Genomic DNA, 144,179 nt, shown 5'->3' with positions numbered 1-144,179 from the left:
TATTTATTCCAAACTTAATACCTAGTAAAATGTCTATTTCTGTTTAAGAAATAGAAAACAAACAAACAAAAAGAATCTAAATGAAGCTCCAAACCTCCATTATATAAAACTTAAATGTCATCCTTTTAACTCTAATATATTAGAAACTCTATATGATAGTACATTATAATACTATAATTTCCAAGAATCCAAACTATGTATTCCAGAGCAATAAAGAGATGCCCACTATGTCCCCAAAGTCTTAGTTCAGTTTTGAGCTTTCATATACGCCTTGTATATTTGGTTAAGCAAAAATAATAATAATAATACACACATACACATGCACATATATATGGCACAGTATATTACAAATAATGATCTTCAATACAAGTAATAACGTGATTAAGGGAATATATAATCAGAAAAACAAGTAGTCATGTAGAGAAAGTAAATTGACAGAAGTATAACGAAGGTTATCTTTGAAAAAGCTTCATTTTTTGTGTCAAGTTGCTCCTCTCTGGAGGATTTATGGGGAAAACACAAGAACTGTAAAAAGCTAAGGATGGGTTGTGATATGTTCCAATAGAAAGAATAATAAGTTGAATAGATTGTGGATTCATTCAAATATCAACTGTATTGAGATATGTAATCATCTAGAGTCATTATCTCCTTTGGTAGGTATTTATATTGACTTGGTGCTGTTGTTGGTTGATTTGATTTTTGTTTGTTTGTTTTTTTTTAAACTAATCAGAAGATTTTGTGCTTGATAATTTTCACAGAATACAATGCATTTTCATTTAATGACAGTAGCAACTTTTTTTTTTTTTTTGCTTTGGCACAATCATCAAGGCTGGGATTTCAAATCTTGCCTTTGATACATGTCATCTGTGCAACCTTGGGCAAGTTAGTTAATCTTTGAGTTCCCCAAACAAATCCCTAAAACTATTATTTGCAGAAAGAGTGCAAATCTGCATTGGTAAGGGGAATTGCTCACCAGGAGTACAGATACTCCTGATAAAATCTGATCTAAAAAAATAGTGATAAAAATCATAGAACCTTTTCAAAAATGGTAGGGGGAGGAATTTCTTTAAATTCTGTACTATGTTTTTCCTCTCTAGGAAGCTATGTAACAATACTTAGCCTGGATGACTTCTAACATTTTCTTTCTTTTTATGTGGAAAACTATTGTTTGTATTTCATTCTAGAAGAAGATCATGACACCAGGAAGGTGATACCATGATATGAAGGTGAATTAAGTTTAAGTGAGGATGGGCTGTGTAAAGTCGCCAGCCTTACTTTCTCTTCCATCTCAATCCATGCAAGATATAGAATAGGAAGACTGAAGATGGTCCTAAATGCAGTGAAAGATGTTGGCTTTTTTAAGCTTATGTTTTTAGCACTTCTCAGCAGAGAAGCAATGCCCATTAAATGGTAAAGATCAGATTAAAAATTGAAGCAAAAAAAATGGCCTTTTTTATCTAGTAAAAAAAAAAAATCAATCTGGAAGGGAGGACCCTCAGAGTCTTTGGCCTAAAAAGAAACAATCTCAATTTACATTGATTTTGAATAAATAGGGCATAAATGGCCAATTAGGCTTGGCTTGAGACTTGTTGTTGGCCAATCAATGAGAATTAGAATAATTTGGGTTTAAGGCATGGTACTTAAGAAAAAAAGCTAGCCCATATACACTCAAAGTATTTTGGGAGGTTTCAGCAATTGAAAAAATTTAATTCCTTTAGGCAGAGCACCCATAGGTAAGGGTATTAAAATAAAAAGAAGGAGGAAGGGAAGGGAAGGAAGGAAGGAAAAAAAGAAGGAAGGAAGGAAGGAGGGAAGGAAGGAAGGAGGAAAGGAAAGAAGGAAGGAAGGAAGGAAGGAAAGAGGGAAGGAAGGAGGAGGGAAGGAAGGAAGGAAGGAAAGAGGGAAGGAAGGAAGGAGGGAAGGAAGGAAGGAAGGAAAGAGGGAAGGAAGGAAGGAGGGAAGGAAGGAAGGAGGAAAGAGGGAAGGAAGGAAGGAAGGAAGAAGGAAGGAAGGAAGGAGGAAGGAAGGAAGGAAGGAAGGAAGGAAGGAAGGAAGGAAGGAGGGAAGGAAGGAAGGAAGGAAAGAGGGAAGGAAGGAAGGGGAAGGAAGGAAGGAAGGAAGGAGGGAAGGAAGGAAGGAAGAAGGAGGGAAGGAAAGAGGGAAGGAAGGAAGGAAGGAAGGAAGGAAGGAAGGAAGGAAGGAGGAGGGAAGGAAAGAGGGAAGGAAGGAAGAAGGAAGGAGGGAAGGAAGGAGGGAAGGAGGAAGGAAGGAAGGAGGAAGGAGGGAAGGAGGAAGGAGGGAAGGAAGGAAGGAAGGAAGGAAGGAAGGAAGGAGGGAAGGAAAGAGGAAGGAAGAAGGAAGGAAGGAGGGAAGGAGGGAAGGAGGGAAGGAGGGAGGAAGGAAGGAAGGAAGGAAGGAGGGAAGGAAGGAAGGAAGGAGGAAGGAAGGAAGGAAGGAAAGAGGGAAGGAAGGAAGGAGGGAAGGAAGGAAGGAGGAAAGAGGGAAGGAAGGAAGGAAGGAAAGAAGGAAGGAAGGAAGGAGGAAGGAAGGAAGGAAGGAAGGAAGGAAGGAAGGAAGGAAGGAGGGAAGGAAGGAAGGAAGGAAAGAGGGAAGGAAGGAAGGGGAAGGAAGGAAGGAAGGAAGGAGGGAAGGAAGGAAGGAAGAAGGAGGGAAGGAAAGAGGGAAGGAAGGAAGGAAGGAAGGAAGGAAGGAAGGAAGGAAGGAGGAGGGAAGGAAAGAGGGAAGGAAGGAAAGAAGGAAGGAGGGAAGGAAGAGGGAAGGAGGAAGGAAGGAAGGAGGAAGGAGGGAAGGAGGAAGGAGGGAAGGAAGGAAGGAAGGAAGGAAGGAAGGAAGGAGGGAAGGAAAGAGGAAGGAAGAAGGAAGGAAGGAGGGAAGGAGGGAAGGAGGGAAGGAGGGAGGAAGGAAGGAAGGAAGGAAGGAGGGAAGGAAGGAAGGAAGGAGGAAGGAAGGAAGGAAGGAAGGAGGGAAGGAGGGAAGGAGGGAAGGAGGGAAGGAAGGAAGGAGGGAAGGAAGGAGGGAAGGAGGGAAGGAGGGAAGGAGGGAAGGAAGGAAGGAGGGAAGGAAGGAGGAAGGAGGGAAGGAGGGAAGGAAGGAAGGAGGGAAGGAGGGAAGGAAGGAAGGAGGGAAGGAGGGAAGGAAGGAGGGAAGGAGGGAAGGAAGGAGGAGGAAGGAAGGAGGGAAGGAGGGAAGGAGGGAAGGAAGGAAGGAGGGAAGGAGGGAAGGAGGGAAGGAGGGAAGGAGGGAAGGAGGGAAGGAAGGAAGGAGGGAAGGAGGGAAGGAGGGAAGGAGGGAAGGAGGGAAGGAAGGAAGGAGGGAAGGAGGGAAGGAGGGAAGGAGGGAAGGAAGGAAGGAGGGAAGGAAGGAGGGAAGGAAGGAGGAAGGAAGGAAGGAGGGAAGGAAGGAGGGAAGGAGGGAAGGAGGGAAGGAGGGAAGGAGGGAGGGAAGGAAGGAGGAAGGAAGGAGGGAATGAAGGGAAAAAAAGGATGGAAGGAAGGAAAAAAAGGAGGGAAGAAAGGAACAAAAGGAGGGGAGGAGGGAAGGAAGGAAGGAGGGAAGGAGGGAAGGAAGGAGGGAAAAAAGGAAGAAAGGAAGGAGGGAAGGAAAAGGGAAAGAACGAAAGAGGGAAGGAAGGAAAAGGGAGGGAAGGAAGGGAAAAGGAGGGAAAGAATGAAAGAAGGAAGGAGGGGAGGAGGGAGGGAAGGAAGGAGGGAGGGAAGAAAAAAGAAAAGGAAGGAAGGAAGGAAGGAGGGAGGGAGGAGGCAGGAAGGAAGAAAGGAAGAAAGAGAGGGAGGGAGGAGGGAGGGAAGAAGAGAGGGAAGATAAGAAGAAAGGAGGGAGAAAGAAAGAAGGAAGGAGGGAGGGAGGGAGGAGGGAGGGAGAAAGGAAAGAAAGAAGGAAGGGAAGGAGGGAGGGAGGAAGAAGGAAGCTACCCCTCAGTGGGGCAGCTCAACTCATGGAGGTTGTTTTTTGTCCTTTCTTCTCAAAGAGGACCATGGAATGAAGGAGATAATGCCATGACATACAAGTAAACTGGATTTCAGTGAGAATGAGCAGTGTAAAATCACAGTCTCACTTTCTCTTCTGAAGCCATCAGAATACAGTGGCAAGATATAGATCAAGACACCTAGAGATGGACATTTCATGGTATGCAACATATCAGGCATTTTCTTTTGTAACCTCCATACTATATATCACCTCCTGTCCTTCTAGGATAGCACTAGAATTGTCTCCTCCATAAAAATGTTATCTGATTCCTTGAACTAAGAACAATATCACAAAGCTCTCAACTCCTTTAGCAATTATTATTCATTTAACAATGAGCTTACATTTGACTCAGAATCATGAGATTGCAGAGTTTTATTTGGAAGGGACCTCAAATCATCCAGTGCAATATTTTGTTTTACACATGAGGAAACAAAGATTTAAAGAAATGAAATGATGACCAAGTCATACGTGAAGACCGACTTAGCACCCTGGATACCTTAGAATCAGCCAGAGTCAAAATAAGCAAAAGTCTTTGGTCTTTATTCTTGGTCTTTAGGGGTAGAAGTGAACAGTATGAATGCAGGATCTCCACAACTTTCCTTCTCCTCCTCTACTGCCAAAGTGACTCTGGCTTGTCTTATTCCACCCCCCCCCCCCCATCCTTCCCATAATTCTCTGTATACACCAAAAGACTGAATCAGCACACAATAATGGGAAGGCCCATTTTCCAAGCATATGTTAATAGAATATTGTTCGATTGGTAATTAGTCTGAAGTGCTCAGTTGTCTGACTTCAGTGCATCAATTCAGAGTTTCAGCCCTTTACAGTCATAAGTGAACGCTTTTTTGCCTCTTTTTGTATTACCAATAATTAGGAAAGTGCCTAAAGAAGCTCAACAAATGTTAATTGACTGAATAATATTCCCAGTCCCCAACATCCCTATACAAGCTTAGGAGTTATTTGATTAGCATGTCTTTCAGCTAAATTTCCCAAATCAACAAATGTTTTAGTATTGTGTGTATTCAGTAAATAATAATGGAGAAAGCTATTCTGTATATAAAAATATATTATTACTGTTAATGATTTAGGTATTCTTTTTCCTTTAATTATTTTCTTAATTTGGAAGAATAAAGAATCAAAGAATAATGTTATTGTGTTTTCAATTAGCATTATTCCTCCTAAGAACAAATTCTAGTAATATATATAACCCTGAGATTATTGTCTTTATGTCTAAGACATTCCATCCATAAAATTGAAAAATCCCTTATATGATCAGTGAGAGGAAGTGTGGAATTATTGGAATGACCATGGACAAAAAAAAATCAGAATGCTGAGGCTCTGCTTATGGTTCTGATGCTTGTTATCTGTACACTTAGATAGGCTATCTCATCTCTCACAGACATTTCTTAATCTATAAAATAGATATAGCAATGTCTATTTCCTAAGCATGTGCTCCAGCTTGTATGATTAATGAAACTACTCTGGTTTTTTAGGAGCTCTCTATATCAGGGAAGGAGAAAAGAAGAGAGAGAAAAAAATATTACAAGAATGAATGTTGAAAACTATCTTTACTTGTATTTGGAAAAAATAATATAATATCAAGTATACAAAAAATTAGATTTCTCTATCATTGCCCTTTTGCAGGAATGTAAAAATTGAGTTGAGAACATGGGTACAAAATAAAAAATCATTATATTAGATCATAATATTATATAATATTAGAACAGAAAGTGACCTGAATATCCATGTAATTTAATTTCATCATTCTAAAAGTAAGGAAACAGGTCTAGAGAAATAAAATAAGTTATTAGTCCAGGATCAAACAGCCAAAATGAGAACTAGAACTCACATTTCCTACCTAGCAAACCCTTTCTTCTAGTGTTCTCTACTTCTAGGACCTAATAGAAATGCATCTGGAAAGAATGCTAAAAGTCTATTGAAAAAAATTTTGAGGTTTGTGAAAGTGTTTGTATGAGACAGACCAATATCATACAAACTCAATTTTAATTTGGGTAGGTGGGATGTAATTTATGAAAGACTGAACATTTAATTGCACTCTCAAATGAAACCATAAATGTTTCAGCTTCCTTTCTCTTTAACATTAAATGAAAAGTCTCCACTTTTATGTTCATTGAAACTTAAGAAATTTAATGAAAAAGTCTATTTACTTTAAATTTTTGCCTTAGTCAGTTGGTAAGTATTTATTGAGTGGCCACAGGAAGCACAGTACCAAACCAAGTATTTGATATATTAAATGATATCTTACCATGTCCATTTCACCATATTGCTGCATATTGTAACTCTTAGAAAGTAAAAAATTTTAACTATAAGAGAAAAAAAGAGAGGAAAATCTATCTAGTACTAGTGAAAGCAAGATAGTTTCTTTGTCCCCATTATTTTATAACTAGACATTTTGTAGAGAAGGGATGGCTCATCTACAGACTAGAAAGGTGTTGACCTTCTCTAGAGTTTGTAGAAAACAAATTCACTTTTAGGTTTGTAATAGATTTATATGATCTCATTTAATTCTCACAACAACCCTGAAAAATGCATACTCCAGGAAGTGAACAGTTTGATCCAGAGGAAAAAATACAAATTTTAGAGTCAGAAAACATGGATTCAAATTCTGTGTGACTTTGGATAAGTCATTTAATTTCTCTAGGCCATTGTTTCCTTCTATTTGTAAAATGTGGGGATTATAGACTGGATAAAATCTGAGCTTCTTTCCAGATAAAAATACATGATCCTTTTATGTCCATATCTTTGGTTCTTTGAGTTTTGGACATCTATGACCTTTATTGTGCCCTGAATTTTGATCTTATATAAGTCCTTGCCTTTGCTCAGTGGATATTTCTAGTGTAATTATATGATGTGCCACCCCTGGCTATTTGTCATTTATATAACAATTCCCATATTTTTATTCAGCAAAGGTATCTTTCACAATAACCAAGGTCCTAGAAAACAATGAGTTCCCTTGGCCTTGAGGCCATCTTGACAATTGCTGATCTAGAAAATGGACAATCGTGCTGAAGCCATTCTCTCAATAATCTATGACCAGGTTTCTGGATATTAGGAAAATGATTCTGATTCTGTTAAGCTTTCAGTGTAAAGATATAATCTGAGACTATTGAGATAGCCTAAAAGGAAGATAAGGGGAAAGAAAAATCCATAAAGGAGAAGAAGGAAGAGAAAGGGAACAAGCATTTATTAAACACCTATTAAGTGCCAGGCACTGTATTTAGGCCTTTGCAAATATTATTTCAAAATATATATATCTAAAAAATAACAAAATACAAGTTTAATCTTTCACTTCAGTTTTTAAATAAAGTGAAATAGATGGTTATATTTGGACTTGATGATTTATGAAGTTCTTTGCAGATCCAAATCTTTGATCCAGAGTCTTTGCTCTGACTAGTTGTGTGACCTGGATAAGTCATTTAACCTTCATAATCTATGCATCTATCTAAGATTATAAATTGCAGAGTTGTTGGTCTTCATGAATAGAGAGAATTTCCAATTTGTATTCCCCACAACAATGAAATCACTTAGCCCCAACCAAAAAGACATTCATATTTAGTGCTTGATGCATTTGAAGTGATGCATATGTGTGGTTCAAAAATGGGCTGAGAAAAGGTGTTGTAGTAAATTTAATTCTGTTCTAATCTTTTATTGAGACCTTAACTTTGTATTGCTCTAATAATAAATCCCTGTTTTTTCTTCAAAATAATTAGTCTCAGAGGCTTCATCTCTTTCCTTGTGTGTGTGAGAGACAGACAGAGAAAGAGAGACAGAGAGACAGAGATAGAGAGAGAAAGAGAGACAGACACACAAACACAGACAGACAGAGAGAGAGAGAGACAGAGAAAGAGAGACAGAGAGATACAGGGATGGAGAGAGACACAGAAACAGAGACAGAAACAGAGATAGAGAAAGAGAAAGAGAAAGTGACAGAGAACTGAAGAGGAAGGTCGGAGGTGTGGAAACCAGAGAGAGGGAAGTAAGTTAAAAGAAACTAATCATAGTCTACCCATCCCCCCAATCCCCAGTCCATTTCACCACAAACTAAATAAGTGGGTAAGTAACATTTGCAAGTTGGATAAAAAGCCTAAACATCTTAGCCAACTTGGCCAAGGAAAAGTCAAACTCTCCCTTCTCAAAAAATAAAAATGAAATAGTTAAGATTTTGGTGAGTTCATTTCAGGGTTTTTTTTTTCTTACCTCAAACCCAAATCAACAACCCTCCACTCCATATTCCAATTTCCTTATTTCATTTCACACTCAGAGCATAGCCCAGAATTGTTTCCAGTTTCTTCAAGAAGCAACACCCTCAATACCAGCAACATACCCTGTACCACAGCAAGTTATTAATGTCTAGGAAGAATTTATAACTCCAAAATGAAAGACATTTCCGATCTGCTGACTGATTCTAATGTGGTATTTATTTATTTAATTTTTTTGATCCAAAAAGACTTGCCCTTTTTTTACTCCCAGGATCCCAGGTCTAATTTATTTTGATTTAAACAAAGACAGTTATTTTTTTTCTTTATTAAAGGGTGGCAGGAAGGAATGGAGGAAATAGGGAGGGGAACCTTCACAGCCCAAAAGAAAACCAAAATACATAGTCTTTGTGCACTTAGGAAACTGAGAATATCTATAGTTCTAGTCTGAGCCCCCACAGGGCTTTACTGATGTCTGGTCGATTTTTTTATTGCTACTGAATAAAGTGTTCCTGACTTAAGTATTTGACCTCTAGCCTTAGCAAGATTCTTTCTTGGTGGCCATCAGAATATAAATCCTCTTACATGTCAGTTTGTTTTAAATGATGCATTATCTCCTATTTGGCAGGAAAAGTCAGAGGAATACACAATGTACTTGATGGTAAATAGAATTTGAGATGCAGAAGTAACTGGATTGCATCTAGAAGAGCTGAAGGGTCTTTGGAACACCTGTAAGATGAATAAACAACTCAATCACTTTTTAGAGAGCTATGTGGCCCTCTATCTTATCATTCTGAGACAACTTTCAAAGAGAAAGTGTACTTCCTCTTATAATTTTTTAATTTTCCCCTGATTTTTAGGAATCACTTATAATTAGAGATTACAAAATTCTATAAAAAATTGTTATTATCCCATTCCTTCGTCTGCAGCATTTTCCACATAATAATATGTTGACAGGTCTTCTTAATGTGACAGAAATCATAACTATCATCAGCAGTATCATAGCTAGTATTTATATAGTGCATTAAGGATTATGAAGTGGTTTATATGTTATTCTTTTATCTTCAAAATATGACGAGATATAATTGTTATTATGCTTTTAGCTTCTTTTAGAGTTTAGAGATATGGAAGCCAAGATTGAGAGAAATTAAATGACTTCCCCAGAAGAAAATATAGTGTCTGAAGCCACATTCAACCTCATTCCTACTGGACTTCCAGAGATACATTAGCTTATCCATCTGATCTCTACATCAATCCTATCTACAAATACACATTGAGAAAACTTCAAAAATAGGTCCATATCTCATTTTGTTCTACTTCTTTCTTTGGTTTAAAATGAAACACTCCACTACAAGCCTTTAAAAAATAAGGTAGTTTTTTTTTTTTAAATTACTTCTGCCAGCAATTGTTCTACATCTCTCCCTTGCCTCTTCTAAGGTCTGGAAGTTATAATAGTATTATATATGGAAATATTAAGCCCATATGATAAGAAGATGTGCTATTGTTCCATCCTAAACTCACTTTCCATCCTAAAGTTTGTAATTTTTCCAGGCTCTTATTTCCATGAAATTCATAAAGTATGGCAATATGAGGGAAGATTATTGAAATTCCAAAGCAAGATTTAGAATATAGAATGATACCCACACCCTCCTACTATACCTACTCCATAAATGTTTTCATGAAGAATCTTTCAATGAAGAACCTTTTTCACTGAACCTTAATAAAATACAGTTTTAATTGATTGATAAATAAGAAAAGAATATTCTCCTAGAAGTGTCATAGGGCATTAATCAGTTTTGGTATCAGTACTATTTTTTCTTGAGTGTCCTCAAAAATCTTAAAAGTCAGTGGGGGAGGGGAAATTTTCTTAATGTAGGTGCTTAATAAATGCTTGTTAATTGATTATAATTTGATGTGTCCATATTGTCTCTCCTGTAGAATATTAGATCTTTGGGGGCAAGGCTAGGCTTATATATGCTTGTTAACTTAATATTTTCAAGAAGCTTACAATCCACTGAGTGAAAAAAGAGATTAATAAATATTTTTCAGATAAGTAATTCATCATAGTTTCTTATTTGTGTAATTGCTGTTTTTCTGGATAGATATAAGCTGTTTGAGAAACTAATTCATTTTTTGCCTTTGTATTAGGGGAGAGACTCACACATGCCAGTTACTAAATAAATGTTGTTGATTGATTTTATTGAAGGATCTTGGAGGGGAGAGTGAAAGGGCTGAATGATGATCTCTATAGACACATCTTCATGAAAAGAAAAAAAAAAAGAAAGAAACTGATAGTTAAACCTATGAGAGTCTGAGATAGTATAGCTTAATAGAAAGAATCCAGGAAAGACTTAGAATCCAAAGAAATCTGGATTCAAATCCCATCTCTGACATATACTAGATTTATGACTAACAAGTTATAAGATCATAGACTTTGAGCTGGAAGGGACTTTAGAGACTATCTAGTCCAAACTCCACATTGTATATATAAGGAGGCTGAGAAAAGAGAAATAACTTAACCAGTACTACACTATGAGGGATAGAGGTAAAATTTGAATTCAGTCCCTTGATTGTAAAGCTGGTGCTATTTCTATGGTATCACATGTCTCTAGACTTAAATTTCCTCATCTGTGTATATGGGATAAAAATCATATATTTGCAAAGGATTTTGCAAGTCATAAAGCACTGGTCATATTTCAGTTCTTAAGACCAATAAACAGAGATGGGACAGCAGTAGTCCCACAATAGACTCAGCACCAAGAGTTTTGTCTTGGAATCCTACAATACAATTATGAATTGAACAAATTGTCTATGGAAACCTTGAGTACTTCCTTATCTTTGGTCCACAGCACATGTGAAAGTCAAGGCCCACCAAGCCCTTTTTCCCCTTAACCCCCACTGAAACCCACTCTGCTCAGGAGATCAGGTTTGTGCAGTCTCTGTGAGTGTCTGAGTAGTTACAGGAATATGTCAACTAACAATATTCCACGTCATGGCTGAGTGGAGAGAGTAAGACAGAGGAGCTCTTGCAATGGAGCAAGCAAGAAGATAGATTGTTTAGACTGATGTTCAATTTGGTTTATTACTGGGCTGCTGTTGACAGGACTGCAAGCAGCTCGCCTCCTGGAGAGATAGGCATGCAGGCCATTCTTAAATTTCATAAATTGCCTGAGAACATACCCAGTGTGTTGACCTTTCATGGGGAGAGAGCTCTGAGCACACAGCATAATTTAACACCAGCAAGTCGAATGGTGTCCAACACAATTTAACACTCCTTAACCTTCGCCTCATTAGACATCTGTCCTATCATTTATCTTTCTGTTTATTTTCCAAATGATATATTATTGATAATAACTAAGGAATGGACACCCAAGCTATACCATGAAGCTTCTGTCAATTGGCGTGCAGACAGGCGCAAAGTCACTGTTGTGTAAAGCAGACAACCTTATAGACACAGTCATTGCCCTATCTGTCCATGTCTTAAGATTAAAGAATATAGTGAAACATATGACTCATTTCCTCTTTGCTTGGTTTAAGTTCTCTGCCTCTGATTGGATTTTATGAGTATCTTTACCCTAGCAACTTTAAACATTAGAATAAACGCCTGCCTTAATTCACCTTAATAACACAGAGCATCAGCTGATGTTTACAAGCCAAAAGAGAATGGGGGGGGGGGGCGGGAAGAATTGGCAGATGTTCATTTTAGTTCATGTCCAAACTTCAATCTCAAAGTAATGGTCCAATTACTCATCTATCAATTGTTTTCTCACTTATTTATTATATCTTACTCCTACAGAATTACTGAATGCCAAGGAAGCAATTTATGATTGGTGGTTTTGATTAGATTCTTAGCCTTTTCTGGAAATAGTACACTTCTGCCTAGAAACAACAAATAAGACTGAGACGGTGAAATATTCTCATTTTTATCCATTCCAAAGCTAACAATCATGGATCTGGTGATAAGAACTCTCTTGATCCAAAATAAAATTGCTAAAGTATTTCTAAGGAAAGAGGCCACTGCATAAGAATCAAAGATGTACCATTGAATTGAATACATATCAAAAAACAAATTCATGTAATAGCGCTAATGTATAGTGTATATAGTGTCCTTGCCTTAGTCTTAACTGTATCCCAAGAATAAGAAAGGTAGAGTAATTTATAAGTCCAGAAGGACTCATTAAGAGTGAGGAAGGCATTCAATGTCTGTTTATAAAACATATATGGAAATATTCATGATATAATGGTTAGAATAACATTAAAATGGAGACCACATTTTTCTAAACAGAAGAGCAATATTTTTGTTTTAAATCCATCATCACATAAAACATAATGAAATTTTAAGCAATAACGTTTTAGTAAATGGCATTATTATTGTTATTGAAAAGCAGACTGAAACAGTTAGGAGACTGTTGGCTGACCTGAGTCACTTTCGACAAGAAAGAGAACTAAGCAGCATAGTTACAATGACTTCAATTTGTGCTCAGTATGACTGAATTATTTGCATTATAGAGGGTTTCTTTCAAATACAAGACCTACCTGAAGAGGTAGTAAGATGACTTCTCCTACAAAACTGCTGGACTGAATGAAATCCCAAATAGAAATCTTGGCAATCACATTGAAATGGTACCAATCAAACATATGCCAGACATTTCACTGTTCAGAAGCAATAATGTTGAAAGCATACATCAAGCTATCCTGGGCACCATAAGTTGGATAATTAAGATGGTCTTCTCTTCCAGTTTATTCCCTAAGCAGTCATCTGGGCAAATTCCCACAAATACACATGGTCATTTTTCACTGCTGGACTTGATTTGGAGGTGCGGTATTTATTCAGCATCCAATTTCAGAACAACACTTTAGAAGCCCCACTGTTATTGCACCATTTGTAACAGGATGTGACTGAATCAGAAATGCCAAACCCTGAATAACAGGGTTGGTGTCTCAAATAAACAATTGTGTCGTTGCCAGGTCTCCCTCTCCAGCAGTGAGCATTCTAGGTGTTGGACTCTACAAATTTTGAGGAATGGTGTTACATTTGGGTCTTGACAGACTGAGTGCTATGCTGGCTGGTAAAAGCTATGAATACAAATGGTATTTAATGGCTTTCTATAGTACAAGCCCTAGATAAGATGCAAACACATCCTTTGCTCAGAGTTTCCTTTAAAGTGGGTCCCCAAATTTCTGTCCAACCTCGGAAACTTCAGTCAGTTTTTCCTTTACTAAACCAATCCAAGTACATAAGAAGATATTGTCTAAATTTAAATATTATTTTGTTATTATCAAGATTCACACACTGACTATGTGTAGGAGATGTTTGGAAGATTTTTTAAAAGAAAAATTTAAAAATATTAGACTACATTTTGTAATGGACAGATTAATATTCCCTCTTGACCCATTTTCTACTGATAGCTATTAAATAGTTGTTCAGAATTTTATCTGAAGAACAGGAAAGGCAGAGTAATTTATTGTCTTTTAATACCAACCTCTCTTAATTTTAGATCAGAAGTTCCAGAATGTATTTAAGAACTTCTTTATGTTTTTTTAATATTTAATTTTTATTTCAATTTAAGTGTATTCCTATTTAAATACATATTTAAAGGAACATTATATAGATATAGATATAGATAAGACATACACTATTGGACGTGGAGTGAGGAAGATTCCCTCATCTATAAAATGGATATAACAGCAACCCCTCCCCAAGGTTGTTTTAGAGATCAAATGGGATAAAAGTACTTTGCAAATCTTAAAGCATGATACAAATGTTAATATTTAAGCCTTTATTATTATATTATTCTGAAAAGATATCAATAGTTTTCCCTTGAATGCAAAAATGTTCCATGACACAAAAATAGTTAAGATCTTCAGTTTTAAGTTTTGCACAATATACAAATGGTGAAGGGTCTTCCAGTTCTGGTGATAAAACTCTTTGAACCTGTGATAAATAGCCATGAAACAAATTAAGACAGATTTTGAACCAAGTTCCTCTGAAACTAAAGCGAGTATTCTTGTCACTGTATGATACTGCCTACAAATATCTTTAGATAGGAAGCGTAATACATAAGACCATCCAGGAGAAAACTAAGATTACATTTGTTAAAAAACTGGTTGGCATCCTAATGTCATCATTTATGATTTATTGTAGTAGTAACAGTAACCTTGACATAAATCTTTGACATGATAAAAATAGATATAGATGAATATAGATAGTTTTCAAACAAAACCCTGTCATTTAAAATGGAAATAATAAAAGGACCCATCTAACAAGATTGATATGGGGGTTAAATGAAATTATTTGTAAAACACTTTGCAAACTTTAAGGCATTATATAAATGCAATTTTTTTATTATTATGACAAAGAGGTAAAAATGTACAGTCATGTTTTTGTAACAAAGAGACTTCATTCTACAAAATAATAAAGGCTGACCACAGGATTTGTTGAATGAAACCAAAAGTGATTTATCTCCAGTAGCAACTTATGAAATGGAGACCTTCTGGGGGAATCAAAAGACTCCCAAGGCAAAATTCAAATAAATCCAAATAATAAAATGTCAACAAGGAGGCATTAAACAGAGGGATTCACTGCTGGACTTGATTTGGAGGTGCAGTATTTATTCAGAGGGATTTATGATAACTATTCAGGATCAGGCCATTGCTTCCAAAAATTATAGAAAAGAGATTCTAATGGTTCCTAGATTTATCAGTAAAAAATTTTGCAATGAAATGGCAGAATCATGACAGAAGTAAGCTATAAAAATTTGGCATCTACCAGATGTTCAGAAAGATATAATCTAGTGCCCAGAATTATATTTATTTATTTATAAGAATTTATTTATAAGAATTTTATAAGAATTCTATTTCTTCTTCAATAACTACCTCTGATATTAGATATAGGTGAAGCCTCAGAACTACACATGCACAAATATGACCTTAAGCAAATCACTGAGTTTCTCAATGTCTCAATTACTCATTTTAACAGAGGAGAGATTTTGATTAATTGAGTTTTAAGCTTCTAAATTAAGATTAGCCCATATGGGAAAGAAAGGATATCATCATTAGATTTTACAGGCATCATAAATCATATGAGAGTTAGCTTTCCTGTAAGTATGACAATAATTGTAGAGTGTATGCAGTCATTCACAAACTCTTTAGCTGTATCCTGCTACCTATAAATAATTTCTATTGCTAAGAAGTTAGCAGTATTAATTGAGAAATCAATCTCACAACTAGACTATTGCAATATCTTCCTCAATAGCCTACTGTCTAGATTCCATACAACTGCCAAAGTCATTCTCTTAGCATAGATGTCTTATCATGTAATCCTTCTATGCAGTAAATTATTGCCCTAGTAATAAACTTCCCTGTCTAGCATGTAAAGTACTTCATATCATGCTCCTGTTCTATCTCTTCTACCTTATTACTCCTCTGAAATCATTCTCTACCCCAAATTTCTTGTTATTCCTTACATATGAAGCTTTGTATGCAGTCTTTATTCTTTACAAAGGCTGTCTCCTATGCTTAAAATTCAGTCCTTCTTCACTTCTGTTTACTTTAACATTCAGCTCATTCCACCTTATACATAAGACTAGTCATATTCCCTCTGAATGCTACTCTCTTCTATCCTAAGGTTATCTTGCTTCTGTTTTTCGTACATGTCCTATATATTCCTAAAGATAAATATTTTTTCTTCTGTTAGAATGTAAACTTCCTGAGGGAGCTAATTTTGTCTTTGTACCCCAGTCCTTAGAGCAATTCTTAGAGTCTATTAGTCACATAATGAATATTGATTGATTGATTAAATTCAGCAAATTCTATTTGAATTAGAACATTATAATGAAGCCATTAACTACAAAAACTTAAGATTGCTCAACAAAAGTTTAAAAATAAGAATTTAATGGATTTCTCTTTACCAAATATATATAATCTCAAAATTACATAGAATGGAAAGCTCTAAATCAGAATCAAATGGGAACAGAACAAAATATATATTATCCCATCATCCTTTCTGCTCATAGAGTTGTCCCAAAGATAGTTTCAATGTCTCCACAGAAATGAGCTTTCATCCCAATACCCATTCTTTCAAAGCAAGTATTCATTTTATCCATCTGCACAATAGTACCTAGAAAATTACATATAAAATAATAATAGCAGGCATAATTAATAATAGGTGGCATAGAGTATTGGTTGAGAGCCCAAAATACCTAGATTCAAGTCCTAATACTGACATATTATCTGTGTGACCCAGGACAAGTTACTTCTCAATCTTTTATGCACCTGTCAAGGTTTTTAAATTACAGATTTAATAATAATAATCATAATAAAATGCAGATGTTGTCAACCTGCTTTGCTGAAAAAGTGTTTCTTCATCTGGGAATTCCTTATACTTTTACAGTCACAGGTATAACCTTCATCCTATAATAGTAAGATAGCAATTTCTCCTTGGACTTTTTCTACTTGATTTTCATTAAAAAATAGTGAGAAGAATCAGGGAGTGAAAACATAGCTGAGATTTTATAATAATGTAAAGTTTTATAAAACATTTTGCATATATTGTCCCATCTGATAGTCCCAACTCTTTGAGATAAGAATTATAGGTATTATAATTCCCATTTTACACATGGAAAGATTGAGTCTTAAAGAGATTAAAAGATGTGTTCATAGTCATATAATTAGTGCTAAAGACAGGATTCAGACTCAAATATTCGAGACGACTAGTCCAGTGCTTTTTCTACTCTACTAAGCAGTGACTTTGTCCCATTTGGAGACACCTGGACCCCAGATGGGAATCTCTAACCCACAATTACTTATGAGGTGATATTTTCATGTGGCCTGTAACTGTTTCTCATGTCTCATCATTATGAAATCCCTGCATATAGCAGTGCTGGTTGGTGACTTCCTGTGTATTTATGGAAGTGGACATATGTTGACTTGACATAATTAACTGGGAGGTGTTCTATCCTGAAAATATGTGCATCCAAGATGTGAGGGACAGCTTGCCAAACCCTATGACATCCATTTACCATTATCCAATTTTGTGGGTTTATCTGGGAATGTTTGATATAACCAAAACCTAGGAATGCATCATTATTTAATCAATATGCTCTCTCTTTACCACTATATCTTAAAATCTGTCATATACTTCAAAATGCTATTCAAGAGACATCTTCCACATGAATCAGCCTTTTTAAATCACTTCCAGTTTACAATATTCCTTCATCTTCTAATGTATCCTATATTGATATTTTTAATGTTTTTGTACAAAAGTGAGATAATTCTTGTCCTCTTGGACAAGAATTTATTTATGAAGTTAAAATATTTGGTGGAGAACTAAATAAACTGGGAACACTAATGTTTTCATAGTTTTTCTAACAGAATGACCTAAGTTTATAAGAGAAGCTGACATCATTGCATAATATCTTGCCATCTTATATCTTAAATCAAAAAATAGAGTGATACCACTAAGTTTGTATTCCAGAAATGATTTTTTAAAAAAAGGAGAACTCACATCTATAAAAAATATTTATAACAGATTTTTATGATAATAAAGAATTGAAATTTGAAGGGATGCCCATCAGTTGGGGAATACTTGAACACATTGCTATATATGAATAATAATGAAATACCATTGTGCTATAAGAAATGATGAGAAGACATAGGTGGCATAGAGTATTGGTTGAGAGCCAAAAATACCTAGATTCAAGTCCTAATACTGACATATTATTTGTGTGACCCAGGACAAGTTACTTCTCAATTTTTTATGCACCTGTCAAGGTTCTTAAATTGCAGATTTAATAATAATAATAATAATAATAATAAAATACAGATTTTGTCAACCTGCTTTGCTTAAAAAAAAAGTGTTTCTTCATCTGGGAATTCCTTATACTTTTACAGTCACAGGTATAACCTTCATCCTATAATAGTAAGATAGCAATTTCTCCTTGGACTTTTTCTACTTGACTTTCATTAAAAAGTAATGAGAAGAATCAGGGAGTGAAAACACAGCTGAGATTTTATAACAATATAAAGCTTTATAAAGCATTTTGCATATATTGTCCCATCTGATAGTCCCAACTCTTTGAGATAAGAATTATAGGTATTATAATTCCCATTTTACACATGGGAAGATTGAGTCTTAAAGAGATTAAAAGATGTGTTCATAGTCATATAATTAGTGCTAAAGAGAGGATTTAGACTCAAATATTCGAGAGATGATTTTTTTAAAAAAGGAGAACTCACATTTACAAAAAATATTTATAACAAATTTTTATGGGAATAAAGAATTGAAATTTGAAGGGATGCCCATCAGTTGGGGAATACTTGAACAAATTGCTATATATGAATAATAATGAAAAACCACTCTGCTATAAGAAACAATGAGAAGACAGATTTCAGAAAAAAAAAACTTGTAAGACTTAAATAAGCTGATACTGAATGAAGTGAACAGAATCAGGAGCCATATCAACAACATTATATGATAATGAACTATAACAGACATAGCTTTTCTCAGCATGGATAACCTCTTTGCAGCAATACAATGTTCCAAAACAATTTCAAAAGACTTGAGATGGAAAATGCTATCCACATCCAGAAAAAGAACTTTGAAGTCTAAATGCAGATCAAAGCATACTATTTTAACACTTTATTTTATTTTTTTTTCCTTGCAGTTTTCTCCTTTTGTTCCAACTCTTCTTTCACGATATGACTAATGTGGAAATATATTTAAAATGATTGTACGTGTATAACCTATATCAGATTGCTTACTGTCTTGGGGAAGGGGAAGGCAAAGGAGAGAGGAAAAAAAAATTGGAATTCAAATCTTACAAAAATGAATGTTGAAAACTATCTTTACATTAAATTGAAAAAAATTAAAATTCTATTGAGAAAAAAATAGGGTTATATCTTCTGGATTGTGGCTTCTGAAGACAGTAAGAATAAAAAGTAATCAGTACTGATATAAATACCAAAGTTTTCTCTCCCTGTTCCAAAGAAGCATGCTTTCTTAAGTGTGAACAAATATAACTAGAAAAATCCCATTTATCTAAGACAAATGTAAGGGAATTTCAGAGATGAAGAGACAAGTATTTGGGAAGACTAAGAAAGGTGTCCTTAAGAAAGTAGGATCGGCTCTAGAGGCCTATTTGTATAAAATAGAGAAAGAGAAGGTCAATGAATTGGGTTTGCAACTAAAATACCCTTTGATCCAGCAGTGTTTCTATTGGGCTTATATCCCAAAGAAATACTAAAGAAGGGAAAGGGACCTGTATGTGCCAAAATGTTTGTAGCAGCCCTATTTGTAGTGGCTAGAAACTGGAAAATGAATGGATGCCCATCAATTGGAGAATGGCTGGGTAAATTGTGGTATATGAATGTTATGGAATATTATTGTTCTGTAAGAAATGACCAGCAGGATGAATACAGAGAGGACTGGCGAGACTTACATGAACTGATGCTAAGTGAAATGAGCAGAACCAGGAGATCATTATACACTTCGACAACGATATTGTATGAGGACATATTTTGATGGAAGTGGATTTCTTTGACAAAGAGACCTAACTGAGTTTCAATTGATCAATGACGGACAAAAGCAGCTACACCCAAAGAAAGAACACTGGGAAACGAATGTGAACTATCTGCATTTTAGTTTTTCTTCCCGGGTTATTTATACCTTCTGAATCCAATTCTCCCTATGCAACAAGAGAACTGTTTGGTTCTGCAAACATATATTGTATCTAGGATATACTGCAACATATCCAACATATAAAGGACTGCTTGCCATCTAGGGGAGGGGGTGGAGGGAGGGAGGGGGAAAAAAATCGGAAAAGAAACGAGTGCAAGGAATAATGTTGTCAATATAAAGTAATCATTAAATAAAAAATAAAAATTAAAAAAAAAGAAAATTGGGAAAGTAGGAAGTAATCAGATTAAGAACTTTAAATGACAGGGGAGTAGGGGCAGCTAGCATCAGCCCTGAAATCAAGAGAACTTGAGTTCCAGTATGGCCTCAGATGCTTAAAGCTTCCTAGCTGTGTGACTCTGGGCAAGTTACTTAACCCCAATTGCCTCAGGGAAAAATACTCTCAATGGGGATAATAATGTTGGGAAGAAGAGGTAGGATAATAGAAAGAAAAATGAATTGTATTTTGGACATGATGAATGCCAGTTCTGACTAATTTTTATTATGTTTTCAGTGAGAGCATTTATACTTCATTCATCACAACATACAGGGCTCCGTTTATTTGGGGGGGGTAGATTTTTAAAAGTGTTACTATTGCCGATTAAGTTGAAAAGTGAATGTGTCTACATTTCCCTCCCCTAGAAAGATGGTTTTTCAACATTTAACAATAAATCCCTTGTATTACTGAATAAATTGCTTGAACTCAGCAGGAGTACAGTAGGATGCTTAGAGAAAAAGTCATTACTAAATAGGACCTTATGACCATAGGCTAGCAATAATAAGTATTACCATAACAAAAATTATTATTTTAATATTGTTTTATTAGCATTTATATAGTATTTTAAGGTTGGTAAAATCCTTTTCATTGATTATTTCCTTTGAATCTTGTGTAGACAAGGGGAAACTCTCAGTAAATTACCTCATTGTTTTCAGTAAAGTACAATTCAAGGTCCTCAGCAAAAATGATTATGGTGAAGTGCCATGAGATGGTAGAGGAGAGACAGGGAGGTTTAGAAAAGATATTGTTAAAAGCAGGGTAGTTAAAATATTATGTAAGAGTAAAATGATAGCTTTGCTTCAATGAGGACCCATTTGGGATTAAAAGACATAAATTGGTAGGAAGAAGACAGATAAATCAATGGCAATGGCAAAAGTCCAAGTCCATTGACAAATAAAGAGAGGGAATCAAAAAAGGCCCATGGTCTCAGTCTAGGAGTTCCTCATTAGGTTCTGTGTGATATCTAAAAAACAATACCAACAAGAAAGGAAAGAAACGAGGGAAAAAACCGAAAATATAACTGGGGCAGGATTTGGGATATGGGGGTGGGAATGAAGGCTGGAAGAATTGTGCTACACATGAAAAACCAGCACAGCTGGTATTTTAAGAAAAGAAAAAAAAAACTAGAGGAAAATTCATATTTGCTAAAAAAACATTACCAGCCTTCTTGTTTGCACTTGAGTACATCGTGTCCATTTGGTTGTTATTCCTGCTGCTTCTTGATCAAAATGAAGGTTGGCAATAAAAATATCATTATTCCTCCAAAAGATCTGTTTTTCTGGCACTCTAGCTTAGGATGGAATTAGGAAGTAGCAGGAGTCACTGATTTGGGGTGTGCCTGGGGCCAGAGGAAAGCCCACTCATGGAATGATCACTTGAGCTAAGTAAGCCCCACAAATCTGGAAAAGTTTAGTTGAGTGTTAGGATGAGAAGTATTAACTTTTAGAAATTATTATTCAAACCTAATCTTTAAACCTGTTTAAGTTTGTTTATTAATAGAGCAAACTGGTCACCAACCATTTTAAGATTGCATTCTGGGAAATCAAAAGCTCCTTTTTAGCTGACAGAGTTTATTGTGTATGTATGGTCTACTCTTAATCCTGCAGCATTCATAATACCTGGGCAATAATCCAAATGCAATTATTGTTCATTTCTCAATTTAACTGAGTAAAATATAGAGATATATTATAGATTTATATTTAAGTAAGAATATACCTAATCATTTTGTTTGATAAACATACTAACAAGTGAAGAAAGGAGTGGATGTTTATATGTGCTATGCATATATGTTTTATGACCCAAAGTTTCCACTCAAACAAGGGCACTTCAACATATATAAAATATGACTGGGAAGGATAGTATTTTCATAAAAAGAAAATGGTCTAACATCAGGGTCCATTTTTCCTATTATAATAATGATACTCAGGGTACAAGTCTGCCAAAATAAATTTATTTTGAAAATATTTTTCAATTGTTGCTCACTCAACATGTACCTAACAAAATACAAGAATGCTATTAACAACATAATCCAGAGGACATATATAATAACAAAGACAAAGGAAATTACATCATGCCATCCTAACATTGGCATCCATATGGGTAACCTAAAGTACAGTGGCTCAGATCAGTCTCATTGTTTTTAATCTTTGGTAGAACAACAAGAGAATTTCTGAATGCACCAATATCATGCATTGTAGAATGCCTGGATCTTTTTTTATCAGTGATATAAGGTTCCCTCAGAACAGATATGTAGTGCTAATACTGTGAAATATGACACTTTCTGTAAAGGTTGAGAAAAGCAGCTTCTTAACTGGCCATTCAACAAAATGCTCCATTGTATGTCTATTTCTAAAAAAATAATAATAATAATTTTAACAGGGGGAATTAAATTACTTTTCTTGGATGATTCTTAATATATTGTTTGAAGAGTCTTAGATCACTCTACTAGATGAATACATGACATTAGTAACCTTATGATGCCCTTTACTACAAAGAAAAAATCTCCTTCTGCAGTATACAATAAAAATGAGGCTCACTTAAAGCAATCTGGAAAACTTTCAAAATAGGAAGGAAAGGGAAAAGGAAAGCAAGCAAGCAAGCATTTTTTAAGGATCTACTATTTGCCATATACTGTGTTAAGTGTTTCATAAATATTATAGTATTCAATAAAGAGAATCTCACAGCCAGAAGGAACCTTAAAAATCATCTAATCAAACTCTTTGATTTCAGTGACCAAGGAGTTCACTAAACACTTAAGCAACTAATAATGTATCAAGACCTGTGGGAGCCATATTCCCCCACTTCTCCCTTCAAATCCCCCTGTATTATGTCAGCTTCAGGGTCACTACTCCCAGGGGATGGACTTCCCACTCTCCCAACATAATTGCACTCATGGTCAAACTGTCCTTAAAACTCTTCTCTTTTGCTGACCTTCATCTCTCCCTCCTTTTGCATCCTTGATCCCCGAGTATAAACACAACCCACACTCAACTGAATTTACCCCAGACACAAGAATTCCTTGCTATAGCTCAGAACACTAAGTTAACAATCCAAAAGTTAACTGGTAATCTACAGATTCCAAGTCTAATTCTATTGATATTAACTGCACTCAAAGTTTTTTTTTTTTTTAATTTAATAATTACTTTATATTGACACTCGTTTCTGTTCCGATTTTTTTTCCCCTCCCTCCATCCATCCCCTCCCCTGGATGGCAAGCAGTCCTTTATATGTGGGATATGTTGCAGTATATCCTAGATACAATATATGTTTGCAGAACCGAACAGTTCTCTTGTTGCATAGGGAGAATTGGATTCAGAAGGTATAAATAACCCGGGAAGAAAAACTAAAATGCAGATAGTTCACATTCGTTTCCCAGTGTTCTTTCTTTGGGTGTAGCTGCTTTTGTCCATCATTTATCAATTGAAACTCAGTTAGGTCTCTTTGTCAAAGAAATCCACTTCCATCAAAATATGTCCTCATACAATATCGTTGTCGAAGTGTATAATGATCTCCTGGTTCTGCTCATTTCACTTAGCATCAGTTCATGTAAGTCTCGCCAGTCCTCTCTGTATTCATCCTGCTGGTCATTTCTTACAGAACAATAATATTCCATAACATTCATATACCACAATTTACCCAGCCATTCTCCAATTGATGGGCATCCATTCATTTTCCAGTTTCTAGCCACTACAAACAGGGCTGCTACAAACATTTTGGCACATACAGGTCCCTTTCCCTTCTTTACTATTTCTTTGGGATATAAGCCCAGTAGAAACACTGCTGGATCAAAGGGTATGCACAATTGCACTCAAAGTTTTGCCACGAAAGGTCAATATATAGTTTTATTTTTACTTGAAAATAAAGGATATTAAAAACCATAATTTCCCTGAATACTGAATTAGAACTCAATTACAGGTTTTACTGACGTGGCAAGCAGTGTTGGTGATATGGTTCTACTTGTATTGTGCTAGTATTTTTTGTACTTTAGACCTATACTTAACAAATCCTTACTCTTACTTTCTGTCTTCTTCAAATAGCAACGAGCAACCACAATATTAATTCATTCATTTGGTCAAGTGGCATGTAATTTGAACAAGAGGTAGTATTGCCCTCAGGCTATCAATCCAATGGCTAGATGAAAGGGCAAACATTGCACATGCTTGGTCTTTTCCCATGGGTACAATCTCCTTCACTGATTATCAGATGGTGCTTCAGCTACTTGGGAATAAGTTCCTCCCTCTTCCCACTCATCTACACCTCTGAACCTGTTAGTTGCTACAATAATCAACATCAGATTACTCTATAAATCTAGAGATATAATATGTGATATTCTTAAGAATGGAAAGTCTCTCTCATCTCTGCTCCAAAACATTATTTCAATAGAATTTTAAACTTTTAGGGTTTTGTTTGTTTGTTTGTTTTTAATCTGGGCCACAAGAAGTGTTACCAATCTTCTCAGCCCTTCATTAGAAGAATCTCTTTTTTCTGTTCAGTAACGGAAGTACTACAACCCAAAACCAACAGAAATTTTTTCAGGCTTATTAGGTACTAACAACGGCCCTCATTCTATTATATTATTGTGTTATTTAAGAAATTTTGCATTCTATTTTCAGAAAATCTCCTGGTTTGACCAGAACTTTGCCTTGGACTTTTTCCTTGGAATATTTTAAGCAGAGTCTAATGTTTAAGGCATACAAAATGAATCCTTATTAATATTATTCAATCAATCAATAAACATTTATTAAATATCTACTATATGCCAATAATTATGCTACATGCTAGAAATACCAAAAAAAAAAAAAAAAGCAAACTTTCTGATCTCTCATAGAATTTCCAGTCAAATAGCTTATATATGAATATATAAAAAGCATGATATATATAGGATAAATACAAAATTGGTAAATATGGGAAGACACTAGAATTCAGAAGAGTTTAGAAAGGTTTCCTGCAGAAGATAGGGACTTAAGAAAACAATGAAGTTGGAACAGAAGGACAGCTACTTGGCACCGTGGATACAGTCTGGAGTCAAGAAGACCTGAGTTTAAATTCAGCCTCTGAGACTTAATAGCTATTTGAGCCTGGGCAAGTCATTTAACCCTTTTTGCCTCAATGTTCCTCATCTGTAAAATGAGCTAGAAAGGGAAATGTCAAACCACTCCAGTATCTTTGCCAACAAAACTCCAAATGAGGTCACAAAGAATTGGATATGAATGAAATAACTGAACAAGAAGTTCGAATAGAATAAAAATTGTGTTCCAAGAATGGGGGACAGTCCAAGAAAAAAGTCCAGAACCAAGAAATATTATTTTGTTCATGGAATAGCCAAGAGGCCAGATACACTGAATTAAAGAGTATGTGTTTAGGACCAAAATATAAAGTAGAAAAGTAGGAGGGGACTAGTTTTTCAAAGGCTCTGAATACCAAACAGAGCATTTTGTGTTTGATTCTGGAGGCAATAAGGAGCCACTGGAGTTTAGTGAGTGAGGAAGTGACATAATTAGATTTGTGCTTTAGAATTTTGGTGGCTTAGTGGAGGATAGATTAGGGGGATGAGGAAGGAAGAGATGAGGAGAAATATTAAGGCAGACAAACTCACTATCAGTCTATTGCAAAAATTCAGGCATGAGGGGATGAAAACTTGCATTAGAATGATAGCAGTGTCAGAAAAGATAAGGAGACATAATAAAAAAGATATTGCAAAACAGAAGCAGCAACACTCAGAAAAGGAACACTGGGAAATGAGTATAAACTGTTTGCATTTTTGTTTTTCTTCCCAGATTATTTTTACTTTCTGAATCCAATTCTCCCTGTGCAACAAGAGAACTGTTCGGTTCTGCACACACATATTGTATCTAGGATATACTATAACATATTTAACATGTATAAGACTGCTTGCCATTTAGGGGAAGGGGTAGAGGGAGGGAAGGGAAAATCGGAACAGAAATGAGTGCAAGGGATAATGTTGTAAAAAATTACCCAGGCATATATTCTGTCAATAGAAAATTATAATTAAAAAAATGTATTGCAAGATAAAATTGACAGGACTTGACAATAGCTTGGTAATGAGGAATGACATTAAGGAATTCAGGATGACTCCAAGGTTGTGAACCTGAGGTACTGTAAATTTGGTCTTACCCCTACTGTAATAGAGAAGATAGGGAAAAATTTTTGTGAGAAAAATAGCAAGTTACATTTGGACATATTGAATATAAGATGTCTATTCTATATTCATTTTGAGATGTCTGAGAGGTAGTTGGAGATGTGAGACTAAAGATCAGCAGAGAATTTGGGGCAGAATAAATTTAAGAATCATCAGCATAGAGGGGGTAAATCATTCCAGAGGGGCTAATAATATTGGAAAAAAAGAGAAGAAGACTCAGAACAGAATGCTAAGGGACAGCTGTGGTTGGAAGTCAAGATTTGGAAGAGGACTCAGCAAAGGAGATAAAGACAAAGAATCAGATTGGTTGGAAAAGAAGTGAGAGAGGATGCATGATTTGGGCAAAAGGAGTGATACCATAAACAAATAAAGAGAGCAAGATCTTTGCAAAAGAGAGGAATTTATGACCAAAGAAAAACTAAAGAACAATATGAAAGGAAAAAATGGACAACTTTGACCACACTAAATTAAAAAGGTTTCGCAAAAACAAACTCAACAGAAACAAGATTAATAGAGAAATACAAAGCTGGGGAAAAATCTGTATAGCCAGTGTTTCTGATCAAGGTCTCATTTCTAAAATATATAAATAACTGTGTCAAATTTATAAGAATACATACCATTCCCTAATTGACAAGTGGTTAAAGAATATGAACAAACAATTTTCAAATGATGAAATTAAAGCCATCTATAAGCATAAGAAGAAATGCTCTAAATCAGTATTGTTTAGAAAAATGCAAATTAAAACAACTCTGATTGGCTAAGAAAACAGGAAAAGATGATAAATGTTGGAGGGATGGGAAAACTAGTTCATTTATGCATTGTTGGTGGAGTTGTGAAATGATATAACCATTCTGGAGAGCAATCTGGAATTATGCTCAAAGAACTATAAAACTGTGGATACCCTTTGTCCTAGTAGTAATACTATTAGACCTATGTCCCAAGGAAATCCTAAATGAGGGAAAAGGATCCATATGTGCAAAAAATATTTATAGCATCTCTTTTTGTAGTAACAACGAAGTGGAAAATTAATAGATGCCCATCAGTTGGGGAATGGCTGAATAAGCTGTGGTATATGAAGTTAATAGTATATTATTGTTCTATAAAAATTATAAACAATCAGATTTTAGAAAGACTTGTAAAAATTTACATGAATTGAGGCTGAGTGAAACAAGGAGAACCAGGAATACACAATAGCAGCAAGAATGTGCAATGATCGACTATGAAAGCATTGGTTCTCAATGGTTGAGTGATCCACAGTAATCCCAATAAGATTTTGTACAGAAAATGCCATCTGCATCCAGAAAAAGAACTATGGAATGTGAATCAACACATGCTATGTTCACTTCTTTCTTGTGGTTTTTTTTTTTTCTCCTCTCTCCCATGGCTTTTCCCTTTTGCTCTGATTTTTGTCTACCAACATGATTCATAAAGCAAAGTATATTGAAATTAATTAATTAAAAAAGAAGTGAGAGAATGGTATCTTGAAACTTACAGAGAAAGGATTATTAAGGGATATTAATATTGTCAAAGGCTGCAGAGAGTTCAAGGAGAATGGGCATTGGGAAAGCCATTTGATTTGGCACTAATAACTTTGTAGAGAGACATTTCAGTGAAATGATAAAGTCAAAAGCCAAATATTGCTGGTTATAAACTCCCTATTCTTTTTCATACAAAATTTCATTTTAAACAAAGCATTCATACATTTGACTGATTAATGGATTATTTTGTTTTAATTTATGTTCATAACTCCCAAGTGAAGTATCAGGGAAGAGTGGATACAATGCTGGCATTAGAGTTAGGGATATCTGAGTTCTAGAGCTACCTTGGATATGTATTACTTGTGGACCATGAGAACAAATCACCTAATCTCCTAGGACCCTAGCCTCTATATTTTCTAATTACAAATTAAAGTGACTTGATGATCTACTCATAAATGGCATTTCCAGATAGGTGGTTTCCTCCAATTATAAAATCACAGGCATCGATCACAATAATAACAGTCACATCAATAGCTATTTTATCTGTCTCTACAGTAGTCCATAGAACATTAAACATAAGAGAACAAATATCATAAAGTGACTTGTTCACAGACTAATTTTATTTGAACTACCTGGAACAATATTACCTAGGAAATTTACTACTTGAATGACTTTGGGCAAGTCACAACTTTCTTGGGCTTCAGTTTCCTCATCTATAGATCAAAAATTTAGAATAGATGACCTCTAAGATTCCTTTCAACTCTAGATCTGTGATCCTAAGATCAGAAGAGTAAAATAACAGTTCACATTAATAAAGTATTTTTAAAGTTCACTAAGTATAGCCCTAACAACATTATCAGTTAGGTAGCATAAGTGTTATTACCCCCATTTTTAGATGAAGAAATTAAGTCTCTAAGAGGTTGAATGAATTACCCAAAGTCATATAGTTAAGATCTAATTGTGATTAGAATTATAAGCCAGGTCTTTTTGATGCCATATCCTGTGCTTATACTATTCTACATTCAATAAAATATAAATGTTTCATGGGTGTCTCATCAAAAAACTAAAGGTCCACTCTGCTTAAAAGTTAAACCTATCTTTGCAATCTTTCACCTATACCAAGACAGAATATAAGGAGAGGCTAAAGGGAGCTATTGAGGTGAGCATTTGTTCAAAAAATTTTAGAACACACTGATCTTTTAGTTGATATTTCTATCTTAAAGATATAGAATTATTGTAATATATACATATAATGTGTCTATAAAGAGATAATATCATAAAGTCCCAGAAACTGTTAAGGAATTCACTACTCCATTCCATTAGAGTATAAACTATGTACACTGATAGAAGAAACAGATGAATTTATAGGAAAGATCATAAATTAGGAATAAAGGCATGATATAGTAATGATATAAGATTTCAGTTTTCTATTTATGTACTGTACTCTTTCTCTTTACTCCTCCCCCACATTTCTTTCTGTCTCTTTGTGTGTCTCTATCTCTCTCGTTCTTACTCTGTCTCCCACTTGCTCTCTGTCTGTCTCTGTCTATGTCTGTGTCTCTCTCCATCTCTTTCTCTCTAAGAGGGAATAACTTAATCATTCAGCTGGGTACAGACTTTTTTTAATCCTATAAAGAAGTAAGAGGAGAAAGAAGAAAAGAAAATGGGATGACAGGATAGAAGCAAGGACAGAAACACTAGGGGAAAAAGTAACAGAAAGGAGAAAGGGTTGATTGAAGATAAGATAGTGAGTGAAGTGGGTCAAAAAAAGAGAAAGAGTGAGAAGTGATAGGAAATAAGGTAGTAGTTGGGATGGGTAAAAAAAAACACATGCACATATACATGATTAAGGACAGGTTGAAAAGAGAGAACCAAAGTATATACAGGAGAGAAAATAAGATGGAAAGAAATACAGAGAAGGTAATCATAACTATTAATGTGAATGGGATAAACTCTCCCATAAAAATAGAAGCAAATAGCATAGTGGATTAAAAAACAGAATCATACAATATGTTGTTTACAAGAAACACATTTGACACAGAGAGACACATATAGAGTAAAGGTAAAAGGCTGGAAGAGAATTTATTATGCTTCAGCTGAAGTATAAAAAAAAAGCAGAAGTAGCAATTCTGATAGCAGATAAGGCAAAAGTAAAAATAAATCTTATTTAAAAAATTAAGAAAGTTGGTAAAGGGTACAGTAAATAATGAAGTAATAATGATACTAAATATGTATGGACCAAGTAGCAGAGCAGGCAAATTCCTAGAGAAAATTTTAAGCCAGTTATAGGAAAAAATAGAACTATTCTAGTGCGGGGAACCTCAACATTTCCCCTGTCATAATCAGACAATGTAATCACAAAATAAACAAGAAAGAAATTAAGGAGATAAATAAAATTCTAGAAAACCTAGAGGTGAAAAAAACTTTTGGAAAAAAATTGACTAGGGACAGAAAAAAATACAACTCTTTTTCTTAGGCAGTACATAGCACCTACACAAAAACTGACCATGTTTAAAAATCTTAGAATCAAATGCAAAAAAGGCAGAAATAGTATGCTTCCTTTTCAGACCACAATGCAATAAAAATTATATTCAAAAAAGGACCAGGGAAAGATAGACTAAAAGCCAATGGGAAATTAAATAATTTAATTCTAAAGAATGAGTGAGTCAAACAGCAAATCACAGAAACAATCCATAATTTCATCCAAGAAAATGACAATGAGAAAACATGCCAAAATCTATGAGATGTGGCCAAAGCCATTCTTAGGAGAAACTTTATTTCTTTATAAAGCTATATAAATAAAAAAGAGAAAGAGGAGATCAATGAATAAGGCATACAACTAAAAAAGCTAGAAAAAGAACAATAAAAAAAAACAATTAAATACCAAATTAAAAATTTTGAAACTCAAAAGAGAGATTAATAAAATGAGACTAAGAAAACTATTGAACTAATACACAAAACTAAGAATTAGTTATATGAAAAAAATTAACAAAATAGATAAACCTTTGGTTTATTTGATCAGAAAAAAAAAAAAGAATCACCAGCACCAAAATTGAAAGGAGTGAAGTCACTACTAAAGAAAAAGGAATTAAAGCAATAACTAGGAGTTATTTTGAATGACTATGGCAGCAAGTCTGGAAATCTAACTGAAACAGATGAATTTTTACAAAAATAAAAATTGCTCAAATTAACAGAAAAGGAAATAAAATACTTAAATAGTCCAATTTTAGAAAAATAAATTGTACAAGTCATTAATGAACTCCTTAAGAAAAAATTTCCAGGGCCAAATGGATTCACATTTAAATGGGAATGAATTCTATCAAACATTTAAAGAACAATTAATTCTAATACTATATGAACTATTTGGAAAAATAGATAAAGAAGGAGTCCTGCCAAATCCCTTCTATGACACAAATATGTCACTGATACTTAAACCAGGAAGGGCCAAAACAGAGAAAGAAAATTATAGATCAATCTCCCTAATGAATATTGATGCAAAATTTTTAAATAAAATAATAACAAAGAGACTATAATAACTTATCAGCAGGATAATACACTATGACCAAGTGGGATTTATACCAGGAATGCAGTATTGGTTCAATATCAGGAAAACTATTACCATAATTGACTATATCAATAACAAAACCAACCAAAAAATCATATGATAATCTCAATAGATGCAGAAAAAACTTTTGACAAAATACAACACCCATTTCTATTAAAAATACTAGAGAGCAAAGGGATAAAGGGATTTTTCCTTAAAATAAATAAGCAGTATCTATCTAAAACCTACAACAAGCATTATTTGTAACAGAGAAGCTAGACACATTCCCAATAAGGTAAGGGTTAAAACAAGGAGGCCCATTATCATCACTATTATTCAACATTGTAGTAGAAATGTTGGCTTTAGCAATAAGAAAAGAAATTAAAGGAATTACAATAGGTAATGAAGAAATAAAACTATCTCTCTTTGCAGATGATATGATTATATACTTAGAGAATCCTAGATAATTATCCAAAATATCTACTGGAAACAATTCAAAGCTTTAGCAAAGTTGCAGGATATAAAATAAACCCATACAAATCATCAGCATTTCTATATGTTACTGACAAAGCCCATCAGCAAGAGATAGAGAAATTCAATTTAAAATTATTGTAGACAAAATATAAAAACTTGGGGGTCTACCTGTCAAGAGAAACTCAAGAGCTATATGAACTTACAAAACACGTATCATACAAATAAAGTTAGATCTGAACTGGAAAAATAGCAATTGTTCATTGTTAGGCTGAGCTAATATAATAAAAATGTCAACTCTGTTTAAATTGGTCTACTTGTTCAATGCCATACCAATCAAACTGCCAAAACATTATTTTATGGAACTAGAAAAAAAATAATAAAATTCATCTGGAAGAACAAAAAGTCAAGAATGTCAAGAGAATTAATGAAAAAAATACAAAGGATGGCGGCTTAACAATATCAAATCTAAAACCATATTAAAAAGCAGCCATTTGGTACTAGCTAAGAAATAGAGTGGTGGATCAGTGGAATAGATTAGATACATACAACACAAGGCCTTTAGCAATTTAGTATTTGATAAACCCCCAAACTACAGCTTCTGGAATAAAAACTCACTATTTGACAAAAATTACTGAGAAAACGATAAAATATTATGGCAAAGACCTACATCTCACACCCCATACCAAAATAAGGTCAAGATGATTATATGATTTCAGTATAAAGGATGATACCATAAACAAATTAAGAGAACAAGGGGGGAAAAATTACCTATCAGATCTTTGGAGAAAGGAAGAATTTATGACCCAAAAGAACTAGAGAACATTATGACAGGTAAAATGGACAACTTTGATTACATTAAATTAAAAAGGTTTTGCAAAAACAAAGTCAACAGAAACAAGATTAAAAGGGAAGTACAAAACTGGGGGGAAATCTTTCAGACGGCATTTCTGATAAAGGTCTCATTTCTAAAATATATAAAGAACTGTGACAAATTTATCAAGTCATCTCCCAATTGATAAATGATCAAAGGTTATAAACAATTTTCAGATGACAAAATTAAAGCTATTTGTAGTTTTATGAAAAATGCTCTACATCACTATTGATTAGAGAAATAAAATCTGAGGTACCAACTCACACCTCTCAGATTGGCTGTAATGACCGAGTATTTAAAATCAGCCGGAGTCAGGAACTCAGGTTAAGGGAAAAATCTTCAGTCTTTATTGAAGTGAAGAGGTGAAAAAAGATTGCGATAGCAGTATGGGCAAGAAGGATTGCGATAGCAATATGGGCAGCTGTGACAGGAAGCCAGTTAGCAGAGCGAGAGAGGTCTGAGCTCTCCTCCCCTTCCCTTTTCACTCCTCTGCCTCCACCCACCAGAATCATCATTTCCTATACAACACATCAGGACTTGCACAAAGAGTGGGCGGGGGCCATTCTTTCTCCAAGCTTATATATTAATAGAGTATGGTCCAATTGATACATTGTTGGTGGAATTGTGAACACATCCAGCCATTCTGGAGAGCAATTTGGAACTATGCTCAAAAAGTTATCAAACTGTGCATACCCTTTGATCCAGCAGTGTTTCTACTGGGCTTATACCCCAAAGAGATACTAAAGAAAGGAAAGGGACCTGTATGTGCCAAAATGTTTGTGGCAGCCCTGTTTGTAGTGGCTAGAAGCTGGAAAATGAAAGGATGTCCATCAATTGGAGAATGGTTGAGTAAATTGTGGTATATGAATGTTATGGAATATTATTGTTCTGTAAGGAATGACCAGCAGGATGAATACAGAGAGGACTGGTGAGACTTACATGAACTGATGCTGAGTGAAATGAGCAGAACCAGGAGATCATTATATACCTCAACAACGATACTGTTTGAGGACGTATTCTGATGGAAGTGGATCTCTTCGATAAAGAGAGCTTTAATTGATCAAAGATGGACAGAAGCAGCTACACCCAGAGAAAGAACACTGGGAAATGAATATAAACTACTGCATTTTTGTTTTTCTTCCCGGGTTATTTATACCTTCTGAATTCAATTCTCCCTGTGCAACAAGAAAACTGTTCGGTTCTGCATACATATATTGTATCTAGGATATACTGTAACCCATTCAACATGACATCCCTGACATCTCAGGAAGGGAGATGAAAAGCACCAAAGGGAAGTGGGGGTTGCTAGCAGGTTTCTGGACTGAAGGGTCTTATTATGCACAAACCCATCAGCATGGGAAGTATTACACAAACACATAGCAACAACACAGAGGCTATTAGTGATGACTCTCCCCACAGTCAGTGCAGGCTTGATGTGGTGTAACAAATATGAATTATACACCCAAGTAATGGTATAACAAACAATATAAATCAACATTGTGTTGGTAAAAGATTGCCAGAAGTCCTAGAAGGAGAATATGTAAATAGCAGTCACACATATACCTTCTTCAGCAGCCAAGAGAAAGTCCAAAACCAATCTATTGTCCATTGCTTCACATATCAGGGAATCCAGTGATCCCCCCAAGTTTTTGAAGTCCTGCAACAGTCTTTTTATGTGTTAGGGAATCCAATGATTCCAGCAGATTTTGAAGTCCTGTGGCAGTTTTATCATTTCTCAGAAAATCCAATGATTCCTGAGGGCTTTCAAGTCTTATGTCTCAAAGAATCCGATGATTCCTGAGGTTTTTCAAATCTTATGTCTCAAAGAATCCAGTGATTCCTGATGGTTTTCAAGTCCTACAACAATCTTATGTCTCAGAGAATCCAATGATTCCTGAGGGTTTTGAAGTCCAATGATTTTCTATGTCCATGAGTCAAATGCCATAACTGCCACGCTCTTTCAATGGTGAGCACAATCAGCAACAGAACCACCTGATGTTTCTTGGGTCTTCTCCTTTGTTTCAAGGGTCTGCTCCGTCTCTCTGCGATGGACAAGGTGAATACGGCTCGTTGGCACCCATCTGATTCCTTCTCCACCTGTAGAGATACAAGCAAACCCTCTCCCCCAAGCAGTTGGCTGTTAGAGTTCAAATGTTGGAGTTTGTTCTTCTCAGAGCACAGCCGGTTTAGAGGCTTAGAGCCCTTCGGATGTCTCCAAATCCAAAGGTTCTGTCCTTCAGCCTCTGCCTCTGCTTTCTTCTGCCTCCAACAGAGATGGAAGATCTCTCTTATCTCCTTCTGGGGAGCCCAGCCACCAATTTGCCGTGGAGAGAGGGCTTCTGGCGTAGCTCCACTGAAGTCCGTCAAAAGTGTTCTCTGCACCAGAGTCGTTCCTCTCGAGTCTAGCGCGATCAGCCAGCCAAGAGGAAAAAATGTATTCTGGAATGGCTGTCTCGCCTTATATGTGAACCTTCTGAGAGAATGGGATTATGGGTTTTCTCCCATAGTGCTCTCTGGCCCAAAGAGCTTTAAGGTGCGGACTCCCTTGAGTAAAGGTGGGAACACAAGCCTTGTCTTGATTAGTTCTACTTAGTACCTTGTTTCAGGTTCTGGCCAAAACAACTTATTGTAAGATTAGATCAACTCTAATTACTTAGCAGTTAGTAAGGATTCCAACATCTCCCCCTTTCTTTTGTTTTAAAACATAGGGGGTTTCTGAGGGGGTACACATAAATCCATCAATATGGGCCAGAACTTTGTAACAGATATACATGGTATACATAAATCCATCAATATGGGAGGCATTATATATAATTTACATGAGCACATAGCAATATAACACAGGCTAGTAGTAATGTAACAAATAACAAGAATCAATCTGAAAATTTACACATGTCCATAAGTCCTAGAAACAGTCCAATAGGATTCCATTGTCCATTAGTTCATGTGCCAGGAATCTAATAATTCTTGTGAGCACAATCAGCAACAGAACCACCCGATATTTCTTGGGTCTTCTCCTTTGTTTCAAGGGTCTGCTCCATCTTTCTGCGATGGACAAGGCGAATGCGGCTCGTAGGCACCCATCTGATTCCTTCTCCACCTGTAGAGATGCAAGCAAATCCTCTCCCCCAAGCAGTTAGCCTATCTGGTCCCTTCCATTCACCACTTTCTGGGTCTCTCCACATCACCTGGCGATTATCTAAAGATAGTGGAGCTACTCGCACTGGACACTTCTCTTCTGGTGGGTTATAAAACCTGTCTGCTGGAGCCAGTGCATCTTTATCAAAGATTAAAAAATTAATGGTATAGAGAACTAAATTTAGAAGTTCTCTAGGGTTACCCGTGGCTCCCCCTTTCTTTTGTTTTTGGAGGAGTGTCTTAATGTCTCTGTTTCTTCTTTCTACTATTGCTTGACCTTGAGGATTAAAGGGTATGCCAGTAGTGTGTAGAATCTTATACTGTGCACAAAAGTGTTCAAAATGTTTGGAGGTATATGCCGGTCCATTATCTGTTTTTATTTCTTGTGGCACACCCATAATTGCGAATGCTTGAATGAGGAATTCAGTGACCACTCGGGCTGTCTCTTTTGCTGCTAGTATGGCAAAAGTGAATCCTGAAAAGGTGTCTACCACAACGTGGATAAAAGACAGACGACCAAAAGATTTATAATGAGTCACATCCATTTGCCAGATTTCATTGGGTCTCAAACCACGAGGGTTCTTCCCTGGAGGCAGTGTAGGAGCGTGGAAGGGAAGGCAAGCTGTACAGCTTTTCACTATGCTCCTAGCTTCTTCTCTTGTAATCCCAAACTGTAAACGCAAAGCTCGAGCAGCCTGATGGTATTTAGAATGGGATTCCTGGGCCTCCTGAAATAAAGGCGTACTGGCCAACATAGTTAAAAGGCTATCTGCCTTTGAATTTCCATCAAAAATAGGACCTGGAAGTCCACTATGTGAATGGACATGCAGGATATAAATCTTTCCTGGATGCTTTCTCACTTGCTCTTGAAGTTCCTTAAAGAGCTGATATATATTAGAAGCTGCAAATTTTATTTGGGCTGTGGCAATTCTTTGTACCACACCTACTGAATAGGCTGAATCAGATATTATATTTATGTCGCCTGGGTAATAAGTGAGAGCTAGCATGATCGCATATAATTCGTTCTGCCGAGTGGACTGAAAAGGAGTTCTGACTACTCTTTTTACGGTTAGATCATGAGAGTATACAGCACAAATATTTTGTTTGGCTGCGTCTGTAAAGATGGTTGGTCCTTCAAGAGGAACCTTAGAAACCTTCTCTTCAAAAATCCATTGCCAATTATGCAGTAGTTTGGTTATCTTTAATGGAGATCCATGTGCAAAATTTGGAGCCATGGCCAATAAAATCTGCCACTCTGGGATGGTTTCACAGCATACATTAATTTGTGCATTTGTATAGAAGGTATATATCTTGTCAGGTCTTGTCCCAGATAATTGTACTGCTCGCTTAATGGCCTTTAATAGAATTCTAGCCACAAGTACTGGGTAAGGCGTAAGGCTTTGTTCTGGTTGTGCTGGGAGGTTCACCCACTCTATCACACTGTCTCCTTGATGAAGGACTGCTGTGGGTGCTTCTTTCGTAGCAAAAACTGATATTTCCAAGGGTTTTTGAGTTACTCTCTCAACTACATTGGATAAAGCCAGTTCAACTTCTCTCAAGGTCTCTTGAGCTTCTTTTGTAAGCCGGCGTGGTGAATTTAAAGCAGTGTCTCCCCTTAAAATGTCATATAGGGGTTGCAATTGATTGGTAGTTAAACCTAATACTGGACGCATCCATTGGATATCTCCTATTAATTTTTGGAAATCATTTAAGGTGTTCAACCTCTCTGTTCTTAAAGACAGTTTTTGTAGAGTAAGTGCCTTAGGATATATTTCATATCCTAAATATTGAAAAGGAGCATGCCTTTGAATTTTTTCTGTAGCGATATGAAGTTTGTAGTATCTTAGTGTTTCTATGGTTTTTTGTAGACATGCTTCTAGAATTTGTTCCTCCGGTGCACATCCCAAAATATCATCCATATAATGTAATAGCATAACTTTTGGAAATGCTTTTCTTATTGGAGCAAGAGCAGCAGCAACATACATTTGACACATAGTGGGGCTGTTCTTCATTCCCTGTGGCAAAACCATCCATTCATATCTTTTATAAGGCTCAGCTAAATTGACACTGGGCACCGAAAAGGCAAATCTCTTCATATCCTCCTTATCCAGAGGAATGGAATAGAAACAATCCTTGATGTCTATAACCCAAAGAGGCCATTCTCTAGGAAGCTGAGTAGGAGATGGAAGTCCAGGCTGAAGAGTTCCCATAGTTTCCATCTGTTCGTTCACTTTTCTTAAATCAGTGAGCATCCTCCATTTTCCCGATTTCTTTTTTACAACGAACACTGGGGAATTCCAAGGACTTAGAGAAGGTTGTAAATGCCCTTGTTCAAGCTGCTCCTGTACTATATCTAATAAGGCCTGAATTTTATCGCTACTTAAGGGTCACTGTTCTATCCACACTGGTGTATCAGTTTTCCATTGGATAGGAATAGGTGAAAGTGTTGGCAGGCCTTCAACAGCAGCCCTGATTAAAAAACCAAAGTACTCATTTTTAACCCCAATTGTTGTAAAACGTCTCTTCCCCACAGATTGATGGGGGTTTTTTCAACTATAAAAGGAGTAAAAACTCCTGTTTTGCCTTCAAAAGTCCATCTCATAGGGGCAGCACTAACTTCAGCTGCTATTGATCCTCCTACTCCAGACATATAGGTATTTGCTTTAATCTTTGGCCAGTGGCTGGGCCAACTGGCACCTCTAATAACTGTACGATCCGCACCTGTGTCTACCAATCCTTCCAATGGTAGGCCATTTATATAGATAGTGAGCATAGGTCGGTCAGCCGTTACTGCTGCTGTCCAATATATTTCTGGTTTTTGTGGTCTGGAGTCAGAACCTGGGTGACTATCACCAGGTTGCTTATTAGGATTCTGTATGAGTAAACCTGATGCTACTACTTCTCCTGGGTGATAAGTCACACATTGTCTACCTGTATTAGTGACTGGGATATTATCTACACATTCCCCAGTTTCCCACATCAGTGTGTGGATGGACACTGTTTTATACGTACAAAAAGGAGGTGAAATGGTCAAGCCTACTGTGCCTGGAGGTAAGGGATCCATAGGCTGGAGAGGAACAGATTTCACCTCTCCAGGGGGTATCTCAGTTGTCCCAGCTGCATACAGCTCTATTCTCCCTAATTGTAATTCCTTTCTGCCATCAGGTTGCTTCCTGGCTGGTTGACTGTGTAATCCCCTTCTCCCATCATATGGCTTTCTGGCTGATTGGTCATGTCTGGGTACTGGACTTCTAGGCACTCTCTGGGTGCACCATTGGCTGCCATCATGCCCCAAGTGTTTTTTGCCTTGGGCCCTGGGGCTGGGCCCCTCATCCCGTTTCCCTGAATCTGTCTACATTCTGTGGCCCAATGGAAGCCTCTGTTGCATTTTGGACATGGGGTATTGGGTCTTGTTCTCCTACCCTGTTTTCCCATTCTATCTCTATACCAACATTGAGCTTTCAGATGTCCTACTTTTCCACACTGAAAGCATCGACGAGTCTCTCTGGAAGTCCCTTGCCAGGAGGGACTCTGTCTTCCCATGTTTGGATTTTGGGAAGTCTGCATCATAGCCTGGCTATAAAAGGCACCTGTGCCCACTGTGGCATAGCGTCTTATAAGCTCCTCTAAAGGAGCATCTTTGTGCAGTCCTAGTATAATTCTTCTGCATTTTCCTTAGCATGTTGCCTTATCAAAATGTCTGTTATTGCATTTTCTCCATTTGTTCTTGTGATAGCTGTCTGCAAATGTCCCACAAAGTCAGCAAAGGGTTTATTTGGCCCTTGTGTTATTTTTGTGAAGGTCCCACCCTTTTCATCTTTATTGTGGAGAGAAGCCCATGCTTTGATAGCATTAGCAGTAATTTGCTGATATGCTGCTACAGAATAATTAATTTGTACTGCGACATCTGCATAAGGACCTACACCTGTTATTAGGTCACAGGTGATTGCAGTATGAACTCCACTTTGACTATTTTGTTGGGCTTGTATCCTACAGAGCTCACTATATTCAGAAAGCCACAAGTAGTTTTGTTCAGGTTCTAGGCATATCCTTGCTATAGATTTCCAGTCATTAGGGGTCAAGATTTCAAAAGACAAATTTTGTAATAGCATCTTAACATAAGCTGATGTAGTCCCATAAAGAGTGCAAGCTTTTTTCAGGTCTTTGAGGATTTCTATATCAAAAGGTGAGTATCTTCTACTTTCTTGACCTGAAGAATTAAACTGTTGAATTACAGGAAAAATGTGGTGTTGAAATTCTGATACATTTTCCCCTTCTTCTTTGGCCTTAATTAGTCCCTTTTGCAATCTACTCATAGGAGCAGCTGGATGCTGGATGCTGGGGGGGGGAGGTGCTGGTGCTGTCACTGCCCCCCCCCCACTACCCCTCCTCCCTCCATCCCAGAGGGTGGAGTTGATGGAGGAGAGTCAATTACCTGCTCCTTAGGTAGGGCTGAAGCTGCCTCAGATTCACCACACCCTTGAGCCTCACTTAAGTCTCCATGCCCTGTGGGGATATGGCCATTAATCTGTTCTTTGTCTTCCTCCTTTATCTCAGGCTTCCCCATTTAGCTATTCCTAGAATTTTTACCTTTTCTCCTAGGACTTATACAGTACCTCAAGGCCAACTGTATCATATTGTATAAATAGAATGCCTCGATGGAAACTGAATGAGGACCGTTTTCATTGTTATATGCGGAGAGCTGTTGACCAACCAATGCCCAGTTATCTAGAGAGATTTACTCTTCCTCTAAGAACCAAGGGGAGGTGTGTTTTAATGTACCCAGAAGTCTAGCTGCCTGTTCCCAAGTTACAAGTAGCCCTTGATCTTCTTTCAGCTTAAGCAGGCTTTCTATAGCACTACTCCTGGATGGGGCTGGGGTTGGGGGGGTTGGGGTGGGGGATGGAGAATTTTTACCTAGGATCTGTCCCATTTCAGCCAAAAAAGGTTACTAATTTAGTCTTTAAGAAAATAAGTTCCCTGTTTGTCTTATACTCACCTAAGTTCCTGGTCACTGGAGACTTCTTCAGTGAAAGTAGGGTCCTTGGTTCCCACGCTTGGGCGCCAAATGTAATGACCGCGTATTTAAAATCAGCCAGAGTCAGGAACTCAGGTTAAGGGGAAAATCTTCAGTCTTTATGGAAGTGAAGAGGTAAAAAAAGATTGTGATAGCAATATGGACAAGAAGGATTGCTATAGCAATATGGGCAGCTGTGACAGGAAGCCAGCTAGCAGAGCGAGAGAGATCTGAGCTCTCTTCCCCTTCCTTTTTCACTCCCCTGCCTCCACCTACCAGAATCGTCATTTCCTATACAACACATCAGGACTTGCACAAAGAGTGGGCGGGGGCCATTCTTTCTCCAAGCTTATATATTAATAGAGTATGGTTCAATTACTATTTAGCCTCATGTGCTTGGGACCTCAGTGCATCAACTCAAGCCTCAGCCCATTACAATTGGCTAAGATGACAGGAAAAAAATAATGATAAATGTTGAAGGGGATGTGCAACAACTGGGACATTTATGCATTGTTATTGGAGTTGTGAAATGATTCAACCATTCTGAAGAGCAATCTGGAACTATACCCAAAGGGCTATAAAACTGTGCATACCCTTTGACCCAACAATGTCATTACTGGGTCTGTACCCCAGGAGAATAATAAAGGAGGGGAAAAGACCCACATGTGCAAAAATGTATGTAGCAATTATTTTTGTGGTAGCAAAGAATTGGAAAATGAGTAGTTGCCCATCAATCAGGAATGGCTGAACAACTTGTGATATATGAAGGTAATGGAATATCATTGTTCTATTTAAAAAAAAAAAAAAAAGAGGAACAAACTGATTATAGAAAGGCCTAGGAAGATTTACATGAACTGATACTGAGCAAAACAAGCAGAACTAGGAATGCATTGCACACAATAACAGCAAGAATGTGATGATCAACTAGTATTGGAATCCTAGTGTTAACTCACCTTGAAACAAGATGATAACTCAAGGGAGATGTTAGAATCCTAGTGTTAACTTGAAACAAGGTGATAACTCAAGGGAGATGTTAGAATTCTTAGTGTTAACTCAATGTAATTGATACAATGCTTGTGTTCACTCCTTTACTCACTGGAGTTCACACATTTGGGAGATTTCAGGGTTTAGTATGAGATATCCGAATTCACACCTCCCTTGAAGCTCTTAGGGCCAGAGAGCACTATGGGAGAAAACCCATAATCCCATTCTCTCAGAAGAGTCATATATAAGCCCAGTGAAAAGAGATTCATTCCAATAATTTCCACTTAGCTGGCTGGTGGCAGAAGAGAGGTCAGCTGGATTGGAGAGGAGCACTCTGGTGCAGACACAGAGCACTTTGGGAGATTAAGAGCCAGAAGCCCTTTCTCGGAGGCAAGACAGATTGAACTTGGAGCTGAATTGGAAGCTGAAGAAAACAAAGACAGAAGCAAATGACAAAGCTGCAAGAGTTCTTGGAACCAAGCAGAGAGATAGGCCTCTAAGCTAACAGGGCTATATTGGAGACAATAAAAGATCTGAACTTTTATCACTTGGCTGCGATTTGGGGTAATTATTGATCTGAACTGATACTAAGGCTGCCTCCAGAAAACCTCCTCAAGAAACCTTCTCTCACAGAGAGAACTGTAATATTAAAAAGAAGAAAATCACCACAAACTAGGAAAGACGTGGTTCTTCTCAGCAGTTAGGCGATCCAAAATAATAACAATAGACTTTGAACCAAAAATACTATTTGCTTCCAGAAAAAGATCTAAGAAGACTAAATGGAAATTAATATTTGTTATATTCACTTCTTTTCTCTCTTTTTTTTAAACTCTCCCATAGTTTTTCCATTTTGCTCTGATTTTCTCTCCCAACACAATTCATAAAGCAATATGTATTAAAATTAACAAACTTACCACAAAAAAATTAACAAATAAAAATAAAAATACTTAAGCTTTCACATTTTTTTTTATTTTGCTTTTAGTAGGATATAAGTGGAAAATTATTGTGTGATATGTAAAGGTAAATGATCATGGTATTTAATATAAAGTTTCTACACAGTCATATGTGAAAAAAAAATCATCACATTGTCTAAGGAGGGGTGAACAAATCTAGGACTAGAAAACTTGATAAGGTTAAATCTCTTGTACCAGTCAGTATTGAGAGTAGGCCTGTGAGTGACAGATGCTTTTCAGCCTTGGTGACATAAGAGAACTCCTCAAATAAATAGGTAAACAAAATTTTACTTCAATTTTGATTGGTGCTCTTTAAAATTATTTTAAAACATTATTCTGAGAAAGGTTCCACCAGATTATTGAAGGAGTCCATGATACTATACGGGTTAAAAATCACTCTAGCAAACTAGAAAAACCTCTAAAGTCAAGAGAAAATGAATAATTCTGTCAAAGTCAGAACAGCAAATAAGAAGTCAAGAAAACCTAGTAAATGTGAACTTCATTTTATACATCTTCCACTACTACTGCCCAATTAAAAAAGGGTGCAAGGGCATAAAGAGACTAGAATAATTACCTATATGTATACATATACACATACACACATATATGCATACATAAATATGTGTATATGTATATATATTCTTAAGTGTAAGCAAAATCCATTGTGACAAATTTTTAGAAAGGACAGAATTTATTTACAATATGCTTTTAATACTGATTCAATCCTCTAAAGTCTGAAGAAAAGGGAATTGACTTAGATGAAAGCATAAGAAATTTAGGTTGGATATAAGCAAGAATTTCATGATAATAAATAAAATTTAATAATCCATGAAAATATATTACTAAGAAACAGACAACACAGAATTTCTTGCTTTAAAGATTTTCTTAGCCAAAGGAAATTTTTGTCTATCTGGAATGTTTTTTAAGTATGGTTACCTGGAGGCAAGAGCATGGGCTAAATTATCAATGATCTAGGAGCTTAACTATGTATGAGTTTTGAGATTAATAAACTTGTAACTACTGAAATATCAGTACTAATTAATGTATTTAGAAAACTTATATAATTACATCCTGCTTGATAAACAATTACTTGTCAAATGTTGGAGAGGAAATAAAAGGATGATCAGTTCATAGCACCAGAAGGAACCTCAAAGATTGTAAAATAAACCTCCCTTTTCACAGATGATGAAACTAAGGCTCACAAAGCTTAAGTGACAGATAGAACTAAGAAAATGTATATTCTACCCCAGCTATTAGTATCAAAATGGATGATTAAACTTGGTGCCTTTCCAGGTTACAAATGATTCCCAAAGATTTCTTTCTGATACAATGTTACACAGTGTATCCATGACCTTGTCAATAGGTTCCAATATGACATGGTTTGTAGGCATATTATAATCAGTCTTGGTTTTTTATCTCAAAGATAATTTTAAGCAGCTGGAGTAAGAAAATTAATTGATTAGATCTGAATGAGAAAAATTATTTTGACAGAAGTATGAAGAATGGACTACAGAGAGAAGATGAAGTCAGGGATACTAATTAGAAAGATATTCTAGTAGTATTGGCAAGAGGTGATGAAAATTCAACATATGTTAACAATAGTTGAAATATAAAGGAAAGGAGAGATATGAGAGATATTATCTCTAAATGATCCAATAGATTTTAAGATTCTGGGCTTGGAATCAGGAAGAATTGAGATTAAATTAATCTTCAGGAAGAGAGCCATCTTCACTCAGAGAGAGGACTGTGGGGACTAAGTGTGGATCACAACATAGTATTTTCATCTTTTTGTTGTTATTTTTTTATTTTTTGTTTCCTTTCTCATTTTTTTCCTTTTTAATATGTTTTTCTTTGTGCAGCAATGTAATTATGAAAATATGTATAGAAGAATAACACATATTTAACATATATTGGATTGCTTGCCATCTAGGATAGAGAGTGGGGGAAGGAAGGGAAAAATTTTGGAACATAAGATTCTGCAAGGGGAATGTTGAAAATTATCTATGCATATGTTTTGAAAATAAAAACCTTTAATAAAAAAGAAAGAAAAATAAATAAATGAAAGGACCAATAAATATAAAAAAGAGAATAACTAAAAAATTAGTCCTCAGACATATATTGGCTGGGTAACTTCTGCCTCAGTTTCCTCCTTTATAAAATGGAGATAATAATAGCACTTACCTTTGAGGGATGTTATGAAAATAAAATCAGATAATATTCATAAAGCACTACAAAGTTTCTGGCACATAATAACAGCATACTAATTTTAGTTTTTAATAGCAGAGATAAAATTGGACAGGACCTTGGTGAATTAAATGTGAATGTGGAATGGGAGAATAGTCTCAAGTCACTCCAAAGATATGAAGCAAGATGACTGAGAGATACTGTCAATAATTAGAAACATTGTAATAGATGGATATGTAGCAGAAGATGAAAAGGAAACATAATGGATTAAATTGTAGATGGTTTGCATGAAGGGGAAGAATATTGATAAAAGTAAAAGGAACAAATGCCAAAGATCAGGGAAATTCATGGAACATCTATGATCTTCTCAGTGTAGGCATTCTTCCCATATTCAAAGGCAGTTCATTTCTTTCCATATAATTCTTATAGAATATTGACTATTTAGGAGATCTTAGAGAGCATCTAGTCTGAACACTTTACTTTATAAATGAAGAAAGTGAAATTCAGAGAGCTTAAGAAATTCATGTAAGATCATGCAGAGAGCAAGTGCCAGAAGTAGGATTTGATCCTGGATCATATGATTGCTAATCTATTACTGTTTCCATTGTATCACATTTCCTCTATTTGCTGCATCATCCTAGAAATCCTTTATAAGGAATCTATCCAAAGCTGTGGATGTTTTATAGTATTCAATAATAAATTTAATTAATTACCTTTCAATTCAATTCACAAGCATTTATTTTAGCACTATGTTCAAAGCAGGTGTTAAACAATAGGGATTTTTTGAGGAGGATGGAATGGGGGAGAGAATGGAACAAAATTGTGATTTCATCTATGTGAGCTCTCCTTCCACCAATTCCAACCAACTCTTTGTCTATAAGTATTGAGAGCTATTCTGAGAACTGAGAAATTGAACTGCCCAGAACTATACAATTAGTAAGTTCAAGAGGCAGGGCCTGAATCTTATTGGGCCTTCAACAGTCTTGCTATGATTCCTTTATATGTTGAGATAATATGTAGTGTGAAATCCAAGCTAGCTCACTGGAGGCTTCAGGATCAGCCAGAGTCAGGATAAGTAAAACTCCTTGATTTTTAAGGGGAGAAGTGAAGGAGATGAAAAAAACTGCCACAAGCTCACCACCAACCTCCCTTCTCCTGCTCCTGTTGCAAAGTGAGTTTCTCTCATTTCTCTCACTCCACCCCCTAATCCTTACCTACAATTCTCTTAACCCCAAATACTGAGCCAGCATTAACTGAGAGAAGAGGAATTCCAAATGTATGCTAATAGAATCATCGTCTAATAAGTAATTAGCCTTAAGTACTCGGTTGTCTGATTCAAGCACACCTTTTAAGAGTTTCAACCCTTTACCTTTCCCCCTTTCTTTTGTTTTAGAACACAGATGGTCATGCCATCCCTAACTTCTCAGGGAAGTGAGAACCCCAAAAAGGATGTGATCATGCCCTCCCTGACTTCTCAGGAAAGGAGGTGAAAACACCAAAAAGGAGGTGATCACATCCCTCCTGACTTTTCAAGAAGGGAGATGAAAGCACTAAAAAGGAGATGATCATGCCCTTCCTGACTTCTCAGGAAGAGAGATGAAAAACACCAAATGGAAGTGGGAAGTTAAGCCAGATATTGTTAGCGGGTTTCTGGGCTGAAGGGTCTTACAGGAAACAGGTATGCATAGATCCATCAGTATGGGAGGTATTAGACAAGGCACATAGCAATAAAGCACAGGCTATTAGTGATGACTCTCCCCACAGCTGGTGCAGGCTCAATGTAGTATAACAAACATGAATTATACATGCAAGTAGTGATATAACTAACAATATAAATCAACATGGTGTTGTAAAAGATTTCCAGAAGTCCTAGAAGGAGGGTATGTAAATAACAATCACACATACGCCTCCTTCAGCAGCCAAGAGATAGTCCAAAACCAATCTATTGTCCATTACTTCACGTGTCATGGAATCCAATGATCCATGCGAGTTTTTGAAGTCCTGCAACAGTCTTTTTATGTGTTAGGGAATCCAATGATTCCTACAGATTTTTAAGTCCTACAACAATCTTATCATTTCTCAGAGAATCCAATGATTTCTGAAGGTTTTCAAGTCCTACAACAGTCTTATCATGTCTCAGAGAATCCAGCAATTCCTGAGGGTTTTGAAGTCCAACAATTTTTGATGTCCATAAGTCAATTGCATAACTGCCATGCTCTTTCAGTGGTGGGCACAATCAGCAATGGAACCATCCAATGTTTCTTGGATCTTCTCCTTCGTTTCAAGGGTCTGCTCCATCTCTCTGGAGTGGACAAGGTGAATATGGCTCATTGGCATCCATCTGATTCCTTCTCCATCTGTAGAGATACAAGCCAAACCCTCTCCCCCAAGCATTTAACCTATCTGGTCCCTTTCATTCACCACTTTCTAGGTCTCTCCACATCACCTGGTGATTATCTAAAGATAGTGGAGCTGCTCACACTGGACACTGCCCTTCCAGTGGGTTATAAAACCTGTCTGCCGGAGCCAATGCATCTTTGTCAAAAATCAAGAAGTTAATTGTATAAAGAGCTAAATTTAGAAGTTCTCTAGGGTTACCTGTGGCTCCCCTCTTTCTTTTGTTCTAATAATATTATTAGAAGGCAAAACAAGTATTATTTCCCCCATTTTATAAATAAGAAAAATGAAGTTCTAAGAAGTTAAATAACATACTAGTAGTAGTTGCAGTTTTTAAAAGCTTGGATTGAGATTTGAACCCATATTTCCTGATACTCTAACACTCATATTATACTCCACATTAGCTCTCAAGAAGGAGCAAGAATTGTATTAAATAATACATCTATAGAATTATCATTTTTATTATTATTTGGTATACATTGTATCTCCTCTCTCTTGCCACTCTCAAGTAAATTGCAATATAAATGCTGGAAAATCCTAACAAGAGAGATGTTTATCCTGCTGAGGTTTTTCTGGAGATACTTGGGTCTTTTTGTAGCTAAATCTTTGCCTTCCACTATGATGCAGGTGCCTAAAGTCTGTTGAGAATATGGGAAGAATAGCATAATAGACATAGTTTCTATTCCTTACCTCAAAACTCATTGGCAGGCTATTTTTGTCTCTGGGTAGAGTGCCACATGACCTATAAAAATCATAGTTTAGGAGCAGACTCAACCAACATGTTCTAGTTTGCAGATAGATGTCCTTTGAAACATAATTTGAAAATGTAAAAAGATCAGGAAATATTTGATCCCCCAACCATTTTCTTTTTTTCACAGTGAGAAAACAGAATGGAAAAAAACCCTTATATTTTCCTAAGTAATTTGATTACTTTGCAGCTTGTATTATGAAGAAAATAAATAATAAAACCATTTTAAGCACAGCTGTTCTGGCTGTAACGTTCTCCTGGGATTAGACCCATATGGGCCTCATCAGGCAGGCAGTTAGAAGGTTCCTTTGAGAGAGCTGAGTAAATTCTGCTGGTTTCCCCCTCTTCTCTCTTCCATGTCTCCTCCTTTCTCTGGTGTCTTTCCACTCCGGTATACCTAAATCTTGGTCACATTCCATATTGTCTTCCTCATTAAAAATATCATCTCTCACCATTTAAGGTACAATTATGAGTTATGAAGGCTTGGAAATTTTTCTCACTGATCTCACCTCTGGGTTTTTTTGCCAGTTTTATTTAGATGCCTAAAGCAGTTTCTCCCAATCTGGGGCCTCCTCAAAACTTACTCTTTGTTCTTCTTATTGTGCTGTGGCATTTATGTACTCACCAGTTTTTAATATTATCCTTCTGTTTTCCAAAGCTAAAGTTACAAAAAGGTCACATAGGAAGGGACTAGGAAATTTCAGAATTGTTATCCCTTGATATAGTTCATTCGTTCCTTTAAATACATACACATACATATAAATACACAAATACACACTTATTTTTTAATACATAGTATGTGCAAGACATTGTACAGGATGTGAGTTTCTAAGTTGTACCAAATTTGATCCCTGCTCTCAAAGAGTTTACAATCTTATAAAAGAGTTGACAATATTTGCTTTGTATTGTTTGTTCTAAAATTTATACATAAGTCAAATAATCATAATTACCATTGAAAATTCCTTAAATAACACATAAAGTATAGTTTGGTTTACTTTAATTATTGTAGCTGAAAAAAAAAAGGCTATGATCTTTAAAAAACTCACTATGTATCACAAAGCAGAAGATATAGATTTCACAACATCCAAGTAGGCTACTGATTAGGAGGAAATGGGGGAGTAGGACTTATAGAATAAAACTAAACAAGAAAAAATTAACTAGAAGAAAAACTGATGATTGAGAAGAAAACTTTTCTTGAAACTATTTCATACTTAGTTGTAATTATAACATCACCTATCCTTCATCAGTTCACTTGGGGCATGTATTGAAAGAAAATTGCAGAATAAATTGTCAGCCCAATTCAAATTGTGATTTTGCTATTTCTACTTTTTTTGTTTTTACCCAGAATGAGTATTCCAATAAATTAAATGCCCTCCCAAGCTAAGACTCCAATAAGATGCCATTATTTAACAAATATTGTTTGAGAAGTATCAAAAGACGGGTTCTAAGTTCTTAAGGAGTTCAAAGAAGGGAGGAATCAATTCCATCTGGAAGGATCAGGGAAGGAATACAGAAGAGAAAGCATTTGAAAAGAGCCTTTTAGAATGTGTAAAATTTTATTACATGAAGGTAGAAGATATTCCTTCAAGACACAAAGGTGGAAAGGTATTTGCAGGCAGGTATAACAGTAAGTGGTTTGAGGTGGTTACTATCACAGATGAATTCTCTACTGCCTTAACCTAACTCTTACCTTCTAAATAGGAATAGTCATTCTTTCCCAACTTTTCCCTCACTTGGTCCCAGGCACAAGATTTTGCCTTAATCAATAGCTCCACTTAATTCCTTACTCAGGTGCTGTCTAGCTTTTTAAGAGAATAATGAGCAGGATAAGGGGAGGAAATGAACTTACTTCATTTGCCTGCTTCTGACTTGTCCAACCTCTTGCCATTCATTCAGAAATGGTCATCAGCCTATTTTAGCCTGAAAGTTAAAAAATTCCAGTCTCCAATTTAAGGGGAATTTTTTTAAAACCTAAACCATAATCTTTTTTATCATTTGACTTAAGCTTCTAGCCAGGAGAAAACAGTATTTTGGACTGGCTTCCAAACAATTATCTTTTCTCTTTTACATCTGTATATGATAAGCCATTCATTGGTCCCTTTTCCTCACTGCTCTTTTTACCACTAATGAATAGAACAGTCAAGAATAATTTGGATTAACTGTATTTTATCTAGATGGAAAACTCAAACAACTTAAGCAAATATTTCACAGGTAACTTTTGATTAATGATTCTTAACCTGGAGTCTATGGTTTTCTCTTTATATTTTAATATACTTTTTTTCAATATAATTGACTTCATTTGTGATGTATTTTATTATATACATTTAAAAGCAGAATGAGAATGATTGGTCACTGGGCTTTGCCAGGCTGTCTAAGGGATTTGTGAATCTTTGCTTAGCTTTACAGATAGACTTTATAATCATCTTCTGCCTTACTTGACCTAGTTTTAAAGAACCCATCATCATTTCTCTCAGATCTCTTCCTGAGAAATAGTTCAGCAATGTTTCCAGCCACACCTCTCATTCAGGTCTTGGCAGGCTATGTCAGTTCTTGAGAATCAGGGAGCTTCCATTTTCTCTATTTGATCTCACTCACATGACTCTATTCAAAGCATATTTTCTGAGCCTCTGCCTCTGCCTCTTCCTCTCTGTCCATGTCTCTCTCTTTGTGTCTCTGTCTCTATCTTTCTATGCATAATATCACAGCCCCACCCATTCTGAATTCACAATAGTCTCTATGTCTCCAGAATAAAAAAGTTTCCCAGAAGCTCACTTCTTTGAATTTTTTTTTCTCTGCCTGAAAGTTATCTGTCTCCCAAAGTCTGCTACTACATTCAAGTTGTGTTGTGGTTTGGTTGAGCTTAGGAAAAAAAAATCCAGATTAGTTAGAGATCAAATTCATATTGTAGTTAGTCCTATTCAATTAGAGTATACAAATTACTCTCCTCTTATCAAATCTATGAACTAATGCCTTTAGTCACAAATTTTAAAAAATATAATTTATAGAGGGCCACAGATAGTGAGGGAACCTTGGGTGAGGTATAAGACCCATCAGCCCAGAGGGAACATGTTGACAATGTCTGGTTCAGTTCCTCATCTCCCCTAAGGGTTCTCAGCCTTCCTGAGGAGTCAGGGGGTGGTGATAACCTGAGTTGTGATTGAAGCAGAGTGATACCAGGTGGAAGAGTGATAGCAGGTAGCAAACTACATACAACAGCAAGTTGTTTATGTGGTCCCACTTGCACAGTATATACTTAGCGCATGCCCAGCATTGCTTTGGTTATATAAGGGTATGAGGATATATAAGTGGGAGAGAATTTGGAATAAAGGGACTCCATATTTCTGCCCTCTCAGGAGTATCACTTCATCACTCCTCCACTAAGATGGTATGTTTTAACCACCCTGGCATGGGAGCTCTAGAAAGCATGGTATATTTTGTCACCCCAACTTGGGGACTCTAGAAAACAGGACACAACATTTGGAGCCTAAATGTGGGGTCCTAGCAACATGGGGCCTTGCAAAGCAGGGCACAAAGATGCTCAAGGAATGCAATTGGACAAGTTTGGTGGAGGAGTCTTGTGACCTGGGAATAGGGTATGTATAGAAACAGGCAAGCAGGAAGATTTGGTAAGGGCTAAATTAGCTATTTTAGTTTTTCAGCTAAAATGGGGCAAATACTAAGAAAAGAGCCTTCCTTCCAAGGGAAGTATGAAGCAGGCTTGGCTAGGTTAACAGAGAAGCAATGTTTGTTGGTAACTCAGAAGCAGATCTCTGAGTTCTCAGGTGCTCTGCAGTACACATCTTTGTGGCTTTGTAAGAAGGAGATTTTGGAGCCAGAGATAAAGTTAGTGGAAGAACAACTAACTGAATACAATGGATTAAAATTGGTTTTAAGTAATCCTACAAATTTTAAAAAGAGGAAATATTTTAACTTGGGCAGCCAGACTAGGAAGTATGAGGAGAAAAACAAACAGAGTTGGTGCCCATAGTCAAGAAGGGTATATAGCACGAGGGGTGGAGCTAGGAAAAATTTTTTTTTAGTATTTACTAATTTATATTTTTTGTTGTTGCTCTAGAAGGTTTGGAAGGCATGGCCAGTTGGGAGAGAAAATAACTAAGTATCTTAATTGTCATGACTTGTTGGGCAGAAAATTAGTTAAGTACCTTAAGTACCTTGCTGATGAGCTTGCTTTTCACCTTCAAAGTTCATTTTCAATTCTGTCTACACCTGAGCATGCACCCTTAGAGTATTCCCCATCTCCTGACCCTTCTCCCTCAACTCGTCCTTTGTGGGCAGGAGGAGGAGGAGTGAGAGGAGCAATGACACCCTGGGCATTGCCCACAAAGCATGTTTGCCCACCCCTTACATCCTCATTACAAGATAAGGGGCTTGGCTTTAGAGCCCCAGGCAAAAAACATTTGGGGCATGATGGCAGCTGCTATTATACCCAAAGAGTCTTTAAGCAAGGTGATGGAGGAAGGAGAAGTGGCTGTATGACTACAACTACTGAGATATGCCCTAGAGAGCTGAAACCTGTCCCTGTCCAGTCTATAGACACTTTGCCTTCACACACAGTTGGCTTGACCATTTCACCTCCTGAGAGTGCTTACAAAATAGTATCCATCCATACACTGATTTTCCAGGAAACTGGAGAATGTGTAGCTAATATCCCAGTTACTGGGCAAAGATTATGTTAAACAGTCATATATCTGGCCTAAAAGGATCATTAGCAGCTGAACTTAGTGCTATCCCTTTAAGATGGAAATTTGAAGATAAAACAGGAGTTTTTATTTCTTTTATGGTTAAAAAAAAAAAAAAATTCCCATCAATCTAGGGAAGAGACATCTTACAACAGTTAGGATTACAAATGAGCACTTTGGCTTTTTAGGTCAGGCTGCTGTCAAAGGCCTGCCAGCACTCTCACCTGCTCCCATACAAAGGAAAACTAATACACTGATGGGTGAACAATGGCCCTTAACCAGTGAAAAAATTCAGACCTTATTTGATATAATACAGAAGCAACTTGACCAAGGACACTTACAACTTTCTCTAAGTCCTTGGAATTCCCCTAAGTTTGCTGTAAAAAAGAAATCTGGAAAATGTTGTAGTACGCATCTTTTCAGGATTTGCTTGTGCAATACCAGCAGCAAAAGAGACAAACCCCAGTGGTCACTAAATGTAATGGGCTGAGGCTTGAGTTGATGCACTGAGGTCCCAAGCATGTGAGACTAAATAGTAATTGGACCAAACTCTACTAATATATATGCTTGGAGAAAGAATGGCCCCCACCCACTCTTTGTGCAAGTCCTAATGTGTTGTATAGGAAATGACGTTTTTGGTGGGTGGAGGCAAGGGAGTGGGAAGGGAAGCGGAAGGAGAGACTACTAGCTGGCGTCTTGACACAGAAGCTCGCATTGCCATTACGACGGTCTTTCATCTCCAATCCTCCTCTGCTAGTTGGCTTCCTGTCGCAGCTGCCCATATTGCTATCGCAATCTTTCTTGCCCATATTGCTATCGCAATCCTTTTTCACCTCTTCACTTTAATAAAGATTGAAGATTTGCCCCTTAACCTGGGATTCCTGATTCTGGCTGATTTTAAATACGCGGTCATCACAACTGAATACCTTATATAATCATTTTCAATTATGGGTGTGCCATAAGCAATAAAAACAGATAATTACCTGCATATACTTCTAAATATTTTGCACACTTTTGTGCACAGTATCAGATTTTACACACCACGGGCATACCTTTTAATCCTCAAATATAGGCAATAGTAGAGAGAAGAAACAGAGACATGAAGACACTCCTCCAAAAACAAAAGAAAGAGAGCCAGGATAACCCTAAAGAATTTCTAAACTTTAACTTTAAATATTAATTTTTTTTTTTTTTTTTTTTTTTTTTTTTTTTTACTTTTGAGGGAGATGCACTGGCTCCAGCAGACAGGTTTCATAACTCTCTGGAAGAACAGCGTCCAGTGCAAGCAGCTCCAATATCTTTAAATAATTGTCAGGTGATGTGAAGAGATCCAGAAAGTGGCAAATTTGTTTTTGCAATGCCTGTGTCCACATACAGGCACTAAATAAATACTTGTTGAATCAAAATAGTATGTTCTCAAGAAATAAACAATTAAATTCCATGACTTTTCTCTGGTTTATTTCCTTTAAATTGGCTTGATATTTATGTGTCTGTGCATATGTTAACTTTAATTGCATGTTTATGTGTGTATAAAAAAAGTTGTATAGTAAAACTGTCCATGATTTTATTGGTTCAGGAATTTTCTTATTAATACACATTTCAAAGCCTCTCTCTAGAGAGAGTGATGATTTCTATGAAATTTTGTGGTTGTTCTTTATAGTAAGAATTGGAAACAAAATAATTGTTATCAGTTGAAGGGCTAAATTAATTATGGAATGTGGGTGGAATGTGATATTACTGAGCCATAAGACATGAGAAACAAAGAACTCAGAAAAGTATGGGAAGACATATCAACCAATACAAAATGAAGTAAGCAGAAATATTCACAATATTCACAATAACTACAGTCATATAGAAATAATAACAGCAAACAACAAAAAAAGAGAAAAATGAAAAGAAAATGGCATCATTGTAAATATAATGGCCAAACTTGGCCCCAGAGATCAAATGAAAAAATATACCTCAAATCTTTCATTGAAGAGTAGGAGAACCATGAATTTACATATGCTGTCAGACTAAGTAGATATGTTCATTTGTTTTATTTAAATACTTTGTTCTGTTTTTAGTCTTTGTTATAGTGATGGTTTTTGTAGAGAAGTAGAGAGAAATATATTTGGAATTAAAGCTGATGTGGGAACAGAAGATATTAATACTTTTAAAAGAAAAAATACATAAAATATATTTTATCTGATTAAAAAAAAAGAATACTGTGGCTGAAAAAAATGTCATCCTCTGGCCCCAATTTTCAGATAATAACCTCTCAAACTGTCATCAGATGACATTAAGGCTCTTACCATGTCATATTCAAGAAAGTGCTCTCAGAACTTCTGCTTTTACTGGTATAGATCTGGAAAACCTTACCCACCTTAACCATCGATAAAGCAACATAGGACTCTAATAGAACATTTAAAGAAACATAGCACTAAAATATATCATATATAAATATACAAAATATATTTGATTTGAGGATATTAAATATGCATTAGACCCAAATATGGGGCTTAGAAAAAAATAGGAGAGTTAAAATAAATAAAAAATAAATATAAATATAAAATATTTCATGTGCAATCATTTTTATTATATTAGATTGTGAAAATTTTTGTTTTATTCCATAAATTAAAAATAAAAGAAATAAACATTTTAAAAGAAGTCATTTTATGTATATGTGTATATATTTAGCACAGTGCCTGGAACATAATAGGGCAGTAGCTATTTAATAAATGTTTGATGATGATGATGATGATGATATAAATATGTAACAGAGTATTAGAATATTCCCTTAGGATGGAAGGTCTTGCTTCTGAAAGAAGACATTCTGTATTTACCAGTGATATGCATCACAACAGCCTCTTTTCATAAATTATTTTGTTGGGGATTTTTTTTTGGGGGGTGGGGAACAATTGGGTTTAAGTGACTTGCCCAGGGTAACACAATTAATAAATATTAAGTATCTGAGGCAGATAAACTCAGTTCCTACTGTCTTGGGGCTGGAACTCTATCCATTATGCAGTCTAGCTGCCCCTTTTTCATAAATTATTGAGTAAGAATAGATTATACATTTAAAATCTTCCAGTCTGAGATACTCTCTCTTTCTTACTGTGTCTAGAAATGATAGAGGTCCATGTTTGACAAAGAGAAGAATTTTTTTTTTCATTCTTTCCTTCCTTTTTATCCTGTGAGCATTAAGAAATGAACCTGGGTTGAGATTTTGTTTCAGCTTGTTCTGTTTCATTTGTCCTCAGTTCCAAGTGCAAGTGGTGAAATCTTCACTAAATAAGGATCACAAGTCACAACATTGAAGCCAGGATTCTAAACTGCATGTATAGGTAACCAAATCCAGCAAAAAGAATCATGAGAAGAAAAGTGCCTGGAATTCAAATCCAAGTAGGGTTTTAACTTGAAACTTAAGAATGTGCTATATAAAAAATGATCTAAATTATGAATTTAATCCCTTTCTCCTCTCCAAACTTCCCAGAATAAAAAGTAGGGGCAGGGATATTATTATGCTCCCAAATATTTGGAAAAAAATATATGAATGTTTGTTCTTGCTGTACCTTTAAAATAAATATTTTTTTTAATAAAACTAATCCAATTGTTAAATGGATAAGCAGAATTGGGATGCAGTGGACCTCCTGGAATTGAGTGAAAACTATCAGCTGGGGAACTTTGGAGTCAAGATTGAAATTGTCAAACACTTTGAGTACCTCTACCTCATTAAATATGATTCATTTGCATATCAAGACATCTTGATGTCATTAGTCTCTGAGAATAAAGGACCAACAATTTTGGTTGCATATATTTTGTAAGACGTTTTGAGGTTTGTAGCCTAGATTTAAAAAATATATATGTATGTGTGCATATTTCTATTTTTTGAAATTTTTTCTCTCTTACAAAAAGCTGGGGTAATTTACTTTTTGTCCTTGGACAGTTTTCATTTATGATTTTTTTTTTCAATATAGCTCTGAAAAGCAGACTAAAAAAAAAAAAAAAAAAAAAAAGCCCATTGTGTTTCAAATGAAACAACTTGCCTATGGCTTTAAACCCAAATCATTCTGACTCTCCTTGAATGGCAAATACTAGTCCCCAACCCAAGCCTCTGTGATTTACTGTTCAGATTTTGATCCCTTAAAATTAGTGTAAATAGAAATCATTTTTTTTTGTTCTTGTTTTTCTGGCCAGAAACTCTAGGAGTTTCCCCTAAAAAAACTGATAGCTTGGTGCTGGTAAATTAGACTATCTTTTGACTCAATTCTAACCTATCCCTTAGTAACTGAATGGGCAATGCCTCACATAAACTGAGACTTGAGAAAGAGCTTATTTAGAAAGGCCCAGGACACTCACTGTATCCTGGGCCACTGCAGTCAATATGACTTTTGTCCAGCAACTGGACTTTAGTGACTCTGGAATAGAGAATGAAGTTGGTGACTTTGAGCAGCTCTGGCTCACTTAAATCCAACTCAGATGAAAGTCAAGACAATGCCTCCTTGATGTCATTGGTTCAGGAGTCAAAGGCAAAGAGACTTGATATCTCCAACTTCCCCAAAGGATGCTAAAGAACTCTAGGAGAAATGTGCCATGTAGGGTAGGCATTGTTGCCTTAGAGAGAGAAACAGAGAGATAGAAAAAAAAAAGACAGAGATAGAAACAGAGAGAAATACAGAGAGAACATTAGCGATATTTCAAGTAACTATTCCTGAGCAGAAGAAAAAAAAATTTTCCAAAGTCCAATTTCAACTATAATTCTTTTAACTCTCCTATTTTTCTCTTTCTTCGCCCCATATTTGAGTCCAATGCATATTTCTATCCTCAAATCAATACTTATATCTAGTCAACCTCAGGTCAACATAATCCTCCTCTTTTGGAAAAACAGAAGAGAAATAAAAGATCGTGATTTCTTGCAATGAAGAATTGCTTATTTTCTCTAAGGACATCAAAAATTTGTTATGGTTCAAATTTCTTCTCTAATCTTCTATTCTCTGGAATGATCTTACCTTGAAGTAGTATAAAAGGAAGGACAAGGGCCAATGACAAGTTCTAAAAAAGAGTGACTTAGTGAAGATATAAGTCAAAAGTTAGAGTTTGGTGGTTTATACATCTTACTAAATATGGAATATGACATGTGTCAAGGGAAAAGCCTTGGAGTTTGCCAAATAGGGATAAGAATTAAAATTGGAAAGGCATTAACAAGGATATACTGGAAAATTATAACAACCAACTCTACAGGAGAGTAAAGAATATATATAATACACTTCTAAGTTTAACCAGAATTATTAGCAAATTTTTCCATCACTCTATTAAATCTAGACAATCAATCAAAATATAAATCAAGCCCTGATCTCTGGGATTCACTTATTTTCTGAGAGTAAATTAACACATTGAAAATTGAACCACTGGCTCTAATGAACTATTTCAAGTTTGCTCCAGCATATCCCACATAAAATAGCTGTATGACCCTGGGTAAGTCTGTATGATGCCTTAGGCAAGTCTCTAAACCTATAAATAGGAGAGCATTATTCATGTGCAGTTCCCTAATCAGAGGTTCCTATGCAAATTAAAGCACAGGTTCAGTTTAAACACAAAACTCTATATAAGTATAATAGATTTTCATTTCTATCATGATATTCCATCCTCAAAAATAACCCTATAAAATAAATTGAGATTATAATTCTTTTATTTACTATTTACTAGAGGAAACTGAAGTCAAATAATTTATCCAGGTGATAATAAGTGGTTAAGTTAGGATCAGAAAAGAGGATTTCTGACTTTGGTCTCGTCTGATTATAAATTTAGGTGATTTTGTGCTTGAAATAATTATTTATTTAAAGACACAGGGGGAAAAAAGATTGAAAAAATTGAAAACAATGACAATTGCTACTAACCAAATGACAGCTTCACATGTATGCCACCTGGAATGACCTAGAAAATAAAGATCAGGAGTCATTCCAGTTTATGCTACAATCACCAGAAGCAACAGCATCAAAAACAGTATCACAATCACATAGAGAGGCGATGTTACTAACTCCAGTCACTCTAATTTCCCAAATTAACAGAACAACAAAACAAACCAAAAGGAAAGGTTTTAATTCCTCTTTTTGGATTAAAAGATGAAACTACCTGAACATAATGTGAAGAATTAGGGAAACTCTTAGCCAAATTCTTCACTATGTACATAAATTGAAATATTATTTTTTTTCTTTCAGTTTTCAGCTATTTTTTAATTTGCATTTACTCCATTTTTTTCTTTCTTTCTTTCTTTCTTTTTTTTTTTTTTTTTGGTTCCCATCTCGTTTTTATAGCTTTTTATTTACAAAACATATGCATGGGTAATTTTTCAACATTGACCCTTGGATTAGAAGGGAAGCAACAAACTGGGAAAACATCTTTACAGTTAAAGGTTCTGATAAAGGCCTCATTTCCAAAATATATAGAGAACTGACCCTAATTTATAAGAAACCAAACCATTCTCCAATTGATAAATGGTCAAAGGATATGAACAGACAATTTTCAGATGATGAAATTGAAACTATTACCACTCATATGAAAGAGTGTTCCAAATCACTATTGATCAGAGAAATGCAAATTAAGACAACTCTGAGATACCACTACACACCTGTCAGATTGGCTAAGATGACAGGAAAAAATAATGATGAATGTTGGAAGGGATGCGGGAAAACTGGGACACTGATGCATTGTTGGTGGAGTTGTGAACAAACCCAACCATTCTGGAGAACAATCTGGAATTATGCCCAAAAAGTTATCAAAATATGCATACCCTTTGATCCAGCAGTGCTACTACTGGGCTTATATCCCAAAGAGATACTAAAAAAGGGAAAGGGACCTGTATGTGCCAAAATGTTTGTGGCAGCCCTGTTTCTAGTGGCTAGAAACTGGAAAATGAATGGATGCCCATCAATTGGAGAATGGCTGGGTAAATTGTGGTATATGAATGTTATGGAATATTATTGTTCTGTAAGAAATGACCAGCAGGATGAATATAGAGAGGTTTGGAGAGACCTACATGAACTGATGCTAAGTGAAATGAGCAGAACCAGGAGATCATTATACACTTCGACGATATTGTATGAGAATGTATTTTGATGGAAGTGGATTTCTTTGACAAAGAGACCTAACTGAGTTTCAGTGGATAAATGATGGACAGAAACAGCTACACCCAAAGAAAGAACACTGGGAAACGAATATGAACTATTTGCATTTTTGATTTTCTTCCTGAGTTGTTTTTACCTTCTGAATCCAATTCTCCAACAACAACAAGTGCAACAAGAGAACTGTTCGGTTCTGCAAACATATATTGTATCTAGGATATACTGCAACATATCTAACATATATAGGACTGCTTGCCACCTTGGGGAGGGGGTGGAGGGAGGGAGGGGAAAAATCGAAACATAAGCGACTGCAAGGGATAATGTTGTAAAAAATTGCCCTGGCACAGATTCTGTCAATATAAAGTTATTTTAAATAAAATAAAAATTTAAAAAGAAAAAAAAATCAATCCTTGGAAAACCTTCTGTTCCAACTTTTCCCCTCCTCCCTATCCCCTCCCCTAGATGGCAAGTAGTCCAATATATGTTAAATATGTTAAATCCAATATAAGTATATATATATATATATATATATATATATATATTTATACAATTACTTTGCTGCACAAGAAAAATCGGATCTCGAAAGAAAGAAAAAAAAATCTGATACTCCATTGGTTTTCAAGGAAAATTTAATTCTTCTGTTTATGTTTTTTCTTGCTAAGAGGTAGCCCATGCTATATAAACAAGATTCCTTTGTAGAAACATTTTTCCCTCCAGCTTCTAGAACTATCAAGAGAGTTGGGGGGAAAGACAAACCTCAAATCACACAACTAATCTGAGCCAAGGTTGGAGCTCTGCTCCAAACTTAGACCCAACAATTTTGAACTTTACTTAAAAGTTGGCAAAATGAGTTCCCCTTCCTCTCCCAAACAAAGAACAATGTAATTTGATTTTGGCTAGTTTTCTTAAACACTCTTACTCTTGTATTGCTCAGACTCTTCCCTCAAACCCATCACCAAATATATTCATCTTTTGATTTGAAATCAAAATACAGTATTCTTATTAAAGTATTTTCTTTTAAAGTGGTTTAGACAAGGACTCACTGGAGAATAAAATGTGAAGCAACTGGGAAGGCATTTAATTCTATGCAGTACAATAAGGATGTGAAAAAGGACCCACAGTAAAGAAATTTGGCAGGAGCAGAACAGTTTTTTTACCAGTCACTTGTCTGCCAAATTGTTACACATTTGAAATTAAGACTCCCCTTATGGTCCCTTTCAATTGCACTCTTCCAAATGTGCCAACACCTTCCCATTGCCTCAGACAAGGACTGACATATTTTTAGGACATCTTCTGTTTTCTGGTGAGCTGTTGCTTAAATCTTCCATTAGGATTATTTTTTATACAAAACTTCCCTGGATCTATTCAATGTCTTAAGATAGAAGTCACAGCCAGTTCTGTCTAAAGGCCGTAAGGAAGAGAAAAGCAGAAGCTTTCAGTGGGGGAAAAGGCAATGAGGTAATGTGAGACAAGTTTATTTGAAATTAGTATATGTGAAACTTATTTTTTTTCCTGACTACTGGGAAGTCCCTCTTGAAAAAATCCCATACTGATGGAGATGGGAAACTTCTCTATAACTTTTAGTTTTATGGGTGTCTTCCCATCCCTATGCATTCAGAATATATCAAAAGCAAAACCCAAATATATATCTTCCTGGAACTAAAGATATCCTCACTTTACTATGCCAGGCTGCTTTTTTGAATTAAAAGTATCAACACCCCATATTCCTGCTTACACATGCATATACACAATAGGTGGGAGAAGGCAACATACAAGAAAAGCAGCTTCCAGTTTTAAAAACATCTCTAAATCAATTCATTAAGTAGTTTAATCCTAATGATAACAGAAAAGAGCTGAGTAATACCAGTCATGTTCTCTTATGATAAGCCCATAAAAACTTTAATACTTTTTTTAAAAAATTATACAATTGATTTGTTCAACCATTTTTGAATAGTTCATTGTTTAATTTTTTTTTCATTTTCCAAAGATCACAAAGCAGAATCTAGGTTTGACCACATCTCTGAATTTATTTGGAAAAACTTTATTTGAAAAAAAAGTGAAGAAACTCAAATATTGCATAGAATTAAGGGGAAAAAAAGCATCTTTCAGCAGCCTTTAATGACATAAGATGACGCTTATTTCCAAAATGCTTTCAAAATTGTTACACTGGATTACACAATGAAGACCATATTTAATGGATTAATATGAAGAAAGGGAGCGTCTAGAAATTAATGCTCCTGGAGAAATTCCCTTTAATTAATCTTTATCTTCACAATTGCTATTTTATATAAAATAATTTGTGTACTGAAACATCTCAAGAATTGAGCAAAAATTTTTAAAGGGAAATTTTATAGGGAAAATTGGGAATTTGTCCAATATATTTTCAGATTCACTTCCATTTGTTTAATGGCATATGATGTAATTAATACGTCTATAGAAATGCCTAACAAACACCTCAGACATAGGTTCATATGAGTTTGGGATCTGGTCTGGGCACTATTTCCAACAGATTATATGATCTGGACTCTCAAAAAAAAAAAAAAAACACTAATTAGCTTGTCTTTAAAGAGATAGAGCTTGCAAATAAAGAGTCATTCATTTATGTATCAAATAATTAACAAACTTGAAGTATCACAGAATAGATTATCACAGTTTGCAAGGAATTAATGTATTTTTAGCTTGATATGGTAGCAAGAGCCCTGGATTTTTATTCAGAGCTATGTTTAAATCCCAGCTCTGCTGCTTACTACCTATGTCACATTGGGCAGACCATTAAATCAATTAATCAACAATTCTGAGCATTATAAATGCTGTAGCTATAAAGACAAATATATATATATATTTGAAATAACCATGATCTCAAGGATATTAAATTCTACTTTTTGACCACTTTTAACCTCAGTTTCCTCCCCTGTAAAAACAAGTGAGTTGGACTAGACTCTTTTCATATTCTTTCTAGTTTTAAATGACTTAAGTAGGCAAAATAGCTCTCCACATGTTGACTGATGCAATGATATTCTGCAAGTAGCCAGGATTTTTAATAATATTCTTGAGAAAAATGTGTTTCAGTCTCTACCAAAAGGAATTCAGTCCTTCATGTGGATCTGGGTTGGTACATTCAAAATACTCAGGTTTGGTACCTTTCCAAATACTTTTCTTAAAACAACCTCCACATCTATGACATGGATAGATTAAAAGGTGTAACTATTGAGTACTACAGACAGTGTTTTAAACATAATCAGAAGTGAAAGCCTTAAAACAACTAATATGAAGGAAATCAGCTTCTTGGCATTGTTACCAACAGTAGGGTTTGATTTGTTTCAATTATATTTTTTTATCCAAAGCTTATCTTTCATTATAAAGATTTAGGGGTCAAAAAAAGCCCTTTAAAAAATGCTCTGATCAAGTTTTGCCACGGTTATTATTCATGCCTTAAATAATTTAAGTCATGTGAACAAAATACATATACTATCCAAAAAAAAAGTTGGGATAATACCATGAACATTCTATATAGAGTAATTTTTAGTTGATAATACATACCCCATGTATAATTCCCGTTCTTCACCAAACCAAAGAAATGTCACAGCAGGGGCTGCCTGCTGAACAGAGGAAAAATATTTTAATGACAGCACATAATACATGCCCTTTGCATAACACACAGGGAGTCTGCTTTTTTTTTAACCCCCTTTAGATAGCATTCACAAGTCAATGGCTTAGTTGTTCCTTCATGCTTCTGAAATTCCAAGGGTTCCAGCCTCCCTTCATCAACCCACAGTTATATATTTTTCATTACAACTCAGAACTTCAAAAAAATCCTGAATGCTTAAAAGGTATTTACAAAAATATCATGAATTTCTACATCTTAAATGTCATTTTCTTTCACATTATTCATTTTCTTATCGTTTAATTGATGTCACTATAAGAGTAGGATTTTTATATTTCACTATTTTCCCCTGGTACTTGAATTTTGCCAACCCAGGATACTATTATTTATAAATTCAAGTGTCAAAGGAAAGGTAGTCATTTATATTGACATATTGGAATATAATTTTAGCCCAGGGCTCATTTCCATTTCAGATTTTTCAAAGCTAGATAAAACAATCAAGGCTGGCTCAAGATAACAATGCTAAAGGATACCCTTTGTGAAGAAGGATAATGCTTTTTAACCATTCTGGGACAGATTCATGCATAGTCCAATTCTTCCATATAGAAAATAGATTGAATTTTCAAGATGACTGACTAATATTAGAAACATAATATGTGACCCTGTCTTCCAAATTTCAGCTAAAACCTCAACTTCTATAAGAAAGCTTGCCAAATCCCTACTTAATGCTAGTGCCTTCCCTCTAATAACAATGTCCGACATCATATATGACATTATTTTTATGAGCACCAGGTATTGACCAACTGTTTTAGCCAACACAGTCAGCTGGTTAGGGTGAGAATAATAAAGAATGCCTACCTGGAATATCCAAAAATAAACTATAGGCCTGCCACAATAGAGTGACATGGCAGATTGACAAAAACTGCTGGGATAACTGGAAATTAGTAAGGCAGAAATTAGGCATGGACTCACACTTAACACCATATATCAAGATAAGATCAAAATGGGTCCATGATTTAGGCATAAAGAATGAGATTATAAATAAATTAGAGGAACATAGGATAGTTTATCTTTCAGACTTGTGGAGGAGGAAGAAATTATGACCAAAGATGAACTAGAGATCATCATTGATCACAAAATAGAAAATTTTGATTACATCAAATTAAAAAGCCTTTGTACAAACAAAACTAATGCAAACAAGATTAGAAGGGAAGCAACAAATTGGGAAAACATTTTCACAGTAAAAGATTCTGATAAAAGCCTCGTTTCCAAAATATATAGAGAATTGACTCTAATTTATAAGAAATCAAGCTATTCTCCAACTTATAAATGGCCAAAGGATATGAACAGACAATTTTCAGATGATGAAATTGAAACTATTTCTAGCCAGATGAAAAAATGCTCCAAGTCATTATTAATCAGAAAAATGCAAATTAAGACATCTCTGAGATACCACTACACACCTATCATATTGGCTAAGATGACAGAAAAAAATAATGACGAATGTTGGAGGGGATGCGGGAAAACTGGGACACTGATACATTGTTGGTGGAGTTGTGAACGAATCCAATCATTCTGGAGAGCAATCTGGAATTATGCTCAAAAAGTTATCAAACTGTGCATACCCTTTGATCCAGCAGTGCTACTACTGGACTTATACCCCAAAGAGATACTAAAGAAGGGAAAGGGACCTGTATGTGCCAAAATGTTTGTGGCAGCCCTCTTTGTAGTGGCTAGAATCAATCAATTGGAGAATGGTTGGGTAAATTGTAGTATATGAATGTTATGGAATATTATTGTTCTGTAAGAAATGACCAGCAGGATGAATACAGAGAGGTTTGTAGAGACTTACATGAATTGATGCTAAGTGAAATGAGCAGAACCAGGAGATCATTATATGCTTCAACAATGACACTGTATGAGGATGTATTCTAATGGAAGTGGATTTCTTTGACAAAGAGAAGATCTAACTCAGTTTCAATTGATCAATGATAGACAGAAGCAGCTACACCCAAAGAAAGAACACTGGGAAATGAATGTAAACTGTTTACATTTTGGTTTTTCTTCCCGGATTATTTTTATATTCTGAATCCAATTCTTCCTGTGCAACAAGAGAACTGTTCAGTTCTGCACACATATATTGTATCTAGGATATACTATGACATATTTAACATGTATAGGACCACTTGCCATCTGGGGGAGGAGGTGGAGAAAGGGAGGGGAAAAGTCGAAACAGAAGTGAGTGCAAGGGATAATGTTATAAAAAATTACCCAGACATGGGCTCTGTCAATAAAAAGTTATAATTATTTAAAAAAAAAAAAAGAGTGACACAGCAGGTAAAAGAATGACATCAGTCAGGAAAAAGTAGATTCAATTCTCAACTCTGACAATTCTGATTATGATACTGACAAGTCATTTGAATTGGGCATTTGGACCCCAGGTAACTCTCTAAGGGTATTGTTTATAGATTGATTGCAGATTAGCATTGATAGAAGTTTCTTAATGGAGAGTTCTATACACCAATAAATTCATAGGTATAAACTTTCCCCTCTCTATAGCTTTCCCTCCCCCCCAAAAAAAAAACTAGTAATCAATACATTTATAGATCTGTGCCCATAATGGTTATGGGGTAATAACACTACAAAGCTGATTCTTTAGAGGTCATCTAGTTTAACCACTTAAGTCATCTTTTATACCACTTAACATTTCATCTATGTATAAATACTTCAGATAGAATTATGTCAATAATATGCTACACCTATAAGGCAGGTATTATATTTTAGAGCCCTTCAGATATTATTATATCCTCAAAGTTTCTAAGACAATTAATGGAACAGCCCAATCTGAGCGGTATTTATTAAGTATTTTCTATGTGCAAAGTAGCAAAAGGTGATGATGGGGAGGAATATATGTCAAATACAAATACAAAGTAGATGCTTACATTTTACTGGAAAAATGATTTGTGTTTGTCTAGAAATTTTCTTTAAAGGGCTTTTAAGTGCTTTTTAATGAAAATAATCATAATCCTCAAAGTAGTTAGACTAATAGGAATCATTAACACAAAAGCTTTTCTCACCCATAACATCATCATTGAATTTACTTTCCAGTGGTACAATGAAGAACAAGTTATTTTTTTTAAATTTGGGACTTAAAATCTGGAATGGATTGCATGTTATTAGACCTTTCAAATCAAAGGATGTTTTAGGGAATCATTTATCAAAAATGCCTTAATGCCAATGTATCTAATCAATGGTTTAAGGATGAATCGAAGAAACACTGACCCTGGACTGAAACATACTCAAAATGCCTGCGTTTACTATCAGGTTTGCTGCCAATAACCAATGCCTGGGAGCTCCTTCTTGAAAACTATAGTCTTGCTAACATGGATATATTTTACATGGTTGCATATGTATAACCTATATTGATTAGCTTACTATCTAGGGTAGAGGGAGAGGAGGAAGGGAGGGAAGGATAGAATTTAGAACTCAAAACTTTTTTTAAGTTAAATAATTGTTTAAACCTGTAATTGGGAGGAAATAAATTTTGAATTTTAAAATTGTTCACTCACTTCACTACATTGGAACATTTTCATTGAAGGGAACTAAAAAATGTGAAGCAAAAAAGAAATTATTCTCCTGAAAATACAATTTCTCCTGTAACCCTTCTCAGCACAAAGCATCAATATCAAGCTTGTGTAGAACAAAGCTGTCTAGTTGAAATGTGTGAAGATCCATCAGAACACACAGTATATACAAGTAGGTAGAGAGTATTACTACAAAGTATAACTATGGCTAGTTTAAAAATAGCCTCATTCAATGATACTATGATGCCTGCCCCCTCAGTCCAGTCACCTGCATGTAGCCTGTTCCCATCTCTCTCTCTCTCTCTCTCTCTCTCTCTCTCTCTCTCTCTCTCTTCTCTCTCTCTCTCTCTCTCTCTCTCTCTCTCTCTCCTTCTCTCCTCTCTCTTTCTCGCTCTCTCTCTCTCTCTCTCTCTCTGTATATATAATATATTTTTTTCCTCTGTCTGTCTCTGTCTCTCTCTTGTCTCTCTCTTTTTACTCTGTTTCTCTTTGTCTCTCTCTCTTTCTCTCTGTCTCTTTCTGTGTGTCTCTCTCTCTCTGTCTCTCTGCCTGTCTCTATCTCTCTCTCTCTGTCTCTCTCTCTCTGTCTCTCTCTCTCTCTCTCTCTCTCTCTGGCTCTCTGTCTCTGTTTCCATCTGTCTCTATCTCTATCTCTTTGTCTGTCTGTCTCTCTCCATTTGTGCAGTTTAGTAAAAATAATTCCTTTTTCTGTTTCTCGCCCCTTCCAGCCTCTACAATAGGTTTTTGGTCTTTCTGAATTTTTGACTTTTAAGTTTATGGAATTGATTTCCATACTAACAGAGACCTCCCCTACTATTTAGTTTCTCATCTCTAGATTATCCCGGTGACGTTGAACTCCTCCCTCCTTTTTCTGTGCCTCTTCTCCCAGGATAATTGGTTACTTCCTTCTCGCAAGTCCAATGTCCAGCCAAAGAATTTTAACTAATGAGACTCTTATTGTTGCTCTCTCAATTTCTAGTTCAAATTTATTTCTCCAAATACATGTTGCTTCTTGCTCCTAGAATGTAAGCTATCTAAAGACAGGAATAGTTTTAATTATGCCTTTTATTTCCAGGGCCTTACTGATGAGAGTCATACCAAAGCTCATACTTTGGGCTAACATCCAGGTCATCTGGTACCCAATGATATAATCCTTTGAAATTATGAACCTGAATAATGAATACAACTTTTTCACAATAGAACATTTTAGCAATAAAAACTAAAAATTGTCTCAAATGTCCACATTGTTGGGATAATCTCTAAAAGAAATAACCTAGAAAATTAGACAGAAGTTCTGCATAGGATCACACAATCCACAACTCAACTATGGGTCTTATCTACATCTAAGTCTATAGTTTTGAAAAAAATCTAGTAAGTCTGGACAGCCTTATCTGGGACTTTTGATTCTCAGTTTCTGGGTTAAATCTAAAGAAAGGACATGAACAAGTCCCTCTGTTTTTTTCAATTCCTGGCAAGAAATAAGAAGCACACAGAAGTCCACCAAAAACTGAAAAGGGGGAAGATTAAATTCCCTATGAAACTCAATATGCTTCAGATTCTACTTGAGCAAAGACTAAGAAGGGTTGATGATGTCACTTACACATCCATATCAGTCCCTCCTGTTATCTTGGCGCTCTAGGGCTCATTTCTGCTGGAGTTTCCAGAGCATTTCATGGCTTGAAATTGCTTGCAAGATGTCAACAACCAATCTCATTTGTCCCTTTCTCTCTTTGCCATTCTTCTTTTCAAGTCTGTTGTGTGAACACAGATTTCATCCTGCTAGGCAGTTTGGATGTAATCATACTAGCACACTCTGCTGTACACTGGTAACATAACAAGATGCTCAGTTCTCTTAAACATCATTTGTAAATCTTGGCATGGCTTGTCAACTGTCTGAGGCAACTAATATGTGCATTTCTGATGAATTCCTTGCTTTCTTCAGACCTGGCAGTATTTCAACAGTCCTTTTTTTGTGCCCACATGAACTATTATTGAATATATTCTCCAACAAAATTGAAACATACATTTCTTTAGCATCAGATATATGATTCATGCAAATACTCTTTCATGTTTTCAACTGTTCTTGTTATTTTTATTCTTAATGGGAAATCTTTCTATCTCATCTGATTTCATTTACTCAAACTAATAAGTTTACAAATCTACTGCTATAATCCCCATATTTGTAAGCATTCTTCCTTTGTCAGGATGCTGCACTAGAAACCTATCCCCAAAAAGTTATGGTATTTTAGATGATCATTTTTATGATAAATAGAAAAGAACTAAATGTCTCAAATCAAAAAAATGTATAATAATTTTCTGTGGCATTTCCTAGGAAGGTACAATAAATAGTTTATATACTTAAAACTTAAAGGAATTTTAGGGGCCATCAAATATATCTCCCCACCCCAATATTACAGAGAGAAATTAAGGCCCAGGGATACTAATCTATACATAATAAGCAGTAGAGTTAGGATCTGAACACAGATCATCTTGACACCAAATTCATATTCAAGACGACCATATTATAAGAGTCTTTTGGAACCAATTCAAGATAGAAGTAGAATAGAAAATTCATTAAGATAGGGGCATAGTGACACATCCACAAAAGATCTTATACTACATCTGCTTAAGAAGACATTATAATAAGAAACAAAGAGCAGAAATGACTTCTGAGGTCCCCACCAGCTCTTACTCTATTAGCCTATGAAATGTAGCAAAACAAATGACATAATCACAGAACTGCCAAAACACTATTATTTCTTTGCATGTAATTATAGTGGGAAGGTTGATAATAATAGTATACACTGATATTCTACTTGTTTCTGAAATATTCAGTCTGTGTCTCTCTGTTTTGTTTTTTTGTTTTTGTTTTTTTGACTTAGAAAGAACTTGATTCCTATTTCACTCCTGCCAATATAAACTGAGGGGATTATAGAAACTGTCCCTATCTCTGCCTATGATAAGGAGTTATTGCTAATCATGACTTGAATCAGCACATCAATGAAAATATATATTAAAAAAAAACTAAACAAAAAATAGTTTGTAGATGCTGAAAGGCACATTTACCACATCTAGGGAATACAAATCCATGTCTCAGTAAATTGATCAATTTCCAATTTCCCTCCTCTACAAGGAAAAGAACACAAGAATCCTCTGAAACCAGCATGAATCTTAGTTAAATTTTACTTCTTACCACCTTGGTAAAATTAAATGCTGTTCATCAAGAGGGAGGGAGGGAGGAATTTTTTAATCATTTTGCAAATTCACAATTCTTAATCACAGCATCAAAGTCAAGTTAAGCAGGATTATCGTCTAAATTTTGACTGAGAATCTCTCAGGATATTAAAACACTCTACCTCCCTACAAAATAATTATAAACCTCTTAGCAGGCATTTGATCCTTCTATAAGAAATCTTGATTACAATGTATATTCTAGATAAATAGATATGGAATGTATATACATATGCAAAATGTATCAAGACTATATGTGCGTATATTCCATATATATATATATATATATGTAGAGAGAGAGAGAGAGAGAGAGAGAGAGAAATAATTAATCAGTACACCTTCTCTAAAGTTCTTTATCAACATATGCTCTTAAACAGAAAAATGTACTTAAATGACTCCATAAAAAGAAGTCTTCTGAATAGTTTCTCATGAATGCCTTCATGTACAAACATGGTTAAGATGAATATATATGTGCATACACACATATATGTGGGTATGTATGTAATATATAATAGATTTTATTTGTAATACATATATGTATACATATATATTCTTAAACATATATATTTATATATTTGTATACATATATTTATAAAATACATCTATACATGTATTTTTCAATCTATGTGCATTAAAAATAAAATCTCTTAAGAATCTCATTCAAAAGAGAAAAGATTCTAAGGGTGAGAAATGAGAGATTTAATATGGAATTAGAATTTTAAAAAACTGCAACTGTGTGTTACATTAAATGAAACCATTTTGATAAGAATCTGAGCCTCAGGCAATTTGAACCATGGAAAATCAGCTCCCTGAGAGCTCCTGTCAGAGTCTGGTGATGGAGGGATCCCTGTAAATTCTTAATCTGCCTTTTTTCAGGGCCAGAACAATATAGCTCTATAGAAAGGAAGGTCGCAGAGCTGAACCTCCCCAGTAGGTAACCCAGAAAGCAATCAAGCTGAGCTAGCAGGGAGTGGATTCCAGCCGGACTCTGTGGTGAGGGCCTTTTCTCTCCCTCGGCAGGTACCTTACACAAGGGAAGATTCCTGGGACTAGTGGTTTAATTTCTCTGGCTACCGTGCTAATCACACATGTCCCATAATTACTGTCTTGCTTTCTTTCCACCAGACTATCATTCTTCTGTCTTTTAGCTCCACCCAGCAGGCAGACAATGGGGACACAAAAGCTGGGCTGGTTAGCGAGACACCTGATGGAGCCCTAAGCCTGCCCAGCTCTCCCCCATGTACCCTTTCCTCCCTCCTGCCCCCTCACCTCCACTACCTTCCCTCCAAGAAGTGTTTAATTTGCATTCTTTCCCAGATAAAGTAAAAAGATAAATAAATAAATTAAATTAAGAGACTGCTTCATTTGATTAGATTAATACCCAAGCTGAAAAGCTTGACAGAAACTGAGAACCAAATCTGGTCTCAAAAAACAGCGACACTCATTTCACCAGAACAATGAAACTGGACAAAAATTGGGCTGATCAGCATGTTGGATACCCAGGATATGAATGATATCACATTAGACATTTTCATGGATTCTGTCTATGGAGAAGACCCTCTGCTCTAAAGGGTTCTTCTGAGGTAGTGTTATATAAAGCCTTTTCTCTTCTACTGTGATAATGATATTAATTAATTATGTAGAGAGCAAATTTAACAAGTTTGGCTATCATAAGAAAAGGCACCATGTACAAGCTTATCTACTTGTACTAGCTTCCTCCCTCATCTTAACCATTTATGCACATCAAGTTATTCATGAGGAAATATTCAGAAGGCCTCATTTTCTGAAGCCATATAAGTAAATTTTTTTTTTTTTCTGTTTTGAGGATGTGCCTTGATAAAGAACCCCGGGGAAGGTGTGCTAACTAGTTAAGAGGAAGATTGATTGGTTTTCAAACTAGTAGCATCTGGAGGCATTGTGGGGACTGTTCAGGGGAGCCCTGAAGGTGCAAAGCACCCCATGCCTTCCTACAGTGACCCCATTGCTAAAGTGTTAATTGGCTCTGAAGGGAGCCTCATCTGGTCACTCCAGATGGAGATGCAGATAGATCTCCTTCAACTGAAAATACTATACAAATGCCAAGTCATCTTGTAAGAAGAATGGAGTGGGTGCTCAGCAATAGCAGATTGTCAATATAATTAAAGGTTAAAGAGCAATTGGATGACCTGATCTTTCTCTTAAATATTACTATAATAGATAAAGTAAAAGTATTTTCTGGACATAAAAGAAATGCAATTTTTCATTTTATATTTTTTTTAATGTTTTTAAATGCCTAGGTCAATAATCCTTGAGAGACAAGTATAGATTAAGCACATTTTTTAATTACAAGTACACTATAAAACAGCACAAAATAGTATAGGTTGTTCCAATATATGTTTTATACTATGTTTTGTGAGATAACAGTATTGAAATATAATTGACTAGGAAGAGAAGTATACTCAGGAAAGTTCATTTACACATGTTGATTCAAATTCCCTTATTCAAGTGGTACATTGCAAAGAGAACTGGACTGGCACTCAGAGGATCTGAGTTAGAATTTCAGCTCTGGTAAAATATCTCTTGGCTTCAATTCTTCATTGATGTAGTTAAATTAGAAGGCCCCTAAAATCCTTTTTGGGACAGCTAGATGGCCACATGAGTAGAGCACTGAGTCTGGATTTAGGAAGATTTCAGTTCAAGTACAGCCTCGGACCTTACTAGCTTTTTGATACTGGACAAGTCACTTAACTCTCTTTGTCTCAATTTCCTTATCTATAAAATAAGCTGGAAATGGCAAACATTCAAGTATCTTTGCCAAGAAAGACCCAAATAGAATCATGAAGTCACAGGACTGAAACAAACAACAAAAGATTCCTTCTAAATCTAAATCTATGATTCTATGCTTCTAAATCTGAGGGTTGAAAAATGGGTTGTTTCTCATGATTGATTTTTTTTCAACTTTTCTGTAAGTGTATCATACTTACTGGAGGTTTATAGTAACACACAAGTGTGCAGTAGGTCAATTATTTATAGTCATAGAATCACAAGATTTGAGAATTGGAAAAGACTCCAATGACCATCTAGTCTAGCCCATATCTGGAGGAAATTCCCTAACAGTTGGATGATTAGATCACAATAGTTTAAAATACTTCCTATTTCTCTCCTGCTTTCTGACTTCTTTTGTTTGTTTCTTCTATACCGTTTTCTAAGAATAACTTAATTACATTTTTCTTCATTAATTCTCTTCACTTTTGTCTCTATATGCCTAATTTGAATTTTTCTTGAAATTAATTACTATTTTTAATATTATTACCTATAGAATTATGTATAATATAGTTTTATATAATACATACAACTATATATGTGTATATATCTTTTCTAATGTACTTCAATCTTTAAAGTATCAATTTAGGAGGGAAATTCTAAAGATAAAATAGTGTCCCTTGGTAATTATTCCATCCAATTCTACTCTCTTTTGACGAATGGTACTATTGCTCTTTTGATGAATGGTACTATTATTATTTGCTTTGTCACTTAGGCACTAAAATCTCAGTCAGGTTTGACTCTTCCCTTTTCTTCATTTACTTCCCTAACATTTAACCAGTTGTCAATTTTATTTCTACAATATCTCTTCAGTTTGACTTATTCTAGTTTAAGTCCTTATTATAAATTATCTAGACCACTGTCATGATCTACCTCTCTCTTATTTATCATACTCCCAGTTGCCAAAATAAATATCCTAATGTATAGGTCTGACTCTGCCATTCATCTGCCCAAAAATATTTCAATTATTTATGTAGAAAAGTCAGAGCCTTTAGCTTGGGATTTAAGATCCAAAATAATCTGTTCCCATCTACCTTTCCAGAAGTATTTTCTTTATTTCCATTTATGAGTTTAACATTAGTCAAATTCTTCCCTAACTCATCATGATCTCTTTAAACTCTGGATATTCACCCACAATCATTCCTTTTCCCAAAACATCTTTTGGTCTCATCTTTACCTCCAGAAAATTTTCTCTTCATTCAACTCAAGTAAAGATGCTATTCAATACTTCTCAACCTAAGAAAATTATCTCTTGATTTTTTTCATAGCTTGTGCAAATCTCAAGCTTATTCAAGAAGTTTTTATTAAGCACTTAGTACTGGCTAGGTACTGTGCTAAGTGATATTTACTTTGGCACTCATTATGTTGGATCTTGTTTCTTATTTATTTGTATGTATTCCTTCCCTTTCCTTATTCACAATAAGGAGGTGATGGACTACTTTTTTTTTTTTGCATCACTAAAGCTACAATGTCTGTCATATAAGGGGTCCTGAATAAAATTTTTTGAATGAAACTTGTGTGTATGCCATCCCTCCCTATTAAGTTGAATTCTACCAGGAACTTTGTATACCTAAACTTTCTAACTTCTCAGGACCTAGCAGGGCTTTGTACACATTGGCACTTGCTTCCATAACAATGGAGCTATTATCTCCATCGTGAAGATGGTTCAATACCAAGAAATGAGCATTGTCTTTGAAATTAAAAAAAAAAAAAAAAAAAAAAAAAAAAACTTGGATTTGAATTCTGGTAGTTCCACTTGTCACCTGTGTGACTTTGGGCTAATCATAACCTTTCTAGCCTCTGTTTCCTCATCTGTAAAGTGAAGAGAGTATGTAAATTGCTTATATTGCCCTTTTTATTGCAAATCTATGATCTTGGTAATGAAAAAACTCCCTCCACTGGTATAGATACTAATTTCTCTTTAAAGTATCAATTTAGGAGGGAAATTCTAAAGATAAAATAGTGTCCCTTGGTAATTATTCCATCCAATTCTACTCTCTTTTGACGAATGGTACTATTGCTCTTTTGATGAATGGTACTATTATTATTTGCTTTGTCACTTAGGCACTAAAATCTCAGTCAGGTTTGACTCTTCCCTTTTCTTCATTTACTTCCCTAACATTTAACCAGTTGTCAATTTTATTTCTACAATATCTCTTCAGTTTGACTTATTCTAGTTTAAGTCCTTATTATAAATTATCTAGACCACTGTCATGATCTACCTCTCTCTTATTTATCATACTCCCAGTTGCCAAAATAAATATCCTAATGTATAGGTCTGACTCTGCCATTCATCTGCCCAAAAATATTTCAATTATTTATGTAGAAAAGTCAGAGCCTTTAGCTTGGGATTTAAGATCCAAAATAATCTGTTCCCATCTACCTTTCCAGAAGTATTTTCTTTATTTCCATTTATGAGTTTAACATTAGTCAAATTCTTCCCTAACTCATCATGATCTCTTTAAACTCTGGATATTCACCCACAATCATTCCTTTTCCCAAAACATCTTTTGGTCTCATCTTTACCTCCAGAAAATTTTCTCTTCATTCAACTCAAGTAAAGATGCTATTCAATACTTCTCAACCTAAGAAAATTATCTCTTGATTTTTTTCATAGCTTGTGCAAATCTCAAGCTTATTCAAGAAGTTTTTATTAAGCACTTAGTACTGGCTAGGTACTGTGCTAAGTGATATTTACTTTGGCACTCATTATGTTGGATCTTGTTTCTTATTTATTTGTATGTATTCCTTCCCTTTCCTTATTCACAATAAGGAGGTGATGGACTACTTTTTTTTTTTGCATCACTAAAGCTACAATGTCTGTCATATAAGGGGTCCTGAATAAAATTTTTTGAATGAAACTTGTGTGTATGCCATCCCTCCCTATTAAGTTGAATTCTACCAGGAACTTTGTATACCTAAACTTTCTAACTTCTCAGGACCTAGCAGGGCTTTGTACACATTGGCACTTGCTTCCATAACAATGGAGCTATTATCTCCATCGTGAAGATGGTTCAATACCAAGAAATGAGCATTGTCTTTGAAATTAAAAAAAAAAAAAAAAACTTGGATTTGAATTCTGGTAGTTCCACTTGTCACCTGTGTGACTTTGGGCTAATCATAACCTTTCTAGCCTCTGTTTCCTCATCTGTAAAGTGAAGAGAGTATGTAAATTGCTTATATTGCCCTTTTTATTGCAAATCTATGATCTTGGTAATGAAAAAACTCCCTCCACTGGTATAGATACTAATTTCTCTATAATTTATCATTAGAAATAGGTTAAATTTACCTATGTCATTGAATATCCATCTTCTTTCCTGAAAGATAATGCTCATTTTAGCTGTATAGCTTATTCTTGGCTAGAATCCAAGTTCCTTTGCCTTTCAGAATATCAGATTCCAGGACCTTCCATCCTTTAAGGTTGAAGCTGCTAGGTCCTGGATAATCTTAATTTTGGCTCCTTGGTTATAATTTCTCTTAGTGGGCAATTTTATACAATGTCTTTTTAAATTTTATTATATATTTGTTATTATTATTTTCCCCAGTTACATGTAAAAAATTTGTTATGCATGTACATTTATTTTTTTACATATTTCCATATGTATCATGTTGGGAAAGAAAAATCAGAATAAAAGGGAAAAACCATGAGGAAAAAAAAAAGGTGAAAATAGTTTGTGTTGATCTATATTCAGTCTTCATATTTCTCTCTCTGGATGGCATTTTCCATCCAAGTTTTTGGAATTGCCTTGGATCACTGAATCGCTGAGGAGAACCAAGTCTATCATAATTGATCATTATACAATCCTGCTGTTGCTGTTATACAATATCTTTCCAAAAACTTACCATAAAATCGATCTCCTCAGCACAATAGAGGATTTCTCTTTAGCCCTTTCATATTTTATAAAGAATTTTATATTTCTCAAAGAAATACTTTTTCTCACAACAACCTTTAGAGTTAGAGCAAGTATTATTATTCCCTTTTAACAGATGATGAAATCGAGGCTCAGAAAATGTCAATATTTTGCCTCAAATCATACAGCTGGTAACCATCAGAGTCTGGATTCAAACCTAGATCTTTCCCACTACCAAATTTAAGACTCTTTCCCAAAGTCATGACTAGGATGAGCTGACCGGGGCTTTGTTCCATGAAAATCTAGGAGGCACTAAAAGCACATAAATTCCATCAGCAGCATAGAAACAACAAACTTAGCACCCATTTAGCAAAAAAAAAAAAAAAAAAAAGTGAAGTTTCCATATGATATGCTTCTTTTCTAACCTCAGGCTTCATAAGCATCCCCAATAATCATTCAGGAGTATTGATTTAGCAGCTACTATGTATCAGGCTCTGTAGTGGGTGCTAGAAATACAAGGGCAAAGACTGTGGCAATTCCTAAAGAGTTTGTATTCACAAAGAGGAGGCATATATACTTTGTAGTAATGCACAGATTAGGGAAGAATGATGGCACCTTTGACAAAAATAGAGCAGGTTAAAAGAGAGATGTGGTTGGAGAGAAGGATAATGAGTTCTTTTATGCTCTTGTAGCAATAGGAAGGAAAGAAGCACACAATACATTTCCAGGTACTATGCTAAGCAACTTACAATCATCATTTCATTAAATCATCACAAGACTAAAAGGTAGGTGATAGCATGATCCTCATTTTACATATGAAGAAATTGAGGCAGACAGAAGTTCAATGACTTCTTCAAAATCACATAGATTGGGACCATATTTAAGCTCAGATCTTTCTTATTCCAAGCCCAGGGCTCTCTATCTATTGTACCACCTAGCTGCCAATAAACGTGCTGTCTCAGAATTCCCAATTATAGCTATCTCAAAGTTCCAATATCATTCTTCTTTTTCCCAAACATTCAAAGTATTTTCCTTCATTTTCCTCATATCAATTGAATATTTCTTTAAAAGGTGATTTAAAGGCTAAGTATATTTTAAGAATATTTGAATTGTCCACCTGTTGCTCTTCTCTCTTGGTCTATGGTTTACTCATCTCATTTTCTAGTCATATATGACTTTGCTATCTTTTACATGATTTCTTCTGTGAAAGTCATTTTTGATATTATGCTATAACCTATTTATACTTAGGATGTGTTGTTCCATTGCCCCTTGGGTCACCTTCAACTTGGATTCTTCTGACATCATATTGTTGTTCTCTGACTTGTGGCCATATGGCATCACCAGAAAAATATTGGAAAAGGTGTTTTAGTGGCAATGAACAGCTTGGGATCATTGAGTTTGGGCTTTTTCCCCACACACATTTTAAAACATAGTTCAGTTCAATAATTTAGTTAAACATTTATGAAGCACCTATGGAGCATTTTATGTCTCATTGGGGAAATTGCACTCTAAGTGCCTCATAAATGTTTAAATGAATTGTTGAGCAGAATGATGATTTAAAATGCTCAGAGAGGGAAAAAAGAGGCAAAGCTCTCTTACTCTTAAATAATAGGAATTAATGAGAAGACAAAAGATTAGGTAGTGAATAATCTAGTTCATCCTAAATTTGAGTACAAGTCAGATGCCTGAGAAACAACTTATCAAAAAAAAAAAAAAGCCATCAAAGGTTTTGACAGACTGGGTAAAGTCCTGGACTTCTCACTTGTGTCTTGGCAATTGGATTTTTTATAGCTTAAAATAAATTATACAGAAGTATTAGACATCCATTTTCTAATGTCATGCCAAAAGTGAAACATAGGAAACAATGAGGAAATATTATACGAGGTTTTATTAGTAGTGTTCATAAGGCAGGTCATCAGCTTCTTTTTGTAATCTTCCAAAAGTGAGTGCCTAAGGCTTTTGACACCAAAATACTCTAGCCACAAATCATCATTAAGAACTAAAGTAAAACTGATGCTGAGTGAAATGAGCAGGACCAGGAGATCATTATATACTTCAACAACGATACTGTATGAGGATGTATTCTGTTGGAAGTAGATCTCTTTGATAAAGAGAGCTAATTCAGTTTCAATTGATCAAGGATAGACAGAAGCAGCTACACCCAAAGAAAGAACACTGGAAATGAAAATAAACTGCTTGCATTTTTGTTTTTCTTCCCGGGTTATTTATACCTTCTGAATCCAATTCTCCCTGTGCAACAAGAGAACTGTTCGGTTCTGCACACATATATTGTATCTAGGATATACTGTAACCTATTTAACATGTAAAGGACTGCTTGCTATCTGGGGGAGGGAGTGGAGGAAGGGAGGGGAAAAATCGGAACAGAAGTGAGTGCAAAAGATAATGTTGTAAAAAATTACCCTGACATGGGTTCTGTCAATAAAAAGTTATTTTAAAAAAGAAAAAAAAAAAAAGAGCTAGAGTAAGAATAATACAAAGCCCTATTGTCCCTTGAACTCAAGCAAATATCTTTCCTTAATCTCTATCTATAAAGTAAAACTCACCTTCAAAAGAGGACTAACTGAAGAGACAAAATTTAAAATTAAGAATTCTTCCAATCATTTCATATTCATTTAGCAGATAGGTGGAGGAAGTATTAGAAATGAAAACCTGTCTAGCATCATTCTTTTTATTACTAAACGTGTTTAACTGAAATTGAGTCCATCACTTCCCTTCCAGAATGAGGGTAACATTACTTATCAGTCCTCTGGAATCATAATTAATGGAGTGATAAGAGTTCTTATGACTTTGCAAAGTTGTTCTTAATATGTAAATTATTCTCTTTTGTTCACTTAACTGCATTATTTCATTCAAGGCTTATCAAGTTTCTCTGAAATTATCCCTTTCTATCATTCCTTTAGCCATTCCCCCACTTGAAAGGCACCCCCTAATTTCTAGTTCTTTGCCATCAGAGAAAAGTATTATAAATGTTAGATTTGGGCATTTTTTTATATCTTTTATTTTTACAGGGATTAGGCCTAGTAGTGATATCACTATTAGTAACTTTTGGATCACTGTTCCAAGCAAGTATCCAGAATGGCTGGGAAAATTGACAATGTATATTTAAAAAGCATATTGTGTAGTTTGCCATTCAAACAATAATAAATAATAATAGTTAAAAAAAACAAAACCCTAACAAGTGCTAACAAAGCTTCATATAAAATCTCCAGGTAATGGAAAGTCTTTGCAAAACCATCTCAGTCAAGTAAAATGGTTAAGTAGATAAAGGTAAGATAATGACCTCTCCTCATGCTTCTCTCCACCACTGATAACATTTATGTCAGGTCACGCTAGGTAAAAAGTAAAGATGGATATATCATGAAGTATAAGAAGAGTGGACTGGAAAACAGTCACGTGGAAGAATGTTTCCCTTCAAAATGTCAGCATTCCAAAATAAAATTTGGCCCTCTCTAGTTAATTCTACTCAGCATAATCTTGGTCCTAGGAAAAAAGGAAATGAATAGCCCCACTTTTCAATGGCCAGATTCATGGCACTATATCATGGGGTATCACATCCTAATATGCAATCTATCTCCTTGGCATGCCAGATTATTTATTTTTTTTAAAATTTTTATTTAATAATTACTTTATATTGACACTCGTTTCTGTTCCGATTTTTTTTCCCTCCCTCCCTCCACCCCCTCCCCTAGATGGCAAGCAGTCCTTTATATGTTGGATATGTTGCAGTATATCCTAGATACAATATATGTTTGCAGAACCGAACAGTTCTCTTGTTGCATAGGGAGAAATGGATTCAGAAGGTATAAATAACCCGGGAAGAAAAACAAAAATGCAGATAGTTCACATTCGTTTCCCAGTGTTCTTTCTTTGGGTGTAGCTGCTTTTGTCCATCATTTATCAATTGAAACTCAGTTAGGTCTCTTTGTCAAAGAAATCCACTTCCATCAAAATATGTCCTCATACAATATCGTTGTCGAAGTGTATAATGATCTCCTGGTTCTGCTCATTTCACTTAGCATCAGTTCATGTAAGTCTCGCCAGTCCTCTCTTTATTCATCCTGCTGGTCATTTCTTACATAACAATAATATTCCATAACATTCATATACCACAATTTACCCAGCCATTCTCCAATTGATGGGCATCCATTCATTTTCCAGTTTCTAGCCACTACAAACAGGGCTGCCACAAACATTTTCATGCCAGATTATTTAGATCTTCCAAAATTTACCCACAGACATAGACCATCTGCTATCTTCCTGTTCACTTTAACATCTGTTTGACAATCACTTGTCCTACTCCAAACTAGTAAACATTCCAGATTTTAGATTCTGTTTTGCTTTTATATTCCCATGGTGAAATCTGTCTTTGCCTTCTCTTAAGATTTATTTCTCAAATTTGGATTTACCTCTCTAGATTCATACTTTCATATTCTCTTTTCTAAATTTTCCCTCTGGGCAAAGTTAAATGTCAGTTTTTCTATAAGCCTTCCTTCTTTACCCAGGAAAATGTTAGGAAGCAAATCATCATAGGTTAAATTGCCTCTACTTCAAGTACAATATATTAAAGCCAAATTAATCTTTTCTGGCAATGTATTATTATGAAGATAATTATTATATTACAAGAACTAAAGAAGTGCACAAAACAGTATTTTTTTCTGAATGTTAAATATCTTGATACTGTTTTCTGCACTTCTTTAGTTCTTGTGCCTAACATTTTATAGCTTTTTCTCTCATTTATTGTTATAACTTGTGAATTTTGTGATTGTTAATGTACCTGCCCACTAGAGATCAATCCCTTCTTTAATTTTAATTTGTCATTTCTAATATGTTAGATTCTTGAAGGCAGAGACTATTTAATTTTTGCCTTTTTAACTCCAATGCCTAGCACAATGTTTGGCACGTGGGTACATAGTAAATGTTTTATCTACGCAGATAATAAATGTTTGCTAATTGGTTGATTGATACCATATCCAGTGCCAGCATACTGCTCATAATAGGTGTAAAGACCTATTATTTTAAAGCAATATAAGCTTTTTAAAATTAGAATAAGGAAGTTCTGCAAGTTTCTGGTATATAAAGTATCTGAAATTTAGTGCCTGGACATATTATAGCTGTTCAGAAGACATTTTTCTTTGTTTATATGTTCTAAATAGGTTCACCAGAAAGTGGCAATGTTCCTATGCTGTCTCCTCTGGTTTTAAATATTAAAACTAGTGGCAGATAAATTCTTTTTTATGACTCATCAGGTTAAATAAAAGAAGCCAAAGAGAGGTAGGGAGGAATAGACAGAGTATAGAAGCACTGCTCTAGGTAGATTTATCCTTTCAAATGGTTCAGTTATCATAATAACAGCTTGTATAAAAATAATTTTAAAATAATAGCCTTTAAATATTTCTTTAATGTTTGCAAAATGCTTTACAAATATTATCTCAATGATTCTCATAGTAATCCCAGGAAATAGGTACTATCATGATGAGGAAAATGAGACAAACAGAGAGGTTTAGTGACTTGCTTAGGATGACACAGCTAGTAAACATGTGAATCAGGATTTGAATTCATGTATCCTGATTCTAGGCAAAGTACTTAATATACAATGCCACCTATATGTATAGCACTATAATGCTGCAAATCATACAATATTCCTCACAATAACTCTAAAAGAAGTTTTATATTGCCATTTGATAGCTGGGGAAAAAAAAAACAAACTAAGAAACTCACTGAGCCACTAATTATATAATTTTCAAATTATTTTTATTTGTACAGTGTTTTATAAACTTTATAGCACTAAATAAATGCTAATTATTTATTATTATTATTATTATAACTGATATAAAACAGGATTTGAACCCAAATATCCTATGTCTAGGAACACTGAACTTTCCACTGGACTACAGCACTTCTCCCATTGATAGTAAAGGAATTAAATGATGGATCAAAAGGGGATTATTAGGGTTCTCCTTGCAAACATTGAGGAAGGATTCTGTTGCCTTGTCTATACTCAGATCTTGGTCACAATTCTAGAAAATAGTCCCAGGATGAGGAATAGCACTAGCATTTGTGGTCATAGGGGAGCAGGTTCTCTTCTCACAGTACCAAGACATAAAAGAGTACTTACAGTCACTCACAGACCAAAATACAGGCCAGGAGAGGAGTTAAAGCTCTCCTTAGATCATACTATCTTGAAAGAACTGAAAACTTACAGATTCCTTGGTACAAATTGGTAAAGGAGACACACATGACAAAAATACTGAATAAAGAAACTTCTTAAAATAGGCTAGACTAATGGTAAAGAGATACAAAAAAATGAAGAGAAGGATGCATTGAAAAGAAGAATTGACTGAATGGAAAAAGGCACAAAAATTCACTGAAGAAAAAAAATTCCTGAAAAAGGATATTTGACCAAATGGAAAATGAGGTATAAAAGTTTACTGAAGAAGACAATGCCTGTAAAATTAGAATTGAGCAGATGAAAGCAAATGATTTTATGAGAAATCAAACAAAATGAAAAGAATGAAAAAATAGAACATAATGTGAAATATCTCATTAGAAAAATAACTGACCTGGAAAATAAATCCAGGAGAGATAATTTGAAAATTATTGGATGAACTGAAGGCCATGAACAAAAAAAAAAAAAAAAAAAAGGAAAAAAAAAAAAGAGCTTACAAATCATCTATCAAGAAAGAAAATTTTCCTTATAATCTAGAAACAGAGGGTAAAATAGAAATCAAAGAATCAAGCAATAACCTCCTGAAAGAGAGCTTAAAAAGAAAATTTCCAACAATATTAAAGCTAAATCCCTGAGCTCTCAAGTCAAGGAAAGTATTGCAAGGATCCAGAAATAAACAATTCAAATATTGCAAAGACATATTAAGGATAATATAAGATTTAGCAATTTCTGCATTATAGCATCAGAGAGCTTGGAATAGTGTAATGGGCTGAGGCTCAAGTTGATATACTGAGGTCCCAAGCACATGAGGCTAAATAGTAATTGGACCATACTCTATATGCTTGGAGAAAGAATGGCCCCCGCCCACTCTTTGTGCAAATCCTGATGTGTTGTATAGGAAATGACGTTTTGGGTGGGTGGAGGCAGGGGAGTGGAAAAGAAAATGGAAAGAGAGACTGCTGGCTGGCGTCTTGACACAGCTGCTCACATTGCTATCACGACTGCCCTTGATCTCCAATCCCCCTCTGCTAGCTGGCTTCCTGTCTGTCCATATTGCTATTGCAATCCTTCTTCACCTCTTCACTTCAATAAAGATTGAAGATTTTTCTCTTAACCTGAATTCCTAATTCCGGCTGATTTTAAATACGCAATCATCACAGAATAGGATATTTTGGAGAACAAAGGAGCTAGGATTACAACCAAAAATTACCAACCCAGCAAAACTAAATAAAACATTTCTATAGAAAAATATAGATATTTAATGAAATAGGGCACATTCAAACTTTCTTAAAGAGAAGACCAGAGCTGAATAGAACATTTGACTTTCAAATACAAGATTCAATAGAAGCATAAAAAGGTAAACAGGAAAAAGAAATCATAAAGGGATGTAATAAGGTTAAACTGCATGCATTCCTACATGGGAAGATGATACTTGTAACTTATAGGAGATCATTTTGTTATTGTTTTATTTTTTTTGTTTATACATATATATTAATTTTTTTAATGCACATTTCTAATCATGTTAGGAGAGAAAAATCAGAACAAAAGGAAAAAACCATGAGAGTAAAAAAAAAAAAAAACAGAAAAAAGTGAACACAGCATGTGTTGATTTACATTTAGTCTCTATAGTTCTCTTTCTGGATACAGGTGGCATTTTCTATTCAAAATTTATTGAGATTGCCTTCGATCACTGAAATGCTGAGAAAAACCAAGTTTTTCATAATTGATCATTGCACAATCTTGCTATTACTGTGTACAATGTATTCCTTGTCCTGTTTGTTTTGCTCAGCATCAGTTCATATAAATCTTTCCAGGGTTTTTAAAAATCAGCTTGCTCATTATTGTTTATAAAAAAATAAAATTCCATTATTTTTATATATCATAACTTATTCAGCCATTTCCCAAATGGTGGACATCTACTCATTTTCCAATTCTTTGAAACCACAAGAAGAGCTGCTACAAATATTTTTTGCACATGTGGGTCCTTTTCCCTCCTTTATGATTTCCTTGGCATATAGACCCAGAACTTTCTCATTATTAAGGCAATTAGAAATAATATATAGACAGCAGGCATAGGTAAGAGTTGAATAGGAGTGGATGATGTCTAAAAAATAAAATTAAGAAGAGAGAGAGGAATGCACTGGGAGAAAAGGAAAAGGAAAAGGTACAATGCAGTAAATTATCTCACATGAAAGATGCAAGAAAAAGCTTTTATAATGGAGGAAAATAAGGGAGAGGTGAAAGAGAGTAAGTGAAACTTATCCTCATTAGAATTGGCTCAGATGAGTATAGAAATCTATCTTACTCTACAGGAAAACAGGAAGAGCAGGGGAAAAAAGAAAGGGGCAATGATAGAAAAGAGGGCAGATTAGGAGAGATGGCAGTCAGAAGCAAAACCCTTTTGATCAGGGACAGGGTGAAAGAAAAGAGAAAAAAATAAACAGAAAAAAAATTAGGGAAATAGGATAGAAGGAAATACATTTGGCAATAGAGTGAAAAAATTTTGAATCAAGTTTTTCTGATAAAGCCCTCATTTTTCAAACATAGGAAACTGAGTCAAAGTAATAAAAAAATAAGAACTATTCCCCAATTAACAAATGATTGAAAGATATGAACAGTTTTCAGATGAAGTAATCAAAGCTATACCCATATGAAAAAAATGCTGCAACTCAATTGATTGGAAAAATGCAAATTAAAGCAATTCTTAGATACTATTTCATACCTATTAGATTGGCTAGTAGCACAGAATAAAAAATGACAGATGTTAGAGGTAATATGGGAGAAATGAGATACTGTTAGTGGAGTTGTGAACTGATTCAACTGTTCTGCAGAAAAATTTGGAACTATATCCAAAGTACTATAAAATCATGCATACTCTGATTTAGCTATACCACTACTAGGTCTGTGTCCTAACAGATATTTTACAAAACAGAAAGAAAAGGACCTATATGTGCAAAATATTTATAACAAGTCTTTTCTGGTAGTAAGGAATTGGAAATCGAAGGCCAAGCCACCAACTGGCCTTATTCATGAAGGAGGTGGAGAAAGTGGAAAGGAAAGGATTTGGAACTCAAAGTTTCAAAAACAAATGTTAGAGTTGTTTTTATATGTAATTGGGGGAAAATAAATTGATATTTTTTTAAATGCAGGAAAAGTAGAGGAGTCTAGTTATCAAATCCTTTGAATTCCAAGGAGAGGATTTTGTCTTTGATACTGAAGGTGGCAAGGAGTCACTAGAATTTATTAAGTATCTGGGGTGCTATGGTTAGACCTATGCTTTAGAAAAGTTATAGTGGTGACTTCACTGAAAAGAAATTAGAATGGAGAGAATCAAAACAAACAGAACTATGGAGCAGGGGGTAGCAACTGTCCAGAGGTGAAATGATGAGGGCCTGCATTAGAATGGTGGTAACATTGTAAGAGATAAGGAAGCATATGCAAGAAATGTGATTAAGATGAAATTGACAGGCTTTTCAATAGATTCTGATATGAATTGAATAATAGCGAAGTATCGCAGATTACACCTGGATTTTGAGATGCAGGAGCTGGAAGGGTTGCCCTTGAGATCAACAGGAAAGTTGTGGAGTTTTTTATTGAGGGAAGATAGGGTGTGAATTCAGTTTTTTTATATATCAAGTTTAAGAAGTTTATTGGGCATCCATTTCAAGATATCTAAAAGGGAACCAGGAAACAGTGTCAAAGCTTACAAAAAGATCAAGAAGGATTAAGTTAAGGCCATTGAGTTTATCAATTAGGAAGTTAATGATAACTTTAAATCGAGTAATTTTAGTTGGCTGATGAAATCAGAAATCAGATCAACTAGAGTAAGGAGTGAGGGAAGAAAAAGTAATTACCTATATTATAGACAGCTGCATTAGATGATGTCTGACTTCCCTTACATTTCTATAACTATGATCCCAATCTTCCTTTATTTCCATAGAACATGTCTGAGTATATTTCTCAATGTTTTTATATTCCTGATGAAGGAATAATGATTCTTTATGTCAAAGCCAGAGGGATATAAAGAAATGTTTCCTAGGGAAGCTAGATGGGAGGACCTGAGTTCAAATCCACCTCAAACATTTAATAATTCCTAGCTATATGACCCTGGACAAGTCACTTAACTCCAATTGCCTGTCTCCCCACCCCCGGAAACTATTCTCTGACTCTAGAAAAAGATCATCACCCACTCTTTACTTAATGTTTATATTATTCTAGGTACTGGGGATATAAAAAGATAAAAGAAATATTTCTCTTCAAGAAAGTTAAAACCCAATTTAGGAAACAACACATAAACAAGTAGTATACACACATGCACACAATATCACCACCATCACCATCCCACCCCCAAGTAGGACATTTAAATTACAATAATTTATAAATTGTTAACTTTCCAGAAAATTTAAAATCAAAACAGTACGTTAACATTGATATATAGATGAAATGGATCTTAAATATCATCTGGTAGAGAGGTTCTTAAAAGGCAGTGTTGAGCAGCTTTTTTCATGCTCTTATTAGAGAAGCATTTTAAGTCTTTCAATTATTTAATTTGCAGCTGACTACCAAGAAATTAATTTCAATAGCCTTAGAGAAGAATAAATGAACTTCAATGAGTTCACTTATTCTCCTCTAAGTTGATCTTTAAAAACTAGTGTGGCTGAGCTCTATTTGATGTGACCAAATTTAATAGAAAGTTCATACTATCTCATTTAACCATGGATTAGATCTCTCCACCAATAAAAGAGGACTCCGATATATTTTCTCAACATGAAAAGAAAAATGACTATAGGGTCTAGCCAGTCCCCCAAAACCACAGCAGAAGTAATCAGAATGTATATAAACAAAACAAATTTGAAGAAAGAGTTTGTTTAATTCTAAGTCGTATTTTTAAAAAGTGAGTTGTATACAAATTGAGCAGTGGGTAAAAACATTTTTGATAACTGATACAACTTGAGAACCTATACTTTCTGATATAATATAGTATTAAATATGTAAATCTGTGTCTATGAAACATTTCTTGGATGCTTTTGGTTTTAAATCCTATGAGTCTAAGTCCTTACTTCAGGGACTTGTTAAAGCATCTATATAAAGCTTACTACAAATATCATCTGTGTGTGGTTTACTAATGTAAACCACAACCCCTTTATGACTTAGTAGATTGTCTTTGAAACTTGCCATGGCTGAAAAAAGCTCATTGCCTAGGAGCCAACCTTATAGTGATAAGTTCTTTCAAGCTCAACTAGATTAACCTTCAGATAAAGCCAGTGATACTTCAGGAACTCCAACAGAGATGTGCAATAAAGTTAAGAAAAAAAAATCTTGTCATCAAAATAGGATGCCAATATATAAAACATTCAAATGTATAAAGTATTTGGTATTCTCTCTTATATTTCTACTTGTATACCTCAAACAGCTATGGAGATGACACTGGATTTTGAAAATTATATCAAAAGAGTGCAAGCTCTAGCAGGTTCTATAAAGTTGGAAAAACTTAAGATTAGTCCTGTGAGGTAGACTGCCTAAGGATAAGGCCAACTAAGTGCAAAGAGACAGATCATTATAAAGTAAGTTTGAAAGACATTACTTTTTCTCACAATAACAATAACAAGTGGTAATTCAGTATCTATTTGAAATCTGTTGTCTCCTGAAGTAGCTCATTCTACTTTACAATAATTATAAATGATATGAAAGTTTTCCAAATATCACGTATAGACTTACATTTTTGAAGCTTTCACCCACTTTTCATGGTTTTATGCTCTAAGGCCAAAATGTAAAAAAGCGATCTTTACATGTAATTGGAAAAATTAAAAATTGTTAAATGCAAAAAAAAATAAAAAATGCAATACCTTCCATCCATTAAAGCGTATATTCTTTATTGAAAGAAAAATCCTCTCATATCCTTAGTCATTGACTAATCATATTACACACAAATCTAACACTTTTAGTAATTTGTTAATAAATTAGAGGGATAAGGGGAAAAGATGTAATTAACTATTGACATCTACAAGGAGCCATAGTGAGGTATCAAACAAAAGAAAAAAACTACAAAAGATACAAAATTCTAAAAAGTTCAAACAAATATACTAGTCACTCAACATAGTAAATGGATGAAATCCTCCTGAAATATCACTGTATTGAGGCAGCAACAACAGTTCACACTCATCTAGAAAAGATTAAATTGGATTGGAGCCAAAATGGCAGAGAGGACATACTTTTCTTTCCGACTTTCTCCTACAACCCTCAGAGTAATTAGCAAATCTAGTCTCTAAATTAGTTCTGGACTGGTAGCATCCATGAATATTGGGAGTGCAACAAATTGCCAGCAGAAGATAATTTTGAAGATTGCCAGAAAAGGTCTGTTTTGATCAGAAATGGAGGGAGGCAGTCTAAGGGCAAGGAGGTTGAGCACAGATGCCAGTACAGACAGTGCAGAGCCAGGGTGATGCAGACTCCACATGGCAGAGAATCTATGGGGAGGAGTGTACGACAGTGTTGACTACTCCTCCCTGGTTGCAAGGCAGTAGATTAGCAGAGACGTTATAAAACATCCAACAAAACAGAAAATGTAAATAGTCAACCCACAAAAGGCCAGAATCTCATAGGACCTGGCCATGCCCATCCATGACCAGGAGTGAGTCAGCACAGGCTCAAGGAAGCCAATGCCACTTATAGGGGAAACTTGAAAAACCTCCTCTACCCTAAAAGCAGACCTTAACTTTAAAAAAATGAGTAAAAAAGCAAAGAGAACTCTAAACATAAACAGTTTTTATGGTGAAAGAGAAGAACAGATTTCAAACTCTGAGAAGACTAAAAGCAGGTGGTTTCCAGATGAAACTCCAAAAGGTTGTATAACTGATCCCCATCACATAAGGCTCTCTTAGAAGAAATTTTAAAAGATATTAAAAGAGGGCTAGAAGAAAAATGGGGAAAAGAAATGAAAACTTTGCAAGAGGGCTTGGGAAAGGCATATAACTCATTAAAAGATAGATTTGATGAAATGGAAAAACAAAACAACTCCCAGAGAAAATAATTTGTGAAACAGAAAAATAACTCCTTAAAAATAGAATTAGTGCAATGGAAAAAAAATAACTCTTTTAAAAACAGAATTTGTGAAATGGAAAGAAATTCCATAGAACAAAAAAAGTCATTTAAAAATTAAACTGGAGAAATACAAAAGGAAATAAAAAGAGTAAATTAAGAAAATAATACACTAAAATTCAGAACTAAACAAATGGAAATGAATGATTCAATGAGACAACAAGAATCAGTCAAGCAAAACCAAAAAAAAAAAAAATTAAAAATAGAAAAAACTGTAAAATATCTAATTGGGAAAAGAACTGACCTGGAAATTAAATCTAGGAAAGACAATCTAAGGCTTATTGGACTCCCTGAAAACCATGATGAAAAAAGAGCCTAGACACTACTTTTAAGGAAATCATTAAAGAGAACTGCCCAGATGTCATGGAATCAAAAGGGAAAATAACCATTGAAAGAATTCACCAAACCCTTCTGAAAGAGACCCCAAAATTAAAACTCCAAGGAATATCACAGCTAAATTTAAGAACTATTAGACCAAGAAAAACATATTACAAACAGCCAGAAAGAAACAATTTAAATACTGAGGAGCCGCAATAAAGATTACCCAGGACCTAGCAGCTTCCACTGTAAAGGATCTAAATTCCTCAAGGAGTTAAGAGACTTGCAAGAAGAAATAGCAAAACAATAACAGTGGGAGATCTCAACCGTGATCTCTCAGAACTAGATAAATCAAACCACAATAAATAAGAAAGAAATTAAAGAGGTAAAGTAGAAAAGTTAAGTATGATAGATATTAAGAGAAAATTGAATAGAGACAGAAAGGAGTATACTTTCTTCTTGGTAGTTCATAAAACCTATACAAAAATTGACCATATATTAGTATATAAATGCAGAAAGGCAGAAATAGTAAATGCATTTTTTCAGATAACAATGCTATGAAAATTACTTTCAATAAAAGGCCGGGGAAAATGGACCAAAAAGTAATTGGAAACTAAATATTCTCATGCTGAAGAATGAATAGATGAAACAGCAAATCATAGACAAAATCAATAATTTCATTCAAGAGAATGACAATTATAAAATAATATACCAAAATTTATGGGATGCGCCCAAAGCAGTAATAAAGGAAAATTTTATGTATCTAGATGCTTACTTGCATAAAATAGAAAAAGAGAACATTAATGAATTGGGCTTGTAACTTAAAAAACTAGAAAAAGAACAAATTAAAATCCCTCAATCAAATACCAAACTTGAAATTCTAAAAATAAAAGCACAGATTAATAAAAGTGAAAGTAAAAAAAAAAAAAAACTATTGAATTAATAAATAAAACTAAGAGTTAGTTTTACGAAAAAACCCCAACAAAATAGATAAACCTTAGTTAATTTTATTAGAAAAGGGAAAAAAGAAAATCAAATTGTTAGTCCCAAAAACAAAAAGGAAGAACTTTCCATCAATGAAAAGGAAATAATAATTAGGAGTTATTTTGCCCAACTTAATGCCAATAAATTTGATAACTTAAGAGAAATGAAGGAATTCCTACAAAAATATAGATTGCCCAGATTAACAGAGGAGGAAATAAATTACTTAAATAACCCTATTTTAGAAAAAAGAAATAGAACAAGCTACTAATCAACTCCCTAAGAAAAAGTCCTCAGGACCAAATGGATTTACATGTGAATTCTACCAAATATTTACAGAACAATTAACTCCAATACTATATAAACTATTTGAAAAAATAGGAATGAAGGACTCCTATCTAATTTCTTTTATGACACAGACATGGTACTGATATCTAAACCAGGTAGAATGAAAACAGATAAAGAAAATTATAGACCAATCTCCCTAATGATTGCAACAATCTTAAATAAAATATTAGCAAAGAGATTACAGAAAATCATTCCCAGAATAATATACCATAACTAAGTAGGATTTATACCAGCAATGCAGGACTGGTTCAATATTAGGAAAACTATTAGCATAATAAACTATATCAATAGGAATATCTATAGGAATAAATGGATTTTTCCTTAAAATAGTCAGTAGCATCTATTCAAAATCATCAACAAGCATCATATATGATGGGGATAAACTGGAACCATTCCCAATAACATCAGGGGTGAAACAAGGTTGCCCACTATCACCATTACTATTCAGTGTTGTATTAGAAATGCTAGCTTTGGCAATAAGAGAAGAAAAGGAGATAAAATGAATTAGAGTAGGTAATGAGGAAATGAAATTATCACTCTTTGTAGATGATATGATGATATAGTTAAAGAACCCTAGAGAATCAACTAAAAAACTACTAGAAATAATCCACAACATTTGCAAAGTTGCAAGATACAAAATAAATCCACATAAATCATCAGCATTTTTATACATCACTAACAAACCCAACAGCAAGAGATACAAAGAGAAATTCCATTGAAAGTAACTACTGACAGTATAAAATATTTAGGAATCTATCTGCCAAGGGAAAATCAGAAACTATATGAGCAAAACTACAAAATACTTTCAACACAAATAAAGTCAGATCTAACCAATTGGAAAAATATTAAATGCTCTTGGATAGGACTAGCAAATGACAATTATAAAATAATATACCAAAATTTATGGGATGCGCCCAAAGCAGTAATAAAGGAAAATTTTATGTATCTAGATGCTTACTTGCATAAAATAGAAAAAGAGAACATTAATGAATTGGGCTTGTAACTTAAAAAACTAGAAAAAGAACAAATTAAAATCCCTCAATCAAATACCAAACTTGAAATTCTAAAAATAAAAGCACAGATTAATAAAAGTGAAAGTAAAAAAAAAAAAAATATTGAATTAATAAATAAAACTAAGAGTTAGTTTTACGAAAAAACCCCAACAAAATAGATAAACCTTAGTTAATTTTATTAGAAAAGGGAAAAAAGAAAATCAAATTGTTAGTCCCAAAAACAAAAAGGAAGAACTTTCCATCAATGAAAAGGAAATAATAATTAGGAGTTATTTTGCCCAACTTAATGCCAATAAATTTGATAACTTAAGAGAAATGAAGGAATACCTACAAAAATATAGATGGCCCAGATTAACAGAGGAGGAAATAAATTACTTAAATAACCCTATTTTAGAAAAAAGAAATAGAACAAGCTACTAATCAACTCCCTAAGAAAAAGTCCTCAGGACCAAATGGATTTACATGTGAATTCTACCAAATATTTACAGAACAATTAACTCCAATACTATATAAACTATTTGAAAAAATAGGAATGAAGGACTCCTATCTAATTTCTTTTATGACACAGACATGGTACTGATATCTAAACCAGGTAGAATGAAAACAGATAAAGAAAATTATAGACCAATCTCCCTAATGATTGCAACAATCTTAAATAAAATATTAGCAAAGAGATTACAGAAAATCATTCCCAGAATAATATACCATAACTAAGTAGGATTTATACCAGCAATGCAGGACTGGTTCAATATTAGGAAAACTATTAGCATAATAAACTATATCAATAGGAATATCTATAGGAATAAATGGATTTTTCCTTAAAATAGTCAGTAGCATCTATTCAAAATCATCAACAAGCATCATATATGATGGGGATAAACTGGAACCATTCCCAATAACATCAGGGGTGAAACAAGGTTGCCCACTATCACCATTACTATTCAGTGTTGTATTAGAAATGCTAGCTTTGGCAATAAGAGAAGAAAAGGAGATAAAATGAATTAGAGTAGGTAATGAGGAAATGAAATTATCACTCTTTGTAGATGATATGATGATATAGTTAAAGAACCCTAGAGAATCAACTAAAAAACTACTAGAAATAATCCACAACATTTGCAAAGTTGCAAGATACAAAATAAATCCACATAAATCATCAGCATTTTTATACATCACTAACAAACCCAACAGCAAGAGATACAAAGAGAAATTCCATTGAAAGTAACTACTGACAGTATAAAATATTTAGGAATCTATCTGCCAAGGGAAAATCAGAAACTATATGAGCAAAACTACAAAATACTTTCAACACAAATAAAGTCAGATCTAACCAATTGGAAAAATATTAAATGCTCTTGGATAGGACTAGCAAATGACAATGACAAGTAAAGATGACAATACTACCTAAACTAATCTATTTATTTAGCGCTATACCTATTAGGCTCCCCAAAAAATTATTTTAATGACCTAGGAAAAATAACAAGTTCATATGGAAAAAAAAGATGTGGGAAAACTGGGACACTGATACATTGGTAGAACTGTGAACGGATCCAACCATTCTGGAGAGCAATCTGGAGATATGCTTAAAAAGCCATCAAACTGTACATACCCTTTGACCCAGCAGTATTTCTATGGGACCTATATCCCAAAGAGATCTTAAAGGAGGGAAAGGGACTCACATGTGCACAAATGTTTGTGGCAATCCTGTTTTTAGTGGTAAGAAATTGGAAATTGAATGGATGCCTATCAATTGAAGAATGGCTGAATAAGTTTTGGTAAATGAGTGTTATGGAATATTATTGTTCTGTAAGAAACGATCAGCAGGATGATTGCAGAAAGGCCTGGAGAGACTTACATGAACTGATGCTAAATGAAATGAGCAGGACTAGGAGATCATTATACATGGCAACAACAAGACTATGCGATGATCAATTCCAATGGACATGGCTCTCTTCAACAATGAGATGATTCAAATCAATTCCAATTATTCAGTGAGGAAGAGAGCCATCTACACCCAAAGATAGGACCATGGAGCTGAGTGTGGACTACAACATAGCATTCTCACTTTGTTGTTGTTTGCTTGCATTTTGTTTTCTTTCCAAGTATTTTTTTTCCTTCTTGATCTGATTTTTCTTCTGCAGCAAGATAACTGTATAAGTATGTATACATATACTGGATTTAACATTTATTTAATATGTATTGAATTACCTGCCATCTAGGGAAGGAGGTGGCAGAAGGAGGAGATAGTTTGGAACAGAAGACTTTGCAAGAGTCAGTGTTGAAAAAAAATTATACATGCATATGTTTGTAAATAAAAAGCTTTAATTTTTAAAAAGAAAGAAAGAAAAAGATTAATTTATATACAATGTATTCATAATAAGGCAGAGAAATGTAAAAGATTTTTATTTTAAAAGATTTCCAATTAAAAAAAAGATTTCCATTTTTATTTAGAAATCTATCAAAAATTAAAATTGAAGTGGGCTTTTTTTCTATTTAGAATAAATTCCAGCTAATCCAAAAACTACAGGTGACTTCAATCCTTATTAATACTGAATAAATGGAGTCTGACCATACTACAAATGTATTTTTTAGTTAATACAAAACAATAAAGCTTCTTGGTCAATTTCATCAAAAAACTGATTAATTTTATGATTGTGTTGTAATAAATTATGATAAGGAAGAATATAGGAAGGCATGATAAATACTACATAAACTGATGCAAAGAGAAGAAAGTAGAATCAGGACAACTATATTCACAACGACCACAAGAACAACAAATTAACTGAATGAATGTTGTAAAATTATGACTAAATTTGTCCCCAAAGAAAAAATACAAATAGCCTCTTTCCTACTTTCTTTTAAAGCATCAGGAAATATCCTCTTTTTTTCAAGGTATTCTTAGAAAGTTATGCCTTTGATCAAAGAAATGAATTCAAATTTACTTCATGTACTTACTAGTTGTATGAATATAGACAAACTGCTTTACCTCTCAAACCCTTAGTTTCCTCCTCTGTAAAAGAAGAATGATAATATTCATGTTAAAACACAATGTTCCAAATTCTAGATTTTCACAGACCAGAATGATCTTAAGGGCTGACCTAAAAAATCAATGACACATTTTGGCTCATTATGCTCTCACTCAGAGTATAATCTGACCATTCTCTGAATAGCTTGTATATTTCAAAATTTCATGTCAGCATTTAAAGAAACAAATGCTTTTATCAGGTATAAAACAGCCTTTATTTTACACCACATATAATACAAGGCTTCACAAGGGTCCATAAAATTCGTAAGGAAAAGTAGAAAATTCATATAGGATCCATGATGGCCTATAAACTTTCAGTACTATTCTCTTTTCTTTGGTGGTTTACACTTTCCACTAGAGTCTTAAAGTCACTATCATGTAATTTTGGACCCTACTTAAAGGGGAACTTTACTTCAGATTGCTAATGAAAAATTTTAATGTGTCACATTTTTCCACAGGAATTCAAACTAATGTCACTTCCTATTCATGGCAACACCCTCAGATTTATACTCTATTTTGCTTCTACACTTGAGTCTTCTACTGATATTCTGATGAATTCTTCTTTCAACTCCATAGAGACCCAAATATTCAATTTTATAATTTTATTCTAAGTACTTGGACATATCTGGAAGAAAAACACTTGGGGCTGATAAAGTCAATACTTTTATACTCCCTTCCCTTCAGACCTACACAATAAATATAAGATCTTGGGATCCAGTGATTATCATATCTACTTAAAAGTCATAATCTTTATTAAGTAATAGCACTTCTTGATTTAGTCAATCAGAATGAATATGAACAGGACCTATACACCTATTAGAATCTAAGCAATTGTATGAATAACTTGGTAATGTGCAGGAAATTTGTATCAAAAGATACAAAACATTTGTATTTCAGAACAGGAGTTAAAAGTCCTGACTACAGGAAATGGAGAATGAAAAACTGAGTTAAGAAACCAGAAGTCATGGAGCAATCAAGGAAAATGGACATATAAGATAGAACATAGAGAGGGGTGGTAGAAAAGGGAGAGGAGAATCTTTAGCTCTACAGATATTTCAGAGTAGAAGATTCAAGTTGACCATCAGTGTACCCACTTATTCAAAGACTTAGGAAAGTCCCAAGAAAAACATCTGGTCTTTTTCCAAATTTCCCCTTCCAGAGTTTGCCTGACCACATATACTATAATATGATATGCTATTTCATTACCCAAGTGTTTTCGTTAACCTAATTTTTGCTTCAACCACAAAAAGGCCATGGGTTAACTAGAATTAGATATAGATGTAAATTTAGGGAGAAAACCCAACTTCTGCTGAAATCTTAGTAGTTTTCCTAACTGGAGCTCAGAGTGAGTAGGATTGAACCCATAACATTTTTGTCTGAAATAAATTCCTGAAAATGGGCAGGGCCAAAATGGTGGAAAAGGCAGACTCGAGTTTCTAAGCTCCTCTCATCCCCTCAACCAACTATTAAATTCAGCCTCAAAAATAGCTCTTCACTGCTAAAATTCATGAAGATTAGAAGCACTACAACTTACCAGATGAAGATAATCTGTAATATCACCAGGAAAGGTTTGTCCTGAGGGGCCAGGAACAGACTAGCATAGGTAGCGAGAGATTAGTGTCCTGAGCAGACCAGGGGCAGGGGTGATCTCTGTGGCTAGAGAAGTTATAGAGACAACTCTACTATAGGCTAACTGCTCTGCCTTGATTACAAAGCAGTAAATTGGCAGAAAAACTAAAGCCTAAAACAGAGGGTACTCTAAAAAATCACCAGAACCTAACAAGATTTGGCTTTAACCACCCAAACCTGGAAGTGACTCAGGCAGACTATAACAAAGCCCTGCAGCCACATTCCGTAGTTTGAGGCTTTTGTGGGGGCAGTTGCAAATCTGCACAGCAGAAGGGCACAGCCTGGGTAGCCTCTAATCTGCACAGAGAGGGGCTTGGCCTGGGGCAATAGAACTTCCCCAGCAGTACTGTGCTTCCCCGGGCAGAGACACTTCCGGGCCCTGCAGGGCCATTCACTGTTCAGCTGCTAATACCCTCAGCCCCAGGGCAGGATTTGGCTTGGAGTAGTGAAACTTTCACTGCTCAGCTTCTAGCCCCAGGGTAGTTATTATCCCACACAGCAGGGATTATTTACCTGGCATTTTCCCAGCTCAGCCCTGTAAGCCTGAGTTACTTCCCGGTGGGAAACTCTTTCCCAAAGCACTCTAATACCTCGCTGCTTTTTGTAGCCAGCTGGCAGGACAACTAATTATGCATACACTTACCACTGCTCTGCAGAAGAAGCTGGTAACATCCTGGCTCTGAAGGCAGAACCTATAGGCTTTAAAAAATGAGTAAAAAAATCAAAAGGATGATTGACAGTTTCTATACAGAAAGAGAGCAGCTTTTCAACCCTGAAAAGACTAATAGCAGACAGTCTCCAGACAATTGTTGGTCCCCAATACAAAAGGCTTTCCTAGAAGAGACTATTAAAAACCTTAAAAGAGAACTAGAAGAAAAATGGAGAAAGGAAAGAGAAGCTATGCAAGAGAGCAACAACTTCCTGAAATGTGAATTGGAAAAAAAAAAAAAAAAAAACTCTGAAGAAGAGCAGGGACACAGAATTTGTGAATTGGAAAAAGAAAAAACTCACTTAAAAAAAAATTAGTGAAATGGAAAAAAATCCCATAGAGCAAAACAACTCATTTAAAAACTCAATTGAACATATACAAAAAGAAGTTAAAAAAAAAAAAAAGCTATTGAAGAAAATAAGTCAATAAAAATCAGAACTGAACAAATAGAAATGACTGATTCATTGAGACATCAAGAATCAGTTAAGCAAAACCAAAAAAATGAAAGATTGGAAAAAAAAGTCATATATTTACTTGGAAAAACAACAGATCTGGAAAACAGATCTAGGAGAGATAACCTGAGGATCATTGGACTATCCAAAAATTATGATGAAAAAAAGAGCATAGATATTATTTTGCAGGAAATCATCAAAGAGAACTGCCCAGAAGTAATAGAACTGGGAAGTAAAATAGGCATTGAAAGAATTCATCAAACACCTTCTGAAAAAGACCCTAAAATATAGACTCTGAGAAATATTGTGGCCAAATTTTAGAATTTGCAGACTAAAGAAAAAATATTACAAGCAGCCAGGAAAAAACAATTCAAATACCAAGGTACGACAATAAGGGTCACTCAAGATCTGGCTGCCTCAACATTAAAGGTTCGAAGGGCCTGGAATCTGATATTTCAAAAGGCAAAAGAACTTGGAATGCAGCCAAGAATAAACTACCCAGCTAAGCTGAGCATTTTTTTTTCCATGGAAGAAGATGGACATTTAATGAAACAGAGGAATTCCATTTGTTTCTAAGGAAAAAAAAAACAGACTTAAACAAAAAATTTGATCTTCAACCACAGGACTCAAGAGAAGTAGAAAAAGATAAAAGGAACTCTTGAGAACTGTATTTCTGTTGTGGATATACATAAAAACCACATGTATAATTTAATTTTACAGATATAACATAAAAAAGGGAAGTAGAAATGGAAAGGGGATAGTGTCAGAAAAAGGGAAAGGGGGAGATAAAAAAAAAAGGGAGACTTCATGCGACAATAAGGCAAAGGAAACCTATCATATCTGAGGAAACTTAGAGAGGGGGAGGAACATTGTGTGAATCCTACTCTCATCAGATTGGCTCAAAGAGAAAATAATTAACATATTTGTCTTACAGAGAAACTTCTCTCACCTCATTAAAAAGTGGGAGAGGAAAAGGGAAAAGGAAAAAGAGTAATAAGCGAAGGGTACAAGAAAGGGGAAGGGATTCAAAGGGAGGAGGGAGGGATCTTAAAGAGGGAGAGTTGCATGACACAAGAGGGACCAATAAGTTTAATACTAGGGAAGGAGGGAAGGAAGGCAAGAAAAAGAAAATCATAATCTGGGGATATTAGGATGGCAAGAAATACAGAATTAGTAATTTTAGCCGTAAATTTGAATAGGATGAACTCTCCCATAAAGCAGAGGCGGATAGCAGACTGGATCAAAAGTCAGAACCCTACAATATGTTGATTACAGAAAACACATTTAAAACAGGGAGATACATACAGAGTAATAGTAAAGGGCTGGAGCAGAATCTATTATGCTTCAGGTGAAGTGAAAAAAGCAGGGGTAGCCATCCTTATCTCAGATCAAGCAAAAGCAAAAATTGACCTAATTAAAAGAGATAAGGAAAGAAACTATATCTTGCTAAAGGGTACTATAGACAATGAAGCAATATCAATATTAAACATATGTGCACCAAGTGGTATAGCATCTAACTTCCTAAAGTAGAAGTTAAGAGAGTTGCAAGAAAAAATAGACAGCAAAATTATAATAGTAGGAGATCTCAATCTTGCACTCTCAAAATTAGATAAGTCAAATCACAGATCAAATAAGAAAGAAATTAAAGAGGTAAATAGAATATTAGAAAAATTAGGTATGATAGATCTTTGGAGAAAAATTAAATGGTGACATAAAAGAGTATACTTTCTTCTCAGCAGTTTATGGAACTTATACAAAAATTAACCATATATTAGGACATAAAGACCTAAAAATTAAATGCAGTAAGGCAGAAATAGTAAATGCTTTCTTTTCAGATCACGATGCAATAAAAACTACATTCAACAAAAAGTTAGGGATAAACAGACCAAAAAGTAATTGGAAACTAAATAATCTCATCTTAAAGAATGATTGGGTGAAACAGCAAATTATAGACACAATTAATACTTTCACTCAAGGGATGACAATGATGAGGCATCATAACAAAATTTGTGGAATGCAGCCAAAGCAGTAATAAGGGGAACTTTTATATCCTTAGAGGCCTACTTTAATGAAACAGAGGAATTCCATTTGTTTCTAAGGAAAAAAAAAAAACAGACTTAAACAAAAAATTTGATCTTCAACCACAGGACTCAAGAGAAGTAGAAAAAGATAAAAGGAACTCTTGAGAACTGTATTTCTGTTGTGGATATACATAAAAACCACATGTATAATTTAATTTTACAGATATAACATAAAAAAGGGAAGTAGAAATGGAAAGGGGATAGTGTCAGAAAAAGGGAAAGGGGGAGATAAAAAAAAAAAGGGAGACTTCATGCGACAATAAGGCAAAGGAAACCTATCATATCTGAGGAAACTTAGAGAGGGGGAAGAACATTGTGTGAATCCTACTCTCATCAGATTGGCTCAAAGAGAAAATAATTAACATATTTGTCTTACAGACAAACTTCTCTCACCTCATTAAAAAGTGGGAGAGGAAAAGGGAAAAGGAAAAAGAGTAATAAGCGAAGGGTACAAGAAAGGGGAAGGGATTCAAAGGGAGGAGGGAGGGATCTTAAAGAGGGAGAGTTGCATGACACAAGAGGGACCAATAAGTTTAATACTAGGGAAGGAGGGAAGGAAGGCAAGAAAAAGAAAATCATAATCTGGGGATATTAGGATGGCAAGAAATACAGAATTAGTAATTTTAGCCGTAAATTTGAATAGGATGAACTCTCCCATAAAGCAGAGGCGGATAGCAGACTGGATCAAAAGTCTGAACCCTACAATATGTTGATTACAGAAAACACATTTAAAACAGGGAGATACATACAGAGTAAAAGTAAATAGCTGGAGCAGAATCTATTATGCTTCAGGTGAAGTGAAAAAAGCAGGGGTAGCCATCCTTATCTCAGATCAAGCAAAAGCAAAAATTGACCTAATTAAAAGAGATAAGGAAAGAAACTATATCTTGCTAAAGGGTACTATAGACAATGAAGCAATATCAATATTAAACATATGTGCACCAAGTGGTATAGCATCTAACTTCCTAAAGTAGAAGTTAAGAGAGTTGCAAGAAGAAATAGACAGCAAAATTATAATAGTAGGAGATCTCAATCTTGCACTCTCAAAATTAGATAAGTCAAATCACAGATCAAATAAGAAAGAAATTAAAGAGGTAAATAGAATATTAGAAAAATTAGGTATGATAGATCTTTGGAGAAAAATTAAATGGTGACATAAAAGAGTATACTTTCTTCTCAGCAGTTTATGGAACTTATACAAAAATTAACCATATATTAGGACATAAAGACCTAAAAATTAAATGCAGTAAGGCAGAAATAGTAAATGCTTTCTTTTCAGATCACGATGCAATAAAAACTACATTCAACAACAAGTTAGGGATAAACAGACCAAAAAGTAATTGGAAACTAAATAATCTCATCTTAAAGAATGATTGGGTGAAACAGCAAATTATAGACACAATTAATACTTTCACTCAAGGGATGACAATGATGAGGCATCATAACAAAATTTGTGGAATGCAGCCAAAGCAGTAATAAGGGGAACTTTTATATCCTTAGAGGCCTACTTGAATAAAATAGAGAAAGAAAAGATCAATGAATTGGGCTTGCAACTTAGAAAGCTAGAAAAAGAGGAAATTAAAAACCCCCAATCAATTTCTAAACTTGAAATTCTAAAATTAAAAGGAGAAATTAATAATATTGAAAGTTAAAAAAAACTATTGAAGTAATAAATAAAACTGAGTTGGTTTTATGAAAAAAAAATAAAATTGATAAACCTTTGGTAAATCTGATTAGCAAAAGGAGAGAGGAAAATCAAATTAGTAGTCTTAAAAATGAAAAGGGAGAACTTTCCACCAATGAAGAGGAAATTAAAGAAATAATAAGGGGTTATTTTGCCCACATTTATGCCAATAAATTTGGCAATCTAAGAGAAATGGATGACTACCTCCAAAAATATAGGCTTCCCAGATTAACAGAGGAGGAAGTAAATTGCTTAAATAGTTACATTTCAGAAAAAGAAATAGAACAAACTATTAATCAACTTCCTAAAAAAAAAAAAATCCCCAGGATCAGATGGACTTACATGTGAATTCTACCAAACATTTAAAGAACAATTAGCCCCAATGCTTTATAAACTATTTGAAGAAATAAGGAATGAAGGAGTCCTACCAAATTCCTTTTATGACACAGAAATGGTACTGATACCTAAACCAGGCAGGTTGAAAACAGAAAAAGAAAATTATAGACCAATCTCCATAATAAATATTGATGCTAAAATCTTAAATAAGATATTAGCAAAAAGACTACAGAAAATCATCCCCAAGATAATACACCACGATCAAGTAGGATTTATACCAGGAATGCAGGGCTGGTTCAATATTAGGAAAACAATCAGTATAATTAGCCATATTAATAACCAAATTAACAAAAACCATATAATCTTCTCAGCAGTTTATGGAACTTATACAAAAATTAACCATATATTAGGACATACAGACCTAAAAATTAAATGCAGTAAGGCAGAAATAGTAAATGCTTTCTTTTCAGATCACGATGCAATAAAAACTACATTCAACAAAAAGTTAGGGATAAACAGACCAAAAAGTAATTGGAAACTAAATAATCTCATCTTAAAGAATGATTGGGTGAAACAGCAAATTATAGACACAATTAATACTTTCACTCAAGGGATGACAATGATGAGGCATCATAACAAAATTTGTGGAATGCAGCCAAAGCAGTAATAAGGGGAACTTTTATATCCTTAGAGGCCTACTTGAATAAAATAGAGAAAGAAAAGATCAATGAATTGGGCTTGCAACTTAGAAAGCTAGAAAAAGAGGAAATTAAAAACCCCCAATCAATTTCTAAACTTGAAATTCTAAAATTAAAAGGAGAAATTAATAATATTGAAAGTTAAAAAAAAACTATTGAAGTAATAAATAAAACTGAGTTGGTTTTATGAAAAAAAATAAAATTGATAAACCTTTGGTAAATCTGATTAGCAAAAGGAGAGAGGAAAATCAAATTAGTAGTCTTAAAAATGAAAAGGGAGAACTTTCCACCAATGAAGAGGAAATTAAAGAAATAATAAGGGGTTATTTTGCCCACATTTATGCCAATAAATTTGGCAATCTAAGCGAAATGGATGACTACCTCCAAAAATATAGGCTTCCCAGATTAACAGAGGAGGAAGTAAATTGCTTAAATAGTTACATTTCAGAAAAAGAAATAGAACAAACTATTAATCAACTTCCTAAAAAAAAAAATCCCCAGGATCAGATGGACTTACATGTGAATTCTACCAAACATTTAAAGAACAATTAGCCCCAATGCTTTATAAACTATTTGAAGAAATAAGGAATGAAGGAGTCCTACCAAATTCCTTTTATGACACAGAAATGGTACTGATACCTAAACCAGGCAGGTTGAAAACAGAAAAAGAAAATTATAGACCAATCTCCATAATAAATATTGATGCTAAAATCTTAAATAAGATATTAGCAAAAAGACTACAGAAAATCATCCCCAAGATAATACACCACGATCAAGTAGGATTTATACCAGGAATGCAGGGCTGGTTCAATATTAGGAAAACAATCAGTATAATTAGCCATATTAATAACCAAATTAACAAAAACCATATAATCATCTCAATAGATGCAGAAAAAGCATTTGATAAAATCCAACATGCATTCCTGTTAAAAACACTTGAGAGTATAGGAATAAATGGACTTTTCCTTAAAATAATGAGTAGCATCTATTTAAAACCATCAGTAAGCATCATATGTAATAGGGACAAACTGCAACCATTCCCAATAAGATCAGGAGTGAAACAAGGTTGCCCACTGTCACTGTTACTATTTAATATTGTATTAGAAATGCTAGCTTTGAAGAAATAGATTAGTTGATCAGTGGAAAAGGTTAGATTCACAAGACATAATAGTCAACTATAGCAATCTAGTGTTTGACAAACCCAAAGATCCTAACTTCTGGGAAAAGAATTCATTATTTGATAAAAACTAAAGAGGTAAATAGAATATTAGAAAAATTAGATATGATAGATCTTTGGAGAAAACTAAATGGTGACAGAAAGGAGTATACCTTCTTCTCAGCAGCTCATGGAACCTATACAAAAATTGACCATATATAAGGACAAAAAAACCCTCAAAATTAAATGCAGGAAGGCAGAAATAGTAAAGGCAATAAAACTATATTCAACAAAAAGTTAGGGGTAAACAGACCAAAAGGTAATTGGAAACTAAATAATCTCATCTTAAAGAATGATTGTGTGAAACAGCAAATTATAGACACATAATTTTACTCAAGATAATGATAATGATGAGACATCATACCAAAATTTGTGGGATGCAGCCAAAGCAGTAAAAATAAGGGGAAATTTTATATCTTTAGAGGCTTACTTGAATAAAATAGAGAAAGAGAAGATAAATGAACTGTGCTTGCAATTTAAAAAGCTAGAAAAAGAAAAATTAAAAATCCTCAATCAAATACTAAGTTTGAAATTCTAAAATTAAAAGGAGAAATTAATAATATTGAAAGTAAAAAAAAAAACCTGTTCAATTAATAAATAAAACTAAGAGCTGGTTTTATGAAAAAACCAATAAAATAGATAAACCTTTGGTAAATCTGATTAGGAAAAGGGAAGAGGGCCTAGCTGTACCAGATCTAAAATTATATTATAAAGCAGCAATTACTAAAACCATCTGGTATTGGCTAAGAAATAGACTAGTTGATCAATGGAATAGGTTAGGTTCAAAGGACAAAACAGCCAATAACTTTAATAATATAGTGTTTGACAAACCCAAAGACACCAGTTTCTGGGATAAGAATGCATTATTTGACAAAAATTGCTGGGAAAATTGTAAATTAGTATGGCAGAAACTAATCACTGACCCACACTTAACACCATACACCAAGATAAGGTCAAAATGGGTTCATGACCTAGGCATAAAGAATGAGATTATAAATAAATTGGAAGAGCATAGGATAGTTTACCTCTCAGACTTGTGGAACAGGAAGGAATTTATGACCAAATAAGAATTAGAGATCATTATTGATTACAAAATAGAAAATTTTGATTATATCAAATTGAAAAGTTTTTGTACAAACAAAACTAATGCAGACAAGATTAGAAGGGAAACAGTAAACTGGGAAAATATTTTTAGAGTCAAAGGTTCTGATAAAGGCCTCATTTCCAAAATATATAGAGAATTGACTCTAATTTATAAGAAATCAAGCCATTCTCCAATTGATAAATGGTCAAAGGATATGAACGGACAATCTCAGACAAAGAAATTGAAACTATTTATAGACATATGAAAAGATGCTCCAAGTCATTATTAATCAGAGAAATGCAAATTAAGACAACCCTGACATACCACTACACACCTGTTAGATTGGCTAGAATGGCAGGGAAAGGTAATGTGGAATGTTGGAGGGGATGTGGGAAAACAGGGACACTAATACATTGTTAGTGGAATTGTGAAAACATCCATCCATTCTGAAAAGCAATTTGGAATTATGCTCAAAAAGTTATCAAACTGTGCATACCCTTTGATCCAGCAGTGTTACTACTGGTCTTGTATCCCAAAAAGATCCTTAAAAAGGGAAAGGGATCTGTATGTGCACGAATGTTTGTGGCAGCCCTCTTTGTAGTGGCCAGAAACTGGAAACTGAGTAGATGCTCATCAGCTGGAGAATGGTTGGGTAAATTGTGGTATATGAATGTTATGGAATATTATTGTTCTGTAAGAAATGACCATCAGGATGAATACCAAGAGGCATGGAGAGACTTACATGAACTGATGCTAAGTGAAATGAGAAGAACCAGGAGATCAATATATACCTCTACGATGATACTGTATGAGGATGTATTCTGATAGATGTGGATTCCTTCGACAAAGAGATCTAACTCAGTTTCAATTGATCAAGGATGGACAGAAGTAGCTATACCCAAAGAAAAAACACTGGGAAATGAATGTAAACTGTTTGCATTTTGGTTTTTCTTCCTTGGCTATTTTTACCTTCTGAATCCAATTATTCCTGTGCAAAAAGATAACTTCAGTTCTAGACACATATATTGTATCTAAAATACATGGTGACATATTCAACATGTATAGGACTGCTTGCCATCTGGGGGAGGGGGTGTAGGGAGGGAGGGGAAAAAATCGGAACAGAAATGAGTGCAAGGGATAATGTTGTAAAAAAAAAAATAATTACCCAGGCATGGGTTCTGTCAAAAAAAAAAAAAAGTTATAATAAAAAAAAAGAATAAGAGCAAAAAAATAAAATAAATAAATAAAATAAAATAAATTCCCTAAACACAAAGAAGAAGAAATCATATAGACTTTCCAGGCTATTCTATTATCCTGAGGCTTGAAAGGAACCCAATTATTGCAACAGTGTGTTACAAACACAACTCAATATAAAAGAGTGCAAGGTCCAGGCTCCTTGTTCCCCTGTAATGTGAATTTAATACCTCCTCCCAACTCACAATTATAGTCTTACTAAGACTCAGGTTGTTTATAAAATTTAGGTATGCCTTCTAAGTTGGCTTCCCAAGTTCTCAAATGTAGGATTATGTTTTCTACAATCTTCCCCCTTCATACATATGATCAAGCCTCCTTGTTTCACTGTAAGGTTTCTTCTGGTAAACAATCGTTAATGAATGCTCTTGGGAATCCCTCGCATCTCTACCCTTGTAGAATATCTCTTGAAGAAAAGTGGAAGGGAAAAGGTGAAAAACAATCAAGGTCTTCAATGACTCCTCTTTTAGAGTCAGAAAAAGAGAGTTCTTCAGAAAGAAATTCCATCTTTCCAAGAGTGAGAGCCAACATGTTAATCTTGGAAATATAACTCATTAGCAAAATCCATATTCCCAAAAGCACTGAATGGCAAATCCAAATCAATTAATTCATATTGTGGAAACTATAGCGCTGTGGGAATATATATGGAGATATCTATTTCTCCACACAAGGTGCCAAATGACATGTCAAAGCTCTTTACAAGGAGATGCTTTCAAAAGTCCCAAAGGTTCACCATCCTCTAACTCATTAAACTGATCCAGCAACTTCCTTGATCAATTTCTTAGAAATCGCTTAGTGGGGACTTCCGGCCAAGATGGCGGAGAGGAAATATACTGCTGTGTAACCTCCGTGTTTTTCTCTCACTATCCATTTCATTTCATGCCTCTGAATTAATGCTCGACTGAAAAAAAACATACAATTACTTACCAAGAGAAACCATCCTTGAGACTCATCAAGAAAGGTCTGTTTTTGCGCGAGGGCAGGGACGGTTATTAAATCGGAAGCAGTCTGCTGGCAGCAGCTGCAGTGAGAGCACAGATAGCAGCTCAGAGCCCAGTAGAGCAGAGAAGGGGTGGGGCGTGATCTCAGCCGTCTCTGTGGGGAGAGCTTTGCTACAGGATTAGATACTTTGCTCCGACAGCAAGTCAGCAGCCCAGCAGAGAAGCTAAAAACACCGAGGGTGAAGAATACAACCCCAAACAGCTGGAGTCTCTCAGGACCTGGCCACCCCTCCCCCACAGTGTCTCAGCGCGCGGATCTCAGAGCGCAGGTGCCATAGCACAGTAGGACCCATGCCTCACGACTACCCTGCCCCTCCCCCAAAGAAAGCAGCCTCCATTCAAGGGTTTTTTTTCTTCTGTTTCTTTGATAGTTTGTCTTTGATTATTAGACAGAATGAGCAAGAAGCTGAAAAAGAATTTAACCCTTGACAGCTTCTATACAGACAAAGAGCAGACTCCAAATCCTGAGGAGACTAAAAACAAACAGTCCCCAGGTGAATCCCCAAAGGAGGAGATCATCTGTTCTTCAGCACAGGTGAATCTCATGGAGGAAATTAAAAAGGCTCTCACAAGAGAGCTAGAAGAAAAATGGGAAAAGGAGAGGGAGGCTTTGCAAAAGGGGAAGGAGGCTTGGCAAAAGGAGAAGGAGGCTTTGAAAAAGGATAGGGAGACTTGGCAAAAGCAGAGTGAGGCTCTGCAAAAGGAGAGGGAGGCTTGGCAAAAGAGCCTGGAGAAGTCAGTTAAAGAGAGAGTGGATAAAGAAACCAAATCCTTGAAAAATAGGATTGGTGAACTGGAAAACAAAATTGGCGAAATGGAAAAAAATTCCACAGAACAAAAGAACTCAATTGGACAATTAGAAAAAGATCTTTAAAAAGTGAGTGAAGAAAATACCTCACTGAAAATCAGGGTCGAACAATTGGAATTGAATGACTCGAGGAGACAAGAAGAATCAGTCAAGCAAATCCAAAAAAATCAAACAATGGAGAAAAATGTGAAATACCTTCTGGGGAAGACAACAGACCTGGAAAACAGATCCAGGAGAGACAACCTGAGAATCATCGGACTTCCAGAAAAGTATGATGAAAAAAAGAGCCTGGACACTATTTTCCAGGAAATTATCAAAGAGAACTGCCCAGAAGTCATAGAAACAGAAGGTAAAATAGACATTGAAAGAATTCATCGATCCCCTACTGAAAGGGATCCTAAAATCAAAACACCAAAGAATATAGTGGCCAAATGGCAGAACCCTCAGGCGAAGGAAAAAATACTGCAAGCGGCTAGAAAAACCCAATTCAAGTATCAAGGAGCCACAATAAGGATCACCCAGGATCTGGCAGCATCCACATTAAAGGATCGAAGGGCCTGGAATATGATATTCCGAAAGGCTAAAGAACTTGATATGCAACCAAAAATAACTTACCCAGCGAGATTGAGCATCTTTTTCCAGGGAAGAAGATGGACATTCAACGAAGTAAGCGAATTTCATCTATTTCTGATGAAAAAGCCAGAACTTAACAAAAAAATTGATCTACAAGCACAGAACTCAAGAGAAATCTAAAAAGGTAAAGATTAATCTTGGGAACTATATTTCAGCTATAAAGATGTATAAAGAATACATGTATACCTTGTTCTAGAAACTAGATGTGGAAAGGACATTGTACCAGAAAAAAGGGAAAGTGGGGGTACTACATTTCATGAAGAGGCAAAGAAAACCTAGTATATCTGAGAGAAAGAATGGAGAGGGATGAATATAGTAAGTATTTTACTGCTTTCAGAATTGGCATTAAGAGAAGAATTTTAGACATATTCAATCTATGGTGAAACTTCTCCCACCTCATTGAAAAGTGAGAAGGGAAAAGTGAAAAGGGAAGGAATAAGCTAAGTGGAAGGGAATACGGTAACTGGGAGGGAAAGGGGTAAGTTGGGGGGGGAATTTTAAGGGGGGTGAGGGATACTAAAAAAAGGGAGGGCTGTGAGAAGCAAGTGGTGCTCACAAGCTTAATACTGGGAAGGGGGGTAAGGGGGAAAGAAGGGAGAAAAGCATAAACTGGGGTTAACAAGATGGCAAGTAATACAGAATTGGTCATTTTAACCATAAATGTGAACGGGGTAAACTCCTCTATAAAGAGGAAGCAGTTAGCAGAATGGATTAAAAGCCAGAATCCTACAATATGTTGTTTACAGGAAACACACCTGAAGCGGGGTGATACATGCAGGTTAAAGGTAAAAGGTTGGAGCAAAACCTACTATGCTTCAGGTGAAGCCAAAAAAGCAGGGGTAGCCATCCTGATCTCAGATCAAGCTAAAGCAAAAAATGATCTAATCAAAAGAGATAAGGAAGGGCACTATATCTTGCTAAAGGGTAGAATGAATAATGAAGAAGTATCTATATTAAACATATATGCACCAAGTAGTGTAGCATCTAAATTCTTAAAAGAGAAATTAAGAGAGCTGCAAGAAGAAATAGACAGTAAAACTATAATCTTGGGAACTATATTTCAGCTATAAAGATGTATAAAGAATACATGTATACCTTGTTCTAGAAACTAGATGTGGAAAGGACATTGTACCAGAAAAAAGGGAAAGTGGGGGTACTACATTTCATGAAGAGGCAAAGAAAACCTAGTATATCTGAGAGAAAGAATGGAGAGGGATGAATATAGTAAGTATTTTACTGCTTTCAGAATTGGCATTAAGAGAAGAATTTTAGACATATTCAATCTATGGTGAAACTTCTCCCACCTCATTGAAAAGTGAGAAGGGAAAAGTGAAAAGGGAAGGAATAAGCTAAGTGGAAGGGAATACGGTAACTGGGAGGGAAAGGGGTAAGTTGGGGGGGGAATTTTAAGGGGGGTGAGGGATACTAAAAAAAGGGAGGGCTGTGAGAAGCAAGTGGTGCTCACAAGCTTAATACTGGGAAGGGGGGTAAGGGGGAAAGAAGGGAGAAAAGCATAAACTGGGGTTAACAAGATGGCAAGTAATACAGAATTGGTCATTTTAACCATAAATGTGAACGGGGTAAACTCCTCTATAAAGAGGAAGCGGTTAGCAGAATGGATTAAAAGCCAGAATCCTACAATATGTTGTTTACAGGAAACACACCTGAAGCGGGGTGATACATGCAGGTTAAAGGTAAAAGGTTGGAGCAAAACCTACTATGCTTCAGGTGAAGCCAAAAAAGCAGGGGTAGCCATCCTGATCTCAGATCAAGCTAAAGCAAAAAATGATCTAATCAAAAGAGATAAGGAAGGGCACTATATCTTGCTAAAGGGTAGAATGAATAATGAAGAAGTATCTATATTAAACATATATGCACCAAGTAGTGTAGCATCTAAATTCTTAAAAGAGAAATTAAGAGAGCTGCAAGAAGAAATAGACAGTAAAACTATAATAGTGGGAGATCTCAATCTTGCACTCTCAGAATTAGATAAATCAAACCACAAAATAAATAAGAAAGAAGTCAAAGAGATAAATAGAATACTAGAAAAATTAGATATGATAGATCTCTGGAGAAAATGTAATGGGGACAGAAAGGAGTACACCTTCTTTTCAGCAGTTCATGGAACTTATACAAAAATTGACCATATATTAGGACATAAAAACCTCAAACTCAAATGCAGTAAGGCAGAAATAGTGAATGCATCCTTTTCAGATCATGATGCATTGAAAATTACATTCAATAAAAAGCCACAGGAAAGTAGACCAAAAAATAATTGGAAACTAAATAATCTCTTACTAAAGAATGATTGGGTGAAACAGCAAATTATAGACATAATTAATAACTTCATCCAAGAAAACGATAATAATGAGACATCATACCAAAATGTATGGGATGCAGCCAAAGCGGTAATAAGGGGAAATCTCATATCTCTAGAGGCCTATTTGTATAAAATAGAGAAAGAGAAGGTCAATGAATTGGGCTTGCAACTAAAAATGCTAGAAAAGGAACAAATTAAAAACCCCCAATCAAACACTAAACTTGAAATTCAAAAAATAAAAGGAGAGATCAATAAAATTGAAAGTAAAAAAAAAAAACTATTGAATTAATTAATAAAACTAAGAGTTGGTTCTATGAAAAAACCAACAAAATAGACAAACCCTTAGTAAATCTGATTAAAAAAAGGAAAGAGGAAAATCAAATTGTTAGTCTTAAAAATGAAAAGGGAGAACTCACCACTAACGAACAGGAAATTAGAGCAATAATTAGGAGTTACTTTGCCCAACTTTACGCCAATAAATTCGACAACTTAAATGAAATAGAGGAATACCTCCAAAAATATAACTTGCCTAAACTAACAGAGGAAGAAGTAAATATCCTAAACACTCCTATCTCAGAAAAAGAAATAGAACAAACTATCAATCAACTCCCTAAGAAAAAAATCCCAGGACCAGATGGATTTACATCTGAATTCTATCAAACATTTAAAGATCAATTAACTCCAATGCTAAATAAACTCTTTGAAGAAGTAGGGATTGAAGGAGTTCTACCAAACTCCTTTTATGACACAGATATGGTACTGATACCTAAACCAGGTAGGCTGAAAACAGAGAAAGAAAATTATAGACCAATCTCCCTAATGAATATTGATGCTAAAATCTTAAATAAAATATTAGCAAAAAGATTACAGAAAATCATCCCCAGGATAATACACTATGACCAAGTAGGATTTATACCAGGAATGCAGGGCTGGTTCAATATTAGGAAAACTATTAACATAATTGACTATATCAACAACCAACCAAACAAAAACCATATGATCATCTCAATAGATGCAGAAAAAGCATTTGATAAAATCCAACAGCCATTCCTAATAAAAACACTTGAGAGCATAGGAATAAAAGGACTTTTCCTTAAAATAGTTAGGAGCATATATTTTAAACCTTCTGTAAGCATCATATGCAATGGGGAAAAACTGGAACCTTTCCCAGTAAGATCTGGAGTGAAGCAAGGTTGCCCACTATCACCATTATTATTCAATATTGTATTAGAAACACTAGCCTCTGCAATAAGAGTCGAGAAAGAGATTAAAGGAATTAGAGTAGGCAATGAGGAAACCAAACTATCACTCTTTGCAGATGATATGATGGTATACCTAGAAAACCCCAGAAACTCTACTAAAAAGCTACTAGAAATAATTCATAATTTTAGCAAAGTAGCAGGATACAAATAAATCCCCATAAATCCTCAGCCTTCTTATACACCACCAACAAAATCCAAGAGCAAGAGATACAAAGAGAAATTCCATTCAAAATAACTGTTGATAGCATAAAATATTTGGGAATCTACCTACCAAAGGAAAGTCAGGAATTATATGAGCAAAATTACAAAAAAGTTTTCACACAAATAAAGTCAGACTTAAATAATTGGAAAAATATTAAGTGCTCTTGGATAGGCCAAGCGAATATAATAAAGATGACAATACTCCCTAAACTAATCTATTTATTTAGTGCTATACCAATCCGACTTCCAAGAAAATATTTTAATGATTTAGAAAAAATAACAACAAAATTCATATGGAACAATAAAAAGTCGAGAATCTCAAGGGAATTAATGGAAAAAAAATCAAATGAAGGTGGTCTAGCTGTACCTGATCTAAAATTATATTATAAAGCAGCAGTCACCAAAACCATTTGGTATTGGCTTAGAAATAGATTAGTTGATCAGTGGAAAAGGTTAGGTTCACAAGATAGAATAGTCAACTATAGCAATCTAGTGTTTGACAAACCCAAAGATTCTAAATTTTGGGATAAGATTTCATTATTTGATAAAAACTGCTGGGATAACTGGAAATTAGTATGGCAGAAATTAGGCAAGGACCCACACTTAACACCACATACCAAGATAAGATCAAAATGGGTCCATGACCTAGGCATAAAGAACGAGATTATAAATAAATTAGAGGAACATAGAATAGTTTATCTCTCAGACTTGTGGAGGAGAAAGAAATTTGTGACCAAAGATGAACTAGAGACCATTACTGATCACAAAATAGAAAATTTCGATTACATCAAATTAAAAAGCCTTTGTACAAATAAAACTAATGCAAACAAGATTAGAAGGGAAGCAACAAACTGGGAAAACATTTTCACAGTTAAAGGTTCTGATAAAGGCCTCACTTCCAAAATATGTAGAGAACTGACTCAAATTTATAAGAAATCAAGCCATTCTCCAATTGATAAATGGTCAAAGGATATGAACAGACAATTTTCAGAGGATGAAATTGAAACTATTACCACTCATATGAAACAGTGTTCCAAATCATTATTGATCAGAGAAATGCAAATTAAGACAACTCTGAGATACCACTACACACCTGTCAGATTGGCTAAGATGACAGGAAAAAATAATGATGAATGTTGGAGGGGATGCGGGAAAACTGGGACACTAATGCATTGTTGGTGGAGTTGTGAACGAATCCAACCATTCTGGAGAGCAATCTGGAATTATGCCCAAAAAATTATCAAATTGTGCATACCCTTTGATCCAGCAGTGTTTCTATTGGGCTTATATCCCAAAGAAATACTAAAGAAGGGAAAGGGACCTGTATGTGCCAAAATGTTTGTAGCAGCCCTATTTGTAGTGGCCAGAAACTGGAAAATGAATGGATGCCCATCAATTGGAGAATGGCTGGGTAAATTGTGGTATATGAATGTTATGGAATATTATTGTTCTGTAAGAAATGACCAGCAGGATGAATACAGAGAGGACTGGCGAGACTTATATGAACTGATGCTAAGTGAAATGAGCAGAACCAGGAGATCATTATACACTTCGACAACGATATTATATGAGGACATATTTTGATGGAAGTGGATTTCTTTGACAAAGAGACCTGAGTTTCAATTGATAAATGACGGACAAAAGCAGCTACACCCAAAGAAAGAACACTGGGAAATGAATGTGAACTATCTGCATTTTTGTTTTTCTTCTCGGGTTATTTATACCTTCTGAATCCAATTCTCCCTATGCAACAAGAGAACTGTTCAGTTCTGCAAACATATATTGTATCTAGGATATACTGCAACATATCCAACATATAAAGGACTGCTTGCCATCTAGGGGAGGGGGTGGAGGGAGGGAGGGGAAAAAAAAATCGGAACAGAAACGAGTGTCAATATAAAGTAATTATTAAATAAAAAATTTTAAAAAATAAAATAAAATAAAATAAAATAAAGAAATAGATTAGTTGATCAGTGGAAAAGGTTAGGTTCACAAGATAGAATAGTCAACTATAGCAATCTAGTGTTTGACAAACCCAAAGATTCTAAATTTTGGGATAAGATTTCATTATTTAATAAAAACTGCTGGGATAACTGGAAATTAGTATGGCAGAAATTAGGCAAGGACCCACACTTAACACCACATACCAAGATAAGATCAAAATGGGTCCATGACCTAGGCATAAAGAACGAGATTATAAATAAATTAGAGGAACATAGGATAGTTTATCTCTCAGACTTGTGGAGGAGAAATAAATTTGTGACCAAAGATGAACTAGAGACCATTACCGATCACAAAATAGAAAATTTTGATTATATCAAATTAAAAAGCCTTTGTACAAACAGAATGAATGCAAACAAGATTAGTAGGGAAGCAACAAACTGGGAAAACATCTTTACAGTTAAAGGTTCTGATAAAGGCCTCATTTCCAAAATATATAGAGAACTGACTCAAATTTATAAAAAATCAAGCCATTCTCCAATTGATAAATGGTCAAAGGATATGAACAGACAATTTTCAGATGATGAAATTGAAACCATTACCACTCACATGAAAGAGTGTTCCAAATCACTATTGATCAGAGAAATGCAAATTAAGACAACTCTGAGATATCACTACACACCTGTCAGATTGGCTAAGATGACAGGAAAAAATAATGATGAATGTTGGAGGGGATGAGGGAAAACGGGGACACTGATGCATTGTTGGTGGAGTTGTGAACGAATCCAGCCATTCTGGAGAGCAATCTGGAATTATGCCCAAAAAGTTATCAAACTGTGCATACCCTTTGATCCAGCAGTGTTTCTATTGGGCTTATACCCCAAAGAGATAATAAAAAAGGGAAAGGGACCTGTATGTGCCAAAATGTTTGTAGCAGCCCTGTTTGTAGTGGCTAGAAACTGGAAAATGAATGGATGCCCATCAATTGGAGAATGGCTGGGTAAATTGTGGTATATGAATGTTATGGAATATTATTGCTCTGTAAGGAATGACCAGCAGGATAATACAGAGAGGCTTGGAGAGACCTACATGGACTGATGCTAAATGAGATGAGCAGAACCAGGAGATCATTATACACTTCGACAATGATATTGTATGAGGATGTATTCTGATGGAAGTGGATTTCTCTGACAAAGAGACTTAACTGAGTTTCATTGGATAAATGATGGACAGAAACAGCTACACCCAAAGAAGGAATACTGGGAAATGAATGTGAACTATTTGATTTTTGATTTTCTTCTCGAGTTATTTTTACCTTCTGAATCCAATTCTCTCTGTGCAGCGGGAGAACTGTTCGGTTCTGCAAATATGTATTGTATCTAGGATATACTGCAACATATTTAACATATATAGGACTGCTTGCCATCTTGGGGGGGGAGGAGAGAGGGAGGGGAAAAAACGAAACATAAGTGATTGCAAGGGATAATGCTGTGTAAAAATTATCCTGGCATGGATTCTGTCAATACAAAGTTATTATTAAATAAAATTAAATTAAAAAAAAAAAAGAAATAGCTTAGTGCTTCAGTGCCTTAAGTGTTATGACAAAAATCAAGATAAACTCTCAGATACTTATTAACTGCTTGAATCTGAATAAAATCCCTTAAGCTCTGTCTGCCTCAATTTTTTTTCCAATTGTGAAATAAGAATAACAATAGCATCATCTTCCCAAGATTGTTATAATGATAAAATGAAATACCTGCTTTAGCTCAGTGCCTGGCATATAATAGATACTTAATAAAATGTGTTTCTTTACTTTCTTATACTACTATTATACTATAAATACTTTGTATTTACTACACAGGAATATTATGTGAAAAATGTCTCACAAACCTTAAGACATCATAAAAGCAACACTGTACGATGAACAATTATGAATAACAGTTCTCAGCAACACAATGATTCCAGAAAATTTCAAAGGATTCATGATGAAAAATGCTATCTATCTCTAGAGAAAGAACTGATGGAATTTGGATACAGTTTGAAGCATTTGATTTTCACTTTTTTTCTTTTTTTGTTTCTTCTTTTTTTCTTCTTTTACAACATGATTAATATAGAAATATATTTAAATGATTGTACATACATCAACTATATCAAATTGCTTACCATCATAGGAAAGAGGGATGTGCAGGAAGGAAGGAAAAAATTTTGTAAATCAAAGGTTTTTTTTTTAATAAATGTTAGAATTTGTTCATACATGTAATTGGGAAAATACTATTAAGAAAAAATAAAATACAAGGGAACAAAAAGACTGCCATATAAATATGAATTAATGTTATTATTGTAGAGGAAAGCTATTGAAATATATATGTGTATATATATGTGTGTGTGTGTGTGTGTGTGTGTGAACATAAAATAATTGTTTATAACTCTTATTACTCTACTATTGTCCCATGATTTTTTAAAAAATAGTCTCTCAGGCATATATTGTGAGCTGTAACTGGGAAATGAAATGCCCCATAGAATATATATCTACAAATTGTTTGATACATGAGTGAAAATTTTATGAAAGGCACTTTCTACTATCAGATAGCAAGGTAAAGAAGTTTCATAATATAGTATTTTTCAATAAAGACAAGACTTCCTTAAGTGGAGTAATAGAATGTTAGCATTCAAAGGATCTTTAAAATCATTTAGCAATGGGGCAGCTAGATGGTACAGTGGATAGCACCAACCCCAAAGGGAGGAAGGGCATGAGTTCAAATTTGGCATTAGACACTTAACACTTCCTAGCTGTGTGACCCTGTGTGACTTAACCCCAATTGGCTCAGGAAAAAAAAAATCATTTAGCAACTAAATTTGCATGAAATTTGACTAAATTGTGGTCTGATTCCTTTGGTTTTACAGATGAGAAAAATTATACCTCACTTATTTACTATGTAACTCTGGAAAAGTTCCTTGGCATCTCTCAGCTTCAGCTTCCTCACTTTTAACATAAGAAAGGAAAGGAAGGATATTGGACTTGAAGGCCTTTAAAGCTTATTCCAGCTCTAAATATGTGATATAACATAATTCAGTTCAATTTAACAAACTTTTATTAAGTGCCAACTCTGTCTAAGTCAGTATGTACTATCATACAAAGACAAAAGAACAAATTGCTCTCAGTCCAAAATAAATAGATACAATGTGATTTGAGAAGAGAGAAAAAAAAAATGATAGGGAGATAGGAAATGTTTTTCATAGAAAATAAGACCAGAGCTAATGTCTGAAGAAAGCTTCTAACTGTTAGAAATGGAAAGGAGTGAGTATTCAGGCCTTTGAAACAGATGGTGTAAAAGAATAGATAAGAGACATAAATGTTAATAAGCTGATTGACCAGTTTGGCTGGGTCAGAATTTGTGTAAGATGCATATGATGGAGCTATAGAATAATGGAGTAATCAAATTGTGAATCAGATAGATCTGATGAGACCTGCTAGATGTTAATTTTGAGCCACTTCTAAGGGAGTAGGAGGAATGGAAATACTTTCAGAAAGGAAGGGGAAAGTAACTCCAAAGTAGAAGTATAACATGATTGTTGTTGGGCAGTCACTCAATCATGTCATGTCTAACTCTTTGTGTTACCATGGACAGTAGGACACCAGGTCTTCCTATTCTGCTGAAGACTGTCCATGTTCATGCTCACTATTTCCCAAAACACTATCTATCCATCTCAACTTCTGCCACTTTCTTTTTTTCTTTTTTTTTCAATCTTTCCCAATATCAGGATCTTTTCCAATGAATTCTATGAGTACTATTGTTCTAGCCAATCTCTAGGTCCCTACTTCTCACCCACATATTTTATGCATAGTGGGAGGTCAGTTTGGTCAGAAGGGCATTTATTTTTTGAAATATCTCAAACTACATATTAAGTGGTTATGTAACCACTTAGGAAACTATCAGTAAGATTTTCCCAGGAGATTAAGGGGAAAAAAGAAAAAGAGAAGCAGAAAATTGAGGAAAATAGTTGAATCTAAAAGATAGCCCCTTAAATTACAGTGTTCTCATGTAACAAGTGGAATATTGTATATCACATAAAAATCTTATGAGGAATTAAATGCTCAAATATAAACCATTGCTGTATATACTTACATCCATATATACACATAGAAATAGGACTTAGGAAACATTTTACAGCAATATATTTATTTGTACTAAATCTGGACATTTGCATGCTGCTCTTTCCACCTGTAAGAATGTGACTGGAGAGTTGCAGATAAGGTTACAGATTTGTTGAACTATATTCCCCTAACTGAATTAATTAAGCATTAAAATAGATAAGATTGCATTGAACTGAATAGAATTTAAGTGACTTGCTGTCTTTGTCCTCTATATATGCTTACAAATCATCACACACACCCAACCCCAACCTCACCCCATCCTCATCTCTGCCTCTCAGGATATCTATTTTCCAACAAAGCCCACTTTAGTTATTATATGCTGCAATATTGTTTCCTTATCCTAACTAATAGGATCCTGTCCAATGTCAAATTTTCATGAAGAATTTTTACCCAGTTTCTCTTTTGTTTCCATTGCTCCTTTTCTGATTCTTAAGTATTTGTTAGATCTCTTCCCTTTTTCCTATCAAATTCACCTCTTTTTCCTTCCCCCTATGTTCTTACAGTAGATATTAAGTTTCTTGAGGTCAGAGATTGTACTAGTGGAAGTTTAACAATACGTGTTGAATTTACAATGGAATTTGACATTGGAATTCAAACATAAATCAGTATTTCTAGTAAATGAGTATGCCTCAAATCTAAAAATTGAACATTAAAGGAAAAAAAAAAAACAGTAAGGACCCTACAAGAAATGAGTTACCTTCTTCCCTTCCTTTATTCTCCTTTCAAATTTGCTTTTCATGAAATCTGTGTTTAAGCTATTTTTCAGACTCGTCTTTGAAGAATCCCTGTCATTCTCATTTCTGAAATAGTGAATTGCTGAGTGATTTCATCAATAAATAGAGCAAGTTGACTGTTAAATTTGCAAGAGATCTCTGCCTGGCCCAATTTATTCTGGGGCTGAACTCTTTCAAGATATGACATAACTGATTCATATTCAACAATGTGTCAGAGTCTTCAAGAGAATGTTTGACATCTGTAGAAAGCCTGAAATCAAAGATACTATTGAGAGAAAAATACAACCCAGATTGTTGCAGATAGATAGGCTTGCATTCTGGTTAAAAGAAAATCATCTCACTATTTCATGTGTGCCATTGCACTCATGTTTTAAATCTGGTGATGGCAATTTCTTTACCTGATTTTCAATGTTATTTGGCTTTTGACCTTCATCCAAGGTCTTTTTCTCATTTATTGATTATGAAGAATTGAGTTAAAACATTTGTTCATTTTAAATTTTTAAGGTTTCGTTTACAGGCTTTTAGACTGTGGATTGTTAGATTTATTTTATATTAACCCATCTGCTTTTAGATACTTCTAGACCTCAAACTCTCAATCACCACTCAGATACAAGAGGACAATGACAGCTGATCTCTCATAACATCTGTCTTTATGAATGAGAAAAGATGGCCCAATGCATGAAAAGTCTCTTTTGCAAGATCATATACCATGGTCTTTTCACAAACTAGGATACTTTAACTACTATAATCATTTGAACAATGCAGGCAGTAGGTTTAATACACAGCCCCAAGTCAGATTGCTAGGGATCTTAAGCAATTAGAAACAGAGGGTTTTAATGAAAGCCATTTTGTGATCTGAAGGAGTAGTACTCACTGGGTCTCCTTCAGTACAAACAAATTCAGTGAGTTTTTTAAAGTCAGTAATCTTTTCTGATCTCATCAATGTGAAATTACTCTCAACTGGTTCAAATCATAACCCATATATATTTTCCCATCTTATGAGATTTTTCTTTATATGCTCCCTACTAGTTTTCCAAAGGACTATTTAATGCAATAGATCAAATAACTTAGCTCTAAAATGGACATTTTCTACAAAGCTTCCAAGAGAAAAAAAAAGGAAATTCTTCCAAAATCATAAATCTTTTACTTGTTTAATTAAGCAGGCATTTGGCCATCAATTAGGAGCATAAGATTCAGTGCCTATATGAAAAATGAGAATAGTCTTTGAGCTCAAAAGGACCATAAAGGTTACTTATTCAAAATTTTTCCTCTAACAGAAGAAGATATAGTTATCCCTTCCATATGCATGGAATCCATGAAATATGAAAAATCTGCATAAAAATTTTGCCCATCACTTTATTCAGAGAATTCTGATTTTTTTGTTGTTGTTTTCTTTTATTGAGTATTTACAGCCCCTTATTGTAAAATTTGGCTTCAGTATTTGATTATAGGTTCTCTGTCATCTGCTAGCCTTTGTTATCTGCAGCTTCCATAAAAGTCTCAAACAATACCAATTTAATATTTTCTACTGACTGGCAATATATCAAACATTGGGGAAAGTCATGATGTGGAAAAGATAACTGTACTGAAGTATAGAGATGGGAAATGAATTGTTGAATGTCACAGAGTCAAACATTAGAGCTAAGATTAAAACTACAGATCTTTCAACTTTAAGTCCAGAGATCATTTTACGATATGAGAACTATTTTAGGCAAATTACGTTGAATATGGAAAAATCTACATGACATTGCAACTCTGAAGCCCCTATATTAAAGCATCCATGTTAATACTTAAAAACCCTGCAGGTAATCCCTAAAGCAGTAGACTATTCCCTTTCAGGATAGAGGAAGTGAAAGAGAAAGTAAATTAGCTCTTACTTTGGGATTTTAAAAGAGGAAGGGCAAGAATTGAAAAAAAAAAAAAAAAGGAAATACAATGAAAAGGGACTAGGAGTCCAGTGTAGTAGGACATAAGCTTCTCAACAGAGAAGGCCATTTCTAATTTTGGTTTTCTATTTCTAACATCTTTATCAGAACTTGTAGAGAGCAAATTCTTCATATAGGCTTATTGGATTTGAATTAAGACACCTGGGTTCCAATCCTACCTATTTTACCAGTCTACTATGTGTCACCTTGGATAAATTATTTTCCTGGGTCTCAGTTTCCTTATCTATAAAATGAGTGAGATCATCTAATCTCAAAGGTCTCTTTTAGCTTTAAAATCCATTTAGATGGGAATTTGGCCATTGTGTTTCTTGAGAGTAGTCAAAATTTTTCTAAAATCATCAGCAATGAAGTAAAATATACCCTAATAATAGTATAAATAAAATATGTGCAAGTTAATTTCATTTTGTCCAGAAATAAAGAGGAAGTATATTTTTATGGTGACCATTGACATGTCCACAGTGGTAAGACAATTAAAAATAAGTCTATCCCAGTAGACTTAACACATTTGGAAGATGAAATTGGAACTGAGGACCACTGTGCATGATGGAGCAATAAAAATTTATGTATTTGATGTAAAAACTTCCTAGTAATTGCCATCAATAAGGAGGTGAGAATCAGCCCTAATTGACTTGAGCAGCTGGACACATAGTCAAGTTTTGAATTTTTCTCAACAAAAATTCACCAGTAAAATAAAATTAGGGTGTGTTTTTATGAAAATAAGGGGTTTTAATTGAAGATCTTTGACCTCAAAGAGCTTTTAGACTTTCTTTTTTTAAAGAAACAGATGTTCAAAAAAACTGATTATTGCTGCTAACCTTTGAACTTATACATGCTACATAATATAATTATGAGCCTTTTAAGATGTACTGGTTAGCTAGATACAACCTTTGCTTTGAGAGCATGGACCTAACAATTTGTCATTGTAGGTAGGAAAATACAGAGTTTATGGAGCCCTCTAATGTAGCCGTTTTATTTCAAACTGCTGTATTTTTATTAGACAGGACTAATAAAATCTTCAATGGATTCCATGTTTACTTTTGGAAATCTTTAAATGCCACCCTCGATTATGAATCACAGGCTATTAGACAACATGAAAAAGCTAGTCAAAGGAAATTGAGGCTTGGAGAGCTGAAGGATGGATGACAGATACCTCTTACACATGATTTAAATTATGAAACTTTAACTTCAGAGAGAGGCAGAACTCTCTGGCAAAAACAAGACTAAGAATGGGCTAAGCAGTGGGTAGATTATGGGTGTGATGGGAGGGAAGCACAAGGGATAGAAAAAAATATAGTAAACTATTTCCACTGATGCGATTGACTTCTTTAGAAGGCTACCTCCATAAAAAGTTAGTTAATTCTATTTAAATTTTTAAAAATTTATTCCATTAAATGACAAAACAGGCAAGTTATGGGTCAAAAAAAGAGAGAGAATAAATATGATATGAATTCTTTTACTCTCTTCTCTCTCTCTTTCTTTCTCCATCTCTCTCTCTATCGCTATCATTCTTTTTATATGTATATTGCATACACACATTTAAATACTAATGTGTCAGGCCCTCTATGTCAAATACTTTACAATTATTATATCATTTGATCTTTACAAGAACCCTAGGGAGGGAGGGAGGTGTTATTATCTCATTTTTCACATGAGAAAACTGAAGCAAACAGAGCTTAAATGATTTGTCCAAGGTCATACAGCTAATAAGTGTCTGGTTATATTTGAATTCAGTTCTTTCTGGCTACAAAGCTAGCATTCTATACACCATACAATCTAGTTGATACACACACACACACACACACACACACACACACACACACACATATATATATATATATATAGACACACTTTTTGTATTATTTAAATAGATATGTATGTATATGTGTGTGTTTGTTTATTTCTACATATTTATTTAAACAACCCAAAAATTGTTTAAGCTTTTAAATATGCTAGGCATTATACTAAGAATTGGACATACATAGAAAGGGAAAAAATACAGTCTTCTACCTCAAGTAGAAGCTAATTGATAAGACAATTTGCAACCAACTGTGTAAATAGACAAAGTATGCATGTTATTAATTGGAATTAATCTCAGAGGGAAGACACTTTGTTGACGATCTGGATGTAAAACATCTCAAGTTTGAGATGCTTATAGGAAAATTGGCTCAAAATGTCCACATTTCTTTCACAAAAATGTGAGAAGTTAGGGTTAGAGATACAGATTTGGGACTCATCTACATAGAGAAAACAATTGAAGGCATGAGAGCAGATAAGATCACTAATAGAAAATTCTGGGTCTAGCGTGTTATCCACTGCAGAATTTAGCTGCCTTGACCATTGCCCCCTCAAGTATCAAGATGGAGAAAAAGGCTAATGGAGAACAGTTTCATTTGAATGATAAAATCTGAGGCCAGATTGAAAACAATTTAGAAAAGAATGAAAAAAAAGTGTAGATATTGATTGTAGATAGTTTTCTCAAGGTAAGCTACAAAAGGGAGAAAATGAAGGGGTGATAGATAATAGGCATAATAGAATTAAGTGAGAGGGGTTTTTGGTGTGTTTTTCAATGAGGGATGTATGAGTGTTTAGAGAGAACTAGGAAGTAGCCAGTAGGAAACATTGAATATAGTAGAGTAGGAATGAAAGAGGGATCTTTCTGAAGGTGAAAAATTATGAGATCAAGGTGGTTTGTAAACAATCAATTATGGAGCAATTTACCTTGGCAAAGAGAAAGTTCTCCTCTTTGTGAAACAAGAAAGCCAAGGAATCCTTGAAGAGGGATAAGAAGGAATGGAATACCAATCATGGTGAATAGAAAAGTAAATGCCTTAGTAATTTTAAAAGAATTGTCTTGCCAAAATTTATGTTGTATTATCTTAAATGTGCCCAATCACTACAGTTTTGTTATTTTTTTGCTAACTATTTAGTAGAAATATCAAAGATGGCAAATGTTGGAGTAATCTAAAGTTGCAGTTTGACAAAGACATGATAGGTAGGAGTAGAAGGAGATAAAAAATTTGAGAATAGAGGACTGAACTGATTCACCAAAGTGTTGAGTTTGGGCAAGGAGGAAATTTCATTGATGGCCTTGGAAAAAAATGAGGAGTGCAGCAATTGAAGGTCACAGTGAGAATGAATAAGAAGGTTAAGGTCCCTAAGATGCAAGGGAAAATGAAATAATAGGTCATGATCTAATAAATGGATGTCAGAGTTCATATATCTGGAAGATTTGTTGGTGATAGTAAGACAAATTGGATGATGATCTTTAAATATAGCCCCGATGAAGAGAAAGAGTAGGTCAAGGGTTACTCATACACATATATAACTATATACAAACATGTTTGGATATAATGTTTATGCTCATGTATATGTGAACAAAAAGAGAAATGTTAAATCTACCCCTTCAGAATCAAAAGCTCTCTAGAGTAAAATTATTTCAGTGGAATTTGGGCACTTATTCAGTGGCTAACAGTATAAACAACAATGACTGCTACTTTAAGGAACAGTTGTGGTTCACCACAACAAGAGTATTAGGAAATAATACCCATGGAATTAGATGTGGTAATGGTAAAGAGATAAAAAAGGAAATATACAAATATTAAAAACCATTCCCTAGTATATACATGGAGAAAGGATGTGAACAAACCATTTCAAAAGAATAATTGCATACTATTGACTACTAGAGGAAAGATTATTTCAAATAACTAAGCAAAATTAAAATTAAAATAATTCTGAAGTTTTACTTCACACCATCAAAACTGGTAAAAATCATAAAAGATTAGAACAGTCATTGCTAGAAGGTTTATGAAAACAGAAACACTGATGTACTATCAGTAGAGTTGTGATTGGTCCAACTATTCTGGAAAGCAATTTGGAATTTTGCTAGGAAATTACCATACCTTTTGACTCATAGGGTCATTTGACCCATTGCTAGACAAGTATTCCAAGGACATCAAGGATAGAAAGTCACACATGCACTATAAATTTATTAAAATGTATTAAAACCCTTTTTAATAGTAAAGAAACATTAAAAAAGTGATCATTAATCAAAAGAAATGTCTAAGCAGATTCATTTCTATTTGAATTTGATACCACTGGTACAATGGAATAATACTTCAATGTAAGAAATGATGACTACAAAGAATATAGGGACAAAAAATGACATTGACTGATTTAAGATAAGCAGAACCAAGAAAACAATATACAAAATAATTACATCAATGTGAATGGAAAGGATAAAAATAACAGTAGAAACTTCATATTGTGTTCACTCAGAATTGATCATCTTCCCCCAAACATGCCCAACTTTCTTATTTCTAATGATATTACCAATACCTTGCTACTCATTTGGGCTTAAAATGCCATACACATTTCACTCATTGCTCTCCACCATCCATGTTAATTTCCATGTCCTATCTCCTGTATTTCAACATCTGTACTTTTTTCATTCTCTCTTCCTATAAATCTTACCAGAAGAATTTTAGTTTGAGTCAAGCCTTATGAATATCCATATCTTCCTTGTGATGGATAAAAATGGTGAGTGGGCTTAAATATTAGAATGGAATGAAGACTTTGAATTCCCTCCTGTAGGTGTAGGGATGGGAAGTCAACATTTGACTGAGAAGGGAAAAGAATTGACATTACCAGAAATACCTCTTCCTGGTATTAGAATTCAAATTGTTTCAGTAGGAAGGGTAAGAATTGAATTGAATATTATACTAGTATAGTTGGCTGGAACCTTCCTTACCTTTATTTGACTGCTTTCTATCCTCTCTGACTAAATAAAATGCTTTGAATTAAAATACACCTTTCAAGAGAAATCACATACAAATATGTAAAGAGAAGGATTCTAATGTAAAAACTCTAAAATTTGGATTACCACATAAACCCTTCTAATTTGAATGCAAGTTTGTTAATTAATTAACCAATAAACTGATTTCCCTACCCTATGTTGGTGTCTCTTTATGTCTGCTAAATAAATGAACTCTATAAAAATAGGTAAATTAAGGGTATAAAGGTAAATGTTTAACAACTGATGTTCAAATATATACAAATGTGTGTGTGTGAATGTGTATAGGATGAACTTTTAAATTTAACCTGCATCATTAACATTTTCTCCATCATTTTCTTAAGTCTAGATAACAACAAAATAAAACAAGCCTTAATTTTGTAGCATTTGACAATTTCCAAAATGCAAGTTTTCAGACTGAAAATTTAACCATCTGTTCTCTTGACCTTTTGAACTGGCTCTAATATGTTGACAAATTCATTGGTGCCTTTGTATTACAAGGATTGTCATTGTTTCCTTTACAAATCTTCATTTCATATTTTGGTGGTGAACTTAAAATTAAAATAATTCTAAAGTTTTACTTCACACCATCAAAACTGGTAAAAATCATAAAAGATTAGAACAGTCATTGCTAGAAGGTTTATGAAAACAGAAACATTGATGTACTATCAGTCTAATATGAAATACTTTTTTAAAATATGACCAAATAGACCTATTGTTTGATTTAAATGTATGCAAAGGTATTGTATTTAACTCATTGAATTTTCTTTGTTTACTCCATTCTCTCAATTTTCAAAATAAATTGTAAGGCCCTTTGGGAGATATATTGAAATTGTGCATGAATTCTTAAATCAAGTCATCAATATTGATGTTTAAATTTTAATTCTTGTGAATACATCCAACCATTCTGGAGAGCAATTTGGAACTATGCTCAAAAAGTTATCAAACTGTGCATATCCTTTGATCCAGCAGTGTTACTACTGGGCTTATATCCCAAAGAGATCCTAAAAAAGGGAAAGGGAACTGTATGTGCAAGAATGTCTGTGGCAGCCCTCTTTGTAGTGGTCAGAAACTGGAAAATGAATGGATGTACATCAATTGGAGAATGGCTGAATAAATTGTGGTATATGAATATTATTGAATATTATTGTTTGGTAAGAAATGACCAATGGCATGATTTCAGAAAGGCCTGGAGAGACATACACGAACTGATGCTGAGTGAAATGAGCAGGACCAGGAGATCATTATATACTTCAACAACAATACTATATGATGATCAATTCTGATGGCCCTGGCCGTCTTCAGCAATGAGATGAATCAAATCAGTTCCAAAAGAGCATTTATCAATTGGAGAATAACTTGATTTCTTATAAATTAGAGTCAATTCTCTATATATTTTGGAAATGAGGTCTTTATTAGAACCTTTGATTGTAAAAATGTTTTCCCAGTTTATTACTTTCCTTCTAATCTTGTCTGTATTAGTTTTATTTGTACAAAACCTTTTCAATTTGATATAATCAAAATTTCCTATTTTGTGATGAATAATAATCTCTAGTTCTTCTTTGATCATAAATTCCTTCTTCTTCCACAGGTCTGAGAGGTCAACTATGCTATGCTTTTCCAATTTATTTATAATTTCATTTTTTATGCCTAGGTCATAAACTCATTTTGACCTTATCTTGGTGTACGGTGTTAAGTGTGGGTCAGTGCCTAGTTTCTGCCATACTAATTTCCAGTGAAAACTTACTTTTAAAGAAGTCAGCAAAGCATAGTCCAGTCTAGTGCTGCAAAACTGGAACAGCTCTGTATTGACAAATAACACACTATATTAGAGAGAGTGGTGGACTTGGACTCAAAAGACCTGTATTCAAATCCACTTTCACAAGCTAACTAGTTATGGGACTTCAGACAAGAACTTTGAATCTTAGTTTCCTCATCTAAAAAAATGAAAATAATACTATCTGTAATAATACATATATAACTTCCAGGGTTATTATAATATTCAAATGAATAATATATTCAAAATACTTAAATCTTACAATGTGATATAAATGTTCATTATTTTTTCTTCTTAGTTACTTTCTTATCATTTTGAAGAGAGTTCAGGCAAAAATAGACCTCCAATATTTAAAATTTAATTCTGAAGACTGTTTCATAGGTGGATAAAACAGCCACTTTTTTCCTTTGATAAACATTTTTGAATATAAATTCATCTTTTGCTGGCTTGCTGAATCCACCTCTGGGTCAATGCTAGTAGCAGAAAGGAAATTAGAGATAATTTGTACTTCAGCTTGTTCCTACATGATTTTGATACAATGGGAGATTATGAGTATTTGGCATGACTGCATCTATTAAAAATATTCTTAAATTTTGAGGAATCAATTATTTAAGGAAAATTTTGAGCAATAGTTCTATCTAGGATAATGGTAGGGTTCCAATAGAATTGATTTCTTGAATTCTTAAGGATCTTTGTAATAGAGAGGTTTGTCATCTACTTCTTGATCAATAATGAATTTTTGGCACAAAATTAATGCCACTAAATCATATCTTGTTCAATATTTATAGGTGTCAAATCTTTTCCACCTCGCAGTAATGTATTGCACAGCTTCTATTATTTCCTTTTCTTATCTTCATTTGTCAGTAAATCCAGGATCCTTAATGATAACCAAATCTGTCTTTACGAGTGGAAATAATCTGGTTCTGAATTGTCATTATAAATCCCACCATTTCCATAAACAAATCTAAAAGACTCAGCCATTGTTTGAGGATGCTTCTTTGTCAACATATTACTGGTTGTATTGCTGTGGATGTGACCCTTGGAGGCCTTTTGATTCCACTCTTGGTTGTGAGCCATTTCATATGGCTACATGCAGAGTTTAACAACTTAGTTCTATTTTATAAATCTACTGGCATGCCCTGGTTGTCAGACTTTACTTTGGCTCAGTGAACTGATGTCTGCTTGTTCCACAAGTATTTCTGTAAATTTCTGAAAATATTTATCATTCCTTTCCTTTTCTTTATTAGTGTTATCATTCCACAGCTGCTTTAAGGTGACCAGATCCTGTATACTGTTAATATTGTACACATTTTTGTTAGGAAACTTACTATCAGAGTTCATTTTATAGTTCCAAAAGTCTATGTAAAGACTGAGATTATGTAAATGCTAATTGCTTCAAACATGTGCTTCTCATTGAGCTTGGATTTCTTGATTCCAATAAGATTCTTAACATATACTACAGCTTTCTCCTTGATAGCTTGATAGGAAACTAAATGGAACAGTGAATAGAGTACTGGACCTGGAGTCAGGAAGAGCTGTGTTCAAGTGTTCAGACATTATTACCTGTATGACCTTGAGTAAATCATTTAATCCTGTTTGCCACAATGTAGAAAATGAACTATATGGGGGTAAGTGGCAAACCATTCTAGTATCTTTGACAAGAAAATGCCAATAAAGGAGTAAGAATTATTGAATAATAACAGCAACAACAATGCATTAAACAGAAAACAGTTTTCTATATATAGGTAATATACTCTAGAATTCTCAGTATATGTATATATATACATATGGAATTATTTTATATATTTGTGTGTTTGACTAAGCCATAAGAACAAAATTTGGTCAAAGATTTTGCCATTATGTGTGTGTGTGTGTGTGTGTGTGTGTGTGTGTGTGTGTGTGTTTTACTATGCTTTCAGGTGACTTGTTCAATAATTAAAGAAATAGAAAGCTGTTTTTTTGCTTGTTTTTTGTTTTTTGTTTTTTATATCTCTGGGACTTAATAGCACATCTTGGTCAATATGTTCTTTTCTTTTAAAGGATTTTACAAGGTTGTTTTTTAAGTGATGCAATCTGTTAAAGGTACATAAATACATAATTGGCTGATATTTAGAGGAGTTACTAATGTTATCATCTTTTAGTAATAAATATCAATAGAGATTACATTGTCTCTGGAAAAGTTCATCAAGTATTATGCCTTTAATGCTTGGGACTGGGAAGGGTTTGAGCTAATAAATATGTACCTTAACTGGCCCTGCTGCTCTCCAGTTTTGTAGAGGATTGAGTTTCATTCATCTAACTTGATATAATTGTTCAATTGTTCATATATTAACAGTGCACAGACTGGTTCACATTAGATCCAATATGAATTTTTGTTTTGTTGGGCCTCTTGAAATAATATAGATGAGATGTTTTCTATATCTTCTTCAGGAGTTCTCTGTTGCCTTTGTTTTCTTATAGCATCTGCACTAAATGTTTTGATTGATGTTTTTAAAAAATCTAGTTAGATTGATAGCATCAAACTCAAAAAGGGCTTTTGAAAATCCAACTCAAAGCAGGACTATCTCCTTTCTAAAGTTATTTGAGACATCAGTATCATTGTAATCCACTTACTTTTTAGGTACAATTTCTGATGTTTGTATTACGTGAATATTTTTAGTGATTGCAACTTTTTCAATTTTCCCCATTCAGATTTTAATCATTTCTCAAGTTAATCTATTTCTTTTGATCTTAGTTTCAAGATAAAGTTATTTCTGATGATTTCCTTCCACTGGTAAGCAATATGTTGTCCTGATACTTGGAGCTGAAGATCTCATTGACAAGAAATAAATGTTATGAAACTCTGTGCTGTTATGGGTAATGCTTGTTTACCACAATTTGATGATATGGCGTCCTGCAGCATGATTAAAATTTCAATTTCATTAGTACATTAAATGTGGACATTTCTTCTTTAGTAGTCATCTTTCATCCTGAAGGATTTCCAGCAGATAGGAAGTTGTCATTTTCTCTTTGTCCACTTTATCTAGTCTTTCTGTTGTAATAGAAAAAAAGGGAGTGACACTTATCTGGCTATCTCCTGCATAAAGATTTTATCTAGGAATTTTAGAAAAACTACCATAGAAACCTAGGAAACCCCTCAATTTCCTTAACTTTTAACAGTATTTACATCACATTGCATGGAATTGCTAATCTCACCAGTAGTATCACCTGAGTCTGATTTAACATCATTTAAAGAATTCTCTCAGAGCTTCAAAACAACCACAATGGTGCCAAAGCACACTAAGTTGCCACTACACATTACTCTGCCTTACATTCTCCTACTTTGCCACTTCCTTAACCCATATGGATGGCAGATTGGGCTTTGAAGAAATACTGTTATTAATGATAATAATAGTAATAACAGTACCTAGTTTCTGGTTATTTCTAATTTACTTATGTAGTCTATTGGCCTCCAGATAAATACTTTAAAATATTAGATAAAACAAGGCATATGTTAAAAATTAGCATATTTTTTTAAAAGTACAAGAATTTAACAATAAATTTAGGCAAGATTCTCTTCTTTGCATTTACAGGACAGTGTTGGTTTTTCTTATTTTTCCTTTTTTCTCACTAACAGAAGATAAACTCCTAGCCCAAATATTGTTTTCAGAGGAAACATTATCATGGATATAAAAAAAAAATTCTGAAGAAATTAAAGTAGTAAATTTAGGTGTTAGTCTAAATAGTAGAACTAAATTATAATGTTTATTTATTTATTGCTATTTCTTTAATTTGGGAGGATGGTACCATCAAAGTAACCACTGGTCCAATTCCATCATTTAAAAAGAGATATTCAAAAGTCTCTACATAAAGTCTGAAAAGCTCAGAGTGAATACTAGCTCTGTGGAGTTAAAAGGATTTCTGGTTTGTTTCAACTTGAAAGTGATTTAATAGGAGGCCCACAGAGAAAAATCTGTTTCAGTAATCAAATTATAACAAGTAAGGATTAAAAGTATTAAGAAGTTTAAGCAAACTTTTTAGCTGCCCTGATTTTTTGAGGTCATTTGAAGTTGGCTGTGGGAATAAGTACAACAAAATTATAAGGAGAAAAAACTAAGGGAGAGGCAAAAGCTGAACAAGTTTTTTGGGTTCCTCATATGTCTCTAGCAACAATGTTTTTTAAACACTTGGGTTTGGCAATACCATAGGAATCTTTTGCCAAGCCCTCTTCCCAAACAGTTCCTTACTCCCCTTAATTCCTAAATCCATGTACATTTTAAAGGTAAATTTAGTTTACATGCTTCTGATTCATTTACACTTAACTCATCAGATCATTGTGCACTGTTAGAGAGAGTTTATGATCTTTTTTAAGAGGCCTTTTGGCCCATTTTTCTTTCTTAGAAACAGGAAGCCACTTTGGCCAAAAGCAAACAAGGTTAAACCCAAAGTGTTCGATCTGAGCTTGAAATTTAGAAACCACAGGTCCAAATGAGTCCCAAACTTGGCAAAATACTCTCTTTCTTCTATTGGAAGGGTAAAGTGGGGAGGGAACCATGATGTGTTTCAGATATGCATTAAAAACTATTATTCTTTGTTTTCTGTTACAATAATGACTTTATACTCATAGAATCTTAAATTATTTTTCTCTTTTTACAAACATGTACCATTAACTTCAGAAAAACACATTACTGTAAGTATCTACCATTTATAAAACTCATAGCTCACATTGGCTAAAAATTTGCTCTTCACTAAAATTCACTAAAGACATATAATCTCAGGATCATCCAGCAGGAGGAATCTCAAAAGACTATTTGGTCAAATCCCCAAGCCTCAAGGAAGCTCAATGCCCAAACTAAAAAAGATTGCTGACTGTCCTATTTTTACTTATCTATAAGGATAAAGATTATATGACCTTCCTCCTATGTCAAGAGCTAACAAGATTAAGCTCATTATTTGTTATCATGGCAGAGAGACAGGGCAGTTGAACTGTGGGAGCCGGAAGGCTGCAGCTCCTGCCAAAATACCTAAGAAGGTCATCAGCTTTTCTACCACTGAGTCAGCCTATAAGCAGCAGATAAAAGCAAGAAGAGCTCAGGTCTCTGGACTAGTGTTTCAAAACTAGACCTTATACTTGATCTTTACAACCAATCCCATCAGAAGGAGAGATTCCAAGAGAAGTAGGTGAGTAGCAGAGTAATATAGCATTATCTACTTACATAATGGATTTTTCTAAGTTGTTCTCCTTTGTTATGCAGGAAAATCTTATACATTAGTTTTTGCTACTAGCTGCCTGAGGTCTAGAGCACAGACAACCAAAGGACTTGAGATATGAGTGTTCTGTCACAAGGCCAGAAATAGCTAGCTACATTCTTGATAATATCTTTTAGTGTTATGTCAACTATATTTAAGTCAGAGGTTATAAGTCACTGACTTCACATTAGGTGGGAAAAAGCTCATCTCTCTTCATTGACAGGAATGTTATTAACTCAATATCAAAGATGATTAACATTAAATGAAATCATAAAAGAGAATTATACCTGAATTCAGGGTCAAAATTGAAATGCTGATATGAGATCCAGTGTATAAAAATCTAAACTCATAGACCTGGAGAAGACCATAAGAGGTAGAGGAATACTTAAGCCATCTTTAAAATACTATTTTTCATATTTTTGATATCACAAACAATGGAAATTATTCTCTTTTATGGTGATCTATTGAACTGACAAATTATTCTTATGGCCAAGGAAAATTTCTTTGTGTCAAACTGAATTTATACTTGATTTTTAAAAATACCTTTGTCTTAAATATTTTTCTTTCTCTTAGTAGAAGAAAATTTTAAAAAAAACTTAATTATTCTTTCATAATCTTTCCATACTTGAAGATTTTTTTTTTTTGGTTAGTTTAACTTTTGTTTGGATCAAAGAACATTTTATTCATGCATTCAACAAAAATTGATTTCCTGGCTATGTACAAGGCACTTTTTTAGAGACCCCTGGGCAAAAGGGCAAAGGAAAATTGAAAACTATCTATCTCCTCATTTTTAACCTTCATTTGACAAATTTTCGAAGACTTTACATAACTTTTGCTGTTCAGTTTTGTTTCTCTCCAGCTTACCAATTTGTTTTTACAAAATGTGTTCTAAATTGAATCCCTGATTTTAAGTATAGCTTAACGGAAGCATGACTTTCTAGCTCTCAACCTCTCTGGACCTCAGCTTCCTTTTTTGTGAAATAAGAAAGTTATCTATCCTAGTAACTTCAGAGGTCCATTTTAGTTCTTAGATGAATAATTTTGTCATGTCATTCACTGAGAACAAATCAACCAAACAACAACCATTTATTAAGCACCCATCATGTGATTCAAGCATTCACCAGACACATTTGATACAACAAAAGGGAGACAGTCTCTGCTCTTAATAGTTTTACATTTTACTTGGGAGAGATAGAATATTTACAAATAAATATTACATATATGTATGTGTGTATATGTCTATGTTTATAGACATATACATGTACACAAAATACTCGTTAATCAGTTAATAAGAGTGCTCTCCCAACCAGGGAAATCAGAATAGAGCTATTGAAGAAAAATGATACTTGAAATAAGCCTAAAAAGGAGTTAGGGGATTCAAAAGGTAAAAGAGAAAAGAAAGAAGATTCTAGTCATAGAGAACAACTTTTACAAAGGCATAGAGATAAGAAAAGAACAGCAAGTATATCAATTTATCATAAAGTAAAAAGAGCATGAGAACTAATGTATAATCAATCTGGAAACAAAAATATTAAAGCCATTTTGACAAAGTTTGAAATGAAAAACTGAGACTGAAAGTTGTATTTTAGATTGAAACTGATGAAAAATCACAAAAACTCAAAAAGAAGGGTAACATATTCAGCTTTCCAATTTAGGAATATCATTTTGGCAGCTATAAGGAAGATAGATTGGAGGTAGGGTGACTGGATTCAGGGATGTCTCAGGTTTGGTGAAATGGTCTATTTTGGGAAGTAGTAGGTGTTCTTCATTTGGAAATTCTTCAAACAAAAGGTTAATGATCATTTGGGATTGTTGAATGGAATTCTTTGAGGATATGAATTGAACCCAATGGATGCTGTGATCAAAAATGAATGATAAATAATTGCTGGCACTTATATGGTGCCTTAAAACTTAAAAAGCAATTTACATATATTATCTCATTTAATCTTCCTAAGAGTCCATGAGAGGGACAATCAAGTAGAACTGCATGATGTATAGATAGCCAAGATGTACTGAATGAGATGAGGTGAGATCTTTCAAGATAGTTGTGAAAATCAAGTAAGGCTTCATCTACTTCAGAGTTTGAGTAGGCATGAAGGACTTTGAAGATTGAGTCAAGGGCATACCTAAGATCCCTTCCTGCTATCCTCCCATGACATCAGTGTCTCCCTATTTCAGTCAAATATGGGCAACTATGTACTTTATTGGTCAAGTTCAATTTCTTGGGTAGTTCCCATATTTAGAATGTAAGATCCTCAGCCAATGTGTCATGAAAACCCAGTAAGATAAAATGAAAGATTCACTTATAAGAGCCAGGTGATAGTGGGAAGGAGTCTAAGGTTGAGAGATGAGGAAATGAGGAAGACATGAAGGAGAAGAAGAAGTATGAAGGAGAACTGGAAAGGGGGCAAAGGGAGAGTATAAGGGCTGTAAGGAGATAGCTTTGAATAAGATCTGGTTCCAATCAAAATAAAGAAAAAGAGTGATATCTCTCAAATAGCCCTAGTTATCAAGAAGCTCTCATTCTACTGTGTGTGTGTGTGTGTGTGTGTGTGTGTGTGTGTGTGTGTTTATGTGTTGTATGTAATAGTCTGGGTATATAGATAGATAGATACATATATAAAATATATCTATATATCTATATCTATATCTATATCTAGCTAGCTAGCTAGCTTAGAAAAGCTCAGTATAGCATATTCTTCTTACAGCCTCAAAAATTAAGAGAGAATATAAATGTGCTTTAGTGTGTCAAGGACAAAAAGGAGCCAAGTGTCATGCCATTATAGTTATGTGTAAAATTAATCATACTATACCTATATGCACACCCCTATTTTCTTAGCCTAAAATGTAACTTGTTAAATATTGTGAATTTCATAAATGGTGAGAGTGACAATGGCATCAATTGGTGTTTTACATATCATGTATATATATTACGTATATACACACACAGAGAGATAAATAACCATGAAGTAATATAAAATAATTTCAAAACAAAGAAAATACTAAATAATTAACAAGTGGCATGATCAAATGTGTAAATACAGAAGACATAGGAAGTGAAGAAGTAAACAATTAAGATGGAAGTTCTAAAAGTAAACATGAATATTTTAGATTTACTAATGATGAGAGCAAATGAATGGTTGGGATGGTGGGGCAGAAATATTCAATGTCAAATGAGCAGCAGTGTTTTGAATACAATATTCTGAAATAACCAGAGGTAGAAATAAAACAAAACAACTTAGTAAGAAAGGATTAGTACAACTAGCCTAAAATGGATATATTATACTCTTTTGTCTTTCAAACTTTCCCTGTGATCATTAGCTACAGACTACCTTTATGATGCCAAAGCATTTCCATTTAGGAAATTAGTCAAATGACTTTTTTACATCAGAGAGCCAACAAGCTCTGTGCAATGCCAAAATTTTCATTCTTCAATTAGTTGTTTTGGCATCCTGGAGACACTGCCAACAAGACAATAATAAAAGCCATGAATGGAAGGGAACTATAGACTTTGGACACTTAATAGTTGACTTCTTTTCCTCACTTGGCCAAGGCCACCACTCAAACTTATACAGCCAAATCCTAAGAGGAAAAAAAAAAGATGACCAAGTTTCAGTCTTACTCTTTCCTTGAAGCCTATTTGGTCACAAGTCCATGCAATCACCAAGCTGTTTTTAGCTAACTTGGGGGGAGGGGAGAATGGGGCGATTCCCAGCCAAAGTTCAAATCTCTGGCAAACATTTCACAACAGCCTTTCTTGCCATGAGACACAGGTTCTTACTTGTGTTTCCCATATGTGATTTATTCTCCAGCCAATTAAAAGATAAGCCTTCTCAGAAAGCATATGGCATTTATTCTACAATCTTTTAGAAAAGCTCAGTATAGCATATTCTTCTTACAGCCTCAAAAATTAAGAGAGAATATAAATGTGCTTTAGTGTGTCAAGGACAAAAAGGAGCCAAGTATCATGCCATTATAGTTATGTGTAAAATTAATCATACTATACCTATATGCACACCCCTATTTTCTTAGCCTAAAATGTAACTTGTTAAATATTGTGAATTTCATAAATGGTGAAAGAGAGTGACAATGGCATCAATTGGTGTTTTACGTATCATGTTAAATGAAAATTACCATATTTGTGTGAATACCCATTTTAATCTTTTTCAAAACCACTGTTGAACCACTACTGAAGTCCTAAATCACTAAAGCATGCTTTAAATTCTTAATCTTCTTTATCCCTGAATTCACAATGAAATGCTAACTTGTAAGGTATGCTCTGGATATTGTCTTAGATGTCTTTTTCTCTAGGGAAAATATGTTTTCAGTCCCAAACAGGTTGACATGACCCTTTAATTTATAATTCAAGCAAAGGCACTATTTGACTGTAAGTATTTTCCTCTTGGTGTTCTCCCTGTGTCTTTATTTTTAATCTCTGTGATGTTTTAGTCCCAGATGTTGGAATGTAGCTGGATGGGAGCTGCTGCTAATTACTGAGTTAATATCCATATGAAGTCCAGATGTGAATGTGTGACCATTTATCCTATCAGCAAATATAGGTGTTCCTCTGCCCTGCTGAGATCTGACCTCGATTTACCAAGTTCAAGTCCTCAATTGGCTGATTATGAATCTACTGCATCTCATTTGGTTGAACTCCTGTAAGAGTCCCCTGACTCAATAAAATGACATGATCCATGTTCATTAACCTATTAAGAATAATCTTGCTTAGGCTTCCAGAAAAAGTAAAATCCTAAAGGACTTTTTTAAAGGAAATTTTTGTTTATAACATGTTAAATAAAATGGTGAAAGTTGACACAGAGGGAAAGCCAGGAGAGAATAAATATGTCTCTGATATTTGAATTGTACATGTTTCCTTCCAGGATGGAGGTTATTAATGTGACAGTGATCCAGAACTTTCAACTAATTGTGTGACAATTGGTAGAATCTAGTGGAACAAAGATTCAATCATCCATTCACAATTGTCTAATAGTCTATTGTAATTGCAATATATTTTCAAAATCAATAATTTTATTTTGTAATGAAATTATTTTCATATTTTAATTCAATTTGTATTTGTTGCCTGGGATAACTGGCTTCTAATAGTCCCCCCCACAGCCTCAAGCAAAATAGATGATCACATAAAACCAATTATTCAAATGTGTGCTAAAGCCAGCATCCATTTTCAATGGGCCTATATACACTGTCTTCAAGACTCTAGAAATACTGGCATTTTAAGTCAAATGCTTTGTGCCAAGGAAATTGTATTCTAGTCTATAGCTATGTCATGCTGGAATGAAATAAGATTAGAACAAAATCCAAATGGATAATTTAAGAAGAATTAAAGGCTATTGAGCTTAAATTTATTCCTGAGCCAATAGTTGCCATGGTAATCACTATATAACTCCTTTTTGGTTCTTGGAAACATTGAATAAACACTTTATTAATGTGTGTCTCAGTTACACAGCAAATGCATAAATTTACTTCATTTGCAGAAGAAACTAGATGAAGAAATCCATGAGACCCTATAATTTTGGGATTTGTTTTTCTGCTCAAACTGGGGCAACCATGTCATAAAGTTCCTCAAACAACCAAGGAGTTAGAGAAACATATTTATTGTCTTATTTGGCCCAAATGATGAGGATGCTGCCTTGGCACACAGTGGAATTGATGGTGAATTTCAAATAGGTCAGATTTTTTTTTAATATAGTCAGATTGCTTTATTGTGAGCATAGAAGATATAGAAATAGAAAAATAAATTTTGCTTGATTTTACCATGCCAGGCAATTTTCAACAATGAAGCGTTATAGAAGAGAATTAACCTTTTTCAGTCACTTAATTTTTGTTTTCAGGCAATATGTTTTAAGCTATTCCACCTGCAGTCTCATCTATCATGAAGCTAGCTGATTATAGTTTGCTAATTAGAAAGTCAGATTTACTAAATAATTCCATATTCTAGACATTTGACCTATGACTAACATTAAGACAGTGAGTCTTAACATCAGTCTTGTGATCTTTTATTACTACAGTTTCTTAGATTCCTTTTAGAATTTTTCCAATATTCTAGAGGATGTCCTGGGATGTACTTATTCAATTAAGATTTCCTAACACTTTCTATTGTCTTCCTATCATGGCCCATTCTCTAAGCCTCTCCATACTTCTAGAAACTTAGACTCCACTTCTGGTTATCCCAAATCTGATAGATGAACTTTTTGCTTTATCTTTACAGGGTCTAGGCCCTAAGAACCCTTTCCACAGTTTCCTCATCAAGGCACAATATGGCTATTCTTTCTCCCTCTCTACTTTCCAACATCCCTTTTATGTAAAGTCCTTCCTCATTAATTGAAGCTCCTTGAAGGCAAGGACTATCTTGCTTGTTTTCATTTGAATCCCCAGAACTTATCATAATTCTTGGCATACAAAAAGTGCCACATAAATACTTTATCAATGGCAAAATTTCATAAATGTTCAGTTTCATACATAAGATTAAAGTAACAGCATCAAAGTTCCTCAGTGAAATACATAATCATTTGAAAGAGACTGAAATTCAATATCATACTAGAGAAACAAAATGGTTGAAAAAATGATTAACCAAATTATAAAAATGCAATAAAGAAAAAGCCTATTAAGTCAGTCAATCAGTATTTGCATCCAAAAAAGGTACAATAAATAAGCTGGACAGATTGGAACCAGATGAGACTTTAAAAAAGGAAAAGAAATAAACATTTATGAAGTAGCTAGTATGAGGTCAAATTTAAATTCAGGTTTTCCTGATACAAGTTCAGTGCTCTATCAATGGTGCTATCTAGCAACTAAGAATAGAAAGAAGTCACTAGGTTGTTTTGAGAATATTGTGGAAAGGTTTTGATGACACAAAACTACCCTTACCATGAAAGTCTAGCATTTTACCATCAATATACTGTTAGTAATGTCCCCAACTTGAGAATCTTAAAACATTACAATATCAAAAAAGTAAAAATTACAAGTAATTAAAAACACAGTGAAAAGACAGAGCAATAGTAGAAATATATGTCAATATCACCAGCAACACTCTGCCCTATGGGAAGGAGCATCAAAGATATCATCAGTAGTGTAGATGATTAGAGAAGGAAGTAAAAGGGTCATGCACCAAGCGTGAAAAATGAAACATGTACAATTGAACCCCATTGCCCCTTGAAATGCTACACATGAACAATAGGAAAAACACAGTGCTTTGGAATGTATTCCTTATAGAGGATTTATTTTAAAATATGAACTACAACTAGATTATTGTAGGATTAGCACAGTCAGAAAGAGAGAGAGAGAGAGAAAGAAACAGTCATAAACCAAGCCAGCACAGTTCAGGTTACAGCAAACCAGGAGCAGACCTTATAAGCCATGGAATCAGCAGCAAGAGCTGGTGCTTCCAGAGCTCTTAGCCCACAGATGGTAAGTTGGTCAAACAACTGGCAATTACAGGAGTTTTATTCTTAGTACTGAGGCAGAACTCTGTTGCTTTGCCTATAATCAGATCTAGATCATAATCTAGTTGAAAATCCAAGGATAAACAAGATCACTAGCACACCAGAGTTTACAGCTGCAACAGAGCAAGGACCTTCATCAGAGCCCAGAAAAGAGTGCTTTTCATCACTCACAGACTAAACCCTAGGCATGGAGAGTAATAAACATACCACTATTAGACAGTAGAATTTAAAATATACATGTACAAAACCCCTGAAGATTGGAACAGTGTGTCCTCCATCCTGGAAGCAGAGCACTACTTTAACAAAGAGTTAAAAGTCAAAAAATTGGCAGGGAAAACAAGCAAAGAGCAGAAAAAAATTTAGATCATAGAAAGTTACTATGGCAACAATAATCAAACACATGTTCAAAAGAAGATTACAAAATAAAACACACATTCAAATCTTCCTCCAAAAAAAATACGAAGTAGTCTCAGACCATAGAAGAGTTCAAAAGACATTTTGAAAATTAAATAAGAGTGGTAGAGGAAAAATTGAGTCATGCCTGTCATACAAGAAAATAATGGGAAAAAATGTCAACGATTTACTAGAAACACACGCAAAAAAAAAAAAAAACACGTAAAATAATGCTTTTAAAAAAGCAGGCTTGACCAATGATAAAGGAAATTGGAGAAAAAAGAAAGAAAACAATGAAGAGAAGAGTGCCTTAAAAAGCAGAATTGTCCAAATGGAAAAGAGGCAAAAAAAATTCATTGAAGAAAAACATCTTCTTAAAAAGAAGAATTAAACAATTTTTTTAAGGTGCAAAAGCTTACTGAAAGAAATGATTTCTCAGAAAAAAAGTAAAATTGTGTAAACAGAAGCTAATGACTTCATGAGAAATCAAGAAGCAATAAAAGAAAACCAAAATAATGAAAAAAATAGAAGATAATGTAAATTATTTCATTGGAAAAATGATTGATCTGGATGAGAGATAATTCAAAAGTTATTGAACTACCTAAAAGTTATTATCAAAAAAAGAGCCTGTAAGATGAATGTTGGAGGGGATGCAGGAAAACTGGGACACTGATGCATTGTTGGTGGAGTTGTGAACGAATCCAACCATTCTAGAGAGCAATCTGGAATTATGCCCAAAATGTTATCAAACTGTGCATACCCTTTGATCTAGCAGTGCTACTACTGGGCTTATACCCCAAAGAGATACTAAAGAAGGGAAAGGGATCTGTATGTGCCAAACTGTTTGTGGCAGCCCTGTTTGTAGTGGCTAGAAACTGGAAAATGAATGGATGCCCATCAATTGGAGAATGATTGGGTAAATTGTGGTATATGAATGTTATGGAATATTATTGCTCTGTAAGAAATGACCAGCAGGATGAATACAGAGAGGCTTGGAGAGACTTGCATGAATTGATGCTAAGTGAAATAAGTAGAACCAGGAGATCATTATACACTTCATCAACGATACTGTATGAGGAAGAAGGAAGAAGAAAGAAGGAAGAGGAAGAAGAAGAAGAAGAAGAAGAAGAAGAAGAAGAAGAAGAAGAAGAAGAAGAAGAAGAAGAAGAAGAAGAAGAAGAAGAAGAAGAAGAAGAAGAAGAAGAAGGAGAAGAAGGAAGAAGAAGAAGGAAGAAGAAGAAGAAGAAGAAGAAGAAGAAGAAGAAGGAAGAAGAAGAAGAAGGAGAAGAAGAAGAAGAAGAAAGAAAGAAAGAAAGAAAGAAAGAAAGAAAGAAAGAAAGAAAGAAAGAAAGAAAGAAAGAAAGAAAGAAAGAAAGAAAGAAAGAGAGAGCCTGGTCATCATTTTTCAAGAAATTATCAAAGAAAACTCTTCTGATAGTCTAGAATCAGAGGGTAAATATAGAAATTGAAAGCATCCACCAATCACCTCATGAAAGAGATCTCAAATTATTATAGACAAATTCTGGAACTTCCAGGGCAAGGAGGAAATCTATATTTATTAGGCATAGAAATATATTTATCCTATAGGAAAGTAGGAGGTGAAGGGGAAAAGAGAAATAAAGTGAAAGAAGAAAGGGCAGATTATGAGGTAAGGGATAGTCAGAAGAGAAACACTTGAGGGACAGAGGGAAAGGGAGAGAGAATAGACTAAAAGAAGGGAATAAGATAGAGGGAAGTATAGTTAGCAAATGTGAAAAAAAAATTGAACCAAGTGTTCCTGATAAAGGTCTCCTTTCTCAAACATATACAGAACTGGGTCAAATTTGTAAAAATAAAAGCAAATCCCCAATTGATAAATGATCAAAAGATATCAGGTTTTTAGCTGAAGTAATCAAAGGTATTTATGGCCATGTGAATAAATACTCTAACCCACTATTGATTGGGAAAATGCAAATCAAAACAATTTTGAGCTACTATTCATAATTACTAGATTGGTTAATAGCACAGAAAATGGAAATGATAAATGGTAGAAGGAATGTGGGATAAATGGGATATTAATGTAGGATGCTCTGAGAAAAATCTATACATGAGCTGATGCAAAGTGAAATGCATTCTGTACAAGTAACAGCAATATTGCAAGATGATGGCTGTGAATGACTTAAATCTCAGCAGTACAATGATCCAAGACAAATAGGAAGAACTTGGAATAAAAAAAATGCTATACATCCCCAACTGACAGTGTTTGAATACAGACTGAAGCATACTCTTTTTAACTTTATGGTTCTTGAGGTTGGGGTTGGGTTCTTTTTGATCTATATTTTCTTTCACAGCATGAACAATATGGAAATATCTTTCATAACTATGCATATATACCCTTTGCTTGCCTTCTTAATCAGGAAGTTAAAAAGAGAGGAAGGGAGAGAATT

The sequence above is a fragment of the Antechinus flavipes genome, chromosome 4 (genome assembly GCF_016432865.1).
Source record: "Antechinus flavipes isolate AdamAnt ecotype Samford, QLD, Australia chromosome 4, AdamAnt_v2, whole genome shotgun sequence".
NCBI classification, from domain to species: Eukaryota; Metazoa; Chordata; class Mammalia; order Dasyuromorphia; family Dasyuridae; genus Antechinus; species Antechinus flavipes.
Note: the sequence above shows the minus strand (reverse complement) of the source record.